Consider the following 144,179-nt stretch of genomic DNA (forward strand, 5'->3'; position numbering starts at 1 on the left):
TACATATGTACATACATACAGACATACATACACATACCCCATGTATTTTTATCCATTCCTCTGTTAATGGATTTTTAGGTTTCTTCCATTGTCGTGGCTATTGTAAATAATGCTTCAGTGAACATTGGGTTGCATGTATCTTTTGTAATTATGGTTTTCTCTGAATATATGCCCAGGAATGGGATTACTGGATAATATGGCATTTCTATTTTTCATTTTTAAGGAACATCCATACTGTTCTCCATAGTGGATGTAGCAATTTACATTGCCACAAACAGTGCAGGAGGGCTCTCTTTTATCCACATCCTCACAAGCATTATTGTTGACTTTTTCATGATATAGTCTAAAAGGATAAGTTAAATGATATGGGAACTATATCTTAATAATAATTAAATGTATGTGATACATTAGTCCTGAATATTTAGAAAGTGAAGTTTTAAAGAAAGATACCATTTACACTAACATCAGAATTGTCAGGTATCTGGTAGAGAGTCTAACAGAAGAGATACATAACCGTCACCAAGCAAAGAATAAAATTTTAGAGAGAGAATAAAGAAGACAAACCTCCCTTGTTCATGAATTGAATTGCTCAGTATTAAAAAGATAAAAATTCCCTGAAAACTGATTGTAAACAATCAAAATAAGAATCCCAACAGGTGTTTCATTCTACATTTTGCTTTGCAATTCAGCTAGCTAATTCTAAAATTTATAGTAAGCTGTAAATGTCCTAGGAAACTGAAGACATACTTGAATAAAAACAAACAAGAATTTCTATAATATAAAATGGCATATAAAACTGTGGTAAACAAGAAAGGATATTATTCATGCAAGGATAGATAAATAGACCAATGCTGGAGAATAGAGAACATGTAAATAGATCCGGACATAAGTGATACTGGAAGGGGAAAAATGAACTTTTATTGCAGTATGGTTTAGTGCTAATTCTATATATGTCAAAAGACAATGAGTATTGGTGAGAACGTGGAGAAATTGGAACCCTTGCACATTGTTGGTGGGATTACAATATGGCAGAACAGCTATGGAAAACAATATGAGGATTCTACGAAAACTTAGGACAAGAATTAGCATGTGATCTAGCAGTCCTGCTTCTGAGTATTTATCCAAAAGTATTAAAATCAGGATCTCAGACTGCATTTGGCACTCCTATGTTCATCATAGCACTATTCACAGCAGCCATGATGTGGAAACAACCTGAATGTCCATTGATGGATGGATGGATAAAGAAAATGTGGTATATAAACAATGGAATACTATTCAGCCTCAAAAATGAGGATTGTTCTGTCATATAGGACAACATGGATGAACCTTGAGAATATTATGCTAGTTAAGGAAGACAAATACTGAATGGTTCTACTTACATGAGGTACATATAATTGTCAAATTCATCAAATCAAGGAGTAGAATGGCGATTTCCAGGGCCTGAGGGAGGGAGAAATGGGGAGTTACTGATTAACAGACATAAAATTTCACTCAAGCAAGATGAATAACCTCTAAAGACTGGCTTAAAAATTTTTACTTTTAGTCAACAGTAATATATTATACACATAAAAATGTATAGAGTATGCTCATGTTAATTTTTCTTAAAACAATAAGATTAAATTTGTATACTATCATGTAAGAAACGAAGTGCCAGTCTATGTTCGATACAGGATACAGGATGCCTGGGGCTGGTGCATGGGGATGATCCAGAGAGATGATATGGGGTGGGAGGTGGGAGGGGGATTCAGGATTGGGAGCTCGTATACACCTGTGGTAGATTCATGTCAATGTATGGCAAAACCAATACAGTATTGTAAAGTAAAATAAAGTAAAAATAAAATTAAAAAAAATAATAATAAGATTAAATTTTTAAAAAAGAAACCTGTTCATTAAATATTTCCATTTGTTTTGTAGTATAAGGATTAACATATTACATGGATAAAGCTTTAGATGAATAAAAACATAAATATAATTCACTTTCTGTTAGTCACTTACTTTATAACTCTTTTTCTGAAACCCAGAGAATCAATGGATTTCTATGCATAAGCTTATACCATATACATATACTAGATAATTAAAATTTTTATGAAATTATAATTTTCTGTCAGATCAATATAGACCATTAAAAGTAATAAGTTTCATGGTACACTCAGTACAGGCATTGCATAATATATGTGTTTCTAAAAATTTTTACATGGTATATTATTATGTAGTAAAGACCACAGGGCTTATGAAAAATAGTTAAAGGAAAAATACTTTCACTTCACACTATCTGAAGTCAGAAGTGCAGTTTTAGCCCTAGATGTGGATGGAGGTGAACCAAAGTATCTGGTGTATGCTTGAGGTGTGTACTTATATTTTATGTATTCCTCCACCATTCCATTCAGTGACATGTGCTTTCCTGAGTTTACCTAGCAGTGCAACATCTGTGTTATTCTTACACTGTTCCTTAAGATATCAATCACACTGAAACAAATTTGAAGAACAAGTGTTATAACAGAAATGAAAATGTATTAATAAATCCCATTTTTGCCTCCCCAAGTATTGACAGATTTAAAATGGAATTCACTGAGTGGGTATGCTTTACTTATATTTGTATTTCTGGTGGAATACTATATGTAAACTTATATCAAATTCAAATCACATCAGGTTCAATACACTTATCATATTGGAAATACTTTTATAGAACCTCTATAGGTTACTGTGCTTTATTTTGTTTATAATAACATTCTATTAACTAAATATGAACAACCCCAAAATGGAGTAGTAGGAATAAACACATTTATTAAATTGTAAGTTCATTTTCTTTTAAGTAGTAAGATTCTTGAAGTATAGAATTTGTATACTATATCATACAAAGATAATAAAATTAAAAATTCCTCAAATGCATTTATAAAATCCATCTTTAGGTGTAATATTTCCTTGCTTATATGAACACAACTCTTTATAAAAAATCTAGTCACTGGGCACAGCATGTGCATCCAAGAGCAGAATATAGTCATAACACTGGTAAGAGGTTTAATGTTATGAGGATCAATAAGGTACCTAAGTGCATTCTTAAGATGCTGGTTGTGCAGTATTTATTGCTGTTGATTGATTACCGAAATATGAAATATTGCATTTCCTTAAGTGGTTCTTTTTCTCATAAACAAACTACAGAATTCAGAGGAGAAAGTCAAGTTCTCAGAGAAGGCTTGGGTCATTTTTTTCTCCACAAGAAAGTATTATAAAATAAATAAAACCCAGAAACTAAGTATTTATACAAACACTTAATTTGGAAATGTTAAAAAGCCAGCATGTTATCAATGTTCCAAATTCCACATACACTGTATAAATAAGATAATGCAAAAATAACTTGCAAATATTCAACATTTAGTATAATGTATTTTCTAATATTTAAAATCAAAAGTTGGTAACGGTATATGTAATGTTGGCCTGGCATTTAATCGGATTGTGATATGTTTTTAGTGCATTTCAGTTTTAAAATACTTTTCAATCCTCCAAATTTCTGGCACATTTTGAGACCTAGAGCCTTTAAATAGTTAAATGCCCTACTTACTAGCACATAATGAAAATGAATCTATTTTTTATTTACTGATACTGTATTAGAATTAATAGTTCTTTGTTTCTTTATAGTTTTCTATATTAAAATCTGTTTACATATATCTTTTTTGAACTGCCCAATAATCTGCCCAATAAAATTTGACTCAAAATTTTAAACGTAAAAATGATTTCAGAATTAAGCTCATTTGATCAGTAAGGTATCTGAGGCCTATGGGTGATAAAATTAAATTTGTTCACAGTAAGGTTTAAAACCAGTTCTGTGTTAATTTTTTCTTCTGTTTTGTTTCCTATTAAGTCGCTGTACTTTGCTACTGGAGGCATCAGAGAAATTAAAAAAAAAAAAAAACTATGTTCTTTTATTGATTGATGGTTTCCTTATTTTAAAAAATACTTTCCATTGTTCTTAGAATCATGATGAATATTAGAACATTTCTTTCATCAAAATCTGAGAGATTACTCACATCAAAAATTAATAACAAATTTAATAAACTGAGATGGAAGGCACACATTGAAGGTGAGACCTCATGGTATATATGGAAAGAGCATACCTTTAGGGTCAAAGAGTTCTTGGTTCATGTCACAGCTCCTCTGCACTAGTCATTTTTGTCCTTGAATAAGTTACTTAGCCTAAATTTTCATATTTATCACGTGAGAATAGTCATCCTTGTTTTAAGGCTTGAATAAAATAGTATATGAAACACGTCTGTCTCTAACTGGACTAGTGAGTCTTAATTAAAGGAAGTAGCATTTATTCTTGTCATATGAGATAGTAAAAGATAGTAAAATATTGTGAAGCAAGTATGAAACATTTGTTTTTTGTTATATTTAGTAGAATAGGAAAAGGTAGATGGGAAATTATGAATGGAGGACCATTCAGAATCAAAGAGATGGGATAAGCACATTTTGAAGATGCAAGAAATAAAATAGCATTTTTTGGTGTGATGAATAAGAGAGCTGAACTATTACATATACAGAAGTAGTGATATATAATGTTAAAAGTAAAATTAGGATCACATTGTGAAGGCAAAAAGCCAGAAGGCATAGTTTGGAAGGGAACCTATAGGTAGTGGAGAACATAAAAATGTTCTTGAATAACAGGGGTGGGTGGAGTAGAATGTACAGGATTCAAAGATTGGAAGTCAGGAAAAAACTATTATAATAGACCCTTTAAATTTAGGGCCTATGTATTTTATAATCTTGTAACTAATTGAATTCTGTACTTTATGAAGCCAAATTTTAAAAGGTTGAAATCATAAAACTAAAATTAAACTCTTACCTTAGTAAATGATTTAAAATTTTATGTACTTTGCCAGTTTAGGTTTAGATTGGAGAATATAAATGAATATAAACACGTTTCTTTAACTCTGGAGTTAGGGTAAACATCACTTAATAAATAAAAAGTTTACTATAAAACAAAGCCAGAGATACAATAGATAAAATGTAAATATGATTATAGGCCTTTTATCTTCATCATTGAAAACAATATTGGAGTATAGTTGATTTACAGTGTTGTGTTAATTTCTCCTGTACAGCAAAGTGAATCAGTTATATTTATATCCCAGCTCTTTTAGTTATTTTCCCATGTAGTTCATATAGAGTATTGAGAAGAGTTTCCTGGGCTGTATAGTAGGTCCTTATTAGTTATCAATTTTAATATATATCTTTGTCATTGTTTAGTTGCTGAGTTGTGACCGACTCTTTGTGACCCCATGGACTGCAGCCTGCCAGGCTCCTCTGTCCATGAGATTTCCCAGGCAAGAATACTGGAGTGAGTAGCCATTTCCTTCTTCAGGCATCTTCCCCACCCAGGTATCGAATAGGTGCATGCTGCATTGGCAGCGGATTCTTTACCACTGAGCCACCAGTGAGCTCATATATATCATATGGTGTCACTTATATGGGAAATCTAACAAAATGGTACAAATGAACTTACTTACAAAACAGAGTCAGACATAGAAAGCAAACTGCTTGTAGGGGGGTAGGGAAGGGAAGAGGGAGAGATAAATTGGAGCTTGGGATTGACATATACACACTTTGTTCAGTCACTCAGTTGTGTCCGACTCTTCGCAACCCCATGAACTGCAGCACACCAGGCCTCCCTGTCCATCACCAACTCCCAGAGTTTACTCAGACTCATGTCCATTAAGTCGGTGATGCCATCCAACCATCTCATCCTCTGTCATCCCCTTCTCCTCCCACCTTCAGTCTTTCCCAGCATCAGGGTCTTTTCAAATAAGTCAGCTCTTCGCATCAGGTGGTCAAAGTATTGGAGTTTCAGCTTCAACATCAGTCCTTCCAATGATTGATTTCCTTTAGGATTGACAATTTGGATCTCCTTGCAGTCCAAGGGACTCTCAAGAGTCTTCTCCAACACCACAGTTCAAAAGCATCGATTCTTTGGTGCTCAGCTTTCTTCACAGTCCAACTCTCACATTCATACATGACCACTGGAAAAACCATAGCCTTGACTAGACGGACCTTTGTTGGCAAAGTAATGTCTCTGCTTTTTAATATGCTGCCTAGGTTGGTCAAAACTTTTCTTTCAAGGAGCAAGTGTCTTAATTTCGTGAATGCAATCACCATCTGCAGTGATTTTGGAGCTCCCCAAAATAAAGTCTCCCACTATTTCCACTGTTTCTCCATCTATTTGCCATGAAGTGATGGGACCAGATGCCATGATCTTTGTTTTCTGAATGTTGAGCTTTAAGCCAACTTTTTCACTCTCCTCTTCCACTTTCATCAAGAGGCCTTTTAGTTCTTTTTCACTTTCTGCCATAAGGGTGCTGTCATCTGCATATCTGAGGTTGTTGATATTTCTCCCGGCAGTCTTGATTCCAGCTTGTGCTTCATCCAGCCCAGCGTTTCTCATGATGTACTCTGCCTAAAAGTTAAATAAGCAGGGTGACAATATACAGCCTTGACGTACTCCTTTTCCTATTTGGATATACACACTCTCCCCCTCATTTTTGAAAACATGCTAGAGGAAGCTGTGTAAGATATGTGAATCTGCTCTTCACTCAGAATGCTTAATTTCCATGTGCATCTCAGAATGGGAGTGTTTACTTTACCTTGATGATTGTGAGTCATACACAGCATGGACCCTAAGACCAAACCAGCCAATTATTCAGTGGTGCTCCACTAAATAAACAGCTGTCTGTATCCATCATGAAGGAAAGATTATCTGGTGACACCACATGAAATGTTGGTTTTCCCAATATAATGTCTTAATTGAGTGCTGTTCTTCCCAACATGATATATTCATGAGGAATTTTTAATGGTAATTTTATATTTTTCTTTGTAATTTCAGAATCAAGCTTTTAATATTTAAAAACTGTATTTTCCTAGTAAAAATAGCATCATTAATTTTTCATCACTCTGTCTGGTATAACTTGAGATTGTGACTAATCAATACTTCTGATAATCAACTTGGTTTCCTCTGACCCAATTACCTTATACTTTGGTTTTGAAATGATATTATGTACCTTTTCAGTTATATCAGTGATCACTTTTTTGATATATAGATAACATACTTTGAGAAAAAAAGTGTTCAAGGAAGAAATGTTAAAGCATTGAAGTCTGGTAGAATAGGAAGAGAAAAATAATTTCTAACTTTTGATTTCTTTCATTTTCTATTTGTTGAAGCCACAGCTATAAACTCAGATTATCACTGAGTCCCTTCATCTCAGGAAAGCATCCTTTTAAAGACTGGTGTCAGTATATACAGCAAAATATGTGGTTTCCATGCTGTATCCTAGAACCCTTCATGTAACCTTTATGAAAACTTTGTCTTATATTGTCTGAAGTGTAAATCTTATTCTGAATACCAAATGAGTCTGAGGACAGATACAATTTCTTAGGGCTTGGGGGAATAGTTTGAGTGGATGCATTCAAATAAATCGCAACTATTATATCCATGATTAATGTAATGATAACACACCCAGAAACACAACTCCAAATGCTGGATTTTGTGTGATAAATTTAAGAGAGACTGCTAAACTTGTTCCTAACATAACACAATCTTTTGGTTTAAGCCATTTGAATTTTTATTAATACTTTTATGGACATTAGATAAACTTCTGTTTTGAATTAAAAGACAGAAGATATATAAAGGCATAATTCCCTTGAGGTATAATATCAATCTTTTGTTCAATGGTTAAATGCTTAAAAACATTAAACATTGGCAAGACCAGCTACTAAATTTAGTAGCCCAAACCTAATCTCTGTATCCAGTCATGTAGAAAATAAGTTTTAGCTTATTACTTTGGAATCAGATTAAGCTAAGGAATATGCAGCAGTTAAGTATAATATTTTACCTTTATAAAGCTGAGCACTTTTATAGGTCTTTCAAGTAGTGCTAGAATAATTTGAAAGGGGGAAACATTGCTAAAACAGATTTTTTTTTACATTTCTCAATTTTAGAAATGTTTATCTTCTTGAAAAGTACTTAAAATGAGTTCATTTCACTTATTTATTTTTTTGTGTATTTAATAATGTATATTTTGCTTAATATTTGAAAGCTTTTAAAATAAACTTTTAGATGGATTCTTCATGCTCTTTTTTCAAGAAATATCTTTTTAGATTATGCTATAGAAATAACTTTATGGCCCAATATATACTATTTAAAATTATTAAGGACCCACTAAAACCCAGCACTATGCTTGGCATAGGGATAAAATGGTGATTAAAAACATATCAGTAGTTTCATGAACTTAATGGTTTAGTATCTATACCCCAATCCAATATACACTAGTGAATCTAGAGATGCTATGGTTTGGCAGAACTTGGAGGGGAGGCAGTGTGCTACCACAATCTAGTGGATAGATTCCAAATATTGGAATTGCTGGTAAAGTGACTGAATGACTGGAAGCAAAGGTACTCTAGGGATGCCGCTAAACATTACATTAAACAGAATGGTCACCCACAGCAAAGAATCATTCTGCCTCAAATGCAAATGATGTCACAGTTGAGAAACGTTGCTAGTATTTAAAACAAGCAATTGATGAAACAATTCTGCTGTTAAATGCATAACATCCAAGATAAACACTTTGAAAGAAAGGAAACCTGGTTTTCTGAGAGCCCATAGCAAAGAAATTTGACCTAACCTGGGGTCATTGTAGTCTTCTTGGAGGAAGTGACCTAAAGTTTATCTGAAGGTTAAGTTTTTTTGGTTTTTGGTTTTTTTTCTCATAGAATGGGGAAAGAGGGTTCCTGATACAAGGGAAGCTGAGAGGGAACTTTAAGAAAGATGGGTGGAGTAAGTAAAACCATATATGGTTGTGTGAATCCTTTGAGATGAAAGATGTTGAAATATTTGAAGCGAGGTGGGATTTGAGTTCATCCCATTCACAGATTTGAAAATGTCATTCTGGCTGCAATACAGAGAGAGAGCTTAGAAGACGACAGAATTGCTGAAAGGAAACTAAGAAATGTTCTGGCAGGTACTATTGCTATAAATTATAATCTGAATCAAGAATAAAAATAACTTTGACAATATCCAAATTTGTTTAACTCACAAATGACAAACGAAGGTCTTTGGAAATCATGACTCATAAAATAAGGTATTTAATTTTCAGTTTTAATACAAAGTGTGCTGGGGAAATCTTGTATCTTGCCAAAAGTATATGTAAGCAAAGACTTATGCCCTTCTTTCTAAAAATTTATTGCTGTTCTCACCAAAAGCTTGAAAAATGAGGTGCATTGAATTAACAAAGGAAAATAATATTTTTTAAAAAGCAACAAAATTCTCTGTCCAGTGCATGACACAGGGCATGCAATGCTTTAAGAACCTGATTCAGGATTAAATTCAAGGAAAACCATTAAATGGTTAATGTTTTGGTAAAGTAGGGCTGTAACTTGTATTTATCTAGAGTCTATAATGTTAGAGTAAGCCATTTCTGCCTTATAGCAGAGGGAACAAATTAAATAGCCTTCTTTGAGCATTCTGTATTGTTCATAGGTACTGATGAAATATTGGAATTGCTGGTGAAGTGAATGACTAGAGGCAAAGGCACTTCTTTTTGTTTTAGAAGCTATTATTTTTCTACCTTTCTCAATAAAGCATGGGGATTACCAAATCTTGATTTAGAGACTATTAGCTTTTCTAAAGTGTTGGTGAGGGAAGCTGGGGATGGTAGTGAAGAAACTTAAGTATCATGAATTGTAGCTAAAATTTCGTTCAAAGTAAATAATTTCCTAACCTTGAAAGAAAGCCTTTAAAAAAAAAATCTCTGGAAAATGTTCAGTTTGTTATGCCTGTTTTGTTTTAAATTGATAGGAAGTATAGTAGTTAATCACTATTGATTCATGTGTAGTGCTGAAGTATCTCAGTTTATGACATTAAAGTAATTTAGAGAAGCAAATTATTCCACAGTAAGCTTAGCAATTGCTGACTAGCCTCTGCTTGAACAACCTCAGAGAAACAGAATTTGGGAGGTAATAAGACACCCAACTTCAGCTTCTTCAGCGTTACTGTTTGGGGCATAGACTTGGATTACCGTGATGTTGAATGGTTTGCCTTGGAAACAAACAGAGATCATTCTGTCGTTTTTGAGATTGCATCCAAGTACTGCATTTCAGATTCTTTTGTTGACCATGATGGCTACTCCATTTCTTCTGAGGGATTCCTGCCCACAGTAGTAGATATAATGGTCATCTGAGTTACATTCACCCATTCCAGTCCATTTTAGTTCGCTGATCCCTAGAATGTCGAAGTTCACTCTTGCCATCTCTTGTTTGACCACTTCCAATTTGCCTTGATTCATGGACCTGACATTCCAGGTTCCTATGCAATATTGCTCTTTATAGCATCGGACCTTACTTCTATCACCAGTAACATCCACAGCTGGGTATTGTTTTTGCTTTGGCTCCATCCCTTCATTCTTTCTGGAGTTATTTCTCCACTGATCTCCAGTAGCATATTGGGCACCTACCAACCTGGGGAGTTCCTCTTTCAGTATCCTATCATTTTGCCTTTTCATACTGTTCGTGGGGTACTCAAGGCAAGAATATTGTGAAAGTGCTGCACTCAATATACCAGCAAATTTGGAAAACACAGCAGTGGCCACAGGACTGGAAAAGGTCAGTTGTCATTCCAATCCCAAAGAAAGGCAATGCCAAAGAATGCTCAAACTACCGCACAATTGCACTCATCTCACATGCTAGTAAAGTAATGCTCAAAATTCTCCAAGCCAGGCTTCAGCAATACGTGAACTGTGAACTCCCTGATGTTCAAGCTGGTTTTAGAAAAGGCAGAGGAACCAGAGATCAAATTGCCAACATCTGCTGGATCATGGAAAAAGCAAGAGAGTTCCAGAAAAACATCTATTTCTGCTTTATTGACTATGCCAAAGCCTTTGACTGTGTGGATCACAATCAACTGTGGAAAATTCTCCAAGAGATGGGAATACCAGACCACCTGACCTGCCTCTTGAGAAATCTGTATGCAGGTCAGGAAGCAACAGTGAGAACTGGACATGGAACAGACTGGTTCCAAATAGGAAAAGGAGTACATCAAGGCTATATATTGTCACCTTGCTTATTTAACTTATATGCAGTGTACATCATGAGAAACGCTGGACTGGAAGAAACACAAGCTGGAATCAAGATTGCCGGGAGAAATATCAATAACCTCAGATATGCAGATGACACCACCATTATGGCAGAAAGTGAAGAGGAACTAAAAAGCCTCTTGATGAAAGTGAAAGAGGAGAGTGAAAAAGTGGGCTTAAAGCTCAACATTCAGAAAACGAAGATCATGGCATGTGGTCCCATCACTTCATGGGAAATAGATGGGGAAACTGTGGAACCAGTGTCAGACTTTAATTTTTTGGATTCCAAAATCACTGCAGATGGTGACTGCAGCCGTGAAATTAAAAGATACTTACTCCTTGGAAGAAAAGTTATGACCAACCTAGATAGCATATTCAAAAGCAGAGACATTACTTTGCCGACTAAGGTCCATCTAGTCAAGGCTATGGTTTTTCTGGTGGTCATGTATGGATGTGAGAGTTGGACTGTGAAGAAAGCTGAGCACCAAAGAATTGATGCTTTTGAACTGTGGTGTTGGAGAAGACTCTTGAGAGTCCCTTGGACTGCAAGGAGATCAACCCTGAGATTTCTTTGGAAGGACTGATGCTAAAGCTGAAACTCCAGTACATTGGGCACCTCATGCGAAGGGTTGACTCTTTGGAAAAGACTCTGATGCTGGGAGGGATTGGGGGCAGGAGGAGAAGGGGACGACAGAGGCTGAGATAGCTGGATGGCATCACCGACGCGATGGACGTGAGTCTGAGTGAACTCCAGGAGTTGGTGATGGACAGGGAGGCCTGGCGTGCTGTGATTCATGGGGTTGCAAAGATTCGGACATGACTGAGTGACTGAACTGAACTGACTGAAGACACCCAACCCATAGCATTATGGAGGCCAATGCTCTGTGTGAAAGAATTCTTATATGAACTGTAATCCCCTCCTATCCTTAAAGTTGTCTTCTTGATTCCCTTTGTACATTTAGAAGCAACATATAACTACCTTTTCAAGGGTGTGGATTTTCGCATCTTTTCAACTGTTCGTAAGTTAGTCTATTCATCACTCTATCCATACTTGTAAAATGGTAGCCAAAAGAAATCTGAAGGTACTTTTCCAGATAAAGACTAATTGGTTCTAGGACTGGGAGGACTATAGTTTTTTTGTTATCTAGAGATTATATTTCTTATATTTAAGTGATTTACAGCGTTGTTAATTATTGGGATCTGTTGTGGTTTTACTAATGAGTGAAGATTTAACTGTTTTTCCTTTTGATAGCCTAATCAGTTAATTAAGAAATTATGTAACAAAAAGAAATGATGTAGATGTAACATTGGGTGAATCTAATTTTTACAAGGCTTTGCCAAAGCTTTCTATATTTCATGATTGGAAGATTTTGAGGTTCAGTGAGCTAGCAACTCCCAGGATAATTGTACCAAAAGCATATGAGGGATAAAGAATTCCGTTTTGGACATGTTGATTTCTACATCACCATGATCCCTTAAAATGGAGATACCCTCTTGTAAAGTTAGTTATGTGTCTGAGGCTCAAAACTTAGTGAAGACTATTACTATATTTTAGCAACAGTAAGGTGCTTCACTGTTGGCTCAGACAGTTTAAAAAAAATCTGCTTGCAATGCAAGAGACCTGGATTTGATTCGTGGGTCAGGAAGATCCCTTGGAGAAGAGACTGGCTCTCCACCCCAGTATTCTTGCATGGAGAATTCGCTGGACAGAGGAGACCAGCAAGCTACAGTGAGCATGACGGTGACTGTCACCGCCCTGGGTATGAATTCAAACAGAAAAGGAAGATAGGTTGAGTAAAGATGAGACCTGAAGATGGAATACTTGGGGATCCTGATACATAAGGAACAAAGTCAACAAATGAAAATGAGGAAATATGTTTAGAGGGAAAGAGGTAATATCAGAAGAGTGATGTCTCAGAATTTTACATGACAGAGTTTCAAGAAGCCAGAAGTAGCCTGCAGTATACACGGTGCAGGCAAGTTGAATAAGACAGTAACTAAAGCATGGACATTAGATTAAGCAGGCAGTCCGAATTTGATGATTGTAGCCATAATGCAGTGGAGTCACAGATTTTCATGGTTGAAGACTAAATGAGAGTTGAGAATGTGGGCACAGTAAATATATATTGAAATTTTCTATTTTAATGGAAAGATTTGGAGTTGCTGGGAAGGCTACAGGTTAGGATCCCAAATCCTAGATGAAGATGAGATTACAAGGATTTCAAAGATGAAAATAAGACAAATGAGCTATGAACAGTGTTGTGTGGTGTGCCCAAGTTTCCAAAGATGTTTTAGATAAGAGTGAAAGAGTAACAATCTCGAATAGACAGTGAGAAGTTTAATAATAGCAGAACCACATCCCTATGAGGGGTGAAATAGATAGGAAGAGGCAGCCTGCACTTTTATTTTTCCTTAAAATATGCATTCAGAAGAGGACTAGCAGAGGATATCTCTTATTAAGTGATGGAGAGAATTTGGGGTCAGAAGAGATTCTTAAATTTTTAAGATAAAATGTGAACTTGTACATCATTTTTTAGGAGAAAAAATTGAATATAATATTGGCATACTGGATATAATATCAAAATAATAAATTCATCAGACATATATCTAATAAAAAAATAAGTAAAAAAAATAAAAAAATGTATTTGTGTTTAATTGGAGGATAATTGGTTTACAATGTTGTTTTCATTTCTGTCATGTGACAATGCAAATCAGCCATAGGTGTACATATGTCTCATCCATCTTGAAGCTCCCTCCCTCTTCCCACCCCATCCCGCCCCTCAGGCTGTCCACAGAGCACTGGGTTGAGCTCCTTGCATCATACAGTAAATTCTCACTGGCTATCTAGTTTTACATACAGTAATGAATAGGTTTCAGTGCACCTCTCTCAGTTCATCCCACCCTCTTCTTCCCCCACTGTGTCTACAAGACTGTTATCTATGTCTTCTCTATTGTTGCCCTGCAAATAGGTTCATCAGTGCCATTTTTCTAGATTCCACGTGTATGTGTTAATATACGAAATTTATTTTTATCTTTCTGACTGACTTCACTCTGACAGGATCTAGGTCCACCCACCTCATTAGAACTGACTCAAATACATTCCTTTTTATGGCTGAGTAATATTCCATTGCATATATGTACCACAACTTCTTTATCCATTCATCTGTTGATGGACATCTAGGTTGCTTCCATGTCCCAGCTATTGTAAAAAGTGCTGCAATGAACATTGGGGTACATAGTTCCTTAAGAATTGTGGTTTGTTCAGGATATATGCACAGTAGTGGGATTGCTGGATCATATGGTAGTTTTATTCCTAGTTTAAGAAATCTCCATACTGTTCTCCAAAGTGGCTGTATCAATTCACATTCCCACCAACAGTGTAAGAGGGCTTCCTTTTCTCTGTACCCTATCCAGCATTTATTGTTTGTAGATTTTTTGATGATGGGAGAGGCAGTGTTTACTTTTGAGGAACATTGGGAAAAGTGGGATTCTTTTTGGAAAATTAGAGTCAGTTAAACAATAGGGAAGGAGCATTCTGAAGAATAGAGTAAGAATCACTTTTTGGAGCTATGCAATAGGTATTTGAGGACTCGGGAGATAGGATACAGAAGGCAAATCTGATGAAAATTTATGGAGGCAATAGCCATGACTAGTAAAGAACTGTAAGTATTTGTTATTTCAAGAGTTATAAGGGTGTAAAGTATATGAGAATATAGGATCTGAAGGGAACTTGATGACCTTGTGTTCATACATGCCTTCTGCCAGGGGCCAGACTATGTTAGCTGTCATTCTGCTTATACTCAAACTATTAAATAGAACATTGATGAAAATGTTTGATAAAGGTGAAAACAGTGACTTGCAACAGAAAGGCTATTAAAATTATAATTCATTCAAAACAATATCTTTTAATTACCCATCTTTGACTCATGGATTCCTACAGCTTATTTTATAATTTTAAAATCAGCCTTCCACCTACCATTTCCTCAACAAATTGCTTTCTTTTGAAATTCTCAGTCTTTGCTAACTTCAGTGTTTCTTCTGTGGGCTTGCAGAGTTTTTGATGAAATTCACCTAGGAAACTCTGCAGCGATCCCGCTGTCAAAAGGTGGTCTTATTGCTTTTCATGAAAGTGCCTAAAATAAAAAGTTGAGTAGAAAGAAAAAATAAACTTAATGATTTTTTTTTAAATCAGTTGATGAAGCTAAGAGGAAAATCATTTTAGTGGGTGGATGCCACTAAAATGATTTTTCTCTTACCTTTTATCCACAAAACATTTTATTGTCTTTCATCAGTGGAAATTCTCATGCTGGAGGGGTTAAATAGCTCAGAAGTACATCCTTTCTCCCGTTGGCCTGATGTCACTACTGCAGACAAACTAATTTATTATTGATGGCTTGTGATGCTTTTTTATTTGTCTCCATTTCAGCACTTCTGATATGTTGGGTAAAGCCTATTGATTCACCCAGGTTTGGCTTTTATGGTAATTTACTGAAAGGGAGCCTTGAAGAAAGCTTGCAGAAGAGATGGATATTTTTCAGATCTTACCCAAGTGGAATAAAAGAAACGTAAAAGGTCTGTTTTTCTCCAGTGGAGTACATGATTCTGCTAGTATTTAACTGGTGGGTGGGTCAGAGTTGATGGAGAAAGGATATTGTTAGATGTGGAGTGATACTTAGGGCTATTTAATATTGGATTTTAATGATGGAGCATGCCCTTTTAAAAATATAAGAGTTCAACATTAAAGGTATGATTCAATTTAGTTTTTCAAAACCTGCAAAATTTCCTCCTGGAGAGGCAGGCCTTCGTATGTTACAGTGAGGGCTTGTTAAATGGATTATATTTTGAAGTATATTATGAGTAATATTCCTCTTATCCCTGCAACAGAAGTATCTGAAAAGTAAAAGTAAATATCCCATTTTATCTACTATGGCTTTTCATGTAAATGTACAATTTGTCTTGATTGGCTCTAAATTGTTGAGCAGAGAGAACGCATGCATCTATTTTTCATAGCTGTCATAGGATAGCAAATTGAATTCTCCTGCGTATTGTTCTGGCTTAACTACATTTGCCTGTTTTTTATTTTTATTTTTATTTTTTTATCTCTGCTATGCAAAAAGATTAGAGTTTTATCTTCCCAATGGGAAACTGAAAAAACAATATTCTTCCTTTTATTGATGTGCTTCTTCCAGAAAAAAAATTGCAACTAAATAAGTTAGTTTTAAGCAACATATAAGAGACATCTTGAACACTGAATAAAATTGAAGCTCAGAGGAGAGCATTTGAAACCTGGATACACTACTGAGATACAGCCGATCAGGGATTAGAGAAAAAAATATCATTGTCTGATGAGAAAAAATTGAACAAAGAAGGAGCACAAAGCTTTCAGTTTTATCAGTTAGTATATACAAGTTCTATCAATCTTATTACTATTAAACTAGCCTTTAGCTTCTGTTCAAAGTAAGAGCAAAGTAGAGTTACAGAGCTGTTCTACTAAGATAATTTATTGAAACAAATTACAGCGTGCTTTAACCATGTCACTGTTTCAGTTCTGAACTTCTACATTTGCCTTTGGTTAAAAAGGGTGACAAGAACTGAAAAAAAAAAGTAGAGGTAAGGAAAGGAGAAAAGGAATAAATGTTACATTGTTAAACCTAAGTACTTTCTCTTTAGTGAATATTGAAGATAATGAACCAAATATTTAGAAAAGGCTTACTTTCTTATTTTATTTAGAAATAATTTTAAAAACACTGGATAGATTAAAGTTTTAAGCAGATATTTTATTCTTGTTTTGGCTTTATTTTAAAACTTCCATATCAAGAAGTAGGTATATGTGTGTGTTGAGAGCCATCAGGTGTGGTGTATTTGGTTATTCACAAGGATTATAACGGAGAAGGCAATGGCACCCCACTCCAGTACTCTTGCCTGGAAAATCCCATGGATGGAGGAGCCTGGTAGGCTGCAGCCCATGGGATCGCGAAGAGTCGGACACGACTGAGCGACTTCACTTTCACTGTTCACTTTCATGCATTGGAGAAGGAAATGGCAACCCACTCGAGTGTTCTTGCCTGGAGAATCCCAGGGACGGGGGAGCCTGGTGGGCCGTCTATGAGGTCACACAGAGTCAGACACGACTGAAGTGACTTAGCAGCAGCAGGGATTATAAGGGAATAATAATGATCTTTATTCTAGGCCTCTTGTATCTAATTGTTAAGAAATTTCATCTATTAATTTTCACTTATTTTATGTATATAATTAAGCTTCCCAGGTGGCTCAGAGAATCTGAGAATAACGAATAAAGAATATGCCTGCCAAGCAGGAGACATGGGTTTGATCCCTGGATGGGGAAGATCCCCTGGATAAGTGAATGGCAACCCTCTTCAGTATTCTTGCCTGGAGAATTCCATGGACAGAGGAGCTGGTGGGCTACAGTCCATGGGCCATAAAGAGCCAGACACGACTTGGCACCTAAACTACCACCACTACTGTACCTAATTATCAGCTTGGTGATTTGATCAGGAAAAAAAAAAAATATGGGCAATTCTTTGCAGCTTGGAGGAAAGAAAACGGTCAGAGAAAGGTATATGTTAGAAGGGAAGGCTTCTAGGAGGAGATGAGATTTGAGTTGACTCTTGAATTTTTTAGAAATCTAGACAACGATAATGTAAAAATAGTGTGGTCAGAGGTAGAGTATGGTAATAAGCTAGGTGTTATCACAGTAGCATACAAATATCAAATTTGAAATTTGAGAATATGATTTATTTTAGATTGTAGATACATACTTCCCATTGAAAGAAATTTGGACTTTATCTGCTATTCTCTCTCTGATATAACTAAAAGAATTATAGAATCACAGAAAATAGGAACAGAACAGTATTTTTCTTTACAGCTATAGGAACAATAGGATCTAAATTAGTGAAAAGGTTTATTAAATAGCTTTTAGGCTTACTGTCTGATTGCCAGAGTTCTACCTACAGACTTTGAATTACCAGATATGGTAATGTTCCTTAGCATAAACAGTTTAAAGAAAATTGAGGTTTAGAAAATAGAAGAGAAAGTTGCTTTATGCTAGTAGACTTGTAAAAGCTGAGTGAAAGTGAAAGTGAAGACTCTCAATCGTGTCTGACTCTTTGCGACCCCATGGACTGTAGCCTACCAGGCTCCTCGGTCCATGGGATTTTCCAGGCATGAACACTGGAGTGGGTTGCCATTTCCTTCTCCCCTCTTGGGATATCATATTGGAGAAAATATTGATAGAAAATAAGTTATAGGACTGGTAACAAATAGCTAATTGATAAAGAATAAAACATAAGTTATTAAAATATGATCTACTTGTATGGTCATGTGTATGTATAAAGATGTTAGAAGGCATAGGGGACAAGTGACTGAATAAGAGATTTATGATTACAGTTAAATTGAAACCTTTGTTGAATTTGTGTCAGAGTAGAAACAGGAGCATGAACTAGGGATTTCAACATCTTTTTAACTTTCATTAGAGGCTTAAAAGATTGCTATAGGGGTAAAATGCTGCAGTACCATCCTCAGGAAATCCAGATTCAACTTAGAGTATGATAATCACTTTTTTCAGATTTTCTTTTTTTGGGGTACCATGAGCAATGGGTTACCAATGATCGAGCAAGATAAATGCATTTAATGAAAGAATGCAGCTGTTTGCTGGATCATAGATTTTTGCTATCTGCTAAAAAGGATCAGGTGCACAGCAGACAAACACAGGAGTATGATGACATAAAATAACTCCACTTGTGTAAACACAGACATGAGTTGTCCTGTAAGTGATGTTTATAATCTCTCCCAGATCTTGATTGTGTGACACATTTTCCTACTTGTTTCCATGCCTTGAATTAAAAAAAAAATAATGTGTAATGGATATTATGAGTGAATTATTATGGAGAGTCATCCTCTTAAAGTGTGTTGAGCTTTGCTCAGGGAGTTGGATAAATAATTGATGGTTCACTTTGAGTGTATTAGATACAGTTTTATTCTTTATTAACTTAATACTGTCTTGGTCTTGAATTTATTCCTAGGCCATGACCCTTATTCTAGGTCACAAGTCATACTGCTAAAGCAAGGCTTTCCTGGGGGTATCAAAGAAACTGTTTATCCCAAGGTGTTCAGCGAGGTCTCTCCTCTTGACTTCGTCCAGAATGCCAACGTTCCTAGAATTTCATGACCTCTTATATAACTTGTCAGTTCTCAACAAAACAAGTGATTTCTACTAAGTCTCCCAGACTTTGAAACATGTGGGGCTCTGCTTTTGGCTATGGAAAGATGGTGAATCCCCATGCAGATTCTTAGGGCCCATTTCCAGTAGCTTAGAATGTAGATTTCTTCCTCCTGTGTTCAGCAAAGCAACTACTATTTGGGATTCTTTACCCTGCCCTATAGTAGGAAAGCTCTTCCAGACAGAAATGCAGGCAGATGCTGTTGTTCACTTTGTGTTTTCATTTTCTAAAGTATCATAGTCCTCCTGCACTTGCCACTGTCCAGTGCCTGAAAACAGTTAATTTTTTTGTTTTCAGAAACGCAGAAGTAGTAGTTAGGTTTTTCGTTTCTCTCCTCATTTTAAGATTCTATTCTATTCTTTGTCAAAAAAATATTCAAAGAACTTTGTATGGGTCATCCTAAAGTTTCTATCAGGTTGAAAATGCTTCATTTTATGTTCTTTCTTTATCTAATCTGAGACTGCATGTAGCACAAAGTCAGTTTCATAAATGATCAAATCAGTTTCATAAATGATCTTGAGTATCTTTTAAATAGTCATCAGGTAAAAATGTTCACTAAACTTACCATTTTTTATGACTATTAAATCATTTAAAGATCCCTCACCTCTCTCAGGATAGTTTGGAAAACAAACAAACAAAGCAAACAAACCAACAAAGAAAATTTTTGTCTCTGTGTTTAGAAAGCTTCTCAGTTAGACACTGAAACCAGAAAAAGATTCATTCTCTATTATTTTCACATTTCTCCCCAGCTTTGGATACCAGGCTTGGCAAATGTGGGAAAGGAATTTCTGGCTTCCCAGAAGGTGTTGTAGATTAATTGTGTGTAAGTTACTTTGGGTTGTAACCTGACTTCCAAAGACAAATATTTGTTGCAACAGGTCAGCCATTTACCAGCAGTAACTCAAAATTCCATTTTAAACTCAAGGAGATAGTTTAGCAATATTGAGTAATAGCTTTTCTGGGAGGCTAAATCTTCAAAACATTTTAATAACAGTTTTTATACAATCTTCCAAAAATGTAGAATAGAAAGGAATATATCCAAAATCATTTTATGAGGGCAATGTTACCCTGATAGCAAAAGCAGATAAAGATATCACAAGAAAACTATACTCCTAAGAGATCATATGGATACAGCTGAAAAATCCTCAATAAAATACTAATCAAAAAAATCCAACAAGGAATTTATATTCTGTGACCAAGTGGGGTTTAACAACAAATGCAAGGTTGGCTTCACATTCAGAAACCAGTTGATACAATATACTTGTAATAACTTGTATTAATAGATTGAATGATAAAACCATATGATTTTATTAATAAATATGGAAAGAAAATTTTAAAATATACCCATTCTTGATGGAAAAAATTCAACAAAGTAGGAATAAAGGGAATTTCCTGAATTGATAAGGAAGTATCTATTAAAAAACTCACAGATAACATTATACTTAATGGTGAAAGACTCCTGTTTTCCCCAAAGATTTGGAACAAAACAAGGATGTTCCCTGTATATGCATCTATGCCATCTTGTTGTGAGGGTTTTAGCCATGGCATTTAGGCAAGAACAAGTGGGAAGTGATAGTCGCTCACTCATGTCCTACCCTTTGCAACCCCTGTAGCCTGCCAGGCTCCTCTGTCCATGGAATTCTCCAGGCAAGAATACTGGAGTGGGTTGCTATTTTCTTCTCCAATAAGTGGGAAATCAGCTTCTAAATTAAAACGAAAAACTACTTCCATTTGCAGATGTCTTAATATTGTGCATAGAAAATTCTAAGGAATCTACACAAAAAGACATATTAGAACTAATGAGTTCAGTAAAATTGTAGGGCTTAATATTAACACAGAAAATTTAGTTATAACTCTTATACACTAGCAATGATTAAAGTAAAAATTAAACTAAGAAGAAAGTCCATTTATAACAGCACCAAGAAGAATAAAAACTTTTAAGAATAGATTTAACAAAGTGCAATACTGGTAAAATGGTAGGACATCGCTAAACAAAATTAAAGATCTAAATAAATAGAAAGACATCTATGTTTATGAATCAAAATTTAATATTGTTAATATGTCAACACTCCCCAAATTAAGGTCTAGATTCATTGCATTCCCTACCAAAATCCCAGTTTTTTTTTTTTTAAGAAATTGAAAAACTGATCCTGAAATTCATAACAAAAGGAGGGAACCAAGAATAGCCAAAATAAAACTCTTCTTGAAAGAGAAAAATAAAATGGAGGCCTGATATTTCCTGAATTCTAAGCTTGTCATAAAGCTACAGTAATCATGGAGTGTGGTGCTGGCATGAAAACAGACATATAAAATGATGAAATGGTATTGATAATACAGAGTAAACTATTATATATGATGCATTGGTTTATAGTTCAGTAAAGGAAAGAAATTTGAAAAAATGGTTCCAGGCAAGCAGCATATCCATGTGAAAAATAATGATATTAAATCTCTGTCTCATTTTATACAAACAATATAACTCAAAATGAAACACTTGAAGAGTAAATCTTGGGAACTTTGGTTAGCTGGTGGTTTATTAGATAGGGCAACAAAAGTATGAGTGACAAAGTAAAAATCAAATGAATTGGACTTCACAATGTAAAACTTTCATACTGCGAAAAGAAATAAATGAAAGACATCCCACAGAATGAAGACTATATTGCAAAATGCATACTCAATAAGAGATATGTATCCATAATATATCAAAACTCTTATTAATAACAGAAAAATAACCCAGTTAAAATGGGTATATGGGACTTCTCTGATGGTCCAGTGGTTAAGAATCTACCTGCCAATGCAAGGAACACAGGTTCAATCCGTGGTCTTGGAAGATTCCACATGACAAAAGGCAACTAAGCCCATGTGTCACAACTACTGAGCCTGTACTCCTGAGCCTGTGATCTGCAACAAGGGAAGCCACCATAATGAGAAGCCTGTACACTGCAACTAGAGAGTAGCCCCTACTCACCACAACCAGAGAAAGTCAGTGCAGTAACGAAGACCCAGCACAGCCAAAAGTAAATAAATAAAACTTAAAAGAATGGGTAAATGGTTTGAAGAGAGAAATTTGTTTAAGAAATTGCTCTAATAAGGCCATGAAAAGATGCTCAGCGTTGTTATTAATAGGAAATTGCGAAACCACTACACAATACCACTTCACATCCACTAGGATTGCTGCAGTAACAGGCAGACAACACTGGCATTGAGAAGCATGTGGAAAAAATGGAACTCTCATACATCGCAATTGGAAATGTAAAATGGTACAAATTGCTTTGGTAAACAGTTGAGTTGTTCCCTAAACCTTACACACTGAGTTAGCATATCACCCAGCACTCCCACTCCTAAGGACATATGAGAAATGAAAACACACATTCATACAAAACATAGGCAGGGGTTTTCAAAGTAGTGTTATTCCTATCATCCAAACAGTGAAAACCACCCACATGTCCATCAACTGACAAATTAATAAGTTAAATGTGCTCTATCCATAGAGTAGGATAATGTTTGCCAGTAAGAGGTATGAAATGCTGATGCATGTTACAACACGAGTGAATCTTGAAAACATACTAAGTGAAAGGACCCAGTCACAGAAGACCAACATTCCATATGAAATGTCCAGAATAAGGAAATATTTAGAAACAGAAAGTAAGTTAGTAATTGCTTGGTACTGGAAATTAGGAGAATAGCAGGGAGTGACTGTTAATGTGTACAAAGTTTCCTTTTAGGATGATGAAATGTTCTAAAATGAGATTGTGGTAATGATTATATGTGTCCTGAATGTATTAAAAAACATTGACTTGTACAACTTAAGTGGTTGGGTTTTATGGCATGAACAGTGTATTTCAGTAAATCTTTAAAAACTACAACCTGACATTTTATTTACTCTTCTGCCATAAAACTAACTTCCTTTGAATCTGGGGATAAAGTAAGTGTTAACTTGAATTCTTTGAGTATGCTACTCACATTTCGCAGTTTACATTTAAACTAATTTAAGTTACATAACATTTTTAATTCAGTCCTAGTCACATAACAGTTGCTTAGAGGTCAACGTTGCCTGTTGGCCATCTTATTGAATGGAGCAGCTATAGAATATTTCCCCCATCACAGCCAGTTCTGTTAGAGCCACTTTAGATGATTTTACTCAATTGGCAATAGAACTTTGCTGCAATTTTCCCACAATCCGATGATGGATACTGATGCCTGGTTTGGGAAACTGCTAAAACTTAAACTCCTACTTGAGTAAGAAAGCTCACTTGCTGATCTAAGTGACGACAGTTTACTAGCAGGAGATTGGAAGTTAATAAAGCTGATTTTTTTTTTGAGTAGCTGCTAAGTTAAGGTGGTCATAGAAAAAAGAGATAATGATAAATCAGCTGTGGGAAGAAAAATTATTTTTGTTTTTTAACATACTTATTTTTAAAATTATTATTTTTAGAATTCAGACATACTGTAATAGACCCTGCTGTATAATACAGATGAAAAATGGAAAAGATGTCTAATTCTGATTGTCCTCTCCTTTTCACTGGTAATTTTTGGTGGATTTATTACCAACTGCAGATATTCATGCAGTTAGACATATTCAGAGGGAGGGAATGATTGAGCCCACTTAGGCAGGCAAGACCTGGAACCAGGGAGAAAAAAGTCACAGTTTTAAATCCAAATTCACCAGGGCTGACCTGGTGGCTCAGATGGTAAAGAGTCTGCCTACAATGCAGGAGACCCAGGTTCAATCCCTGGGTTGGGAAAACCTTTGGAGAAGGGAATGGCTATCCACTCCATTGTTCTTGCTTGGAGAATCCTATGGACAGAGTAGGCTGGTGGGCAATAGTCCATGGTGTTTCAAAGAGTGTGGCACAACTGAGTAACTAACATACACAAACATTTATGTATTTTGCTTTTTTTCTTGTTATCAAATAATAGCAACTTACTCTATAAAAATTTTGAAAAGGCAAAGATTACCAGTAATTTCACCACCATAAGATATTTCTATTAATGTTTTATATTTTCTACTGTGCTATATATTCTCTTTATTATATTTTAAAATATATTTTGCATGTTTCTTTTTAATATTTTACATTTAAATGTTATGACTAAGACTATGCCTGTTTTGAATAAACACATTAATTACTTAGGTACTAAATTAGATATTGTAGTCATAAATTATTGTAGCTGTGTTTGCATAGCTTTTTTTTAGTTTTTAAACAAATGCCCAATAAAATTATTATTTTTGGATAATTAGATTCATCCATGGGTCTTCATAGTTTGTAGTGACAAATGATATTCGGTCATTAATGGATCCTTTAGAAATATTATTTTAGTTATGTCATGGAATACATTGTTTATTCATAGCTATTTTCTTTTTACAAAGCTTTATTAAATGCATCAACTCTCAAAAGTCAAAATGCATTCTAAACCTTTTGCTTCCCATGTTCAGTTCAAAAGGTTGAAAAGACCTTTCAGCTCTAGGTTGTAAATTCAAATGTGATTCTGGTTGATTTTTGACAGCTGTAACGCAACCTGCACTCAAAAAGCTCTTGCACTCAATCTACTATCCAGTGTTAACATGACACAAAATATAATCTCATTTGACATTGATGAAGGAAGCCACTCCAGAGAATGGATGAGAGACTGAGTTATCATGTGCTTTTTCTAGTCAAGATCCATATCTCTTAATCACTCTCTGTCTCTCAAGAATACACACACTCACAGACATATGTACACGTAATATATATATAAAACGTAGTTAAAGGTAATGTTTTCTGGGCAGTTTTGGTTTCCTGGGGTGTCAGAAAAATTTAGGAATGCATGCATACTTTAACGGGATGCTTATATCTTCTTCACTTCTATTTAGTGGAAGACACATTAGAATAAGGACTTTGATATATAGGATATATGAATGAATTTTATGTTTTGATATAGTTAGCACACATTTGAAAGCCAAATGGCTTATTAAAAATAGCTGTCTCAGAATTGAAGCAGGAATTTGGGAAAACCTCATCTACACCTACTACAGAATTTTTCTCCAGAGTGTTATTCTACTTTTTATATTGCTTTAAAATATGATGTCTCAGGTATTGGCATTTGTACAACTGGGCATAAAACCAAGGTTTGTTTTTCCTTTGATCCAAAAATACTAACTTGGAAGACAAAGTATATGCATTGCATTTGTGATTTAATCCTTTACTCATTCGTAACTAGGAAAGAATAGAAGTGGCTAAGTATACTGCTGACATTTTTTCAAAACTTTAAAATATCTTGAAAAACCTTTGGAATCATTTAATCTACTTTGATTTTTTAAAAAATATAATATGTAAGTTATAGTGATTTTCCTAGTGGCTCAGATGGTAAAGAGTCTGCCTGCAGTGTTGGAGACCTGGGTTCGATCCCTGGGTTTGGAAGATCCTCTAGAGGAGGAGATGGCAACACACTCCAGTATTCTTTCCTGGAGATTCCCATGGACAGTGGAGCCTGGCAAAGTACAGTCCATAGGGTGAGAAAGAGTCAGACACGACTGAGTGGCTAAGCACACATGTAAGTTACGGAGCACAGTTAGTACTATCTAGTCACGCCTAAACTAGGTCAAACCGTTTCTCCTTTTGTAATTAAGATTCCTCTTTCAGTTTATTAGGTGCTTGTGATTTTAGTTCCTAAGTTGAAAGTAGACAGTCTTAATATTATCTTTCACAGTTTGCCTCCATGATGTTTTTGGATAAGAGCATATTACTGAAAAATTGTATGTTCACTTAATTATATGATTTTTACTGTCCTTTTATTTTCAAAATATCAATTGCCATAGAATAATTTTGTATTATAAAACTAGCATTTTTTGTCATTTTATTTAGGAAAAATATTCTATTGGATAATTAAAAACTACATAACAATTCGTTTAAAACTATGGACTACATATGATGTATGATCCAAGTGTCTTACAGTACAAAACATTATTACAAAGTAGCCTACATGCTAGCAAAACATATATGAAGTAAACAAGGATTAAGAATGAAGAAAAGAAAGCTCATATGTTTCTTTCATTTCTCTCCCACCCTCATCTCAAGAGGCAGAATGTATCCTAAGAAAGAAAGCTGTGGATTAGGAGCTCCACCGCTATCCACATCACCATCAATTAGGGATTTGTTTGTTTAAGGAGTATAATACTTCCGGGAAATTACTACCTGGAAGATTTATCTTTTCCAGTTTATAAACCAAAGTCCCCTGCTCAAAACTAGCATTTTAAAGCATACTTTTGAGAGAGAGCATCATATAAAATCATCATCTTTCAAATAAATTATTTTCAGACATTGGTGTATTTCCCTTTAAGCCAGTATATCAAACTGTTACCCATGATCACTATGGATTTAGTTATAATTTAAGGAAAGGTAAGAACTGATGTTTTTGAACTGTGGTGTTGGAGAAGACTCTTGAGAGTCCCTTGGACTGCAAGGAGATCCAACCAGTCCATTCTGAAGGAGATCAACCCTGGGATTTCTTTGGAAGGAATGATGCTAAAGCTGAAACTCCAGTACTTTGGCCACCTCATGTGAAGAGTTGACTCATTGGAAAAGACTCTGATGCTGGGAGGGACTGGGGGCAGGAGGAAAAGGGGATGACCGAGGATGAGATGGCTGGATGGCATCACCGACTCGATGGACGTGAGTCTGAGTGAACTCCAGGAGTTGGTGATGGACAGGGAGGCCTGGCGTGCTGCGATTCATGGGGTCGCAAAGAGTCAGACACGATTGAGCAACTGAACTGAACTGAACTGATAGCTGGTATATAAGTCGAGCTCTTTGATACATAATGGCTCATATTTGTATGATCATATTATCTTGACATTGGAGTTATGGAGGATGGGAGCATTATTTCTATCTTTTATAGTGACACTCTCCAACAGAATTGTTGTAGGCAGGGGGGAATGAGTGGTAGAATTTTAGCAAGTAAATTAAAGTAGCTTGAAGGATCTACTGTGTTTCTTGAATCTTTTGTATTAATGCTCCATCTGGAGGTTCATCCCTGGTACTTGATGATCTTAGAAAAAATTTCTGCGTGTAGCTAATAGTATTACAGGAATAATGAAAAGATAAATTCTCAAACCTTCAATTTATTTTTTGTCAAATGAATACAAAGTGGGCTTTGTTACTGACTTGAATAAAAAAGCATATGAATGAAACCCTTCAAGTAAACCATTATTATTTAATAAAAATTAATGACATAGTTTTAAATATTTTTACTCATGTTCTGCTTTGTTACTTACTGAGAGTTGTACTTCTCTAAGTGGTATCTGGGAATAAGTTGGCAAGTCAAGTATGGTAGGCATCTTGTAATGTCCATTATCATTATTTTTCCTGCCCAGTAGGGAGGTGTCCCTTCATTACATACAATGTTACAATTGCCATACAGCCAGATATTCATGTAAGTGAGAAGTCTGTTAATATACGTGTGAACACAGACATATTTATATACCAACATAAAGCCCTTTTACAATCATTTAATACCCCCTGAATTTTCCAATAATCCAATGATTGTGTATAGTTAGAGAAGCTTGTACTTTGTTCAGACGTTTACCAGGAATTTAAGATTTTGAAAATGCCATGATGGTGACACCAAAATGATGTCTTCATTTGGGTATCTAGTATAGATGATTGCCCTTTAATTTTTCCATATTTATTCTCCTTCAAATGTCTTTCTATAATATTAATTGGGGCTTCCCATGTGGAACTGAAGGTGGTGCTAGTGGTAAAGAACCTGCCTGACAGTGCTAATGCAGGAGATGTATGAGACACAGGTTCAGTCCCTGGGTCGGGAAGATCCCCTGGAGGAAGAAATGGCAACCCACTCCAGTATTCTTGCCTGGGAAATCCCATGGGCAGAGGAGCCTGGTGGGCTGCAGTCCCTGGAATCACAAAGAGTCGGACAGGACTGAAACGATGTAGTATGCATGCATAATATTAATAGTATGGTTGAGACTTTATATGATGGGTTTTTTCAAATTTTAGGTATAAACAGATATACAGGAACTTCAGGATAATACCAAGAATTTAGAGTGAGTGAAGTCGCTCAGTCATGTCCGACTCTTTGCGACCCCATGGACTGTAGCCTACCAGGCTTCTCTGACCATGGGATTCTCCAGGCAAGAGCACTGGAGTGGGTTGCCATTTCCTTCTCTGGGGGATCTTCCCAACCCAGGGATCAAACCCAGGTCTCCCGCACTGCAGGCAGACACTTTACCCTCTGAGCCACCGGGAAAGCCCTGAATTTAGAATAAAAAAGTAAAAACATTTAGAAGTAAATGATCCTGATGTCTTTGACTCTCAAATATTTTATCTATATTATATGTGTCTATAGGTATGTGTGTGAATGTGTGTAATTAGTAAGGAAAGGGATATGATACAAATTTACCAAAATGTTAGCAATAGATGAAGCTAGTTTTATGGGATACATGAGCTCGTTGTACTATTTTGACACCTCCAAATATAATTCTCAATATATTCTGTATTATTTAAGCTGCTGAATTCAGAAATCCTTTTCTGAATTTGGAGGATTTGATGATTTGGTAGATTCAGTGCACTGTGTTTGAATCATTCGTGTTGATGAAATAGTTTCTAGAGACTGCGGGAAACTGTTCCCAGTGGTGAATCTTCATTCTGGCAAATGTCTGTGTGGGAGTTCAAGTCAGAGATGATAGGAAAGCATCTTTCTTTCAGAAAAGGAGATGCAACTACTTTGGGGCTCACTTTATAAAGTAATTGCTATTTATTATCATGTCAAATTACCTAAATGTCAGGTGCATTCAGGAAGCCACAGTGACATTGTCATAGGCTTTATTTCTTAGCAATATCTAAGAAATAAAAGAGCAAATTTCCCAACTGAAGCAGATTTTTGAATACATAATAATGAGCACGAGTTTACAAGTTTATACAAAATGCTTAAGAAAGGTGTTCCCTACCTATAAAGGTGGTCACAATTACTAAATACAAAATGCCAGCAGTGACAAAAGAGTATAGAGAGTTAGTTGAACTACAACAGATTTTATACTTCAGAAAGATGAAAATTAGAGAAAAAAACTCATTAAGATCTTACGATTAAATTGTGGTTGCTTCCTTACTTTCAGAATTCAAAGACAATTCTTACTTGATATTTTTGCATTTTATTTAGAATATTCAGATAGTAAATCTTTTTTTAGATTGGTGTCATTATGATTACTAGCTTAAAGATAGTTGTAGCTTAATTTTCTTTAGCATCTCAATACATGGTAGACATTGCTCTAAACATTTTTTTTATAGTTTGCACAATAGCTCTATGAGATACAGGAGTTTTATTTATTTTTTCTCTTTTATTTATTTTTTCTTCCAATATTATTGAGATATAATTGACATACAGAACTGTATAATTTTAGTGTATAGCATAATGATTTGACTTAAATACATCACTGCACAAAGGTTCCCTTTTCTCCACATCCTCCCCAGTGAGTTATTTGTTGTCTTTCTGCCAATAGCTATTCTGAAAGGTGTGAGGTGGTATCTCCTTGTGGTTTTGATTTTCATTTCCCCGATGATTTGTAATCTTGAACATCTTTTCATGTGTCTCTTGGCCAGCTGTGTGCATTTGTAAAAATGTCTGTTCAGGTCCTATGACTTTTTTTTTCTGTTTTCTTTTTTTTACCTTCCAATTTTATTCAAATGTAATTGACATACAGTCCTGTATCCTAGGGCTGATGACAAATGGCTGGTAGATGGGGCCTCATCCCTGTACTAATAGTTAAGAGGAAGGATTTCAGTATGGCTCTTGCCTGCACTCCCCCAAATGGCTGCTACTGGTGGCTTTGTCCCCAGGGGCATCCCAGTAACCTCCTACATCTCTGGAAGGCTTCTGCAAGATCAGCAAATGGGTCTGACCTCGGCTCCTTTCACACTGCTGCCTCTGCACTGAGTCTTGGAGCATGTGAGATTTTGTGTGCACCCTTTAAGGGTGAAATCTTTCTTACAGACCCCTGGCTCTTCTAATACAAGCCCCTGTGGACTTCAAAGCCAGTTGTTTTTGGAGGTTGTTTTCACTGAGAAGCCTGATGTGGGGCTTGGACCCCCTCACTTCTTGGGAAGAACCTCTGAAATTGTGATCATCCTCCTGTTTGTGAGTTGCCAACCTAGGGTTATAGGTCTTAATGATACGACATCTCCGCTTCTCCGAACCATATTGCTGTGATTCCCTCTTTATGCCTTTAGTTGTGGTCATTTTTTCTGCTAGTCTTCAGGTCATTCTCAGAGATAGTTGCTCTGTAAATAGTGCAAATGTTGGCATGCCCGTTAAAGGAGGTGAACTCAGGATCTTCCTACTCCACCCTCTATGCCACTCCCTGAGACATAGGCACTAATAACTATCTTTATTTTCCTAATGGGTTCCCACAGAGGCAGATGCTAATGGCAAGACTGAAGTATATATAGTATGTTCTGTGGGGGAGGGGTGGGGGAGTGGATCTAGAAATCACCAGTAGGGCAAGTAGAGAGTTAAGACAGAAGAAGGTATAAAGCAATGTTTCTTAAATATTGCCATCTCTCAGAATCTTCTGTAGAGTTTGTTAAACCATCATTCTAGTTCTTATCCTTACAGTCTGATTCAGCATATGTGGATTAGCTCTGAGGCTTGGCAGCTTTTCTATCAAGTTCCCAGGTGAAGGTACTACAGCTGGTCTGGGTATCCAATTTTGAGAATAACTGGCGAGGACATGCCTAAGAGTTGTTTCACCTCCCGGCAGGAAGTCGTAACATTTTCCATGTTCTCTTCAATTTGCCAAGAGCCATGACTTAGATATCGACTTACTAAAACCTTGGGTCAGAAATATGGGCACACCCAACATAGACCCTTAGGTAGAGAGTGGCAGAACTTTGCTCCCAAACTCTATCAGAATGGACTAGAGTGATGAGTTTGGAGAGGGTGGGGATGCAGCCTCAACACTGTGCTGTATCTTTAGCTTACACATGAGGAAATTGAGGCAGAGAGGAGTTGATTAACTTTCCCTGAGTTTAACAGCTGTGCTAGAGTCAAGATTCTAATTCAGAAAAAAAAAAGATTCTAATTCAGGATTAAAATCCATACAACATCAACATTTTCTGGTAACTTTAAAAAATACGTATTTTTAGGTTTTAACCCAGACCTACTAAAATAGACACTGAAGGTATGCCAGAAGTTTGTGTTTTATCAAGCCCTCCAGGTGGCTCCAGTGTATTCTCGTATTTGAAAACCACCAGTCTAAGTCAGGTGCTCTGATGCTTTACATTATACCATCTTAATTCTGTAAGTAGAACCTTGTCAGGTTTCATTCGTTTCCCTCTTTTAAACATGGTAGTGAATGAATGTTAACCAGTTACTATTTGTATATATGAATCTTTGTGTCTGTCACACATGTCAGTATGCATCTGTGTGTCTGTACATATTTCCTTTGTCTGGACAGTTTACTCCTAACAATGTGATTGGCAATATGTTTCCTCTTGATAACAGAGTAGGTCCTTTTAGGGCCTGAAGAGTGTGTTTCTTTTATCGCGCTGCTTTTTTCTTCAGCTGCCTAATGTGATTTCATTTCCACAGTCTAGATTGCTTGAAGTTGTGAACTTGCATGTACTCCTAGCCATTCTTGGTGTCACCACAACAGAATTTACTTACTTGCATGTCCAGGACCACAGAGAGGACTCAGATCAAAAAGGGCCTCTGAGCAGGAAAGCTGTCAGTGTTCCAGAATCTCATGGCAAAGAATTCCTTTTTACTATGTAATAAAAAATGGTGATGTTAATAAAACTGCTTCATGTAATTGTTTAGGTGGTTATCACACAAATTCCGTGCAGCATACAGACTGTGTCTTTGGTCTGTTCCTCTACTAAGTGTTCATTTCCTTTCTCTCCCTGACAAATCCTATTCATTCTTTGAAGGTCAGGTGAAATGTCTTTTTATTTTTAGAGCCTTTTCTAAATGTCCAGAGCTAACCACTTCTTCTCTTGGAACACTGTTCGTAGCCATGTTATAGTGCTTGTTGCATTCCCTTGCAATTACCTGGCTTGCTATACTTCCAAAACTATAAACCCTAGAAGAAGGGAACTAGGTCTTAGGCAACCTTGAATATGCAGAATCCATAACTCAGCTGGTAAAGAGTCTGCCTGCAATGCAGGAGACCCCGGTTCGATTCCTGGGTCATGAAGATCCCCTGGAGAAGGGATAGGCTACTCACTCCAGTATCCTTGGGCTTCCTTGGTGGTTCAGACAGTAAAGAATTCGCCTGCAATGTGAGAGACCTGAGTTTGATCCCTGGGTTGGGAAGATCACCTGGAGAAGGGAACGGCTACCCACTCCAGTATTCTGGCCTGGAGAATTCCATGGCAGGCTACAGTCCATGGGGTCACAAAGAGTTGGACACGACTGAGTGACTTTCACTATACTATCACTATAGCATGCCTATAAATTTAAAGCAGTGAGGATGTTAAAGATGAATCTCTAAGAAGAGCAAAGCTATTTCATCTATTCTTTGATTCTAGTTTAGATTATATTTGAAACAATTCAAAGAAAAAGCTTATGGATTTTCTTGAGGCTATCTAAAAGTAACCTGTTTTAATAGAATGTCAGGAGCTTACTCTGCCTTGTAACTGCCTTATTCTGTAAGTTCTAACTCAACAGGACATTGTTCTTAAATGATTATAGTTGTCCTCTTGAAAGCTGAGAGCCATCAACTAAAGCCTCTGCAAACAGCTAGCTAAGCTTCATATCAAACTGGAAGGTCTATATGCTATAGGTTTCATTGCCCTATCAGATACTGTCAACCTCATGCCCTGTAGGTGAAAGGTAATAAGAAATAGACCTGAAATTCTGAACAGTCAAGTTGAGACACATGCTTAGTCACAGTTTATCAGTTTGATAAGGCCTTTTGGTTTTAGAACAGATTTTTCAAGTAGATAATAATTTACCTTATCATCCTTAAATGTTTCTCAGTCTTTGATGTTTATAGCAAATTGTTTTTCATAATACTTTACCATGCTTCCGTTAAGAGGTATAGTTTATGCCCCCTTTCGTTGGAATTGCATCGGCCTTTGTGACCATCTTAACTAATACACTATGGAAGAAGTGGCACCATGTGACTTTCTAGGCTAAGTCATAACAGATAATACAGCCTCTGGCTAGCGCTCTCTCTCTCGGTACCCTTGATCTTAGAACTCATTTGTCATGCTGTACGGAATTAGAGAATATATGGAGAAGCCTGAGTGAACAGGAGGAGAAGGCAATGGCACCCCACTCCAGTACTCTTGCCTGGAAAATCCCATGGACGGAGGAGCCTGGTGGGTTGCAGTCCATGGGGTCACTAAGAGTCGGACACGACTGAGCGACTTCACTTTCACTTTTCACTTTCATGCATTGGAGAAGGAAATGGCAATCAACTCCAGTGTTCTTGCCTGGAGAATCACAGGGATGGGGGAGCCTTGTGGGCTGCCATCTCTGGGGTCGCACAGAGTTGGACACGACTGAAGCGACTTAGCAGCAGCAGCAGCAGAATGAAGAGGAACCAAAGGTTTCAACCTAGCTCAGCACCATCTAATAATCATTATAAACTTGCCAGTGATGTGAGCAAGCCATTCTGAAGCACTGAATCCATTCTCCCACTCCTTGATCGAGTTACCCTTAACTGATGCCACATTGAACAGATGTCAGCCTTCCCCATCCAGCTCTGCTTAAATTATAGAACCCCGAGCTAATTAATGATAGTTATTTTAAGCCACTGGATTTTGGTGTGGTTTGTTGAACATCAGTAGATAAATGTAACCAAGTTCGAATAGAGCGTGCTCAAAATAAGACTGTCACAGCCTCACTCTGCTTAAATGCTATTCCACTGAGTGTTTGTTTTTCTCTACCTGGAAAAATCTCTTAATTATTTTACCTCTTCCTTTTTAAAAATTTATTTATTTAAATTGGAGGCCAATTACTTGACAATATTGTAGTTGTTTTTGCCATACATTGACATGAATCTGCCATGGGTGTACATGTGTTCCCCATCCTGAACACCCCCCACCACCTCTCTCCCCATCCCATCCCTCTGGGTCATTCCAGTGCACCAGCCGTGAGCACCCTGTCTCATGCATCAAACTTGGACTGGAGATCTATTTCACATATGATAATATACATGTTTCAATGCTGTTCTCTCAAACCTTCTCACCCTCGCCTTCTCCCACAGAGTCCAAAAGACTGTTCTTTGCATCTGTGTCTCTTTTGCTATCTCGCATATAGGGTCATCGTTACCATCTTTCTAAATTCCATATATATGTGTTAGTATACTGTATTGGTGTCTTTCTTTCTGACTTACTTCATTCTATATAATAGGCTCCAGTTTCATCCACCTCATTAGAACTGATTCAAATGCATTCTTTTTAATGGCTGAGTAATATTCCATTACCCTTTGTTTTTAAAAGTGCTTTCTAAATCCTTTGTCAGCGTTTCCCATCTTATTCTGTTTTTACCTTATGTTCAACTCTGTTATAGGGCTTACCATCTTCTTTTGAAGTTTCCTGATTTTTAGCTCTTCTCAAATCACTGTACTTGGGACTCAAATAATATAGTCTTAACTGAAAGTCAGGGGGTAATTATATGCAGCCTGATTTTGTACAGTTTGTTTTAGAACTTTTACTCTTCCATCTCATAATGCTGCCTTCTATGACATGGACTGCCAGCTCGCTGTTGCTCAGGAGGGATACACATCATTGTACTCACATTTAACAAGGCAATATAAAGCACATGCTCCAGCAGATCATAGGAGAGGGAGAATTCTAACCCCTCGTTTGGCAGCCTTTGCCCAGCAATGGTCATACCTTGTGGAAGGGGAGGGTGAATATAGGTGGTTAGGTAGCTATTTCTGCTGAGTTGAAACCAAAAAAGGTAGAATGGAATGAGGATAAGCTAGAATAACTTACCTCAACTATTCCTGATACTCATGAACTATCAGATTGGGGACAAGTCTCAACATGTATGAAGCTGTTTCCTCATCTAGAAATTAGTCAATAACAATAATAAAACCTATTTGATGTTGGAAGAGAGGATCAGAAGCAGTCTACTTTGGCAAAGCAATTTACACATGTTTGCTATTGGTTCATTGTGAACAGGAACTTTTGTACTTCATGTATTATCTTCAGTACCTTGTGTATAGTAGGTAGTGAATAAATTCAGAATAGATTAATATTGTTCCTGTCATACATACAGATTATAGACCAAAATAGAGACTTGAAAATATAACCAGAAAATTAATAACAGTAATATAACAGCTACTGTTGATTGATTCCTACTAGTACTTCTTCATGTGAATTACCTTTTTTATATTTGTTTAATAATCCTGATAGATAATTAGGGCTTCCATCATAGCTCAGTCAGTAAAGAATCTGCCTGCAATGCGGGAGACCTGGCTTTAATTCCTTGGTTGGAAAGATCCACTGGAGAAGGAAATGACAACCCACTCCAGTATTCTTGCCTGGAGAATCCCATGGACAGAGGATCCTGGCAGGCTACAGTCCATGAGGTCACAAGAGTTGTATATGACTTAGTGATTAAACCACCACCATGGCCTACATTTTAGAGTTGAGAGATTATGAAATAGATAAATAAAATACTTTGCCTCACTTCACTTAGCCAGTAAGACATGAAAGTTGCAGTTGAACCTGTCCAGTCTGAATCTAGGGCCTGATAATTTACAAGAGGTATAGGTTTCCAATGTTGTTACCCACCTGGGAAGCATATTGAATTAATGATATCATATCCCTCCTTTCTGATGAGTTGTTGACACAATTCAATAAACTTAGAAAAGTTGTGAGGTATATTTGCAGTGGGGCTAAGAATCCTTGAAAATCTGATTCTGTATTTTGTCAGCTGTGTTACCTGTGTCTCAGTGTGTGCATATAGTATTTTTCAAAATCTGAATTTAAGTTACAGTGCCATTTCGTTGTAGCCAGATACCCTGACAAGAGAATTGAGGACACCTTGGGGGCAGATAAGGGTTAAGATTTACCTACATAATCCACATATAGGTAATTGCTATTCAGCAGTGTACATGTGCAACTATACAGCTATCTTCACAGCCGAAAGACTCTTTGAGGGAGAATTTATGTAACAAGGAATCTCATAATGAAAGAGTGTTTTTGTTGTTCTTGTTAACTTGCCTTAGGAGTGCATAAGAATTCATATGAAGTCATAAAATTACCCTATCAGTTATCAGGAACTTTTTATTCTATTGTTGAATTGTTCTTGTACATATTGGAGTTACATAGCATGCTTTTCTTTTTCAGTGTAGACTGTGATAAAAGCAAAGGATAGAAAGGAAGTTTAGTATTCCACAGGAGGGGTGCATAACCTAACGTTTATATATGTAATACTGAGGACTCCATGGCAGATTTCTATATTTAGGAGACCTAAGCTTTATGTAGTGACAAAGCTTACAGTGTTTTACAAACTTTGTATCATCTTCACATCTCATGAATAGAATATTTCAAACTCAAGAGTCTCTCTCTGCTTCTTGGTAATATTTTCAGGTGATTTGCTCTTGCATTCTACAGCTGTATTCAGAGAATGAAATATTCACATTGACTGTAAAACTGGCAGCATAAAGACACACCATATCAGTTTGGAAAAGTTGCATGTTTTCAAAGTCTGTCTCCTATTTTGGAATAGCTGGAACTCTAGTTCAGAATTACGGATTTGTTGTTTTGACTGTTGATACTAAAAGCTTGAACTTTATTGATTTAAAAGTGATTTTTAACAAATGGAGTAGTTTATATCATTCTAAGTTGAAAATTTAACATAGCTAATTTGGCAATAGCATTGACTTTGGTGATGGAGTGATTATTAGCTAGTTGTAGTCTTCAATGGAACAGTGAAGGATAAAACTAGAGGAATAACTGGGAGTACATGGTGCAATGGAGAGACCTTTAGTGGAGTGTGTGTGTTGGTGGGGAGGTGACTGGTTTAGGTGGGTGGTAGTCATGTGACCTGATGCCTAGAAAAGTAGGCAGTGGGCTAATGATGATTACTGTGTATGAAGATTGAATTTTATATTGGAAGCATTAGGATCTGTGGTGGATTAATGATGGATACAATTATTCAAAATTTCCCACATTGAGATGTGAGGTCTGGCTTCCCCTTAAAGTGTAGGGAACCCTATGACTGCTTGTAACAGAAGATGGTGAAAGTGGTGCTGTGGCATTTTCTGGACCTGGATTTAAGGTACCAGAAACCTTACACTTCCTGTATTTTGAACTTTTTATTCTTGAAGTCCAGCTGCTATTGTAAGCATTAGGTCTATCATGAGACCCATATGTAGAAAAAGCCTGTGACACGTAGAGAGGACTGAGGGATTCATATGCTGTAAAGACAGAGAGAGACAGATAAGCAGGACAAAGAAGCCTGAGCCATCAAATATTAAATATTTTTTAGAAATGGATCCTGGAACATTAACTGCCCCGTGTGATGCTCCCCAGGCAGGGGAAAAGGAGGACAAGGGGATGTCAAGAGCCATCACCACAGACACCCACATATTTTGCCCATAATGACCCCTGTAGTTTTCACTGACATTGACCCCAGCATACAGAACTGCCTGGAATCTATATCACTGAAATCCTTTGAGGACATGGCCACCACAAACATACCATGGCACCTCTGTATATGTACCAATACCCCATGCCCCAGTGTTTTTGGAAGCTTCCCTCTAGGGGAAAAGGGTGGCTGGAAGACCCCGGTAGTCCTTGCTCATGCTGCCATGGACACCTATAGCCTTCACCACTGAGGCCCACGAAGTCTTCACTGAGGCTGACCTCAGCTGATCTCAGCTATCATTGCCATCTGGAGTCACCATTGCTGTGCCCCTCCACCTCCCAGAGCTAAGTGAAAGAAAGTGAAGTCACTCAGTCATGTCCAACTCTTTGCGACCCCATGGACTGCAGCCCACCAGGCTCCTCCGTCCATGGGATTCTCCAGGCAAGAATGCTGGAGTGGGTTTATTTCCACCCAGACAGCACTCAAAGATCCAGCAATAGGGGAAGATCTTTCCTCACTGAAGCCAATCCATAAACTATAGAAGAGATAACTGTTTCTTCTTAAGTGCAGACATTAATGTAAGGCTATAGGGAATGCAAGAAGATTAAGGAAATACAACACCACCAAGTGACATTGCTAAGTTTCCAGTAACTAACCGTAGTTAGATATATTAATTGCTTGACAGTATAATTGTTGTAAATAAACTCAGCTATAGGAGAACAAATAACTAACTCAAATCAGCAAAACAGTGTATTAACAAAACAAGATCAGACCTGGGTTCAATTCCTGGGATGGGAAGATCTCCTGGAGGAAATGACAACCCACTCCAGTATTCCTGCTTGGAGAATCCCTGTGGAAAGAACAGCCTGCCAGGCTACAGTCCAGGGAGCTGCAAAGAGTCAGACATGACCGAGTAAACACAGCACAGCAGAAAGAGAGAGAATTCATGAGAAAGAACAGAACAAATTATGGAGCTGAAGTATACAGTGAATGAAATCAAAAATGAAATAGCTTCAACAGTAGACTAAGAGGAAACAATCTGCAAACTCAAACAGGTCATTTGAAATTATCAAGTCAGAGAAGAAAAAGAATGAATAAAGGGGAAAAGCTGTAGGGTTTATGGGGTACCATAAAAGAATTGATATACATGTTACGAGAATCCCAGAGGAGGAGAGAGAGAAGAGAGAGCAAAAAACGTGTTTTAAAAATAATGCCTAAAACTTCCCAAAATCTTGGGGAGGAATGGACATCCAGATATTCAGTGCTCAAAAGATCCCATGTAGAATCAATCCAAAGAAGGCTGCACTGGGATATACTATAATTATCAGAAGTCAAAAGTTGAAGAATTTTGAAAGCTGCAGGAGAAAATGATTCGTCATATTATAGGAAATCCCCATAAGACAATGAGCAGTTTTCAGAGACCTTGTGGGCTGGAAGAGAGTGATGTTATATTCAAAGTACAGAAAGAAGAAAATTGCCAACCTAGAAAAATAAATGTGGCAAAATTATCCATTTAAAATGGAGAGAGAAATTCTTTCCCAGAAAAATAAAAATGGAGGGAATTCAGAGCCATTATAGACATGCCTTAGGAGAAATGCTTAAGGGAGTTCCTCAAACTGAAACGAAAACATGTTACACAGCAATATAGAAGTTTAAGAAAGTATAAATTTCCCTGGTAAATGTAAATATGTAGATAAGCACAGAATAATTTGACATTGTAATGTGGGTTCATAAATTATCTATAATTCAAATGATAAAAATTTGTTAATACATATACAATATAAAAAGCAAACTATGATAACACAATGGGGAAGAAGAGTAAAAGTGTAGAGCTTTTCTATAAGATTGAAGTTATCAATGTAAAATAGATGTTTGTAACTAACATATTTTAGGCAAACCTTGAGCTAACATAAAGAAAAAATCTATAGTAGATTCATAAAAGATAAAGGGAAAAGAAAGCAAATCACTAAAAAATGAAAATGAAGACAGCAAGAGAAGAAAGGAACAAAATAACTGAAAAACATACAGAATAACAGTTTTAAAATGGCAATAGTAAATCATTTATCAATAATTACTTGAAATGTAAATGGATTAAACTCTTCAGTAAAAAGGGATGTGGTAGCTATACAGATTTGTAAAATCTGTTGATAAACTCTCTGCAGGAGACTCACTTTAAAGACATTCATGGACAGAGAGTGAAAAAATGGAAAAAGATATTCCATGTAAATGGTAAACAAAAGAAAGCAAGAGTGGCTATACTTGTATCAGGCAAAATACACTTTCAGTTAAAAATTATCACTGGGGACAAAGAAAGTCATCAAATAATGATAAAAGGGTAAATTAAGCAGAAATATAATGTTAATATGTACCCCAAAGCTAAATGCCCATAAATGATTAAATGGATAAAGTGGTATGTATACACAATGGAATATTATTCAGTCTTAAAAAAGAAAGGAAGCTGTGCCATTTTGACAACATGGATGGACTTTGAAGACATTATGCAAAGTGAAATAAGTCAGACACAGAATGATAAATACTGCATGGTGTCATTTATATGTAGAATCTAAAATAGAGTCATAGAAGTAGACAATAGAATGGTGGTTCCCAGGGGCTGGAGAAACAAAGCAGGAAATGTTGGTCAAGGGGTATAAAATTTCACTTACTCAAAATAGATTAAGTTCTTGGAATCTAAGATACAGCATTGTGACAATATATAATATTGTGTATTTGAAATTTGCTACAAAGGATAATCCTTATGTGGAGTGATGGATGTTAATTAACTAGACTGTGGAGATTCTTTCACAATGTATATGTGTATAAAAACACCAAACATACACCTTATACACCTTAAATATATATTTTTTGTTAATCATATCTCAATAAGGAAGGAGAAAAAATTGAATGAATATTAAAAAAAAACCCTCACATTTAATAGGCATTTGTTGAAATTGACAAGTTATGTCTAAAGTTTATCAAAATAAGTTTGCGAGAGTAACAAAAGTGAGTGAATGAATGAAAGAATACATGTTGGGACTAAAGAAGAAACAGACTGTAGTGATAATTGGGCTACCTAGCAGATTATAGAAAGAGGACATGAAGTTAGTATATTGATAATAATATGATATTTGTGTGGCATAGACAAATAAATGTGATAGTATTAGGAATCTAGAAAAGTAGAGGCATAAGTTTGCATATGGGTTATATGATAAATATGCCATGGTGTTAAAGGGTAGAATATTTCATAAATACTGTCAAGACAATTGCCTACATGCCTGATCATCATATATTTTTTAGGTGCTTAACACAAATGGCTTTTTTCCACAGTACTACTTATTTATTGTGATTAAGCATATGAAGCAGCTTTTGGATTTTAATTTCCTATGCACACTTGATTATGGAGAAACATCTGTTATGCTATTTGTTACATTAAGTATGGAGAAATCATCATTTTTCAAGTGTTGGTCCCTTCTTCAAACAGTCATCATATATTTGCTGCCATTTTAACTTTTTGAGAAAGCATAGGTCAGGTAAATTTGAGGCATAATTGCTCTCTGTGCTCCTTGTTTTATTTATATATAATATATAATGTGTAATATGTAAATATACACATATATACAGTCAACCCTTGAGCATGGTGGTTAGTCTGCATGTAAGTTATAGTTGGCCTTTCATATCCACATTTCTTCCATATTCCCGGATTCAACCAACCACAGACATTTAGTGCTGTAGTATTTATTACTGAAAAATATCCACATATAAGTGGATCTGTAAAGTTTAAACTCACATTGTTCAAGGGCAACTGGATATATGTGTACATATATATACACAGTTAAATGTGTATATACATGCACATATGTATGTGTATGTATATTTATGGAACCTGTGGTTTTGAGTGATATTTCCTTTCACATATAGTTAGTACCTATACTTTTTTTATGCAGGGGAGGATTCCCCAGTGGCTCAGATGGTAAAGAGTCTGCCTACAATGTGGGAGACCCAGGTTCAATCCCTGGATCAGGAAGATGCCCTGGAGAAGAAATGGCAATCCACTCCAGTTTTCTTGCCTAGAAAATTCCATGGATGGAGGAGCCTGGCAGGCTGCAGTCCATGGGGTCACAAAGAGTTGGACATGACTGAACAACTTCACTTTCACATTCATATTTTTTTAATTTATTTTTTATTGAAATATAGTTGTTTTACAATATTGTGTTAATATACCTATATTTTATAAGCATTTCTTAAATTGTTCCCAATCATTATTATGCCCAAGACATTTAAAAGGACACATGTTTATTTTTTTCACCAAGAAAATATCTCACATTTATTTCAGTACTCAATAATTCCCCATACTTTAAAGTACGTTTTGTTTTTAAAATAATCTCTGCTCGGCACCCCACTCCAGTACTCTTGCCTGGAAAATCCTATGGATGGAGGAGCCTGGTGGGCTGCAGTCCATGGGGTCACTGGGAGTCAGATATGACTGAGCGACTTCACTTTCACTTTTCACTTTCATGCACTGGAGAAGGAAATGGCAACCCACTCTAGTGTTCTTGCCTGGAGAATCCCAGGGACGGGGGAGCTTGGTGGGCTGCCATCCATGGGGCCGCACAGAGTCAGACATGACTGAAGTGACGTAGCAGCTTAGCAGCTACTTATTAAAGTGTATTTCTGCAGATTAATACCTTATTTCTTTTGAGGTACACAGTGTTAGAATTTTGACATAATGATTGCTCCTATGAAGGCAATTCTATTTTCACAAAAACAAGAATTGCCTAGATGTCTTCAAAATACAGAGGATCACAAATAGTACATTTATTTATTTTTTTTTCACTTAATACGTTCAGAGACGTATATAAATTATGTTTATTAAAAATGTTACTCTCAACTGTGTTAACTCATGTGTTTCAAGAGAATACTGTGTATACACAACCTGATTTGCTATAACAGAATTTTCAGAAGGTATACAAGTCTTTAATAACAAATCAACTTAAACTTTTTTGGAAATAATTTCTACTAAAGACTCATAATTATGCGTACCTAGCAGGTTAAATAGAACAATACATTATAAATTTTACTATTTTAAATAAAAATAAGTAATAATGTACAAGGCAAGAAATACATTATTCTGCCTCTTGCCAACTCCTGCACTTCTCTCTCCACATATGAGACTGTTTGATTTCAGTTTTCTGACTAGTACCTCTCTAACTCTAAAAAGGAGACTTCTAATACAATTTTTCCATTAATTTAGGCAATATTACGTCCATGTCACAAAGATAAAATTCATATTTCTTTTCACTTCTCGTTCTACCTTGTATGCTGCTGCTGCTGCTGCTAAGTCGCTTCAGTCGTGTCTGACTGTGACCCCATAAACAGCCGCCCACCAGGCTCCCCCGTCCCTGGGATTCTCCAGGCAAGAACGCTGGAGTGGGTTGCCATTTCCTTCTCCAATGCATGAAAGTGATAAGTGAAAGTGAAGTCGATCAGTTGTGTCCGACTCCATGGACTGCAGCCCACCAAGCTCCTCCATCCATGGGATTTGCCAGGCAAGAGTACTGGAGTGGGGTGCCATTGCCTTCTCCATCTAACTTGTATACTTTATATTATTCACTGATTTTTGGAATACCAGACCACCTAACCTGCCTCTTGAGAAATCTGTATGCAGGCCAGGAAGCAACAGTTAGAACTGGACATGGAACAGCAGACTGGTTCCAAATAGGAAAAGGAGTACGTCAGGGCTGTATATTCTCACCCTGCTTATTTCACTTCTATGCAGAGTACATCATGAGAAACGCTGGACCGGAAGAAGCACAAGCTGGAATCAAGATTGCCGGGAGAAATATCAATAACCTCAGATATGCAGATGACACCACCTTTATGGCAGAAAGTGAAGAGGAACTAAAGAGCCTCTTGATGAAAGTAGAAGAGGAGAGTGAAAATGTTGGCTTAAAGCTCAACATTGAGAAAACGAAGATCATGGCATCCAGTCCCATCACTCCATGGCAAATAGATGGAGAAACAGTGGAAACAGTGTCAGACTTCATTTTTTTGGGCTCCAAAATCACTGCAGATGGTGACTGCAGCCATGAAATTAAAAGACGCTTACTCCGTGGAAGAAAAGTTATGACCAACCTAGATAGCATATTCAAAAGCAGAGACATTACTTTGCCGACTAAGGTCCGTCTAGTCAAGGCTATGGTTTTTCCAGTGGTCATGTATGGATGTGAGAGTTGGACTGTGAAGAAGGCTGAGCGCCGAAGAATTGATGCTTTTGAACTGTGATGTTGGAGAAGACTCTTGAGAGTCCCTTGGACTGCAAGGAGATCCAACCAGTCCATTCTGAAGGAGATCAACCCTGGGATTTCTTTGGAAGGAATGATGCTAAAGCTGAAGCTCCAGTACTTTGGCCACCTCATGCGAAGAGTTGACTCATTGGAAAAGACTTTGATGCTGGGGAGGATAGGGGGCAGGAGAAGAAGGGGACAACCAAGGATGAGATGGCTGGGTGGCATCACTGACTCGATGGACATGAGTCTGAGTGACCTCCGGGAGTTGGTGATGGACAGGGAGGCCTGGCGTGCTGCGATTCATGGGGTCGCAAAGAGTCGGACATGACTGAGTGACTGAACTGAACTGAACTGAAATTTGGCAAGCATAATTTAAAAAAAAAAATGTTTCCCTGACTTTTGTCAGTATTTCCAATTGTACTCTGTGGGTGATAGATTAGTAAACATACCTTTTCATCCACCTCGTGTATCCTGTTTATCTTCTAATTTCTCTCGCACATATCATTACTTCTATTTGTCAGGGTTAATATAATTTACTTTTATTTCTATAATCATATACTATAAGTGGCCCATGTACTATTTCTGTACTGATTTTAAAATATTAAAACAAGTAACTAGTTAAATGAATAGTATTTTGTAACTGTGGCTTACTATGCAATGCAGTAATGCACTAAGATTGTTTTTTGTCTGCATATATCCAGTTTTACCACCTATATGTCACTTCACAGCAAACACTTCTTCCAGACCAGTGGATTCCTTTTCAGTTAAGTCAGTCATGACACATTTGAGCTTGCTTTACAATTAAACCGTGATTTTCTTGCTCATTGTGCTACTCACCACCTCTGAATTTGCTGGATTTCTTTTTCTTCATTATGATTAGGGGGGAAAGCATGTTTCATAGCATCATTTATAATGTACATCTTATTAATTACACTTTATTGTAGAATCCAGTCTAGTCATCATCTTGAATAAATTTTTCTTAGAGATGTTTGGCCATTTAATCTGCAGGGATTATGTTTTTATTTAAGAAGGTCGTGAAGTTTACTGTGAATATCATTCTCTGAAGGGAGCTATGGTTTTGAAGTAAAGTAGCACCCCCACACACACAAAAAAAAGAAAAACAGTTTAGTACCAAATTAATTTTGGATTGAGATGGATTGAACAGCTAATTAAAGGACTGGAGATATCTATAGTTCTTTCTGACGCAGCATTAAAATGGCATAAACTGGTAACATGGAAGAACAACCAGGTGCAGATTGCTGATTACTATTTAGCTAAGTTGTATGGATTAATCCAGAGTCAACTCAGGTGTGGTGGTATACATCAGAGAAAACAAGTCCTTATAAAAGTTTTCTCAACGTTTCTGTATCAGAGGATTGCTTGACTTTTTTTTTTTTTAATAAAGAAAATCTTCCTTGTACATTGCAAACTCTGCCAGACTAAGAGGGATAACTTGGCTTTTATCAATATATCAAAAGCCCATGGCTTTCTTGGCTTTGTGTATCTACATTGCAATCTTTTTTTGGGCAGAGGCAGTGATTAACATTCTAAACTTGTTTTAGAGATAATAGTACCTTGGATATTTTTTTTTGGTCACTTCACTACTGAGTGAATTCCCCCGTGTATTCACTACCAAGTTCTTTCTGTTTCTCGATTTTCATCATCTTACTATTCAGTGTAGCCATAGACAACTTCATCAAAGGGGATGCTTGAGATGTAACTTTGTTCTTGAATTTCTGAAAATGCCCTAACTTTGTTCTCAAAGTTGTTAGGTAGGTGATATGTATCCAGTTTCAAAGTTGTTGTCATAAGAGTTTTGGAAAGCAATGGTGTAATGATGATGTATAGAAGTCTGATTATAGGTCAGTTCTTATTTCTTTTTTTGATTTTTTTATACCTCTGTAGGTTTTGTGTCTTTAATAGTTTTCAGGATGCTTTATTTCTCTTTGGCATTCTCAAAATTCAAGATGCTGTCTTGAGATTTGGATTTCAATTACTTTGAAAAAATGCTAACATATAGGATTGCTGGGTAATGCTGTGGCACTGTTTTCAATTTTTTGAGGAACCTCCATATTGTTTTCAATGATACCGGTACCAATTTATATTCCCTTCAACAGTGTACCAAAGATACATTGGAAAAGGGTACCAAGGTTCTCTCACAAATTAGATCTAAAACGGTAGCATGATTCTGCAACCCAGCTTTTGGATGTGTATCAAAAAGAACTGAAAATAAGGTTTAAAAGAGATAGCTGAACCTTCATTTCATTACAGCCTTATTCACAGTAGCCAAGATATGGAAACAACACATATGCCCATTAAATAAATGCATAAATAAAGTATTATACATACATATTAATGGAATATTATTTAGCCTTTAAAATGGAGAAACCATGCCATCTGCAACCACATAGATGAACCTGGAACGCATTATGCTAGGTGCAGTAAGCTAGTCATAGGAAGACAGTGCATGAGGTCACTTACATGTGTGTGTTCAGCCACTCAGTTGTGTCTAACTCTTTGCCACCCTTTGGACTGCAGCTCTCCAGGCTGCTTTATTCATGGGATTTCCCAGGCAAGAATACTGGAGTGGATTGTCATTCCCTTCTCCAGGATATCTTCCCGACTTAGGCATAGAAACTGCGTCTCCTGCATTGGTGGGATAACTCTTTACCACTGTACCACCTGGGAAGCCCTTTACTTACATGAGGCATCTCAAATACTCAGTCATGAAAGAGGAGAATAGAATGGTGCTGTAGGTATCACTAGGGCCTTGGAGGAGGGGGAAATAGGGAACTGTAGTTCAATGGGTTTAAAAATTTACTTATACAAGATGCATATATTCCATATTTTTGCTGAATATTATAGTACTTCTAGTCAGCAAAATGGTATTGTACAATGAAAACACATTAAGAATATAGAGCGCATGTTAAGTGTTCTTACCAGAGAATACACAAACATGTACACATCAGAACACAAAAAAATCTCTGGAAGTCATGGGCATGTTCCATACCTTGATTGAAGTGATGGTATCACTAGTGTATACATATGTCCAAATTCATCAAAATGTATACAATAAGTGTATGCAATTTTTTTTGTATTTCAAGTATACCTCAATAAAGCTTAGAAAATAAAATTTCAAGAGAATGTCAATCAAACTGAAAATTCCCATATTAAAAAAAGCACTAGAAAGTATATGGATCTTCAATTCTGGGACATCATATTCCTCGGTTCAGCTAAAAGATGGGGCATAGCTATTGACTTCTAGCACCTTCCAGTATCAGCTCCAACCTGACATGATTAAACAGCCAAATAAAAGACAAATTAGGGACAAAGAAATAAGTGTTCTATGAGGTAAAACTGCAAGCTTTAACGACAGTGCCTCTCAGAAATAGTCAAATAGATGCCTTTTGTCTTCTGTCACTCCAAGCTGACATGTTCATAATGCATCCCACAGTATTTGCATATGCTTTTATTTGTTATTTGTCTTAAAGTATTATGGAGCTCTCCAATGAAATTGCAGATAACATCATCTCTCTTACTACTTTAGTATCAAAAATATTCTGCCAAACCAGTAGTGGCTGCTTTTACATCTAAGTTGAATATTTAATTTCTGTAAGTGGGTGGGCTTTACTGTTTTCTAAGAGGTGATGGTTGAGTTGCTAATCACTACAAGTCCGACTCTTGCAAACCCATGGGCTGTAGCGTGCTACACTCCTTAGTTCATGGGATTCTCCAGGTAAGAACACTGGAGTAGGTTGCCATTTCCTTCACTGGGGGATCTTCCCGACCCAGGAATCGAACCCAGGTCTCCTGCATTGCAGGCAGATTCTTTTTTTTTTTAAAATTTATTTATTTTTTATTTTACTTTACAATTCTGTATTGGTTTTGCCATACATTGACATGAATCCACCACAGGTGTACATGCATTCCCAAACCTGAACCCCTCTCCCACCCTCCCTCCCCACAACATCTCTCTGGGTCATCCCCGCGTACCAGCCCCAAGCGTGCCATATCCTGCATCGGACATAGACTGAGCTATAAAGGAAGCCCTGTGTTCTAAGAGGTGCATTCCAAATCCTGGTCATCAATATAAAAATAAAAATTATTGTTTCAAGACAAATTGAATTTTTTAAAAAAGTACACGAATACATTTCCACTGTTAAGGAGAAGCATATTAAATGACAGAGCATTAAACAGAGGCTTGAGGAACAGTTATCAAACAAGCTCATTAAGACCTGCTGGGGCCAGGACCACCCAGAGATGTGGGGGATATGGAAGAAATTGAGAAGACCTAAACTTGGTACTGAAGGAATTATAATGTAGTTTTTAAAAGAGATAAGCATAAATGAAATTGTATGGCAATGTGTGATCATGATAGATGATGTCATAGAGAACACTGTAGAAATTCAAAAGATACATCATGAAATTGATAGAATACATTTCTTTGTTTGGATCTATGATGATAGCCAATGACCTCAGATATGCAGATAATACCACCCTTACAGCAGAAAGCAAAGAACTTAAGAGCCTCTTGATGAAAGTGAAAGAGGAGAGTGAACCAGCTGGCTTAAAACTCAACATTCAAAAAACTAAGATCATGGCATCTGGTCTCATCACTTCATGGCAAATAGATGGGGAAACAGTGGAAACAGTGAGAGACTTTATTTTCTTGGGCTCCAAAATCACTGCACATGGTGACTGCAGCCATGAAATTAAAAGACACTTGCTCCCTGGAAGAAAAGCTATGACAAACCTAGACAGCATATTACAAAGCAGAGACATTACTTTGCCAACAAAGATCCGTCTAGTGAGAGTTATGGTTTTTCCAGTAGTCATGTATGGATGTGAGAGTTGGACTATAAAGAAGGCTGAGCACTGAAGAATTGATGCTTTTGAACTGTGGTGTTAGAGAAGACTCTTGAGAGTCCCTTGGACTGCAAGGAGGTCCAACCAGTCCATTCTTAAGGAAATCAGTCCTGAATATTCAATGGAAGGGCTGAAGCTGAAACTCCAATACTCTGGCCACGTGATGCAAAGAGCCAACTCATTGGAAAAGACCCTGATGCTGGGAAAGATTGAAGGTGGCAGGACAAGGGGGCGACAGAGGAAGAGATGGTTGGATGGCATCACCGACTCAATGGATATGAGTTTGAGTAAACTCTGGGAGTTGATGATGGATAGGGAAGCCTGGCGTGCTGCAGTCCATGGGGTCACAAAGAGTTGGACACGACTGAGCGACTGAACTGAACTGTCACCTTTTTTAGGGGGACTTACTTTCTGAGGGATTTCATCCTGAGAGTCCCTTGGACTGCAAGGAGATCAAACCAGTCAATCCTAAAGGAAATCAATCCTGAATAGTCATTGGAAGGACTGATGCTGAAGCTCCAATACTTTGGCCACCTGATGGGAAGAGCCAACTCATTGGAAAAAACCCAGATGCTGGGAAAGATTGAAGGCAGGAGGAGAAGGGGATAACAGAGGATAAGATGTTTGGATGGTATCACTGACTCAATGGACATGAGTATGAGTAAGCTCCGGGAGTTGGTGATGGACAGAGAAGCCTGGCATGCTGCAGTCTTTGGGGTTGCAAAGAGTCAGACATGACTGAGTGGCTGAATTGAACTGAACTGATGATACTAACATAATCAACGTCACTATCTGGTAGGTAAATGGTACATGCTTACTAAATTATTGTAAGGGCAGATCCCCAACCAGTGTGTCACAGCACAAAGAACCACAAATGTGTGATGAATGGGTGATTGGCATGGCACAAAATGTTTGTCTCCTCAATCTTGAAGACAGATGAGTGGCTGGAGTCACCTTCAGCTGTGCTTAACCTTGTACATGGTGTCTGAAGGGTGCATGAGTAGAGCAGGGTCAAAGGAAGTGTGCCAGGGCCCCTCAGTTGTGGAAAAAATTTAAGCAACATACAACTCCTAGTGTTTTAACTTTGAGGAGGTGACATAGCCAAGGATGTGCTTATCACCTGGGTGTCTTCTTCTTCAGCGGGAGTTCCTGAACATCCCTTTACCCATTGCTGACAAAGGATCATATCTTACAAGATATTGGTTAAACTTTTGAACTCATAAATTTACAATGTTGGTTCAAATATCACCTCTACTATTAATATCAGTTCAGTCACTCAGTTGTGTCCGACTCTTTGTGACCCCATGGACCACAGCACGCCAGGCCTCCCTGTCCATCACCAACTCCCAGAGTCTACCCAAACCCATGTCCATTGAGTCGGTGATGCCATCCAGCCATCTCATCCTCTGTTGTCCCCTTCTCCTCCTGCCCTCAATCTTTCCCAGCATCAGGGTCTTTTCTATTAATACACTCAGTGACTAAAGTCAAATTAACTAACACCTTTTAGCTTTAATTTCCTCATCTGTAAGATAGGATTAATGAAAGTACATACCTTATAAAGTTATGATATTGGGCAAGGACATGTGTATGAATTTTGTAGTGTCTTACACATAGCAGAATTTCAATATGTGTTTGCTTTTAATAACTGTCATTGTCATCATCATCATCATCTTTTGGCAGTATTGATCCTTTCTGGTCTACTATATTGAACCCTAAAATTAAAAAAAATTAGTACTTGCTGGAAACACAAAGTCACATTATTTGTGTCTTATTTTCATGTTCACATCATGTTGTCAAGGAGAAGTAGAAAATCACTTTCTATTGCAGCAGATTATTAACAGCAACAAATTTGAAAAATGTTTAAAAAGAGAAATAGTAAAATAGTCATGTGGAGTTGTGTGTTTAGCATTTTTATTGCATATTTTTGTAAGACAAACTTTCTGATAATAGAATTAATAACTTTATTGTTAAGAAGTTCACAAATTTATAAACACATGAAAGATATCACATCTTTACAAATATTTATTGTTCCTGTCAAATAAAAAGAACTACTTGATTTTCTAAAATTAGAAGAGTATTACATGATGTAGATTGTGTTAACTTCCATACTCCCTTTTGGAAAATAAATTCAAATGTGTGTTCAAGAAAAGACTATAATTTTTCTTCTCATATTTCTATTTAACCTTTGTTAGCATAATTTACCTCCAAACATTTGTGATTTGGAAGTAAAACTTGAATGTTATGCAAATAGATGAAGGGAAACCTGATTGCTTTGGTAGAAATAAGAGAATTGGTAATATTTTCTACTTTTTGAAAAATAATCTAGATATTTCTTAAACACTGGCAATATGTAGAAAATGAGAGTTATTGCAAAACAATGTATCTCTCCTGCCAGGAAATAAGCTTTTGAAATAAAAGAGTTCTATAAATATTAAATTTAAAAAATCTACAAAATTGTTTAAAATATTTTTCCAGGCTACTTCCCCAGTATGTTGACTAAAAATTTTGCACATATAAGGTAATTATACATTCTTAAAGCACTCATTCTGTGTATGCTTTCCATTTCTATGATATTCAATTTTTCACTTATGTTAGTAATAACAAAGTCTTGGTAAATTAATATAATACATACAATTATCTCACCCTATATTAAAGATTTCATCTATGTTGCCTTATTTGACCATCACAACTACCTCATCATGGAGGTTACTGCTATTTCTCACATTCATATATGAAGAAACTGAATGGTATAGAGATTAAGTAATTGATCAAACTAACACAGCTAGATAGAGTTAGAATTAATCTTAGCCCACATGATTTTGAGAATGTGGTATTGACTACTAGGACATACTACTTCTAGATACTGCCACCTCTAAAATACACTCTCTCCCTCCCTCTCTCCCTCCCTCCACAGTCTTCAAAACCAGAGAGAGAACTGGAAAGGCTAATTGAAGTGACAAGGTGAGGTGAGGAGGATTATATAGGGACTATCATGGGAGTATACATTCTTTTATAAAGAACTCGGTATTCTGAAAGGCAATGGCTGAAATCTAACATATTCTGAACTTACCTAAACTTAGTAAGAGTAGGAATGAAGATATTTGGTCCACATGATGATTGAAATAAGAGAAACTTTTTTAGTTTGAAAGAGTGACTATATACTGTCTAAACTCCAGCAGAGTTTTACATCCTTGATGAGTTGATGAGGAAAACATTTCAAGTGTTAGGTCAATCACATACAAGCATATCTTTTCTAAATGTTCTGCTGTGTGGTGTGTTCAATAAAAGCAGAAAATATCGTGTTGTAATAGATATGGTATTTGAGGTGTGGTGAAAATATTAATAGTTTAAAACTTAACATTGGTTAATTGACGTCATGTTATTGTAGTGGATGACATGTTAGGAAGATGAATATTGGTGTTTATTATGAATATTTAACATGATATAAGACAGTGTTTCTTTTTTAATATAAATTTATTTATTTTAATTGGAGGTTAATTACTTTACAATATTGTATTGGTTTTGCCTTACATCAACATGAATCTGCCACAGGTATACACGTGTTCCCCATCAAGACAGTGTTTCTTAATCAAAGGTAGTCATGCAAGTTTCATTCTTAGTGTTTTTTACATCCTTTCTTTTAAAAGAAAAGAAAGCTAGTCTTAAGGTGACTGTCACTTAATAGTTCATACACAGAGGATGAGTGTTATAGTTTTTTTTTAAGTCATGAAGAACTTGAATATCAATTGATGTATAAGAACTTTAGAGCATAAAAATGCAGCTTTCCTTCCCTTGGTAGTACTCTCTTTTCATCCTTTGTTTCAAACATTTCTTTACATAGACCTATTTAAAACATTTGGGATTCATTCATAGTTGATGTACATGTGTAACATTGCTATTAATGGTAATCAAGACAGGAATATTCCCTCTTGTCAAACCCACTGAGAAAAGCTAAATTGCTCTGACAGGATAAGAGAGACCAGCTGTAAATTTTATATTTGCTGAAATCTTAACAGGAAAGCAAATAAAAAGGAAAAAGCCCAATTTCCCTTCCTTGAAACAGATCTACTCAGTTTTTACTGTTCACAGTGAAACATAGAGCTGGATTTTTCTGTATTTCCAGGCTACTCTTTTCTTTTTTATAACTCATATTTTTAAATGTTTTGTTTGCTGTAGATATTATTCTGCACTTAGATTTCTTCAGAGGCACTAGAATCTAAGGAGTACAGTTATCTATGAACCATTGCCCTTTTTTTTTCATGAGATTTGCATCCAATTCCTGCTCTCATGACACATCCCATCTATTTGAAAAGAGAATATTTATACACATATGGCTACTACATCAGGAAGGGTATGGAAAGTGTCCAGAGATTGGGTATAAGTGCAGCATCAAGTCAGGTGTTAAACGGGAACTCTGTTTCAGTAGTAAGGAGGAGCCACTAATGAATTCCATCATATCCTCCTGCTAAAAATGACAGCACATGCCAGATTTAACACTCTGTCATGCTACCTGTATCACTAGGGAGGAGTATCCGGTGGTAGCAAATTCCAGCATTTCTTATCAACACAAATTCCTATAACTGCCAAAAACTGAGTGGTAAGAAAGAATGGTCAGTGAAGCAGGCATTTTTCTGTCTCATTTCTCATGCTTCCTAACCTTACTCGGCCCTTTCCCTCTACTCCCAGATATGAAACATATAGAATAGGCACCATTTTCAGAATCGTTACAAATTTTTCTGAGAAAATACCTTACAGTTATAAAATTATCTCATCAAACCTCTAAGTTATCTTCCTTGTACACTGGGGTTGTGCACCCATGATTGACTTCCTTTAAAAAATGGCAAAAAAATCTTAAGTCCCCTGCTGATGACCACATTATTTCAGTTGTACCTACTACTTATTATATAATTATTTCTTCATGGCACATATCATTTATCACCATTATACATTATCTGTCTTCATCATTAACCTGTATATTGCATGGAAATAGGATTATGCTTATATGTCACCACTCTACCGTTAGTATATAGCAGAATGCTCAGAACATAAAGTTTAATCAGTAAACATTTGTTGAATTAGTGTTTTCAGGATGTTATAATTGAGCTCTACTGCTTTTTATGGAAATAATTTGTTCTTTTTTTTTTTTCTCACAAGTGCTTCATGCAGTATGTTGGGCAGAGAGAGGACTAGGATGATGAACAGATCATATCTAAAAGAAACTTGTACATGAATTTCACTAAATCTCTGTAGAAAGTGGTATTGTCATAGGCATACTGGAATCCCTGTTTCAGTTTTTCTAGTAAAATATATAGGATATCTTGAATAACTTCTTCATTATTAAAATTACTAATAGTAGGCATTTCCCCCATAACCCCAAATTTTCTCATTCTCTTTGCCCTTATTCCTAACAATGTGAATTTGGACTCATTCTTTGCAGACTTTTTATATTTCTGATAATACCTAATCCTTTCTCACAACATGTGGCTGGATACCTAATTGACACTTAATAAATAGTTAAATGTCTCCCACAACTAACAGATGTTGCCAACAAGATTTTGGCAAGCCCTGAATTCTGTCAGTTTAAGGTTGAAATCCTTGACAGAAGCCCAAGCACTGATTATCTGTGACTAAAAAGAGAGCAATGCATGAGGCAGAAGTGGCATTCTGTTTAAAAATGTAAGGTATCTGACACACATTTTTGCTCAGATGTAGAACGGCTCTACTTCCCTGTGGAGGTGGATTGGAGGGGCTCCTGTGGAAAATAATTGCTTGATTGAAGGATAATCAGACACAGTCAGTCAGTTAGGCCCTAGGCGTTGTTGGATATGGTCTAGTACTTTCAGACCTAGGCACTCTAAAGGAGTAAGACATGTTTGCTGTTGTTGGGAGATTTGAATAAGCAACAGTATTGCTTTCTGCTCAATATTCAGTTCAGTTCAGTCGCTCAGTCATGTCTGACTCTTTGCAAGGCCATGAATCACAGCACGCCAGGCCTCCCCGTCCATCACCAACTCCCAGAGTTAACTCAGACTCATGTCCATCCAGTCGGTGATGCCATCTAGCCATCTCATCCTCTGTCGTCCCCTTCTCCTCCTGCCCCCAATCCCTCTCATCATCAGAGTCTTTTCCAATGAGTCAAATCTTCGCATGAGGTGGCCAAAGTACTGGAGTTTCAGCTTTAGCATCAGTCCTTCCAATGAACACCCAGGGCTGCTCTCCTTTAGAATGGACTGGTTGGATCTCCTTGCAGTCCAAGGGACCCTCAAGAGTATTCTCCAGCACCACAGTTCAAAAGAGCATCAATTGTTCAGCGCTCAGCTTTCTTCACAGTCCAACTCTCACATCCATACATGACCACTGGAATAAACCATCTGCATCACATAGTAAAAACCTTTTCCTCACAGTTCTCATGTAAGGCGGTACCATATGATCAGGCTACTATAACAAAATACCATAGACTGGGTGGCTTATAAACACCAGACATTTATTTCTTACACTTCAGGAATCTGGAAAGTCCAAGATCAAGGTGCCAGCAGATTCAGTATCTGGTGAGAACCTTCCTCATGGTTAATAGATGGCTGTCTTCTCATTGTGTGTTCATATGAAGGAAGGAGCAAAGGAGCTGTATGAGTTTTCTTTTGAAAGGGTGCTAATATCTTTCCTGATGATTCTACCCTCATAATCTAATGACCTTCCAACGGTCTAACCCTAAACAACATCATATGGAGAATTAGGCTTCAATATATAAATTTTGGGGCAACACAAACATTCAGTCTATAAGGTCATGTACTAGCCTTCTACCTCTATATAAATTTTCTCATCTCATTAAACCATGTGGGACCTTGATTATATATGTAATCTACTGATCATCTACCTCTAAGTGTTTATGTGCTAAAGTTTATCAGTCTCCTTCTTACTAACTTGAAGAACTAAAAAGCCTCTTGATGAAAGTGAAAGAGGAGAGTAAAAAGGTTGGCTTAAAGCTCAACATTCAGAAAATGAAAATCATGGCATCTGGTCCCATCACTTCATGGGAAATAGATGGGGAAACAGTGTCAGACTTTATTTTTGGGGGCTCCAAAATCACTGCAGATGGTGACTGCAGCCATGAAATTAAAAGACGCTTGCTCCTTGGAAGAAAAGTTATGACCAATCTAGACAGCATATTCAAAAGCAGAGACATTACTTTGCCAACAAAGGTCCATCTAGTCAAGGCTATGGTTTTTCCAGTGGTCATGTATGGATGTGAGAGTTGGACTGTGAAGAAAGCTGAGCACTGAAGAATTGATGCTTTTGAACTGTGGTGTTGGAGAAGACTCTTGAGAGTCCCTTGGACTGCAAGGAGATCCAACCAGTCCATTCTAAAGGAGATTAGTCCTGGGATTTCTTTGGAAGGAATAATGCTAAAGCTGAAACTCCAGTACTTTGGCCACCTCATGTGAAGAGTTGACCCATTGGAAAATACTGTGATGCTGGGAGGGATTGGGGGCAGGAGGAGAAGGGGACGACAGAGGATGAAATGGCTGGATGGCATTACTGACTCGATGGGCATAAGTTTGAGTCAACTCCAGGAGTTGGTGATGGACGGGGAGGCCTGGCGTGCTGTGATTCATGGGGTTGCAAAGAGTTGGACATGACTGTGCGAGTGAACTGAACTGTTTAAAGGCCAGATACTTCTAATTTTCCCATTTTGCAGCACACCCATGATTTTCTGAGTGGTTTAGGCCAGTGTTTATACTAACTCATTTTCTTTTAATCAGGTAAAATTCAATTAAAATTTGGTATCATTGACAACATTAAAATAAATCTCACAGTTTAATTTCCTCACATAGAACATTCCAGATATGCTGCAATTTGACTACTTATTAGATTTGGAGAACATTGATCTTAACAATGAAAATTTTCTTCTAATCCATTATGAGTTCTACATTAGAGTATTTTTTCTTAAAATAAAGCCCAATTCTTAGTTATGTTAGTTCAATGGTCCCTTTTTTCAAGTAATAGGGATTCTTAAAAATTAAATGATAGAAGATTAGGACTGAGGGAGCTAGAGAGAATGGAGCAATTTTATATAATGTATACTTCACAATGTATTGTTTGAAATATTACAATGAGGATAATATAATCTTCCAAAATAAAAAATCATAGGAACAATATTGAAAATTTGCAAGACTTAATCACCTAATTCATTTAACCAGTACCTATAGGGTACTATATAAGCTCCATTTCTGGAGAATAAAAGGAAAAGTAAAATGTAATCCCTGTTCTTTAAATATTTAAAATCCAGAAAGCAAACATATGAAACATCCATGATTCTAGTATGGTGTTATGAAATCTAAGAATCATTGCACTACAGTAATGTGGACTCTTTTGCTACATGGATTTGAATCCTGACTTTATTATTTACTAGCTGTATATTAGGAATGTGGCTAAAACTCTATGTACCCCATTTGCACCATCTATAAAGTAAGAAGAATTAAAGTACGTATCTTAAGTGTGTTTTGGGGGAGATTAAATGACTTAATATCTGCAGAGGGCTTAGGATATGTCTGATAGAGAGTAAATAGTTAATAATTACTAGGTAATTATCCTGGAAACAAACAAGTGGAATCCAAATCATCTTTTTTCTTTAATAGAGAGGAAATTAGAAAAGACTACTTTAGAATGGGTAACTGAGTTAAATATTAAAGAACACTGAAGGACTTTGAAATATGTGAAAAAAAAAAAAGCCTTGATATTCTGCTGGGCTCCTGGTCTGGAATCCAGACTGCTGAGAAGTTTCATTTGATTTATTCAATGTTTTAAGTTTGTAAATATTATCTTCAAATATTGATTATCAGGAAATTTCACATAAAAATCAGATATTGAAAAGTCAGAAGTAATCAGCCCATGTCCAGATGGCAGCATTTGGTCAGAGCTATGGGATAGCTGTGTAAGATACTTGGATGAAGCCCTCACTTTCTTTTTAACCAGCACACCTGTGAACTCCTGACACTGGAGACTCTAATAAAATGCACTTTTGCCTATGTTTTTCTTTCATGCTGCCTCTTTGCACACACCCTAAAGCATTTTATTGTTGACCCATGATGAAAGGGATGCTACAGGGACTAGCTGAAAGAAACAATAAAGAGCAAAGCCAAGGTCAAAATTGTAAAAAGCTTACTCTCTATGTTTGGAGGAGTAGAGATTGTACACTAAAAGCTTCAGGGAGCCACTGATGCTTATAACAAGGTGAATTAAGTGATGAGAGGAGCTCTTTCAAAAGACTGTACTGATATCACAAGGGGTGATAAACTAGAGGAGGAGTTGAGACTGCTTTCAATTTTTTTAAGTGCTGAATTTGAAATATCCAAGAGATAGATATACAAGCTAAAGTCATTATGTGAATTCTATTGCCTAGATACGACAGCCTCAATAGCTGAAACCTGAGCATTGATGACGTTACCAAGATGGTGAAAGGGCAAAGCTTGGAACTGAAAAAAATCCAAATTATCCGCAATACTAAGAAAAATCTAGGACCACAAAACAAACTGAAGTACTTTGAGACTTCAAAACATCTTATAATTTTACTGAGGTATAGTTTATATACAATAGAATTCACCCTTTTTGAGTGTTCAGTTTGAATGTTAATAATTGTGCGTAAGTATACAACTACCTGGAGAAGGAAATGACAACCCACTCCAATATTCTTGCCTGGAAAATCCCATAGCCAGAAGCACCTGGCAGGTTACAGTCCATGAGGTCACAAAGAGTCAGACAGACATGACTGAAGCGACTTGGCATGCATGCATACATACAACCACCAGCACAATTCCAATGTAGAATTTCTTTTTTCCTTCCTCTGTTTGATTCCTTCCACCATGCACTGGCCCAGGCAACCATTTATCTTTTTTATGTCACTATAGATTTTCTAGAAATTCATATAAATGGCATCATACATGTAGCATTATTTTTACTTCTCTCACTAAATCACCCATGTTCTTACATGTGTTAATATGTCATTTATTTATATCACTGTATAATATTCTGTAGTGTGAATGTATCACAATTCTATTTACCAGATGATGTAGATTTGGGTTGTTTCCAGTTTGGGGCTGTTTGAATAATGAATGAATAATATGTGTGTATATATTTTCATTTCCTTTAGTTAAATATCTAAGAATAGAATTTCTAGGTCTATGGTAAGTATTTCAATTACTTTCTAAGGTACTGCCTTACTGATTTTTAAAGTGGCTGACCGCTTTACAATTTCACAAGCCTAAGAGATCTTCACTTTCTTTACATCTTCAGTAGCACTTGGCATCATCAGTAGTTTTAAGTTCAGTCATACTATTGAAAATGTGTAGTGGTATTATAACATGGACAGTTTATTTCCAAGATGACTAGGGATTTTTGTCTTTCCATGTACTTATGGTCTGTTTGCCTACCTGTTCTTAAGTGTCTATTTAAAACTTTTGATCACTTAATTTTTTTATATAAATTTATTTAATTGGAGGTTAATTACTTTACAATATTGTATTGGTTTTGTCATACATCAACATGAATCCGCCACAGGCATACACATGTTCCCCATCCTGAACCCCCCTCCCTCCTCCCTCCCTGTACCATCACTCTGGGTCGTCTCAGTGCACCAGCCCCAAGCATCCAGTATCATGCATCAAACCTGGACTGGCGATTCATTTCATATATGATATTATACATGTTTCAATGCCATTCTCCCAAATCATCCCACCCCTGCCCTCTCCCAGAGTCCAAAAGACTGTTCTATATATTTGTGTCTCTTTTGCTGTCTCACATACAGGGGTTATCGTTAACATCTTTCTAAATTCCATATATGTGTGTTAGTATAAAAAAGTATTGGTGTTTTTCTTTCTGGCTTGCTTCACTCTGTATAATAGGCTCCAGTTTCATCCACCTCATTTAAAATTGAACTATCTGCCATCTTATTGAGTTGTGGCAACAAAGCATTACTTGGATAAACCAGGTTTAGACGTGATGTATTATCTTTACAGATTGTTGGATTTAATCTGCTAAAATTTTATTGAGATATTTTTTCATCTATGTTCATTAGGGCTATACATTTATATTTTTCATGGGCTATATCTTTGTCTATTCTTGGTATCAGAAAATTTTAGCTTGGTAAAATCAGTTGGGAAATCTTTATTCCTCCTTTAGTACTAGACAAAATTTGTTTAACATAGGTATTTTTCTTCCTTGAATGTGCTATGGAAATAAGTTGACAATTCATGTGAGTCCAGAGGTTTCTTGGTTGTTAATTGGTTTGTTTTTAGGGAAATTGCAATGCCAGTATTCTTCATAAGGTTAATTAAGTTTTTTGTTTATTTTTGAATCATTTGGTCATTTGTATATTTCAGGGGGAGGTGGGTGGTGCTTTTCAGATAGCTCAGTGGTAAAGAATCTCTGTCAAGCTGGAGATGTGGGTTTAATCCCTGAGTCGGGATGATCCCCTGGAAAAGGGCACGGCAGCCCACTCCAGTATTCTTGCCTGGGAAATCCCATGGACAGAGGAGCCTGGCAGGCTCCATGGGGGTCTCAAAAGAGTTGGACATGACTTAATGAAAAAACAACAATAAACTTCAGGGAATTGTTCATTTCATCCAAGTTGTCATATATATGTGTATAATGTCATTTATTACATTCTCTTATTGCCTGTTTAATTTCTGTAGGATCTACAATGATGTACTATTTTTAATCCCTGATATCATTATTTTCTGTTATGTCTTTCTTTGATTTGTTATTTCTAGGTATAAGTTTATACATTTCAAAGCATCAGTTTTTGGTTTTACTTTCTTTGTTTTTCTCTTTCAATTGTATTGATTTCTGCTCTTATTTTTACTAAGGCCTTCTATCGACTTTGATTTTTTTTCTTTTCCTGATTTCTTAAACTCAAATAATTGATTTTAAATTCTCTTCTTTTCTAACATTAATGTTTAAAGGTATAAATTTCCCTTTAAGTACTGCTTAAGCTGAATCTCCTACATTTTATGTGTTTTATTATCTTTTAGTTCAATATATTTTCTCATTTCCTTTTTGATTACTTCTCTGACCTCTCATTTAGAAATGTATTATTTCTAAATATTTCTAGTCTTATTTATCCTGATCTTTAATTTATTGTGTGCCAAGAGAATACACTCTGGATTATGTCATTCTTCAAAAAGTAAAAATATTTTGGGACTTGATTTTTAGCTTAACATACTGTCTGTCACAGTAACATGTCATGTATTCATGAAAATAATTTGTATTCTGATGTTATTGTGTTTGAGACCGATAAATACCAATTAAGTCAAATTGGTAAATAGTTTTTTGTTTTCTATGATTTGTATTTGCATGGTTCTTGTAAAATTATTTTAAAGAGTTTTAGACATATTTGCAACAAAAATTGTATATACTAAAGGTGTGCACTATGATGCTTTGATAAATGTATACACATTGTGAAATGATTGCCACAATCAAGCTAACTAATATACCCATCATCCTCCAAGGTTACCTTTTTCATGTGTCTGGTGAGGACTCTTGAGATCAACTCTCTAAGGAAATATCAAGCATATGATACGTTATTAATATTTATAATCAACATGTTGTACATTAGTTTTATTAATCTTATAACTGAAAAGTTTTACCCTGTGATCAATACCTTTCCCTTTATTCTATCCTCCAGCCTCTGGTATCTACCATTCTACTCTCTGTTGCTATGAGTACAACTCTATTTATTTTCCACATATAAAGAAGATTATGTGATATATGTCTGGTTTATTTTATTTTGCATAGTTTATCAACTGCTGAGAGAAGGATGTTAAAATCTCCATTTCTGATTTGGAATTAAGTATTTCTTCCTTTAATTATGTCAATCTATGGTTCTTATATTTTGAAATTCAGTTATTAGATTCATGCACATTTATGTTTTCCCATATAATTGATGCTTGTTCATTATGAGTATTCCTCATTATCTTTGGTAGTATTTAATATCTTAACATTTACTTTAATCTGCTATTAATATAGATACTGAAGCCTTTTCTTATGCACTATTTTTGTGGTATGTATTTTTTCCATCTATTTACTTTCTACCTATTTGTAACTTTAATGTGCATCTCTTGTAGACAGCAAGTTAGGTCTCATTTTTTAATCTATTCTTAAAATCTCTGCCTTTCTGTTATAACCTTATTAAGTAATTATTTATGTGGTTTGGTGTCTACAATTTCATTATTTGTTCTGTTTTTCCACTCCTACTTTCCTTCCCCCATTTAGGGGGCTTCTTTTAAATATTTTTAGTATTTTGATAGTCCTACTGGCTTTTCTGGCATGTCTTTGCAGTTTTTAGTGGTTTTTCTGAGAAGTAAAATAAATATCTCTTATTTTTACTGTCCAATTACATTAAATAATTGACCACCTTACATAAATTGTATAATCTTTGAAACTCTATAGGTCTGTATATCCCTCAACCTTTTTGGCAGAATTGACAATGACCCATAGTTCAACTGACTGTTTTGTAAATAAAATTTTATTGAAACACAGCCAGAACTGGCCACTTACGTATTATCTATGGCTGCTTTTTTGCTACAGTGACTGAGTTGAATAGTTGCAACAGAGCCCTTAGTGTTTGCAAAACCTAAATTTGATCCTTTATGGTTATTGTATATTATATTTTTATACATTACAAGCCCTACAAAATAATGCCATAATGTTTGCTTTAATCAGTTTTGCATGTAATATTTAAATTGAGAGAAAAAAGAAAATGATCATTTGCATGTCTTCAGATATTTATGATTTCTGATGCTTTTCATTCCTGTTTGAGAATCTGAGTTTCCATCTGTTATTGTCCAGTTCTACCTGTGAAACTTTCTTTAGCATTGCTTATCTTATAGATAAGCAGACAACAAATTATTTTATTGATTTACTAGTTTACTTCCTTATTTATTTGATTAATCTGAAAGTGTCTTTATTTTTCTGTGACTCTTGAAGGATATTTTATAGGATATTTTATTTATGTGTATAGAATTCTGGGTAGACAGTTTTACTTGTTTTAGCACTTTAATAGTGTCATTTGCCTTCTCTTCTGCCTTTGTAGTGACTAGTGAAAAAGTCAATTCTTAACTGAATTATTGTTGCCTGTAAGTAATATGTTTTCTATTCCTACATTCAAGATTTGTCATTTTATCTGCCTTTCAATACTTTGATGGTATCCTTTTCATGTTCTGTTTATAGTTTTCTCTGTTTAATCAAACTTGAGAAAATTTTGGACTTTATTTTTTGTGTTCTTTTTCATTCTACTTCTTGGATCCAAATGACATATAGGACAGATTTTAATATTACCTAAGAGATCTTTGAGGCTCTTTTTATTTTCAGTCTTTTTATGCCTGTTTTTTAATGCAATTAGATATTTGTTGACATTTCTTCATGTTCAGTTAGTCTTTTCTCTGTTATTTCCATTTGTTCAGTAAATCAATCAAGTTGTTTACATTTTTACTTCAGAAGTTTTAGTTCTGAATTTCCACTTTATTAATTTTCTGATGGCATTCTTTCTTCAATTCATTGTGAGCATACTGTGCTTTACCTCAGTGTTTGCTACTTTCAAAATCTGAGTCACCTCAGAGTTGATCTTTAATTGGATTATTGCTCTTTGTGCATTTCCCTAGCTGCCTATTACTTCTGCCTAATTTTGTATCTTGGATACATGAATATTAATTTTTAGAAATTTTGGATTCTATTTTTATCATGAGTGGTCTTCCCTGATAGCTCAGTTGGTAAAGAATTCACCAGCAATGCAGGAGACCCCAGTTCGATTCCTTGGTTGGGAAGATCCACTGGAGAAAGGATACGTTACCCACTCCAGTATTCTTGGGCTTCCCTTGTGACTCATCTGGTAAAGAATCCACCTACAATGAGGGAGACCTCAGTTTGATCTTTGGGTTGGGAAGATCCCCTAGAGAAGGGAAAGTCTACCCACTCCAGTATTCTGGCCTAGAGATTTCCATGGACTGTATAATCCATGGGGTCACAAAGAGTCAGACACAACTGAGTGACTTTCAGTTCTTTATCCTTAGTGGTGCTTTTAACTTTTTTAAAGTTTTTTGTTAATTGGACTTAAATCGAAAGCTTTTTTTTTTTTTTTTTGGAGTGGCAGCTCTGGCCTCGGTTCAGATCTTTTCCTTTAAGTATGTTGTTTTATTATTTTCTGTGCATGCCTATGTTATGGGTTAGGCAGAAATGTGGGTAGAAAGTCCCATTCTGGATTCCCTCACACTATTTTTCAACATTTTCACCATCTTCGGTTGTTTTGGCTCTCCAGGGTGGAAATCCTATACTTTTTCCAGTACCTTGGCACCTCATTTGCTAAATGACTGTGCCTGACTCCAGACTAACATTTATAAAAATGAAGTTCACTTCATATACCCACCCACCCCCTTTGAACCTGTACTCACTATTACATTCTGAAAACTTCTGTTAACTTGCCATTGCTTACATTTGGTAAAATGTCCAGTTTTTTATTTGTTTTCTGCAAGAAAGCCATTCTGCTTGTCTTACTCTGTCATTACTAATGAGAGCCTCAAGTTTCAACAAGGGCTTCCCAGGTGGCTCAGTGGTAAAGAATCCACCTGCCAAGCAGGAAACATAGATTTGATCCCTGGGATGGGAAGATACTCTGGAGAAGGAAATAGCAACTCCGATATTCTTGCCTGTGAAATCCCATGGGGAGAGAAGCCTGACAGACAACAGTACATGGGGTCGCAAGAGAGTCAGCCACAACTTAGTGACTAAGCAACAAACAGCAAGTTTCAATAAATTTGTTTTTTGAAGTTACAGTTGTTTCAGAGCTGACATTTCTACAATTATGTTTTTGTGACAGTTTCTATTCTCTTTGTAAGTTCATTTGACTTCGTAGGTAGGATTTGCCTGTCATTGATGTATTACAAAATTTTGAAAATTGCACAAACCCTACAGTTAATCAAATGTATAATGATTATATTTTCTTCTCTCGCAATTTTTTTTAAATTTTTCTATTTTCTACAATAAAAATATTTTTGTGGAACTGAAATTTAGGAAACTTAAAACTGACAGATCTCACAGTAAATATGTGTTTCAGTGATAATCATGTAGTTGTTTGTGAGACTATGAATTCAAATTAATATCAAGACTTAATTGTTATAATTAGAGCAATGAAAATGGAATTTATTTTTTATATCACTAGGCTTGATTTGTCACATCATTTTTATACCCAGTCAAATGAAAATAATGTTTGCTTTTAGGTAAATATTTTAAATAAATATTTCTAGCATTATGAAGTACTTATGTTTTGGGGTAAGTTCTCTCAATAGTGGGTATCATCTTGACTGATAGAGATCACATACAATATCTTTGTGGGGAGGCTCAGCATCATTTAGACACGCACATATTTTTCCTTGACATGTGTTAGGAACTGATAAACACTTCTCTGCACAAACATCACTTTTACTTCTTTTCAGTACTTATAAAAAGCTAGTGGATCATTAGAGTAATCCCCTGTGTGAGTTTAAAAAGTTATTTCAGAAACAGAGAAAAGAGACATCAGTGCAGCAGAGATTTATTTTTAACACTCTGACTTCAAGGTCAGAATCAATTTTTCTTTTGTACATAATGGTGATAGGAAGGTGAAGGCGAAGAATCAAAATCTATAAACTTTTTTCTAACTATAATTTATAAAATATGAGTATTTTTAAGAGAAACTTGTGTGAAAAGATAGAATTGATTTCTATCTGAGAAAATTTGAGTGTTGTATAAGGTGTCATAAAGCTACATATCATGTAACTTAGTAGTCATTCTTTCAGTTTCCTCATTATACATTTGATTAACTGTAGGGTTTGTGCAATTTTCAAAATTTTGAAAAGTCATAATTGTCACTCAACTTTTAAATATTTGTAACCATGGAATTTTTATTGTTATTTCAAAATTATTTATTTATTTTCTAGCTTTTTATTTTGTAGTAGGATATAGCCAATTAACAATGTCATGATAGTTTCAGGTGAACAGTGAAGGGCCTCAGCCATACATATACATGTATCCATTCTCCCTCAAACTTCCCTCCCATCCAGGCTGCAACGTAACATTGAACCGAGCTTTCTGTTGTATACAGTAGGTCTTTGTTGGTAATCCATTTTAAATATAGCAGTGTGTACATGTTCATTCCAAACTCCCTAACTACCCCTTCTCCCCCAGCAACCATGAGTTCATTTGCTAAGACTGTGAGTCTGTTCCTGTTTTGTAACTAAATTCATTTGTATAATTTCTTTTTCAATTCCACATATAAGGGATGTCATATAGTATTTCTTCTTCTGTGTTTTGATCATGAGATGCTCAGGTAGTAAAAGTTCATAGAAACAGTTTGTGACTCTAGTTCCAAATACTGCAAATTTTTTTTATCTTGTAACCTAATCTCATAACTAACATTTAAAATAAAAAGTATTTTGGTATATCAGAGAAGTAAATACCCTTATATAAACAAGTAAAGTTATTTGAGAGAAGGCAGAGAAATATGAAGATTATCAGAAAGTGTTGCTTTACTGGAAATAGACCATCATCTTAAGTCTTTTTGTTTATTAATCTCACTTTGAATATTTTGAGGCCTTGGAAAACATAGCACTTTTGAAGTGGATTATTATTTCTAGTTTGTGGGCATTTATTTACATGGTTACACATAAGCTGAGGGTTATGGCTCAACTAGAAATTCGATTCCTTGTCTAGATTTAGATATGGAATTGGAGAATAGGGAGAAACTTTAAAGGCTCTGTATGTTACAGATCTACAGAGAGGAGAGGTGAAATGCCCGGATTTACTTAATTAGTTATTTGAGAGCAAGTGACTACAATTCTGGTGTCTTGAATTCTATGATATTATACTTTTGATTATATTATACTCCCTAAACATGATGGGGAATACATACAATTTCAAAAAGATACATTTCTCCCTGATGCTACCACAATACCCATCCTGTGTTGTAATCCCTACTCCATTACATTTTGTGGCTTTTATAGATATAAATGTATAAAGACTCTTACGTTGTGTGATTGATTGGTGCTTTTCAAATTTTAACACATGTATTAGCATATAGTTGGTATACAGTCAGCTGTTCATATTTAAATAGCATATTTTGAGAAGTTTTAACAAATACATATTTCTGTGAAACTCTAATTACAATCACAATCATAAAAACAAACATCACTTTAAAAAATTTTCTTCTGCCCCTTTATTTTCTCCCTTCTAACTCCTGCTTCATTTGGCTTGCATTTCAGGTTGCTACTGATCTGTTTTCTGTCAATATACAATTGCATCTTCTAGAATTTTATTTTAATAGAACCATACAATATGTACTCTTACTAACTGGCTTCTTTCACTCAGCATAATTATTTTGAAATCCCTCAATGGTGTTGCCTATATAAATAATTCATTGCTTTTTATTGTTATTGTTGCTACTGTATCACTATATAGATATATCAAGATTACTTTATCCATTTACTTGTTGACGGACACATTTGGATTTTGGATTGAGATTGGCTTTTTTCTCTCTTCTAAATGAAGCTGCTATGAACATTTATGTTCATGTGTTTTTGTAGACATATGAGTTTACTACACTTGAATAAATAAGTAGGAAAGAACTGCTAGTAAGTGTACATACTTGGACCTTCTTTTAAAAATGATTGTACCAGTTTGGATTTTGAGTTCTAGTGATTCCACATTTTTGCCAACACTTGATAGAGGTTGTTTTATTTGTTTTTTAATTTTTAGTTTTCCCATCCTTTGGTATATCATACTATATCAATATGATTTTAATTTGCATTGTAGATTGTCTTTTTTTGTTTGCTTATTTGCCATTCACATGTGTTAGCAAAGACCAACATTTTTATTGTATGAATTTCCTCTTTTTCTGTTATATATTTCCTTCATTTCTACGGTGGTGGTGTTGTTATTTTCATTTTTCTGTGTAGCTTGCTCTTTTGTTTCTAGGATAAAAACTGAAGATGTTGTTGGACAAATTGCTTCATTGACGATGTGGGCATTTTATGCAAAAAAAAAAAAAAAAAGATCCCTCTAATAATTTTCTTAGCTGTATCCCATGGAACTGGATGTTTTGATTTTCATACAGTTAAAATGATCTTAATTTTCTTTCTGATCTCTTCTCTGTTGCTTAGATTATTTTAAAATAATACGTGGATACCTTTCTAGAGTTGACTTCTAATTGGATTCCATTGTGATCACAAAACATACTTAATATGACTTGAATTCTTCCAAATTTGGTAATACTATTTTGGGGCTTCCCTGGTGGCTCTGTCAGTAAAGAATCCGCCTGCAACACTGGAGACCTGGGTTTGATCCCTGGGTTGGGAAGATTCCCTGGAGGAGGGCATGGCAACCCACTCCAGTATTCTTGCCTGGAGAATCCCCGTGGACAGAGGAGCTAGCGGGCTGTAGTGCATGGGATTGTAATGAATCAGATACAACTGAGTGACTAAGCACAGCACATTTTTTGGCCCACAGTGAGTTTTATTTCAGTGTATCATCTTTGTTCAATTGAAAAGACTGCACATTACTCTGTCATGACAAGGAATGTTCCACAAATGTCACTTAGGTCAATTTGGTTATTGTGTTCATCAAAACTTTTATATTATTTCTGATTTCCTGTATACATGTTCTGTGAAGCAGAGTAAGATGAGTGTTGAAATCTCTATCTATAGTTATGGATTTGTCTGTTTCTTCTTGCAATTCAAATGCTTTTTTAGCACTTATTTTGAAAGTCTGTTGCTTCCCTGGTGGCTGAAAGGTTAAAGCGTCTGCCTCCAATGTGGGAAACCCGGGTTTGATCCCTGGGTCAGGAAGATCCCCTGGAGAAGGAAATAGCAACCCACTCCAGTATTCTTGCTTGGGGAATACCATGGATGGAGAAGCTCGGTGGGCTACAGTCCAAGAGTCAGACACGATTGAGTGACTTCACTTTCGCTTTCATGGTTATTAAGAGTTTTTGCTGAATTGGCTCATATAGCATTGAGAAATGACCCTTTTGCATCCCTAGTAATATTCTTTGCTATAAAATTCATTTTATCTGGTATTAATATAGGTATTCCAATTTTTCTATAATTAGTGTTGGCATGTTGTATCATTTCCATCCTTTTAACCTAGTTTTGTTCTTATATTTAAAATGCATTTCTTTTTGGCTGAATATAGTTAGGTCTTATTCTTTTATCCAATTTGATATTCTCTTATTTTCATATATTTCTGCTGCTGCTGCTCCTGCTGCTGCTAAGTCGCTTCAGTCATGTCCGACTCTGTGCGACCCCATAGAAGGCAGCCAACCAGGCTCCCCCGTCCCTGGGATTATCTAGGCAAGAACACTGGAGTGGTTGCCATTTCCTTCTCCAGTGCATGAAAGTGAAAAGTGAAAGTGAAGTCTCTCAGTCGTGTCCAACTCTTAGAGACCCCATGGACTGTAGCCCACCAGGCTCCTCCATCCATGGGATTTTCCAGGCAAGAGTACTGGAGTGGGTTGTCATTTATTGCTACCAGTTATTAAATTGTCTAAACACAAAGAAGACAATGTGAATAGTTATTCACATAATATAAGTGATTAAGAAAAAGTAGAGAATAGTGATTCTAAGCTAATATTTTAGAGGGACTGGTACCCTAAATGTTCAGAATAATGTTGTTTTAATGAAGATGATAAGTGTTGAGCTAGAATAGGCTTTTTCATAGGTAAGGATTGACTGACCCCATATCCTGTATCTAAATGTATTTTAAGGATAGACGTATATTTATAAAAGTGAGAGAAAGAGATCACTAAATGCTTTGAAAAAAGAAAGTTTTTGAGTATTCAAAGTAACATAGAGTGAGATTTAAAAAAAAAAAACAACTAGAAACAAAGTGGAAGTAGCTGTGACAATATCTTCACTAATCTCACATTATTTATATATTTACCTAGAGACGTGAAGAGTATGGAATTATCTGGGTGGAAATTACTGATACTTTTAGTATCTGTTATTTGTTTTCTGTGCAAATTACCCTTACTTTCATAATATGAGCATGAATGTGCATTACATTTGACACATTTGTTAGCATATTGGAATGAGGGAAGAGTCGTATCCACAATTGATTATAATGGTAACATTTAGAAACAGATGGGAATATAGCATTAGATTCAGTTGAACTGACATGGGTGAAACAAGCTTTCTCAGAAAACCCTAGATGGCTGAGAATTTTGTACAGTACACATGTAAGAATTGCATATTCAATGATAATAACATCAATGATAGTAAATTTCATTATTACCATTTTACAAATGAAATGAAAAAAACATAAGTGACCTTCATATACTTAGTTAATCCAGCTTGTCTTTAAAACATTCTTATGTTGACAGCCACTGAATTACGCTTTTCTTTCTCAATTTGAATAGATTCTTCACAGTGGTAGCTAAAGAGAATTTTGAAAACTGTCATATTCCTAGGTAATTCATAATAATTATATTTTGGCATCTCTTGAGTCACACAATTTGATTATATTTAACCCACACTTTAATTTCCACTATTTACCCATATGCATATATAGCTAACTTGGCACAGATATCTCAAAGCATTTTTTTTTTTCGTTAGTAAAGCTACATAGTGAAAGAAACAAGGAAACAAACTGGAACTGTGCTGCAAATAATAATCTAAAATCTACAGTTAAAAAAGGTAGATATATCACTCCCTGGATAGCTAGCAAACTCACTAGTAGCATAGCAGCCAGCTCTTGATGTACTTCAAAGGAGAAATGTGATGTCAGAAAAAAACCAAAATATACTCTACATATGAGAAGTTCCCTTGTAGAAAATATAGGCATAGTCTTTTAAATAATTTAAATGATTATTGTTTCAAATTAACAAAGAGCATTTTGATTCTCTACAGTCTAATTTAAGTTGACAGCTGCAGGACTTTGAGAATGTTGAAAAAGTAAAGTTGAATACATTAGTTATTTTTGAGAAGATGGAGGAGTTCATTCACATTTAATAGGCAGTTAAAATTTATGTTTTCCCCTTTAAAGTGGTGGGCAGATGCATATAGGAAATTCTGTTTGCAGGTTTCTTTGAAAGCTACAAAATAGAATAAGGAAGAAGGAAATGCATGAGATTCATATCAAGAAAGACACTTTTTTTTTTTTTTCCTGAGAGGACTGTCACTATGCCCTTTGTTGTAATGGATGAGATAAATGGATAGAGAATAAAGAATAACTATTCTGAAGATTCTGGCACTTCATATGATTGATCCCATAGGTAATCCAGAGAATGTTGTTTAAAATAAGATTGCACATATCTTTGGTTTGACTTTTTTGATCCTAGAAAAGATGCTTAAAGAAACCTAGTCATGATATGAAATTTCCAAAAGTTGTGAATATAGCTATTTAAAAAAATCTATTTATGCATGCAAAATCATTGTTTGATTTTCCTTTGTTCATACAGATTCACAGCCTTGACTCATACGACAGTGACAGTAGACAATAGAAAAATTAAAAGTAAATCTGATAATATGTTCTGATTATCTATCGCTAGATGAGAAACCACCCAAAAATCAGTTGCTTAAAACAGTGAGATGATACTATCTCTAATAGTTCTGTGTTTCAACTAGGCTCACCTAGGCAGTTCTCACTAGAGTAACTTGTGCAGTTGCACTCAGTAATGGCTGATTACAGTTGCTGGCATGGCAATAAAAGAACTCAGAGAACACTCTCCCCTGGACAGAAAGCTATTAAACTTGTAACAATCAACAAAGTCAATCATTCAAAGTCTCTGAAGATTCATTAAAGGGCTAACAACAAATTGAGAAAAATTTATTAAACAAAGTCCTTGGAGGCAGGATAAGAACAACAGGAAGTCCTGGTTTTAGTTATTAGTTAAATGCAGTTAGTGACTGCAGTTATATCCCCATAGTTCTGCCTCACAGAATTGCTGTTCCAGTAAGTTTGATTGCCTAGTGGCAATTCTGATCTCCCTCAGAATCCTGGGGAAGAGCTTTTTGGAATGACTTTGTTTGAATGCTGTCGTGTCTGTTTTGTGACCCCATGAACTGTAACCTACCAGGCCCCTCTGTCCACTGGATTTCCCAGGCAAGGATACTAGAGTGGGTTGCCACTTTCTTCTCCAGGGGATCTTCCTGACCCAGGGGCCCTATCTGTGACTCCTGCATTGGCAGGCAAATTCTATACCACCGAGCCACCTGGGAAGCCCTTGAAATGATTTTGTAGCCAGCAAACATTGGCATATATCATTTGCACTTCTCTGTGCTATGGAAAGTTTATATCATGTAGCTTGCAGTAGCTGTGTGGCTTCCAGTTCCCTACCTGCCACTGTTGCTAGGTAGAATGGACCTAAGGAGGAAGCAGACAAAGGGAGAAGATCCATTTCCCACACAGTTCTCTGTGTTTGAAAAAAAGCTGCTGCAGAGGGCTTGGTAGGCGTGTGGCAGCTTCCATCCCCGCCAGCTTCCTGTAATTAAAGAATGATTTCACGTAAATTTAGCAGCTGATCAACTTTGGCAGATTCCATCACCTGTGATTCTGGGGTGGAGAAGTTTCACACTGTGTCGTGGCAACAACTGGAGAGCAGCACCAATCCTCCAACTATCTGTTTGCATGCACATGTACCCATATGCCTCACACACAGGTTATGTGCACACATTCACAAAGCTCCTGGTACACAGACAAAAATTTCCCTGGAGAGTATTGCTGCTGCTGCTGCTAAGTTGTTTCAGTCGTGTCCGACTGTGTGACCCCATAGATGTCAGCCCATCAGGCTCCTCTGTCCCTGGGATTCTCCAGGCAAGAACACTCGAGTGGGTTGCCATTTCCTTCTCCAATGCATGAAAGTGAAAAGTGAAAGTGAAGTCGCTCAGTCATGTCCACCTCTTAGCAATGCCGTGGACTGCAGCCCACCAGGCTCCTCTGTGTATAGGACTTTCCAAACAAGAGTACTGGCGTCTGGTGCCATTGCCTTCTGCAGGAGAGTGTTGAGCAAGATTCAAAGATGGGCAACACCCTGCCCCTGTAAAGGAGTTGGGATACAGTGTGGAACAATGCATGCCTGAGGACATTTTTGCCAACAGTAGAGCAATCAGCTGGCAATTAGTGGGGCTAGTATCTCAGTAGATAACCAGCCAGGAGCTTAATTTGCTGATAAAGGAAAAAGAGACTCAAAGAGAGCAGAGGTAAAACCTGACTGGTCCTTGGTTGTCAGGAAGACAGTATACATGTTGCAGTGTGACCCTCTGAGAAAAATATCAATAGTACACAGTACAAGAGAAATAGACTTTGTTGGGCTAGCTCAAACACTCTGTGAGGTTGGAGTTATCCTGATACCAAAATCTACCAGAGGAATCACTAAACAAGAAACCTATAGGCCATGTAGACATAAAACTCATAAACAACAAAATACTAACTAACTCCGATGAGGCAATGATGCTTGAAAAAGAACCCAAAACATCTGTGTGTTTATATATTTATATATATATATATATATATATATATATATATGATTAAGTATGATTTATCCCAGGAATCCAAGTGTTTTAAAACCCGGAAATCAATCAGTACAATACATTGTGAAGTGAAGTCACTCAGTCGTGTCCGACTCTTTGTGACCCCGTGCCCAAGCTCCTCTGTCCATGGGATTCTCCAGGCAAGAGTACTGGAGTGGGTTGCCATTTCCTTCTCCAGGGGATCTTCTCATCAGTAGAATAGAGGATAAAGAACACAAGATTTTCTCAATAGACACAGAAAAGGCTTTGATAAAACTCAATGCCATTTCACAATTAAAAAACCTGGAATAGAGCAGAAATTCCTCCAAAAGATAAAGGACATTTAAGAAACAAGCATACCTAACAGCATACTTAATGATGAAAGACTGAATCCTCCAACATTATCATCAACAAATAGACATAGCATAAGCAGATGTCACTTATGCCACTTCTCCTTAACTTTGAGCCAGTCATTCTAGCCAAACAACAAACAAATGAAACAAACAAACAACAAACAAAAACAGGTATCAAGGTTGGGAAAAAAACTAAGACTATTTGCAGGTGACATATTGCATATAAAAAAATCCAAAGAATACACTGAAAACCTGTTAGAAATAATGACTTCATAGTTGCAGGTCAAAAAATAAATGTACAAAAATTTGTACTTCTATATACTAACAGTGAACAAATGGAAAATGAAATTATGGACAATTCTATTTACATTATTTTCAAAAAGAATATAATATTTAAGAATAAGTTAAACCATGAGTGGAAGATTTGTACACTAAATTCTATAAAACATTGCAGAGAAAAATTAAAGATCTAATTAAATGGAAAGGCATTTCACATTCTTGTATTGGAAGACTTACTATTATGATGATGGCAATATCCCCCAAGCAATCTGCACATTCAGTGCAATCATTATCAAAATCTCAACTTCACTTTTTTTTTTTTAAAGAAAGTGATAAGCTTATCCTAAAACTAATGTGAGATTGTGTGGGATAGACAGTAATGACAAAAAAATCTTCAAAAAAGAACAAATTTTGAGGACTCACTTGTCCCAGTTTCAAAACTTACCATAAAGCCATAATATGCCCTTGGAACTGAATCAAAGAGTCCAAAATGAGACCTTATGTTTTGGTCAATTAATCGTGACAAAGGTGCCAAGACAATCCAATAGGAAGATGATTTTTTTTTTTCAGTTAATACTGCTGGGACTCCCACATAATCAACTGGATAGCCACATACAAAATAATGAATTTTGAACTCTACTTCACAATGTTTGCAAATAATGAATTCTAAAAAGACCATAGAATGAGATATAAGAGCTAAAACTGAAAAATACATACAAGGAAACTTAACAGTGAATCTTCATGGGCTTGTGTTAGGAAACGCTTGCTTAGATATGACACAGAATGTAAAAACTATGAAAGAGAGAAGAGGTGAAAAGGTTTGTGCTTAAAGTCATCATCAAGTAAGCTAAAAGAACTGAAAAAAAGTTTTGTCATTCATATATATAACAGGGGATTTGTATTGATACTATATAAAATATGTAATACAACTCTGCAGTAAAAATACAAATCCAATTAAAAATTACAAATGATATGAATATATATTGTTTCAAAGAAGATATACAAAGCACCTATAGGTATATTAAATGATGCTTAACATGGTAATTAATCAGGGACATACATTGGAACCCATGAAATACCACTTCACACATCCTCAGTTCAGTTTAGTTGCTCAGTCATGTCTGACTCTTTGAGACCCCATGAACTGCAGCACATCCTAGATTTGTCTATAGTGTCACACGTCCTAAATTTGTCTCTAATGAAAAAGACAGACAATAACAAATTTTAGTGGAAATGAGATACTGTACTATTACACCTCATGGCAAACAGTCTGGTAGTTCCTCCAAAGTCTCAGGTACATTGAATTACCATTAAACATAAAATTACAATTCTACTCCTAGGGAATATAACAAAACTACTTGAAAATAGGTGTTAAAACAAAAACTTACACAAAAATGTTTACAACAGCATATTTAGTATAGCAAATGATGGAAATAACCCAGTGTCCATCAACTGATGAATGAATGAACAAAATATGATCAATCAGTGAAATGGAAGATTATTCAAACATAATAAAGAATGACATTGATAAATGGTACAACATGGAAGAATATTGAAAACATTCTGCTAAGTAAAAGAAGTTAATCATAAAAAACTCACATGGTATATGGTTTCTTTTATATAAAACGTCCAAAATAGGTAAATCTATGGGGACAAAAAGTAGCTTTGTGGTTTTCGAAAGCTGCAGGTAGGAGGAGAAAAGGAAAGATATAATTGTCTGAATGTACAGTTCCAAAGAACAGCATGGAGAGATTAAAAAAACATTCCTCGGTGATCAATGCAAGGAAATAGAGGAAAACAATTGAATGGGAGAGACTAGAGATCTCTTCAAGAATATTAGAGATACCAAGGGAATATTTCATGCAAAGATGGGCTCAATAAAGGACAGAAATGGTAGGGACATAACAGAAGCAGAAGATATTAAGAAGAGGTGGCAAGAATACACAGAAGAACTGTACAAAAAAGATCTTCATGACCCAGATAACCATGATGGTGTGATCACTCACCTAGAGCCAGACATCCTGGGATGTGAAGTCAAGTGGGTTTTAGGAAGCATCACTACAAACAAAGCTATTGGAGGTGATGGAATTCCAGTTGAGCCATTTCAAATCCTGAAAGATGATGCTGTGAAAGTGCTGCACTCAATATGCCAGCAAATTTGGAAAACTCAGCAGTGGCCACAGGACTGGAAAAGGTCAGTTTTCCTTCCAATCCAAAGAAAGGCAATGCCAAAGAATGCACAAACTACCACACAATTGCACTCATCTCACACACTAGCAAAGTAATGCTCAAAATTCTCAAAGCCAGACTTCAACAGTACATGAACAATGAACTTCCAGATATTCAAGCTGGCTTTAGAAAAGGCAGAGGAACCAGAGATCAAATTGCCAACATTTTTTGGATCATAGAAAAAGCAAGAGTTTAGAAAAAAACAAAAACAAAAAAACTGCTTTATTGACTATGCCAAAGCCTTTGACTGTGTGGATCACAACAAACTGTGGAAAATTCTTTAAGAGATAGGAGTACCTGACTTGCATCCTAAGAAATCTGTATGCAGATCAAGAAGCAACAGTTAGAGCTGGACATAGAAAAACAGACTGGTTCCAAACAGGAAAAGGAGTACGTCAAGGCTGTATATTGTCACACTGCTTATTTAACGTGTATACAGAGTACATCATGAGAAATGCTAGACTGGATGAAGCACAAGCTTGAATCAAGATTGCCAAGAAATATCAATAACCTCAGATATGCAGAGGATACCACACTTATGGCAGACAGCAAAGAGGAACTAAAAAGCCTCTTGATGAATGTGAAAGAGGAGAGTGAAAAAGTTGGCTTTAAACTCAACATTCAGAAAATGAAGATCATGGCATCTGATCCCATCACTTCAAGGGAAACAGATGGGGGAACAGTGGAAACAGTGTCAAACTTTATTTTGGGGGGTTCCAAAATCACTGCAGATGGTGATTGCAGCCATGAAATTAAAAGATGCTTGCTCCTTGGAAGAAAAGGTATGACCGACCTAGACAGCATATTAAAAAGCAGAGGCATTACCTGGTCAACATAGCTAGTCAAAGCTATGGTTTTTCCAGTAGTGGCGCATGGATGTGAGAGTTGGACTATAAAGAAAGCTGAGTGCCAAAGAATTGGTGCTTTTGAACTGTGGTGTTGGAGAAGACTCTTGAGAGTCCCTTGGACTGCAAGGAGATCCAACCAGTCCATCCTAAAGGAAATCAGTCCAGAATATTCATTGGAAGAACTGATGCTGAAGCTGAAACTCCAATACTTCAGCCACCTCATATGAAGAACTGACTCATTAGAAAAGATCCTGATGCTGGGAAAAAGACTGAAGGCGAGAGAAGAGAAGGACAGAGGATGAGATGGTTGGATGTCATCACTGACTCAGTCAACATGAGTTTGAGTAAGCTGTGGGAGTTGGTGATGGACAGGGAGGCCTGGTGTGCTGCAGTCCATGGGGTCGCAAAGAGTCAAACACGACTGAACGGCTGAACTGAACTGAAAGCTGAGAGTGGAGGAGGAATGGGTAGTAACAACTGAGTATGAGGTTTTTGTGGATTCATGAAAGTGTTATAAAACTGAACATTGGTGGTTGTTATACAACTGTTATTATATTAAAAACAGTTGAACTACACATTTTAAATGAATGTTTTATGACTTGTGAGTTATATCTCATTAAACCTGTCTCTTAAAAAATATGATACCAGAAGAAGAAACCCTCTGTAAGATCATATGACTTGTATCTTGTGTCTCTAATTCTGGATTCTTCATGGCTCTCATTCCCTGGCTGCTGGTGTCTGAGATGTGACAGCTGACTCCCTTTGGCTCATGTTCTTTTCCTTGGTGACTCAATGATTCTGGACACCTGGCTAAATAGATACTTGTGATGACCCCAGAAGGTAATGATATTCCTGCACTGCTGTCAAGAATGACCTGTGTTTTAGGGTAGCTAAAATAGATAGATGTATATCTGAAAGGATGGCTAATTGTCCTCAAATTGGGCCACTCAGCATTTGACAGAATCAGCCTTAGCACTATTAGATCAGCTTTTAGAGTTTTATAAGTTAATTCTAAAACTGGATTTGAATCTGAAACTTGTCTATTCCATCACCCTCCTCCAATTTCTAATCTGTTTCCCAATGTGAAGAGAGCTGTGGTAGTTTGGCAATCCACTTAGTGGTTTAAAAATTATAAAAGGAGAGGGGGGATAATGAGTGACTGGGACTGGAGACATACAAAGGCTACAGTGGGCTCGATGTCCATGATGGTTCCCTCACGTGGCTGATACCTGATGCTGTCTGTCAGCTGAAAACACATATTTGACTGTCAGTCAGAGCACATACTTGCAGTCTGTATATTTAGCCTGGGTTTCTCACAAGATGATGATACATACACCGAACTATCTGCATGCCTACCTCCTTTCAGTGAGATGTCCATATGCCCTCACCTTTGGTGTGATTCATTCTCAACCCCTCGCTCTTCTCTCCCAATCCCAACACAAATAATCGCCATCACAGTACAAAAACTCCAGGACAAATAAGACAGTTTCTTTTTCTTCACTCCAGCTATTGCCCAGTGTTTCTCCTGATCTCAGCTACTCTTCCAAAACATCGAAGATATTAATCTTATGTTTTTATCTGAGCATAGCATACCTCCTAGTGTTAATGTTTTTGGAGTCTGACATGTACAAAACTCAGATTCTTCTAGTCCTTAGTTACATTTTGTTATATATATATATATATATATCTCAGTGGTCAGTAACATCAGTATGTCAGTGTGTTATTCTCTCAGTTGTGTCCGATTCTTTGTGACCGCATGGACTGTAGCCCACCAGGCTCCTCCTTCCATGGGATTTCCCAGACAAGAATACTGGAATGAGTTGTCATTCCTCTCTCCAGGGGATCTTCCTGACCCAGGGGTCCAACCTGGGTCTCCTGCATTGCAGGTAGATTCCATACCCTCTGAGCCACCAGGAAAGCTCCCTGTGGTCAGCAACATAGAACTGTATTAAAGAATAATGGTTAAGTATCATCCTTGAATTGTTCCTGATATAAAAGTGAATATATCTCATTTGTCCATGAAACATGATTCTTACTGTAGATTTTGGTATGTGAGTATCAAGTTTAGTACATTCTCCTTGATTCAAATTATTTTTAAAATTATATTGATGTATTTTTTCTTTAAAATTTAATATAACTACATTTATATATTTCCTAACATTGAAACTCAGATAGCAAAGAATATGCCTGCAATGCAGGAGACCCAGGTTTGATCCCTGGGTCAGAAAGATCCTCTGGAGAAGAGGATGGCTACACATTTCTGTATTCTTGCCTAGAGAATTCCATGGCCAGAGGAGCCTAGTGGGCTACAGTCCATGGGGTAGAAAAGAGTCAGACATAACTATGTGACTAACACTTTCACTTTTCACCATGGAAACTATAGATTTTATTAATGCATTCCTGAGGAAAACTCGACTTGAAAATGTGTTTCTTACATACTGTCATTGGATATCCTTAACTAGGATGTTATTTCTATGTTTAGGGGCTGATGTTAGCCTGTAATTTCCCTTTAATTTAATATCCTTAAAATGTTCTGGGACTAAGGTTGTATACTAGCCATAAAAAATGAATTGTCAGCTCTTTTGGCTAAACCTGATGTAATTCTCATTCGTGTTTTTCACATACTGTATTCTTTCATTTTTGCTCCTTTCCTGCATTACATTGTATAGATAAAATACCTACTGCCAGCGGAAGCTTAAATGACTTATTTTTAAGGTTCCGATTTTTATGTCTGAAATATTGAGACTTGCTGTTGTTCAGTCACTAAGTCATGTCCAACTCTTTATGACCCCATGGACTGTAGCAAGCCAGGCCTCCCAAGTGTATCCAAACATATATTTATGTTTTCCTAACAGTTTTGCACCATTTCTATTAATGTCTCTAAGTAAAACAAGTACCTACCCACCTCATATGCTTTCCATTAATTGAGCCCATGTAAGGGGCAGAATATGAGAGCTCTAAAATTTTTGTTTTTAAGTTGGTAGGGAGAGGTTGAATAAATTTAGAAGAGAGTAATATAAACACATTGTGTTTTAGAAATATCAAGTTCATAGCAATGTTACAGACTGATTCAGATGATAGAAAAAACTCAAAGCAAGGTTATTTGGCATTACATTTTTGTAACACTCAGGGAAAAATAATGGAAGCCTCAGTTAAGAAAGTGGCAGATGGTGTGGAAAAGACAGATGTTTCAAGAGAGATTTGTGGAGTTGGAGATGGTGGCAGTGTTGAATGATGTGCTGATACCAGAAAGCCAGTTTGAAATCTGTCTTCCTCTGTCCTTTTTCCTTCATGCAGTACTATTTTTTTTACTGCCTCTTTTATCTCTTCCTCTTCTTCCTCTCTCCCTCACTCCTCTATTCCTTTCTCATATCCCCCACCACATACACATATGCATACATTTACATATATATAGTTTTGACATTTTTCATCCTGAATTCCAAGATGGCATAGCCCTCTTGCTCTTTGCTTTAGTATGTATCACATGGCCCTGATCCAAACATGAGAGAAATTAGGAAGTTAACTTAGCAGGCATAAAGGAGCAATAATAACATTATTAATATTTCCTGAGCGATATATTTGTCAATTAGATCTTCCATTCCCATCATCTCCTTCTGTCAAATACTAGGATAGCTACTTCTATAGCCAATCACAGCTTTCCACATTGCTTAAACTTCAGCCAGTCATAGTTTCACAGAGACATATTATCCCCATAGTAGGTTTTAAGGCCGTCAATCTCCATATGTGAACCCCTACTCTAGCATCTGCAACAGCCAGTATGAAATCGAGTAATCAAAAATCAAGCTAGAGATCTGACTTCTGTGGGCTATCAATAGGGCATAGAACTTTGATTCAGTTCCTGGCACCCCTCAGAGCTTTTATACATGGTTTAAGTTGATGGCAGCAAAGATGAATCAGGAAGCATGTGGGAGAAATCTATGACTAACAGCTCAGAGCTGGAGGTAGCTCATAGGGAACTTATTTAGCTTTTTGTTTTATCAACTACCCTTTTGCCTAAACATATTACTCTGATTTTGGTTGAAACTTTATGTTACCAAACAAACATATAGAAGCAAAAGATAATCCACATCAATAGAAAAAAGAAATGAGTACCAGTGTGAATTCTCAAATATTAAGTACTGGAAGAGGCCATTAGCAAAGTGTCTGTTGCTCATATGTATTTGTCAAAGGTGTAAAAATAAGATGTTTTTGTATATTATTAATGTAACTGTTTATGAATTATCTTCCTGAGCACAAGCATACTACCAATCGTACTGGAGAACTATGCATATGTTGAGGGTGTGGCTAAAGAGTGTAGAGTTGGGAAGATGTCATTTTACTTATAATTAGAAAAGATTTATTTTGGAAAGTCTTTACAAAACAAAAGAGAAGCAATAGGTTCTGGGTTTGGAATACATGAGTTATATGTTCTTTTTTGTCGTCTTAAAATTTTTATTAAAAGAATGAGAAAATTTAAGGAAATGTCAAGTGGAAGATGAAGCAGAAAGAATAAAATAGCAGCAACACAGTATAGCAAAATTAACAATATAACAAGATGTAACAAATTCACATTATAAATCAAAATAGAAATTTATAAACAGGCGGAGATAACGAACAGGCTCTCAGATTTGTCTCATGAGCCAATTAATGAAGAGGAGTAAATTGTATGAATTAATTGAATTAAAATTTAATTTCTTGCCAATTTGACTGAAAAGGCTGATATCAACAAATATACAACTTTTGCCACTGCAGTGAAGTATTTCCAGCAAAATGGTTAACAAGCCTCATCAACTGAAAGAGTATTTAGGATCATTTATAGAAAAAGAAAACTTGATATACACTTAAAAATCTTACAGTTCATTTAAAAACCAATACAGTATTGTAAAGCAAAATAAAGTAAAAATAAAAATTTAAAAAATATATAAAATAAGAGATATCTTAAATCGGACAAAAACCTTGAACTTTAAATAACGTTACTAGTATTAATTTTAAAGCTAGAAAAACACATTTTATATCATCCATAAAAAATTAATCACTGAGCTAGAGAAAAGACTGAATACTCATGTTGTCATCTCTGGAAAAGGATAGAAGCTTCTTGTCATATGAAAAGAATCAGAATATGCAGATAAAATTCTAAGAAAATGGTCTAGAGGTGTTTCAAGGAGTGAACTTAAAATATTTCTTGATTTTTATTTTTATGATATTGTCAGCTTTTTCGAACTTGTAATTTCCTTTCACATTACAGATACATATTTTATATAATTTAATATTCAAAAATTTGTGTGCCCTGTCTCCTGGATCTCCTGCATTAGGGGGATTCTTTTACCTCTGAGCCACCTGGGAAGCCCACACAATCTTCTTTGAAATACGCCCAGCAAAGTATATAAACTTTGCTCTTTTAGTCCCTGAATCTGACTCTTTGTGATCCTACGGACTGTAGCCCACCAGGTTCCTCTGTCCATGGGATTTCCCAGACAAGAATACTGGACTGTAGAAGCCATTTCTTTCTACACGGGATCTTCCCAACCCAGGGATTGGACCGCCATCTCCTGCATTGAAAGGCGGGCTCTTTACCACTGAGTCACCAGGGAAGCCCTTTAATAAACTTTAGGTCCCATAAAATTTTTATCTACTCCTGGTGTCAAAAGAAAAAAAAAGATTAATTGGAGACTATGTCAGGTAAGATTACTTGAATGTAGTATGTATAACTACAAAACAAGACTAAGAAGAGAACTCACCTTTTTTAAAATGTTGGCAGTTTTCAACTTCTCAAGAAGCAAGTGTCTTTTGTAGAGATTAGGGAGCATTGTGGATAGTGAAGACATGTGAAACCATTAATGGGCAGGGGTTTCTTCATAGAAACAATAAGTCACGATAATTAACGACTGTGATGTTAACTGTTACTGAGTGAACAAATCATATACTTTCAAGTCTGTATGTCTCAGACAAATACATATCACCAGGTCTGTTAATACACAAAATCTCTAATCCTTAGCAGATAAACTAGCTGATAATATCCCTATTTTGTGGCCACAGAAAACTGAAGATACCAAGATTAGTTGAATTGTGTAAGGTCTCACGGCTAGCAGATGGTAAGATTCTGCAATGTCCATCCTTTATACCATATCGTCTCCCCAAGTGAGGTTAAATACATTCTGAGAAATACATTGAAAATACATATACCTTCAAAGATTACTATCCAGTTCCTTTACCTTTATGGTCTTATTTTTATTGCTTTTTCTCTCTTTTTTTTTTAAATGGGGGTATATATATTTGATTTATGTGTTTCTAGTGTACAGCAGAGTGATTCAGTTATACATATCCATATGTATAACTTGTCATATATGTATTTGCACATATATATGTATTCTTTTCCATTATGACTTATTGCAGGATATTGAATATAGTTCCCTGTGTCAGGCAGTAGGACCTTGTTTATTTTATATATAGCAGTGTGTATCTGCTAATTCCAAACTCCTAATTTGTTCCCTCCCCCTTTCCCCTTTGGTAACCATAAGTTTATTTTCTATGTCTATGAGTCTTTTTCTGTTTTGTGATAAGTACATGCATATCAGTATTTTAGATCCCACACATAAGCGGTACCATATGATATTTTTCTTTTTCTCTCTGACTTACTCCATTTAGTACGATCATCTCTAGGTCCATCCATGTTGCTGCAAATGGTGTTATTTCATTCTTTTTATGGCTGAGTAGTATTCTATTATATAGATATAGTATTACTATATAAATATATATTTAAATATATTAAATCTTCTTTATCCATTCATCAGTTGATGGACATCTTTAGATTGATTCCATGTCTTCGGCAGTGTGTGTATTTTATTTTTCTATAATGTTTGCCTTCCATATCTGCAAGCTCTGCATCTGTGGATTTAATCAACTGTAGGTCAAAAATATTGGGAAAACGTTCCAAAAGGCAAAACATGGATTCTCCATGTACTGGCAACTATGCATAACATTTACATTATACTTGCAAGTGTTTGGGGCTTCCCTGTAGCTCAGCTGGTAAAGAATCTGCCTGCAATGCAAGAAAGCCCAGTTCAATTCCTGGGTTGGGAAGATCAGCTGGAGAAGGGATAGGCTATCCACTCCAGTATTCTTGGGCTTCCCCAGTGACTCAGCTGGTAAAGAATCCTCCTGCAATGTGGGAGACCTATGTTCTATCCCTGGGTTGGGGATATCTCCTAGAGAAGGGAATGGCTACCCACTCCAGTATTCAGAGTCAGACACTACTGAGCGACTTTCACTTTCACTTACAAGTATTTACATTTCATTTACATTACACTAGATGTTGTAAGTAATCTAGAGATGATTTAAAGTATAGGAGATGATATATATAAACTATATGCATTTTCTACATTATTTTGTATAAGGGACTTGAACATAGGCAGATTTTGGGTCCGAGGTGAGTCATGGAACCAATCTCCCTCAAAATTACTGAGCAATGACTATACTCTAAATGGATTTCAATATGTTTTGACAACTTTATTACCTCTTATCTACCAGTCATAATATAAAACATGCTTCTAAAACAGGAAATAAAGGAAAGGTTAAGGTGAAAATTAGTAATTTATGCTCCACTATATTTACTGATACTATGCTCATTGTACTAGCAAAATCATTCACATCACATAGCATTCCCTTTAAGTGAATTATAATATTTCAGCTTTAGTTTTTATTTGAAAATAAACACTCTTCTGAAGTTAGCATCTGATCCTGTCAGTCTTTTAGACAGGAAGGAAAGAAGGTAGCCAGTGATACTGTCATAGCTTGAAGAGTCCCTCAAGAGAAAGTGAAGGATCAACACTTATATTAAAACTCTTAGAATCTCCAAAAACACACACTTGGTTTTAGATGAAGCTGTGGTCCTTGATGTTGTTTGTTATTGTAGCCAATAAGTATCACTTTCAATTGTGCCCCCCAATCTGATCTTTTAAGTGCTAAATTTTATCTATTTTCCATCTTCACTGAAGTACCAGCAAAGTAGAGAGAATACTTGTTTGGGATTTGTGAGGAAATGGCTGAAATCTTTCTTCTGTAAAAGAGCTATTATTGTTCAGTTTAGTCGCTCAGTCGTGTCCGACTCTTTGCGACCCCATGAATTACAGCACACCAGGCCTCCCTGTCCATCACCAACTCCCAGAGTTCACTCAGACTCACGTCCAGCGAGTCAGTGATGCCACCCAGCCATCTCATCCTCTGTCGTCCCCTTCTCCTCCTACCCCCAATCCCTCCCAGCATCAGAGTCTTTTCCAATGAGTCAACTCTTCGCATGAGGTGGCCAAAGTACTAGAGTTTCAGCTTTAGCATCATTCCTTCCAAAGAAATCCCAGGGCTGATCTCCTTCAGAATGGACTGGTTGGATCTCTTTGCAGTCCAAGGGACTCTGAAGAGTCTTCTCCAACACCACAGTTCAAAAGCATTAATTCTTCGGCACTCAGCTTTCTTCACAGTCCAACTCTCACATCCATACATGACCACTGGAAAAACCATAGCCTTGACTAGACGGACCTTTGTTGGCAAAGTAATATCTCTGCTTTTGAATATGCTATCTAGGTTGGTCATAACTTTTCTTCCAAGGACTAAGTGTATTTTAATTTCATGGCTGCAGTCACCATCTCCAGTGATTTTGGAGCCCCCCAAAATAAAGTCTGACACTGTTTCCATTGTTTTCCCATCTATCTGCCATGAAATGATGGGACCAGATCCCACGATCTTACTTTTCTGAATATTGAGCTTTAAGCCAACTTTTTCGCTCTCCTCTTTTACTTTCATCAAGAGGCTTTTTAGCTCCTCTTCACTTTCTGCCATAAGGGTGGTGTCATCTGCATATCTGAGGTTGAGCTTTCTCCCAGCAATCTTGATTCCAGACTGTGTTTCTTCCAGCCCAGCGTTTCTCATGATGTACTCTGCATAGAAGTTAAATAAGCAGGGTGGCAATATACAGCCTTGACGTACTCCTTTTCCTATTTGGAACCTGTCTGTTGTTCCATGTCCAGTTCTAACTGTTGCTTCCTGACCTGCATACAGATTTCTCCAGAGGCAGGTCAGGTGGTCTGGTATTCCCATCTCTTGGAGAATTTTCCACAGTTTATTGTGATCCACATAGTCAAAGGCTTTGGCATAGTCAATAAAGCAGAAATAGATGTTTTTCTGGAACTCTCTTGCTTTTTCCATGATCCAGTGGATGTTGGCAATTTGATCTCTGGTTCCTCTGCCTTTTCTAAAACCAGCTTGAACATCAGGGAGTTCACGGTTCACATATTGCTGAAGCCTGGCTTGGAGAATTTTGAGCATTACTTTACTAGCATGTGAGATGAGTGCAATTGTGTGGTAGTTTGAGCATTCTTTGGCATTGCCTTTCTTTGGAATTGGAATGACAATTGACCTTTTCCAGTCCTGTGGCCACTGCTGAGTTTTCCAAATTTTCTGGCATATTGAGTGCAGCACTTTCACAGCATCATCTTTCAGGATTTGAAACAGCTCAACTGGAATTCCATCACCTCCACTAGCTTTGTTTGTAGTGATGCTTTCTAAGGCCCACTTGACTTCACATTCCAAGATGTCTGGTTCTAGATTAGTGATCACACCATCATGATTATCTGGGTCATGAAGATCTTTTTTGTACAGTTCTTCTGTGTATTCTTGACACCTCTTCTTAATATCTTCTGCTTCTGTTAGGTCCATACCATTTCTGTCCTTTATCGAGCCCATCTTTGCATGAAATGTTCCCTTGGTATCTCTAATTTTCTTTTTTTTTAATGTATTTATTTATTTTTTATTTTACTTTACAATTCTGTATTGGTTTTGCCATACATTGACATGAATAAGAGATCTCTAGTCTTTCCCATTCTGTTCTTTTCCTCCATTTATTTGCATTGATCGCTGAAGAAGGCTTTCTTATCTCTTCTTGCTATTCTTTGGAACTCTGCATTCAAATGCTTATGTCTTTCCTTTTCTCCTTTGCTTTTCGCCTCCCCAGACAGCCATTTTCCTTTTTGCATTTCTTTTCCATGGGGATGGTCTTGATCCCTGTCTCCTGTACAATGTCATGAACCTCATTCCATAGTTCATCAGGCACTCTATCAGATCTAGGCCCTTAAATCTATTTCTCACTTCCACTGCATAATCATAAGGGATTTGATTTAGGTCATACTTGAATGGTCTAGTGGTTTTCCCTACTTTCTTCAATTTGAGTCTGAATTTGGTAATAAGAAGTTCATGATCTGAGCCACAGTCAGCTCCTGGTCTTGATTTTTTTGACTGTATAGAGCTTCTCCATCTTTGGCTGCAAAGAATATAATCAATCTGATTTTGGTGTTGACCATCTGGTGATGTCCATGTGTAGAGTCTTCTCTTGTGTTGTTGGAAGAGGGTGTTTGCTATGACCGGTGCATTTTCTTGGCAAAACTCTATTAGTCTTTGCCCTGCTTCATTCCTCATTCCAAGGCCAAATTTGCCTGTTACTCCAGGTGTTTCCTGACTTCCTACTTTTGCATTCCAGTCCCCTATAATGAAAAGGACATCTTTTTTGGGTGTTAGTTCTAAAAGGTCTTGTATGTCTTCATGAAACCATTCAACTTCAGTTTTTTCAGTGCTACTGGTTGGGGCATAGACTTGGATAACTGTGATATTGAATTGTTTGCCTTGGAGACAAACAGAGATTATTCTGTCGTTTTTGAGATTGCACCCAAGTACTGCATTTCGGACTCTTTTGTTGACCATGATGGCTAGTCCATTTCTTCTGAGGGATTCCTGCCCGCAGTAGTAGATATAATGGTCATCTGAGTTAAATTCACCCATTCCAGTCCATTTTAGTTCGCTGATTCCTAGAAGGTCCACGTTCACCCTTGCCATCTCTTGTTTGACCACTTCCAATTTGCCTTGATTCATGGACCTGACATTCCAGGTTCCTATGCAATATTGCTCTTTACAGCATCGGATCTTGCTTCTATCACCAGTCACATCCACAACTGGGTATTGTTTTTGCTTTGGCTCCATCCCTTCATTCTTTCTGGAGTTACTTCTCCACTGATCTCCAGTAGCATGTTGGACACCTAATGAGCTGGGGAGTTCCTCTTTTGGTATCCTATCGTTTTGCCTTTTCCTACTGTTCATGGGGTTCTCAAGGCAAGAATACTGAAGTGGCTTGACATTCCCTTCTCCAGTGGACCACATTCTGTCAGATCTCTCCACCGTGACCTGCCCGTCTTGGGTTGCCCCGCAGGCATGGCTTGGTTTCCTTGAGTTAGACAAGGCTGTGGTCCTAGTGTGATTAGATTGACTAGTTTTCTGTGAGTATGGTTTCAGTGTGTCTGCCCTCTGATGCCCTCTTGCAGCACCTACCATCTTACTTGGGTTTCTCTTACCTTGGGCGTGGGGTATCTCTTCACGGCTGCTCCAGCAAAGCACAGCCGCTGCTCCTTACCTTGGACGAGGGGTATCTCCTTACCGCCACTGTTCCTGAGGATAAATACCCAGAAGTGGGACTGCTGGATCTTCTGGCATTTCTATTTTTAATTTTTTGAGGAACCTCCATAGTATCTCCCACAGTGACTGCACCATTTTCCATTCACACAATAGTCTACAAGTATTCCCTTTTCTCCATACTTTCATCAATACTTTTTATTTTCTGTTGACAGTGGATATCATAACAGGAGTAAGGTGATACCTCATTGTGATTTTCTTTTACATTTCCCTGATAACTAGCTATGTTTCAAATCTTTTCATATACTTGTAGGTCACTTGTATGTCTTTGTTCTGATGCATGAACTGTCTTTTATTGGAGTATATTTGCTTTAAAATGCCATGTTAGTTTCTGCTGTACAACAGTGTGGATCAGCTTTATGTATACATATACTCCCTTCCTTTTGAGCCTCCCTAACCCCCAATCCCACCCCTCTAGGTCATCACAGAGCACTGAGCTGAGCTTCCTGTGCTATACAATAACTTCCACTTGTATGTCTTTAGGGAAATATTTTTTCAAGTCCTTTTCCCATTTTCTGGGTTTCCCTAGTGGATCGGATGGTAAAGAATCTGCCTGCAGTTCAGGAAACCTGGGTTCAATTCCTGGGTTGGGAAGATCCCCTGGAGAAGTGAATGGCAACCCACTCCCGTATTCTAGCCTGGAGAATTCCATGCACAGAGGAGCCTGGTGGGTTGCCGTCCATGGGGTTGCAAAGAGTCAGACACGACTGAGCAAGTAACACTTTCACGTTTGCCCATTTCCTAGTCAGATCATTATTATTTTGCTATTGACCTGTAGGAGTTTCTTATATAAATAAATCATTTTTCAGATATATGGTCTGAAACTGTTTTCTCCCATTGCATAGGTTGGTCTTTTGTTCTTTTGATTTACTTGACTTTGCAGAATTTTTTAACTTGATGTAGTCCACTTGTATTTTTGCTTTTCTACATGTGTTTTTGGTGTCACAACCAAGGAATCATTGCCAAGACTAATGTCATAAAAAAGTTCCCCTATGTTTCTTCAAGGAAGTTAAAGGTTCAGGTCTTACATGTTGGCCTTTATTCCAGTTTGAGTTGATTTTTATATATGCTATATGATAAGGGTCCAGTTTCATTATTTTACATGTGAATATCCAGGTTTCCAGTACTACTTGCTGAAAAGAATATTTTTGCCCATTGTGTTTCTTGACACACTTGTTGATGATCATTTTCATGTATATCTTTGGGTTGGTTTCTGAGCCATTTTGTTTCTTCAGTCTATGTCTATATAATTCTGTTTTGATTGCTGCAGCTTTATAATATGCTTTGAAATCAGAAAGTATGAGGCTTCTAGCTTTGCTCCTTCTTAAGGCAGTTTTGCCTATTCAGTGTCTTTTGTGGTTCTATATAAATTTTAGAGTATTTTCCTTTGTCTGTTAAAAATATCATTGGGGAAAAAATACCATTGGGGTTTAGTTAGAAATTATATTGAATCTGTAAAGCACCTGGGTTAGTACAGACATTTTAACAGTATTACATCTTTCAAATCCTGGACATGGGATATCTTTGCATTCTGTGTCTTCTTTAATTTCTTCAAAGTATTTGCACTTTCCATTGTATAAGTCTTTTACGTCCTTATTTATATTTATTCCTAAGTATTTTATTCTTTTTGTGGCTATTATAAATGGGATTGTTTTAATTTTCTTTTAAGATTATTTTTTAGTGTATAAAATGTAATTTTTGTATGTTGATTTTATATCCTATAATCTTACTGCATTAGTTTTAGCATTTTAATGTGAAGTGAAGTGAAAATCACTCAGTCAAGTCTGACTCTTTGTGACCCCATGGACTGTACAGTCCATGGAATCCTCCAGGCCAGAATACTGGAGTGGGTAGCCTTTCCCTTCTCTAGGGAATCTTCCCAACCCAGGGATTGAAACTAGGTCTCCCACATTGCAGGCAGATTCTTTACCAGCTGAGCCACAAGGGAAGCCTGACATTTTAATGTAATTTTTAGGATTTTCTACATATAAGATAATGCCATATGCGAACACAAATAATTTTTCTTCTTTCATTCTAGTGTGGATATATTTTGTTGCATTTTTCTGTGTGATTGCTCTAAATAGAACTGTCTACTAGTACACTGAGTAAAAGAGGTGAATGTAGGCATCTTTGCTTTGTTGCTGATCTTAGAGGAAGAGATTTCAGTTTTTCACCATTGAGAGTATCTGTTGTGACTTTTGATATATGACCTTTATCATGTTGAGGTAATTTCCTTGTCTTCCTAGTTTGTTCAGTGTTTTTATCATGAAAAATTGTTTAATTTCATTGAGTGCTTTTTGTACATTTATTGAGATGATCATAGGATTTTTTTCTTTAATTCTGTATGCTATATACTGATTATATTATTTTCTATTAATTTGGTTTTACTGGATATAGGAAAATAAGTGGGTAATAGATGACTATCACTGGTCCCTGGTAGTTCAGTTGGTAAAGAATCCATCTGCAATGCAGGAGACCCTGTTTCGATTCCTGGGCCAGGAAGATCCTCTGGAGAAGGGATAGGCAACCCACTCCAGTATTCTTGGGCTTCCCTTGTGGCTCAGCTGGTAAAGAGTCTGCCTATAATGTGGGAGACCTGGGTTCTATCTCTGGGTTGGAAAGATCCCCTGGAAAAGGGAAACGCTAGCCACTCCAGTATTCTGGCCTGGAAAATTCCATGGACAGTATAGTCTATGGGGTCACAAAGAGTCGGACATGATTGAGTAACTTTCACTTTCAATATTACTAGTGGAAATGTAAAATGAATACATTAGATGTGAAATAGGAAATTATGATATAGAAAACAATATTTTTTAATTTAAAAAAATTAAGAGCTGTAGTATAGAAAATAATTTTTGAACAATCCTCTTTTGATTCAGCTGGTTGTTATTATTATATAAGTCTGGGTTTGGTTGGTCTGAAAAACAAAACTCTATAAATACTATGTTAATAAGGAGTTTATATGGGAGATGGAGCTCATATGATGGGAGATGGAGCTCATATTATAGTAGATGGTTAAAAATTGCCAGAAATTCTTCCGCTCTCTCTCTCTCTGCCTTCTCATGTTAAATCTGGGCTTGGTCATTTTAGTTAATGAATAACTAAATTTTGTTGAAGTTGAGCTTTTTGTTGTAATATATTCCTTAAATTTATTTACTTATTTAAGCATCAGGGTATCATTTGAATATTCACTGTTTGCAATACAGCAAATGTGAATTCTTTAATCAATTTATTTGTTAGAATATGGAACTAACCTTACCACCAATAACTATGTGTTTTGCTATGATGTCCCATGAGCCCTCTGTCCTCTAATACAGTAAAATAGTAATTAAAAAAGTAAACTAATTCATAGATGTTTCTGTAAGGCTTGAATTAAATATACTCTAGTTGGCCTTAAGCCTTGAATTTTCTTTGATAATACTTTAACATACTTTATGAATTTGTTTACTAATGCTTAAGTCACTAGTGCTTTTTGGATAGAACATTATTTCAGAAGATCTTTACAATGGTAACAAAGAATCATTGTAGATGAAGGCTGTCTAGTAACCACTACACATACATAAGAACCTTTCACTTTTGGACAGTGCAGCAATACTATGTCAGTTATTTCCATTGAGGTTGGAGAGGTTGCATTATTTCATTAATTTATATCTTCATTTAACAGATAATACTGTGTTTAAGGCATTCTCTTAGGCTCTGTGGTGAGTATAAATAGGAATCAGATGCATAAAATTATTTCAATAATAGTCTAATGGGGAACTCGTGTGTGTGTGTATGAATATATATATATACATACACACACACACATACACACACATCAAGTACTCTTCCATGAGATAGAAAAGACCATATCATTTGGTTGAGAATGAGAGGTCTGAGACTCTTGAACACTTTAATGGAGAAGGCAACATTTGAGCTGGATCTTAAATACTGGAGAGAATTTTTCTGAGTGGAGCAAAACAAGGAATTTCTAAGCAGTGAAAAGAATATCAGTGTTAGGCAGGTAAGCCTGAATTATGTGGTGGTGGTGGTTGTGTAGTTGCTAAGTCATGTCTGCCTCTTGTGATCCCATTGACTGTAGTGCTACAGGCTCCTTTGTTTATGGGATTCCCAGGCAAGAATACTGGAGTCGGATGCCATTTCCTTCTCCAGGGTATCTTCGACCTAGGGATTGAACCCCTGTCTTCTGCATTGTAGGCAGTTTCCTGCATTGCAGGCAGATTCTTTTACTACTGAGCCTCCAGGGAAGACTTGAAACATGTAGAGAGAATACTAAATAATTTTATAAATCCATACATAAGGTTCTCATAAAGTCCTTGAAAGGAAGTGAGGGAGAGTATGCTTTTGATTGAAATCAGTAATTTCACTTGTCTTGAATTTAAATATTAAGGTGATACTCGGTGAGAGTAAGAGATTGAGCACTGGATGCTTGTTCTTAACACAGGTTTGGTGAATTGCCTTCAGAAATTTTGTGAACTGTCTAGGTCTACATTTTGTAAACCATTAGGTCTCTCTTTTCTGTAAAATAAGGCAGACTGATATAAAATTTTTTAAACTTTTTCTTTCAGATCTAAAAGTGTGGTTGTTACCTTTGTTTAGTAAATAACTGGGAACTAATTAAAAATCCCCAAGTAATATGACCAAACCTGTGATAAAGGAAAGTGTTTAAAATGATTAAGAATTTAGGAGTAGGTTGACATAGGGATTAGGAATTTCACTTAGTAAGAACAACAGTCTACGTAAAATGCAAGAAGACTAACAAAGCATAAAAGACCGGGATAGGTGGATCAAAATACAAAATGCAAACATAAAAATCAAAGAATTTAACAATATTTTAGTTGTCAGAAGGAGAAATTGATAAATATCTATTGTTAAAATGTTCATTCCTGTTTAAAACATTATACTTCAATGTCTTGATATTCATTATTCCTCATGATTTAGACATTTAAGAAACTTTTTTTGTGAAAAATATTTTGAAAGTAAACTGTTTCTTTCTAGTAGAGGAGATGTATTCAAGTTATTATTGTTGTTATCATCATCATCAAGAAAATAGGCATGATATATAATTGTGTGGCTTTCAAACATTGAAGTACTTTTTGAAAATCTCTTTCTTAAATGCCTCTTTGCACCTCCACAGCTATTTTTCTCCACAGACTTTAAGCAATATGCAGAATAGGATATTAAGGGGAAGTGTGTGCTACTAATAAAAACTGATATAGAAATATCAGTATAAGTGCTTATAGGCTTACTGGATATTTTTCATTAGAGGTCAATGTCTCTTAATTAGTACTTCATATTAGTGTGATATGATAAAAGAATTTGGCATAAATAAAAAAATAAAAATATTTTAAAACCATGTATAAGAAGTCTATGTAATAGATATTATACATGTGTCATCTAAATCCATACCTTATATTTAAACTTTGGCAATAAGTTTTCAAAGTGGATATTGATTTTTTTCAGTCTGAAGCCATAAATAATTTTGACATGGTGATATTTCATCCTGATTCCTAGTATTAAATTAAGAGAGTAGTTCTCAAATCACAATCACTGGAAGTGCTTATTAAAACAAAGAATTCTGAGTCACACTCCCAGAATTTCAGATTCAGTAGGTTACCAATGGGGCCTGAGATTCTGTAATGCTTGCAAGAGTTTAATTTATTGACCCTTGCCACTAGAGACATTTAAATGGGAAAACACCATAAGCTATTGTAATTTGCCTTATTATATCGTAGGATGTATGTATCCCTGCCTCACTTTCTCATTGAGATATAGAATAGTTCTCTTACTGCATATTTTGTAGACATTAGACTTTTACAAAGTCATACGTATAATTTAGAGACCTTTCTAGTTATCCAAAGCCAAAGTTATGTCAGTTTAGTTCAGTCGCTTAGTCGTGTCTGACTCTTTGCGACCCCATGGACTGCAGCATGCCAGGCTTCCCTGTCCATCACCAACTCTCAGAGTTTGGTCAAACTCATTTCCATCAAGTCGGTGATGCCAGCCAACCATCTCATCCTCTGTTGTCCCCTTCTCCTCCTGCCTTCAGTCTTACCTAGCATCAGGGTCTTTTCAAATGAGTTATGTCACTTGTTACATAAAAATAAGTAGCATATGTAAAATTTTTAAATTGTGACTTTGCTGATTTTTTAGAGATACTAATAGGATAAATCTAATCTTCAACACATAGCATTTACTTTCTCTGAAGAGTAGTATAAGTACATACACTTTTAATTTGAAATCATGAAAATACAACTACATGCCAGAATTGTAACACAAGGATGAGAAAGCTTAGATGACAAGTAGGTGATGTGTATTTTCAGAAATTTAATCTCTTTCTTCTGCTTGGAAAAGTCATTTATTTCTCAAAAGTTCTGAAGGCTTTCTTCCCCATTTTAATGTGCTTAAAGCAATGGGTTAAAAATCATTCATACTTATTGTTCTACTGTTGTTATATATTGGACCAGTGATTAGCTTACTTCACAGAGGAAAACAATTAAATTTTTATTGATAAATTTGGAATATATTAGTGTCAGTTCCATGGCATAAAGTTTTGATTTGTTTTCTAAAAATAGAATTGTATTACATCTATGATTTTTTAAAATAATTTTTTAATAAATAACATAGCCATGTGTTTCAAAAAATAAAGTTACAAGTGGTTGATACAACTTCTTCCATTCCTGTCAACCAATTACCTAGTTTCTATCCCCCAAGGTAAACAACGTTATGAGTTTCTTCCCTACTCTTTTACCAATATAGAAGTATTCTGATTATATAATTAGTAGTTTTCCTAATTTTGCATGTGTGCTAGTCTACATTATATATACTGTTCTGTACTTTTTTTTCCACTTAAAATGTATCTTGGAAATCATTCCATATCAGTCCATAAGGAATTCCTTCAGTCTTTCTTATGACAATATTATATTTCATTATTGAAACATAATTATTTAACTAGTCTCTTACCAATGGATATTTAGGTCACTTCTGATCTTTTGATAATGGAAGCAATGAAAAAATAAATTACTTACTCCATTTTACATTTCTGCATGCATATCTATACAATGATTTATAGAAGTGAATTTATTAGTTCAAAGACTTATACTCCAATTAATAATACTTGAAAGTGTCTTTTTCTTTTTATGCTCATGAACATAGCATGTCACCAAGCTTTCAGATCGTTGCCAGTCTGATAGTTGAAAAATGCCTTTTTGATAGGAGCTCAATTTCATCCCTTACTTTTATGAGATTTAAGAGTTTTAACAACTTTTCATATGTTAAAGATCTATTTTTATTTCCTTTCCAGGGAATTTTTTTTTCTTTGCTAAGTTTTCTATTGCATAAACTTATGAGGTTTTGTTGTTGGAGGAGATATGTATATAATAGGGAAATGATCACTTTGTGAAATAATGTGTTATTAGGGGACAATTTATAGCACTGTATCAAAAATACTCAAGAATAAAGTTTAGTTTAAATGAAGTAGAAGTATTTTCTTTTTACTCTAATTATTTTACTGTCCACAGATCAACATATGGCTTCCACTTACGGGCCCAAGGTGACAGCTCTAGTTCTAGAACTATCCCCAAAGATAAAGGAGAATGCAGGGGGCCAGTGGCACCTACTCACAATTTTTTTTTTAAAGAGAAGAATCAAAACTAATATATGTCATGGTCAGTCAAACTCTCTTGGCCAGAACTTTGGTTAAGGCTGTATCTTGATGCTCAGGAATCTAGGAAATCAAGCCTTGAGGTTAGCAGTTCTGTGCACAATGAAAATAATACTACAGAATAGGGCTATGGGGAAAAATTATAAATTTACCATAAATGCATCAAAAATATAATTTTTATTGAAGTATAATTGTCATACAGAATTAGTTTCAGGTGTATAACAGTGATTTAGTTCTTATACATCAAGAAATGATCACTTCAGTAAGTCTAGTTATCATCTGTCACCATACACAGTTATTACAATGTTATTGAATATATTCCTTATGCTGTATGTCACCATGACTTATTTGTTTTATAATGAAATTGCTCCTAAGTCACTTCAGTCATGTCCGACTCTGTGCGACCCCATAGACGGCAGCCCACCAGGCTCCCCCATCCCTGGGATTCCCCAGGCAAGAACACTGGAGTGTGTTGCCATTTCCTTCTCCAATGCATGAAAGTGAAAAGTGAAGTTGCTCAGTCGTTTCCGACTCTTAGCAACCCCATGGACTGCAGCCTACCAGGTTCCTCTGTCCATGGGATTTTCCAGGCAAGAGTACTGGAGTAGGGTGCCATTACCTTTTAAACTCATGTACCTATTTGCCAGATCCCCTATTCCACTCTCCTCTGGCAACCACCACCTCTGTTTTTATTTGGTTATAGTTGTTCATTTGCTTTGTTTTATAGCTTCCATTCTGTCTGCCCTCTGATGGAGAAAGGTAAGAGGCTTATGGAAGCTTCCTGATGGGAGAGACTAAGAGGGAAACTGGGTCTTGTTCTGATGGGCAGGGCCATGCTCAGTAAATCTTTAATCCAATTTTCTGTTGACTATGTTGCTGCCCTGTTGTTTGACTGGAGGCCAAACTATGGTGGAGATAATGAAGATAATGGTGATCTCCTTCAAAAGGTCCCATGTGGGCACTAATGCAGTCAGTGCCCCCAACCCTGCAGCAGGCCTCTGCCACAGACTCGTGGACATTCATGGGCAGGTCTGGTTCAGTCTCTTGTGGAGTCACTGCTCCTTTCTCCTGCATCCTGGTGCACACAAGGTTTTGTTTGTGCCCTCCGAGAGTCTGTTTCCCTAGTCCTGTGTAAATTCTGGTGGCTCTATGGTGGGTTTAATGGCAACCTCCTCCAAGAGGGTTTATGCCATACCCAGGTCTATTGCACCCAGAGCCCCTGCCCCTGCAGCAGTCCACTGCTGACATGTACCTCTGCAGGAGACATTCAAACACAGTTCTGTCTCAGTCTCTGAGGGGTCTCTGAGTCCTGGTGCACACAGTGTTTGTTTGAGCCCTCTGAGATTCTCTGTTGGGTATGAGGTTTGATTCTAAATGTGATTTCACACCTTCTACCATCTTGCTGGGTTTTCTCCTTTGCCCTTGGAAATGGGGTATCTCCTCAAGGTCACTCTAGCACCATGCAGCCACTATTCCTATGCTGTGCAGCTGCTATATAGTCAAAGCTATGGTTTTTCCAGTAGTCATGTATGGATGTGAGAGTTGGACTATAAAAAAAGTTGAGCACCGAAGAATTGTTGCTTTTGAACTGGGGTGTTGGAGAATACTCTTGAGAGTCCCTTGGACTGCAAGGAGATCCAACCAGTCCATCCTAAAGGAAATCAGTGCTGAATATTCATTGAAAGGACTGATGCTGAAGCTGAAACTCCAATACTTTGGCCAACTGATGTGAAGAACTGACTCATTTCAAAAGACCCTGATGCTGGGAAAGATTGAAGGCAGGAGGAGAAGGGGACAACAGAAGGATGAGATGGTTGGATGGCATCACCGACTCAATGGAGATGAGTTTGAGTAAGCTCCAGGAGTTGGTGATGGACAGGGAAGCCTGGCGTACTGTAGTCCATGGGGTCACAAAGAGTCAGACACGACTGAGTGACTGAACTGACTGATAGCTTCCATATATAAATGAAATTATATGGTGTTTGTCTTTCCCTGTCTGGCTTATTGCACTTAGCATAATAGCCTCTAGGTCCATTCATGTTGTTGCAAATAGCAATATTTCTTTTCTTCTTCTTTTTTTTTTTTTTTTTAATGACTATGTAGCATTCTATTAGGAGAAGGCAATGGCAACCCACTCCAGTACTCTTGCTTGGAAAATCCCATGGACAGAGGAGCCTGGTCGGCTGCAGTCCATGGAGTCACTGAGAGTCGGACACGACTAAGCAACTTCACTTTCACTTTTCACTTTCATGCATTGGAGAAGGAAATGGCAACCCACTCCAGTGTTCTTGCCTGGAGAATCCCAGGGACGGGGGAGCCTGGTGGGCTGCCATCTATGGGGTCACACAGAGTCTGACATGACTGAAGCCACTTAGCAGCAGCAGAAACAGCATTCTATTGTATATATGTAGCACATCTTTTTTATCCTTTCATCTACTGATGAACATTAAGTTGTTTCCTTCTCTTGGCTATTGTGAATAATACAGCAATAAGCGTAAGGTGTGCATGAACTTTTTTGAATTAGTGTTTTCATTTTCTTTGGAAGAATACCCAGAAATGGAATTGGTGGATCATATGGTTGTTTTTGTTAATTTTTAAGGCACTTCCATATTGTTTTGATAATGGTTGTATCAATTTACATTCCTGAAAATTTAATTATTCTACTTAGTCATTTTGCCATTGCTTATGATGGATTTTATCCTACAAAATGGTTTAGTGTATTTGTACATTTGAGTATGTTAATATTTTTATGTTTTATGGCTTTGGTAAGTACCTTTTTAATTCTGTGATAATCTTTGGAAAATCTCTCCTCATTTTTTCTAGTAAATCTCCTGGACATGCTAGCAACAATCTTTGCTCTTTCTACCTATCCTTCTCCATCTTATTCTTCCTCTTTTGACATGGAAATTTAAATTCTACATTTTAGTTTCATTGTCAGTCAGAATGCATGAAACCAGAAAACATATTCTTTATCATTGGCATTATATATCCATGCACATTCTAGTCTTACATATAATATTTTTCTAAGACCTATTCCATTAATATGATTATTCTTTGTGGATACATTTCAAGATGTGTTGAACTCCACTTATTTGTTTACTGCATTTATGTCCTGAATTTGTTGCTCTTTGGAAATTAAGAAGTGGTGGAGTGTAAGAAAGCACAAATAATAGCTTAGGGAAAGATACAGGAAAGACAGCTTGAAATGTTCATTAAATTGAATTGATAATTGAAATAAAATATACTTTGTAAAATGTTATTTAATGACGAAAAATTTAATTATGATGATTTGATTAAATTAAAATGCCACAAAACATTGGTATCATCAGAATTGATTTGTGTGCATTATTGCAAATTTAGATTGATGAAGCTATAAGGGAAGATGAAATAATTTTGCCCTTCAGTAAAAAGTTAGAGGATTTTAATAGCATTGCAAAAGTAATATATATGTAACAAAACTTGACCCTGTGCCTTCTTAACTCCTCTCTTTCTCTCCCTATCTCCCTCTCCAGCCTTCCCTCTCTCTTCCTCTTTCTTTTTTGCTTTTTCCTCCTTATTTCCATCTATTCCCTTTTTTTCTCTATATTGTGTGCTGGCTCCCTACTTGAACACTGATTTTTATGATTTTGGAAATTACATTCATTAATTTTCTGCATGTGTGACTTAGCAGGAAGATGAGACTGGGCCCCATCACAAATCTCATTACTTCTCAAAAGAAAAATTTTGACTCACTCCTGAATGATTATATTTGATACACATCTAATTATATGTTGACACAAGTCTGAATGTTGCTGAATTGTAACTTACTTTTCAGTGTCAGTTGACTTGTGTGTGTGTTTATGCTTAGTCTCTCAGTCGTGTCCGACTCTTTGTGACCCCATGGACTGTATCCTGCCAGGTTCCTTGATCCATGGGATTTTCCAGGCAAGAGTACTGGAGTGGGTTGCCTTTTCCTTCTCCAGGGGATCCAGGGAATGATCAACCCAGGGAATGAACCCAGGTCTCCTGCATTGCAGGCAGATTCTTTATCATCTGAACCACCAGGCAAGTTTAAAGTCAATCAAATTAAAGTATATCCCACTGTTTTACTTCTTTATATAGGGGCCAAGTATTGATACTTTAAAAATATAATACTTTAGTATTTAAATATTGACCTTATGCTTATCTTTTTTATTGTGGTAAAATATAATCATGATGGTGTGATCACTCACCTAGAGCCAGACCCTGTAATGTGAAGTCAAGTGGGCATTAGGAAGCATCACTACAAACAAAGCTAGTGGAGGTGATGGAATTCCAGTTGAGCTATTTCAAATAGTAAAAGATGATGCTGTGAAAGTGCTGCACTCAATATGCCAGCAAATTTGGAAAACTCAGCAGTGGCCACAGGACTGGAAAAGGTCAGTTTTCATTCCAATCCCAAAGAAAGGCAATGCCAAAGAATGCTCAAACTACTGCACAATTGTATGCATCTCACATGCTAGGAAAGTAATGCTCAAAATTCTCCAAGCCAGGCTTCAGCAATATGTGAACCATAAACTTAGAGATGTTCAAGCTGGTTTTAGAAAAGGCAAAGGAATCAGAGATCAAGCTGCCAACATCCACTGGATCATTGAAAATGCAAAAGAGTTCCAGAAAAACATCTATTTATGCTTTATTGACTATGCCAAAGCCTTTGACTATGTGGATCACAATAAGCTGTGGAAAATTCTGAAAGAGATGGGAATACCAGACCACCTGACCTGCCTTTTGAGAAATCTGTATGCAGGTCAGGAAGAAATAGTTAGAACTGGACATGGAACAACAGACTGGTTCCAGATAGGAAAAGGAGTACGCCAAGGCTGTATATTGCCACCCTGCTTATTTAACTTTTATGCAGAGTACATCATGAGAAACGCTGGGCTGGAGGAAGCACAAGCTGGAATCAAGATTGCTGGGAGAAATATCAACCTCAGATATGCAGATAGCACCACCCTTATGGCAGAAAGTGAAGAAGAACTAAAGAGCCTCTTGATGAAAGTGAAAGAGGAGAGTGAAAATGTTGGCTTAAAGTTCAATATTCAGAAAACTAAGATCATGGCATCCGGTCCCATCACTTCATGGGAAATAGATGGGGAAACAGTGGAAACAGTTGCTGAATTTATATTTTGGGGCTCCAAAATCACTGCAGATAGTGATTGCAGCCATGAAATTAAAAGACACTTACTCCTTGGAAGGAAAGTTATGACCAACCTACACTGCATATTAAAAAGCAGAGACATTACTTTGCCAAGAAAGGACCGTCTAGTCAAGGCTATGGTTTTTCCAGTAGTCATATATGGATGTGAGAGTTGGACTGTAAAGAAAGCTGAGTGCCAAAGAATTGATCCTTTTAGACTGTGGTGTTGGAAAAGACTCTTGAGAGACCCTTGGACTGCAAGGAGATCCAACCAGTCCACCTAAAGGAGATCAGTCCTGGGGGTTCATTGGAAGGACTAATGTTGAAGCTGAAACTCCAATACTTTGGCCACCTGATGCAAACAGCTGACTCATTTGAAAAGACCCTGATGCTGGGAAAGATTGAAGGCAAGAGGAGAAGGGGATGACAGAGGATGAGATGGTTGGATGGCATCACTGACTCAATGGAGATGAGTTTGAGTCAACTCTGGGAGTTGGTGATGGACAGGGAGGCCTGGCGTGCTCTGGTCCATGGGGTCACAAAGAGTTGGACATGACTGAGCGAATGAACTGATATATAATTTGGTATTTTAATCATTTTTAAGTGAATACTTAGAGACAAATACATAAAATAGACCATCATCACCATCCAACTCTAGACTAAAACTGTCCCCATTAAACAATAATTTCCCTTTACCCTCTCCTAGACCCTGGCAACCACCATTCTACTTTCTGTTTCTATGAATTGGAGTACTCTGCTGCTAAGTCACTTCAGTCATGTCCAACTCTGTGCGACCCCATAGATGGCAGCCCACCAGGCTCCCCCGTCCCTGGGATTCTCCAGGCAAGAACACTGGTGTGGGTTGCCATTTCCTTCTCCAATGCATGAAAGTGAAAAGTGAAAGTGAAGTCGCTCAGTCGTGTCCAACTCTTAGCGACCCCATGGACTGCAGCCCACCAGGCTCCTCTGTCCATGGGATTTTCCAGGCAAGAGGACTGGAATGGGGTGCCATTGCCCTCTACTCTTGGTGCTTCATATAAGAGGAATCATACAATGTTTGTATTTTGCTACAAGCTTATTTCACTTAGCATAGTGCTTTGAGGTTCATCCATGTTACAATGTGTCAGAATTTTCTTCCTGTTAAGGCTGAATAATGTTTCATTTTTTATATGTATGACATTTTGTTTATTCATCTATTGATGGACACTTAGGTTGCTTCAACCTTCTGACTTTTGTGAATAGTCTGCTAGGAATAAGAGCACTGAAATATCTATTCAAATTTTTGCTTTCAATTTTTTAGGTGTATATTTAAAAGTGAAATTACTGAATCCTATGCTTATTTTTAGGTTTAATTGTTTTTGAGGATCTACTGTACTGTTGTCCATAATGGTTATAGCGTGTTACATTCCTACCAGCAGGGTGCAAATGTTCCAGTTTCTCCACATATATATAATATATGTGTGTGTGTGTCTGTGTCCATCCATCCTAACCATCTTAAAGGATGTCAAGTGGCATTTAACTGGTTTTGCCTTTTAGGTTTTTTTTTTTTTTAATAGTGGTTTTGAATATCTTTTCATGTGCTTATTTACTATCTGTATCTTTTCTTCGGAGAAATAGCTTCAAGCCCTTTGTTCATTTTCAAATTATATTGTTTACTTGTTTTTTGTTGTTGCTGAATCATTGGAGTAGTTTGGAAATTATTTAATAGGTGACTTGCATGTATTTTATCCCTTTGTGTGGGTTACTGTTTCACTTTGTTGATAGTGTCCTTTGATGAATAAGTATCTTACTTTTGACTCAATCTATTTTTCTGTTGTTACTTGTGTTTTTGATGTCATTGTCCAAAATACTTGGTAAATCCAACGTCATGAAACTTTCCCCCTGTGTTTTCTAAATTTTATGATTTTTAGCTCTTACATATATTTCTGGTCAATTTTGAGTTAATCTTTTATATATGATGTGTTCTATGGGTTCAACTTCATTCTTTTGCATGTGAATATCACTTTCCCAACACAATTTGTTGAAAAGACTTGTGCTTATCTTCATGTCTGTTTCCAAGTTGTGTTTTGCAAAGTACTGTATGTTGAAAAAAGTTATCCCTTCATCGGAGTGATTTCTTTCTCTTTTGCCTTGGTACTAAGAAACTTTTAAATCAACCTTAACTCAATTGTATATTAGTAAATTTTAGATGTAGAATAAACTATCCTTCAATGACAAAACTAATTATTGCCACAAATGCTACTCTGATCTCTCAACTCTGTTTTCCACCATTGCCCCTAACAATGAAGTTTTACAGGAGAAATGACAGGAAAAGATGATATATTAATTGATAGGTAGGCAGGCAGGCTGAGAATAGGCACTTGTATCATTAACTTACTTTGCCTCCACCATACATGGGTCCTAAATGGCATAGTTCTTCAGCTACATAATCTGAAGAATGGACCTGGATGAGTGATAAATTTAAAAATTGGCATCACTTTTATTTTGCAAATCTTCTTTTTTAACAAAAATAAGCACTTTTTTTTTTTTTTTGCATTATGTATGGGCTGTCACACAGAAAATCCTGGAGCTTTTTGGGACATACGTGTCATCAGGGCCTCTTTGCTTTGCTCTGATACCATTTTTGCTTCCATTAGAAACAAAATATTTGAGGAAGGATAGAGAAGTGAAATAGGCAGCAAGCCAGAGTTGAGCCAGCAGGACAGTAAGACAAACAACGCTCAGAATGCCTAGGAAAATGCTATTGAAGTAGAATGCAATCAATATTGGGCCCGAGACACCTCACAAAGAGGAAAGTTTCTATAGGTAAGTAGAAACAGTCCTGTGAATGGTGGAGCAGTAGGAGGTGTCTGTTGTAAACTTTGTCTTAGCAGGGGCTTAGCAAGGGCTTTTTACCCTGAGAAATTAGTCCTGTGGTGGGCCAAGAGAATGGAAACTCTGTCAACCTAGAAAGAGTAGGTATACATTTGAAAGAATACAAATATACTCACTTAAAATTATTTTCTGATGCTGAAAGAGGCAGTGTACAGAGTGGCAAAAGCCTACATATTGAACATGAAGGTCAGTAAGAGAGTAATTCAGTCTCTGTTCAAGGGTAAGTTATTCTTTATCTCTAAAATGGGAAGAAGCATATTTAGGGTACAAATAAGTAACCCAAGATAATAGATGGAAATTTCACTGTACAGTGCCTGGCCCATAGATCAGTGATATTTGACATCTGTTGTGGTGGTGGTTTCCAGACAAACAAGCAAGAGAATTTTGTGAGCATTGTTACAAAAATGAATTGCATATGAATTGATTTTTTAAATATACAGTCACAACCCAGATTTAAGTGGCTAAGTCAATACAATGAAAATCATATTGTATTCAAGTACAGAAATCAAATCACCCTGAACTTGAAACAGAAGACTGAAAATCACTTTACAAAATACATAGTAACTAACAATGGCACTCTTTTTTTTAGTATTTAAAAACAACTAGTTTTTAAGAGGCAGAACATAAAAATGCCAAAGGATAAGTCCAGTTAACTCTGCAATGCTTGAATTTTGTGCTTTTTGGAAGGTTCCCTGGAGGAGGACATTGTAACCCACTCCAGTATTCTTGTCTGGAGAGTCCCATGGATAGAGGACTGTGGCAGGCTACAGTCCATTGGGTCGCACAGAGGTGAACATGACTGAAGCGACTTAGTCCTCAGGACTCAATCCCTATATGGGCCATGCCTGTCCTAATTTTTAAAGCTTAAAGTAAGCATTTGAAATTTCATGTTTTAGAGTACTTCTGTTTTAAATTTTTATTTTCTGTTTTGAATCTGTAAATTGTCAGCATAGTGGTTAACTATGCTTCATCACTTAGAAGTTTTAAAACCCGACTTTCACTTTTTAAGGCTTAAATCAGAATAGAGGATGAAGAAAGCAAACACTGGGATTTTAAAAACATTAAGTGATAGAGGAGCCAGTGACAGTTTGGAAAAGCACTCTTACCCTTACCTTAGAGTTCTACTTTGGCAAATGTTAATATTTAACTAGTTAACAACATTAACACCACTCTTTCAATAGTTAACTTTTCGTGTATAGTAAATGTTGCAAGATGAACTTCATAATTGATAAAGAAGACTTGGTTTAAAAAATGTACAAGAAAGTACATCTCAGTTTCAGTACCAATGTAACTCTGGGAAAATGAATATAACTTGGAGAGTAATTTCAAATGCTCAACTGTCTGATGCCCATTATGGTTTCTGTGTCCCTGCCAATGTGATAAGCAATTTTCTGACAAAGAGAGCAGTTCCTGAAAGGGTACCCCTAAAGGCAACAGAACTCAGCATGGTATTAATATTTTCATTTCTGTAACATTTTTCAAATAGATCCAAACTTTGTTACCTTTTAACTTGAAAGCCTGGACCCATCCATACTTTGAAAATGTTGACCAAATGTGCACTTGTGTTTTAGCATTTTCCTCAGGATTGCGCTTAGGGAAATTTCCAGTTGTGGCTTGAAAGACTCTCAGCAAACCATTGGAAGCTTTTAAAATGGAATTTCTGATGTCATATAGAGTTGAATATAACTGGATTCCTTGTAGGAAAAAACAGGCTAGAACTTGACTCCATTCCAACACTGAAGACAAGAGGAGTCACAATTTCACTGTGGAGTTCCCGAGGCACTAAATGAGAATTATAGCTCAGTGACTTTATTTGGATTGATATTAAATACTCTTGTCACAACTGCCTTATAGCTTTTCTTATAAGTGGCAGTCATTGTCAGGCCCTGCTATAAGCAGACAACTTCCATTTGCACCATACGTAGTGTACTTCTAAGCAGGTAGATTTTCAGGGGAACTGGTAGGCTTGGGCCTTGGGGCTGTTAGTGAGAAAGTCTCTTTTTGCTTACAGATCATTGCTTCTTGTTGAAGTTATTTGAAAGATATTCCTGGATAGGTCCTTCACACAGTTTAATAGTTACATTATTTGTGTGTTTCTGGTTGCCTCTGACATGTCTCTCTTTTTCATCTGTGTCTTCTTTGATGTCAGATATAGATTCCACAATCTTGATTCCTTTTACCCTCACATTGGGAGAAATAGTTTTGTCTGACAAGTTATAACCAAAACTGAACAGTTGGACACTGAAATGTGTTGCATCCCTTATGGAATTGAAGGTCAATGTATATTGTTCAAAAGCAATCATTGTACTTGTGTCAGAAGCTTTCTCTTTAGTATAATGGCTGCTGTTCATTACTTCTGCATCAGATGGTAGATTAAAGGTCACATTTTTATCATCACTTTTGTGTGATGGTTCCTCAAGTAGGCAGCTTGAGAAGTCATTCATTGTGCAAGATGCTCAGGAACCGCTTTTCATCATGAACATTGAAGATGTATGGTGTTCTGTCCTGAAAGCAGCAGCATAAGGAGACAGGATGGGTGGAACAGGAGGCCCAGGTAGGCTTCATCTACACCTCCACCATCTGCCAATATCTCTGGCGTATCCACCTACATTTGGAAATTAGCAAACAGGCTGAAAGACCACTAATCTAGAGATTCGGATATGGCAAGGAGGGAAATATGCCAGCAAAACTGAGATGTACCCTGTTGCTTTGGCCCCAGTACCTTGGGCCCTGGGTACCTAGATGGAGACCATGGTAGCACAGACTGCTTTGCCCACCCTGTGAACACTGTCACATGAGCCCCCTCTTGTGGTGGTGTTTTCCTTATTTATTTATTTTTTACTATTTGTTTAAGCTTTCAACGGACTCAGTGGACATGAGTTTGGGTGAACTCCAGGAGTTGGTGATGGACAGGGAGGCCTGGCGTGCTGTGATTCATGGGGTCTCAAAGAGTCGGACACGACTGAGCAACCTAACTGAACTGGACCTTTCAAACTTAGCTAAGTGTTCTACTCCAGTGTGACTGAATGGATGAGGTATTTCCTTTAGGGTCATAGCCTAGTGGTTGGCAATACCAGCTGCTATAAAATTCAAATGCTCTGTTTTGTCTTTGTAAATAGTCATTGACAGTGAAGTCATTGTTACTGCAGGTGTTTTATTATGCTTCTCTTAATCCCCTTAGTTATTCCAGAAGCTAACTCTGATGTAGATTTTAGTTTGCATAATAGGGATATATCCACTGTGCAAATCATCAAATACCTGGTGATCAAACCCTGTGTGAGGGAAGAGAAGTCCGGTTGTTTGCGATGCTGGGCCTCAGCTGTCACCAGGTGGCGCTCTGTAGAGCCGGAATCAGTGCACACTGGGCCTAAAGACCAGTACTTCACACTTGCGCTTTCATCAGTCATTGGCTTTGGGCTGACCTAGGAAAGGTATAACCTTGAAAAATGTGTCTCTTTAGAATAGAAGCATTCCCTGAAGTGGATGACAGATGAAAGCTGGGGCAAAATGTCCTTCATCGAAGAAGGATCTTGGTGGTTCCTTACATTTATCACATAAGAAATACTCCTAAGATTTGACACACTAAAATATAGGCTGACTTGAAGTAGCTCTGATTTGTTTTCAAGGATATTTTACAAAATATTGTTTTTGGCTTGCAATTAAAAGTTAGGTTTCCCGTAGTTGCAAGTTAGAACTGTGTTTCATTATAAAGTACTGCTTTATTTTCTTTTAATATGTTCATTAATTTAGTGATATAAGCTGATATTGACATCTGCAGTTTTAAATCTATCACATATATGTCCTCCCAGAATGTACAGTCCTGTTCTTTTTATTTATGGGTACCTAAAAATAATGGCAGATGAAAATAACATGGCTATGATTTACTTAGAATTAATGTTCAATTTAATTCTTCATGTTGATTCACTCTTGAATTATATCCTGCCTTTGTGTGGCTTTTGTAGAATAGGTTTTGTAATACATATTTTCCTTTCTTAAATATGACTGCCTGAATATTGCTTTTGTTATTCATTTTGATGCTTATTAGCAAATACTAGTCTAAGCTAGGTGTTCTATAGACCTATTTATATAAAGCTTGTTGCCATGGCAACTAAGTGCTTCTCATTTAGAAAATAGACCAAATTTGGGGGGGGGGGTAGCCGCCAAAGGAATCTTTGGCCATATTAAGAGCCTGTTTGATAGAGCGGAAAGGGAAAAATAGGGAAATAGTTCTCCTATAACACTGTAATTCCTAGTAGCTATTCCTGAGTCAGGTTATTAAAGAATCAGTCATGGGGCAAAAAAATGAGATTGTCTTAGGGTTTCATGATACTTTATGATATATATGGTCCTATCTGTTTACCAAATAAACTCTTTTCAAAAAAGGAATGGACAAAAGTCATTATTCTTTGCACCAAATACATATATCAGCCCCCAAATATGTAACATTAAGAAAGATATAGAGAAAGATTTCAGCTTTGTTTAATGCTATTTTGAATGGTAATATTTCATTCATTTGTAATAAACTTCTAAATTGGTTGCATTACAAATGTTGGAAAAATTTCACTAACTAAATTTTGCATTTTAAAATGTATTTTGACATTTGAAATGGAATACTTTAATTTGGTAATGCAGTCATAAAGGATTTTTGAAGGCTGAGATAATTGTTTGATTGAAGTTTTCTCAAGCAGTGAAATCAACTGTGTGGCAAGAAATGGGTTGTTTCCTTTGGTGTACTTGATAGGAACCATCATAATATAGTTAATTCTTATGTGGTAGCAGTTGAAGCAAGTCAGTGATGTTTTTCTATAGCAAATGATTTTTTTGTAGAATGTTTTAGGAGAGGTCATCACATCATTAGTCTGAGAAAAATAATCATCAAGGGTCCATTTCAGCATTGCCTAGCAGGTACTAGCTTTATTTCATCATGAATATTTTTCTTCATATGTGAAATGAGTTAGGATTTGAAGTTATTTGTAGTTAAGTGTTGATACAAAAACATTTTATAGAGTTCAGTATCTTGATATGTGATCCTTATAAGTAAAAGTGTCAGTTACTCATATGCTACCGTAAAATGGCTTTTAATGTTTGATTTTGTGAGTATTCAGAATCCAAAATTCACTGTGTATTTTATTTTGCTGAGGTTTATTTTTATTTACTTTTTGTCAATTAAAGTGATGAAGTTTATGCAGAAATAGCTAGTGGTTAACAATTTATCTTGGCCAAATATTTGTCAGGTTTCTATTAATATTGGCTTTCATTGTAATAAGCTTAATGGGATACTCATAATCAGATTATTTTCCTTTGACAAGTCATTTACATACATTTTAAACACACATGCACATATATAAATGCACACACAAACACATATGTGTAAATTTATAATATTTCTTAGAGTCCTGTCTCTCTTGATTTTAAATAACAAACTTGAAACAACTTGTTATACCAAATTTAAAACTGCAAAAATACATTAAATATTTTAAGGATGGAGAGGAACTAGGAAAACACGATTCATGTAGTTACAATATTGTTAGAAATAATATTTAATATACCCCCAATATTTTTACCATAATTTAGAGTATATCTTGTGAACAAACTGTAATCAGTGAATATCTGTATGGAAGCATATAATTATGCACACCAGTTTTTGTCACTGCTCAATGTTTTCTAGAAAATGTTCACTTCCTACATAATAGTGAAACACATTTCTCAGTGCTGTTATCTCAAGTGGATAAGGTATATAAAAATTACAAACAAACAAATTTTAGTACCTCAAGACAACATTTGTTTTCCTCCTTCACATCAAGTCTGTGTGGCTCTTAGCAACAGTAGAAGCAGCTGCTCTCAAGGTGAAGGTTCAAAAACAGACTTCAGAATTGATGCATACTTCCATGAGTACCAGAGGAAGGGCAAGCTCGAGAATGATAAACACAAAACTTCAGTGAGTTAGGACAGTTGTATGTGCTGTGGTTCTGGAAGGAGGAAAGGTAGTGGTGATGTGGGGAATCACTATTGCCTCCCACATCAGGCACATTTCCTTTCAGTGGAACATACCATTTACAGTAACTTCCTGGAAAATGGAAATTTATGATTATTTTAATCTATGTACTATTTATTGAAGCCTCAATGTGACCTTAATAGTCATTTCTTTGACTCTGATTAATTTTTGCTGAAGTGCTAATGAAGAACCAAATGCATATACACTCTTTGAAGTGGATATAATAAATAGATACAAGAATCTGTTAACATAATTTTTTTTCCTTTCTTTTATTTATTTATTTATTTTACACGGCATGGCCTACTTTTTTTCTTAGTGAGGAAATATGTATTAAATCACAAATGAGTCAGTCTGGGAAATACAGAAAAAGGAAGCCGTGTTTCAACAGCAGTGCCATATTCCATTTTCAACAGCACAGAATGTATTTTATATTACACATAATAATATGGATAAAGGATACTAGGGAAGCACTGTCATGGATCCAAAGATGATGCATAATCACTCTCTGTGCTATTGTGCTTTAATTGACTTGTAGGCTAACTATTGATAAAACGAAAGCACTAGTTTTAAAATCAGAGACACCTCAGTTGCTACTTAATTTCAATCTTAGATATATTACTAAAACTTTGTATCTCAGAGGCTTCCTTTATAAAATCGCAGTACTAAGTTATTTGCACAGTTTTACTGTGAAAATTAAACAAATGACATATAAAGCTCCTATTATGAAGGGTAAAACATAGTAGACCTTCAATAAATGTGAATCATGACAGCTGGTAATATATAATGATTAATAATACTCTGACTTCTATACAGGTTTGTGGCAGATGACCATGAAATATATAACCTGCTTAGGGAGTTCCTTTTTATTAGGCAAACTTCTTCTACTTGTGTAGCAATATAGTGCTGTTTTAGACCGCTGGAAAATAAGTACAAAACTTGCAGATAACATTAGCTCCAAATTTTTGTTTTCTCATCATGAGTCAAGCACTGAACCAGGGCCTTAGCATGTATTGTTTCATTCCGTCCCCAGAAGAATCATTTGAGGCCATTTTATTTTTGGTCTGATTTACCAATTAGAAAATTGTGATACGACACTGTAGTACCAGTAGACAGTCAAATCTTCCATGTCTCTTTTATTGCTAAAATGCTTAATTGCATTCTTTGCGTGGCAAGTACACTGGAGTCCATACTTAAGCAGGAATTAGATTCTAAGTCAGAGTACAAGGGAAAACTAGGACAGCTAAAATTATGCTTAAAAATCCTTAGAGCACCCCATATTATGGCATGACGAGAGGTTCAGAATCATAGAAACACATTAGATAAGACAGACTGAGAGCTAATATCCCCAAAGAAGCTACAGTTCTTTTTTTCCTGGTTCCTTTGGGAGAAATCAGAGAAGGCAATGGCACCCCACTCCAGTACTCTTGCCTGGAAACTCCCATGGACGGAGGAGCCTGGTGGGCTGCAGTCCACGTGGTCGCTACAAGTCGGACATGACTGAGCGACCTCACTTTCACTTTTCACTTTCATGCATTGGAGAAGGAAATGGCAACCCACTCCAGTGTTCTTGCCTGGAGAATCCCAGGGACCAGGGACGGGGGAGCCTGGTGGGCTGCCGTCTGTGGGGTCACACAGAGTCGGACACGACTGACGACGATGTGTGTTGGGGGAAATGGATGTAGGCAATGGAGTGGCGGGTGTGCTTAAGGGCATGATGCAAGGTGCCCTCCTTCTCACTCCTTTTCTCTCTCCATCTTCATTCTCTTCCATTCCCTGTGACACCTTCCCTCTCACCCTCTCCTGTCCTCTTCATGTTTCCTGCATGAATTAACTAAGATATGTGGTGATGGTACAGGATGTTAATAATGCATCAAAGAGAAATTATCACTATGCAAATCATCAAACATCTGAAATCTGATACTTTGATACTGTTTTTAACTGTATAGATTTCTGAATCAACCTTAATAGCAAATTATTTTGAATAGCACAATAAAAAATTGTTACAATGTCATTTGATGTATCACAAAAAGTAATGGACCTTGGCATCGTTTCTTATTTCTGTGCCCCTAACACTAATACTTTGTTTATTCATGTCATTATTTTCTTAATGAATATAAACCTATGAGAATTACTAAAACTGAAGTGAGTGGATCTACTCCATGTCTGAGAACTAGGGGAGAGATGTAGGTGGGGTAAAAACTGCCCAAGTTTTTGACAAGAAGAAAATGTATTTAGAAGAAATAGTTTTAAATTTTAATAACCATGCTCAAAGTAAAGATAAAGAGTTCTTGTACTTCGTCAGTGCATATGATAAAGAAGAATAAAATTATCATTGAAGCACATGTTAAAAGGGTACAAGGACACTTTTTTTTTTCTTTATTCAACAAACTGACTTAGTGTGCTTTAGTTTTTAAAGCACACACAAACGATAAAGGTTTACATAATCTTACTTTCAGTATTTGTTTCTCCTGTCTATTTTTCTTAGGAGGACTAAAGTTTTTCTGTGAGTTTGGGTATTTTGTGTTTTTGATTTCAGCACTTATGACAAGAGAAGAAAAAGTATATAAATCAGAAATTAGGCACAACAGTTCTTTTACAGAAAGTCTAGGGCATATGAATGCTTTGGGCTGGCAGGGTACTCAATTTCTGGTGTTACATTGCCTTTGAAAACACGTAGGAGGTAAAACAAAATAAGACAGTAGTCTTATAAAAATCAAGACTATGTTACGCAAACATTGAAGCTTTATGTTGTATACTTGAAACTAATGTAATATGTCAATTATATCTCAATTTATAAAAATCAGTTTTATAAGGGCTTTGGGGTTTTCAATTTCCCTCCTCTTCATAGTAGAAGAATAGTTCAATAAGAGTTGTTATTTGGAATACTAAAAGGAAAACAATAGTAAAATCTCTATCTTTTTGACTTCTATTGTAAGTAACAGTGAGGTCATAAAACGATTATTGTAAGATGTAGTCAACCATGAGAAATACTGTTCACGTATTTAAGTCTCAGATCAGATCCTCAATTATTTTTATCTGTGGTCACCTTCTAGGGAAGTGATTGCTTGTTAGTTCAGATATGTTCCTCTCTGCCTATACATTTTACTAAAATCCATCAGTTTCTTGTCAGACATTTTTCATTTATTTCTGTTGTTTTGTATTCCCACCTCCTTTATCTGTGGTTAAGTAAAGTGAAGCACAGACTTATTATCTCCTGAAATAAACTATAAATACCAACGTGAAGTTTGAGACATTTTGGAAAATAAACTGTATGACTCAAATGCTTGGTTTATTTTTGTTTTATATGTAGAGTTCTCTGTCTTCAAATATGTTAAATATGTAAAAATGCAAAAATAAATGTATTTATATATCTGTACACTTGTTTTCTTTTTGAGCAAATTTAGAAGGTTTATTTCTGTTCTGGAAGTTCAGAACCTTTTAAAGCAGCATGCTGTTTAGCAATTCTATTTTATATTGTTGGAATTTTCTCCCTGTTATGAACTAATTTTTTGTTAAAACATAGAGTTATTAGTGTATAGTCTGGAAATAACTTTGAGGTGGAAAAATATTCCCAGAGAATGCTTTAGCATTAAGGATTGGATTTTTGGTGTCACTGCAGATAATGTTGAATTACTTTGATTTTCTTTTGGGGTTGAGTCACTCTTCAAGAAAAACCTTTTGATAGGCAGTGACATCTGCTAAAAAGTGGCAAAATGCTCCTTGATTTTGATGTACCAAATGAACAGAAATAACTGTAGTGTTTGTAAGTTGGACACTGAGCAATACTTGTCACAATATCAACTTTTTCTTTACCCATACCACTATCACCTTTATCCTGAAAAGAGAAGGGCAACTATTTATTCAGCAAATATTTACATTTCTTTGTTCAACACTATTGGAAACTGAAACCTCAAGCTTATTAAATGAAGCCTAGAAAACATGAGTTTTTATTTCTTTTTTTGTTTGCTCTATTGAAGGTACTGTTTTTATTTATTTATGGCTGTGTAAGCTCTTCGTTGCTATGTGGACTCTTCTCTAGTTGCAGCGAGCAGGGGCTACTCTCTAGCTGTGGTGTGCAGGCTTCCCATTGCAGCGGCTTCTCCTGTTATGGAGCATGGGCTCCAGGGCACTCAGATTTCAGTAGTTGTGACACATGTGCTCAGTAGTTGCAGCTTCTGGGCTCTAAGGCACAGGCGCAATAGTTGTGGCACATGGGCTTAGCTGCTCTGCGGCATATGGGATCTTCCTGGATCAGGGATCTAACCTGTGTCTCCTGCATTGGCAGGCGAATTCTAACACTGAGCCACCAGGGAAGCCCATGAGTTTTATTTTTTACTCACATATATTTTGTAACTACTCATAAATATAAATTTTAAATAGATATTTCATATATTTATACATATATATTTGTATCTGTATGTGTATGCATTCATATACTCATATATATGTATATATTTATATTTGTATGGGCATACATATGTCTGAATCTTGATAAGTTGTAAATGACAATGCTACAAATAGAAACTGGTGAGTGCTATTTAGTTGACACTTCAGTTGTCATGGTGTATAGATCAAAATTTCTTCACAGACAATCTTGAGAAAATTCATGGTAGAACTTACTCTGCAGTTAGGTGATGAGGTTTCCTTAAAGGAGGAATTCCTAACATTTTTCCCTAGCTTTACTGAGAAAAAAAATTACACATAACATTATGTATGTTTAAGGTATATAATGCAATGATTTGATATTTTTGTATTTTGTGATATTACCACAATAAGGTTGGCACATTCATCACCTCAAGTAGTTGCATTGTGTGTTGGGGGGCGGGGAGAGAGGGTGAGAACTCTTAGGATCTACCGTCAACACCTTCTGAATATATGATGTTGTTGACTATGCTCACTATGCTATACATTACTTTCCCATAACTTATTCATCTGATAACTGGAAATTTGTGTACTTGAAGGGCCTTCATCTGTTTTCTCCACTCACCTACCTACTCACACCCCTAACAACCAACATTCTGCTCTGTTTCTGTGAGTTCAATATTTATAGATTCCACATAAAAGTGAGATCATACAGTAATTTTTTTTCCTCTCTCTGGCTTAGTTAACTTAGTAATGTCCTAAGGTTTGTCTCAGAGAAGGCAATGGCATCCCACTCCAGTATTCTTGCCTGGAAAATCCCATGGGTGGAGAAGCCTGGTAGGCTGCAGTCCATGGGGTCGCGAAGAGTCAGACACGACTGAGCGACTTCACTTTGACTTTTCACTTTCATGCATTGGAGAAGGAAATGGCAACCCACTCCAGTGTTCTTGCCTGGAGAATCCCAGGGATGGGGGAGCCTGGTGGGCTGCCGTCTATGGGGTCGCGCAGAGTTGGACACGACTGAAGTGACTTAGCAGCAGCAGCAGCAGCAAGGTTCATCTCAAGTGGTGGAATTTCCTTCTTTTTTAATGCTGGATAATATCTTTATATAACCAAATTTTCTTTATCCATTCATCTGTTGAAGGAAACTTAGATTGTTTCTATGCCTTGACTGTTGTGAATAATGTTGCAGTGAACAATGGGGGTGCAGAGCCTCTTCAAGATAGTGATTTCATGTCCTTTGGATATATACCCAGAAGTGGAGTTACTGAGTCATGTAGGAGTTCTATTTTTAGTATTTTGGGGAACCTCCATACTGCTTTCTATAGTAGCAGCCAACTTACATTCACTGGTTATATTTTACTGATGATTATTAATGTTGAGCACCTTTTCATGTCCCTGTTGGCCATTTCACTATCTCCTTTGGAATAATGTCTACTAAAGTCATTTCCTTCTTTTTAAATTGAATTATTACTATTATTTTTGCTATTGAGTTGTAAAGCTTCTTTATACACACACACACACACACACACACACATACATGTATATTTGGATCAGTTCAGTTCAGTCGCTCAGTCGTGTCTGACTCTTTGTGACCCCATGAATCGCAGCACGCCAGGCCTCCCTGTCCATCACCATCTCCTGGAGTTCATTCAGACTCACGTCCATTGAGTCCGTGATGCCATACAACCATCTCATCTTCGGTCGTCCCCTTCTCCTCCTGCCCCCAATCCCTCCCAGCATCAGAGTCTTCCAATGAGTCAACTCTTCTCATGAGGTGGCCAAAGTACAGGAGCTTCAGCTTCAGCATCATTCCTCCCAAAGAAATCCCAGGGCTGATCTCCTTTAGGATGGGCTGGCTGGATCTCCTTGTAGTCCAAGGGACTCTCAAGAGTCTTCTCCAACACCACAGTTCAAACACATCAATTCTTCGGCGCTCAGCCTTCTTCACAGTCCAACTCTCACATCCATACATGACCACAGGAAAAACCATAGCCTTGACTAGACGGACCTTAGTCGGCATAGACGTGGTTTGCAAATGCTTTCTCTTATTTTGTAGGTTACCTTTTCATTTGGTTGACTTTTTTGTTTCATTTTGTTTTTACTGTACAGAAGCTTTTTAGTTTAAGGTAGATGATTGGATGGCATCACCGACTCAATGGACATGGGTTTGGGTGGACTCTGGGAGTTGGTGATGGACAGGGAGGCCTGGTGTGCTGTGGTTCATGGGGTCGCAAAGAGTTGGACACGACTGAGCGACTGAATTGAACTGAGTACTGCTTACTAATTTTTTTTTTTTTTTTGCTTTTGTTGCTTGTGTTTTTAGTGTCATGTTTAAAAAATATTGTCAGTGCCACTGGGAAAGAGGTTTTTCCTCTGTTTTTTTTTTTCTGAGTTTTATGGTTTCTGGTCTTTTAAGTTTTTTTTTTTATCCATTTTGCATTAACTTTTATAAGTGGTTAAGTTAGAGGTTTAATTTCATTTTTTGCATGTGAGTATATAGTTTTACAGAGCTCTTTATTGAAAAGAGTTTCCTCACCAAGTTTCCTTGGCTCCCTTGTCAGTTATTAGTTAACTGTTTATGCATAGATTTGTTTCTGGGATCTTGATTTTGTTCTATTATCTGTTTTATGGAAGTACCATGCTTTTTGATCAGTATACCTTTGTAGTGTAGTTTAAAATTGGCAGGTGTGATGCATCCAACTTCATTCTTTCTAAGGATTGCTTTGACTATTTAGGATTCTTCATTGCTTCATGGCTCAACTGTAATTCCATCACCTCCACTAGCTTTGTTCATAGTGATGCTTCATAAGGCCCACGTGACTTTGCATTCCAGGATGTCTGACTCTAGGTGAGTGATTGCACCATCATGGTTATCTGGATTGTGAAGATCTTTTCTGGATAGTTCTTCTGTGTATTCTTGCCACCTCTTCTTAATATCTCCCCTGTTAGGTCCATACCATTTTTGTCCTTTACTGTGCCCATCTTTGCAAGAAATGTTCCCTTGGTATCTCTAATTTTCTTGAAGAGAACTCTAGTCTTTCCCATTCTATTGTTTTCCTCTATTCTTTGCATTGATCACTGAGGAAGGCATTCTAATCTCTCCTTGCTATTCTTTGGAACTCTGCATTCAGATGAGTATATCTTTTCTTTTCTCCTTTGCCTTTCACTTCTCTTCTTTCCTCAGCTATTTGTAAGGTCTCCTCCACAACCATTTTGCCTTTTTGCATTTCCTTTTTCAGCAGTGGCCACAGGACTGGAAAAGGTCAGTTTTCATTCCAATCTCAAAGAAAGACAATGCCAAAGAATGTTCAAACTACAGTACAATTGCACTCATCTCACATGCTAGCAAAGTAGTGCTTAAATTCTCAAAGCCAGGCTTCAACAGTACCTGAACTGTGAACTTCCAGATGTTCAAACTGTATTTAGAAAAGGCAGAGGAACCAGAAATTTAATTACAAACATTCATTGGATCATCAAAAAAGCAAGAGAGTTTCAGAAAAACATCTCCTTCTTCTTTATTGATTATGCCAAAGCCTTTGACTGTGTGGATCACAAAAAACTGGAAAATTCTTAAGGAGATGGGAATACCAGACCACCTTACCTGCCTCCTGAGAAATCTGTATGCAGATCAAGAAGCAACAGTTAGAACTGGACATGGAACAACAGACTGGCTCCAAATTGGGAAAGGAGTACATAAAGGCTGTATATTGTCACCCTGCTTGTTTAACTTACATGCAGAGTACATCATGAGAAATGCCTGACTGGAGGACACACAAGCTGGAATCAAGATTGCCAGAAGAAATATCAATAACATCACATATGCAGATGATGCCAACCTTATGGCAGAAAGTGAGGAAGAATTAAAGAGCCTCTTGATGAAAGTGAAAGAGGAGAGTGAAAAAGTTGGCTTAAAGCTCAACATTCAGAAAACTAAGATCACAGCATCAAGGCCCATCGTTTCATGGCAAATTGATGGAAAAAAATGGAAATAATGACATTTTATTTGCGGGGAGGGGTCTAAAGTCACTGTAGATGGTGACTGCAACCATCAGATGAAAAGATGCTTGCTCCTTGGAAGAAAAGCTATGACCAAAATAGACAGCATATTAAAAATCAGAGACATTACTTTGCCAAAAAAGGTCCATCTAGTCAAGGCTCTGGTTTTTCCAGTAGTTATGTATGGATGTGAGAGTTGGACTATAAAGAAAGCTGAGTGCCAGAGAATTGATGCTTTTTAACTGTGGTGTTGGGGGAAACTCTTGAGAGTCCCTTGGACTGCAAAGATATCCAACCAGTCCATCCTTAAGGAAAGTAGTCTTGAATATTTATTCGAAGGTCTGATGCTGAAGCTGAAACTCCATTACTTTGGCCACCTGATGTGAAGAACTGACTCATTGGAAAAGACACTGATGCTGGGCTACCCTAAGGGCTCAGTTGGTAAAGAATCTGCTTGCAGTGCAGGAGACCTAGGTTCGATCCCCGAGTCGGGGAGATCTCCTGGAGAAGGGAATGGCAACCCACTCCAGTATTCTTGCCTGGAGAATGCCATGGACAAAGGAGCCAGGCTGGCTGCAGTCCATGGGATTGCAAAGAGTCAGACATGACTGTGGGACTTTCACTTTTTTTTCTGATGCTGGGAAAGATTGAAGGCGAGAGGAGAAGCTAACGACAGAGGATGAGATGGTTGGTTGGCATCACCGACTTGATAGACATGAGTTTGAGTCAACTCCGGGAGTTGGTGATGCACGGGGATGCCTGGCGTGCTGCAATTCATGGGGTCGCAAAGAGTCAGACACGACTGAGCAGCTGAACTGAACTGATTGTTTCATATGAAATTTAAGATATTTTTTTACTATTTCTGTGGAAAGTGCCACTGAAACTTTGATAGGGATTGGAATTTGTTACCTTTTACTAAATGTATACTAAGTGTGTGACTCAAAGTTTTATACATGTTTTCATTTTAACTTTATAACTGTAGTGTAAGAGGCATAATTGAGGTTTGAGAAATTAGGTAACATGTAACTTCTTCATGTGGCAGAGCTATGAAGTGTCTACTGTGTTTTGAATACAATTCAAGTCACTAAAGACACACCAGTACACTATATTGAAATGACAGTATACTCTGTGGAGCTTTTGATCCAATTGAGGGTTATGTAAAATGAAATGAATGTTTATCATATATGTTTATCATTTATCATATATGACATGGTGATAAGTACAGAGAAAATGAAGCAGAAAAGAGGGATAGTGTGATCTGAAAAATGAGGATGTATATTCTAAATAGTCAGGGAATAGGAGTTATTTAAGATACACAGTGCTAACTACCAAAAAATATAAAGCCTTGAAAACATAGTGAACTATTCTCTCCTATGTCCCTGCTTTTCCCCTCCTCCTGTCTTTAGAGGATTATAGCTTCTAGAGGGTATTCAGACAAGAACTGATTGAATGACCTTGCCACTCAGAAGAATGTTCAAATAGATGCCCACATAGTTTTGAAAAATATGAAGAGACTAACGATGCATGGGGCCCTTCAATAGCTTCACTTTATCCATATACTAAATAAGACCTCATTGCTTCATTAAGGTGCCCTAGGATCAGAATGCCATCTCTTTACCCTTCTCTCTGAACTTATTTACTACTACTTACTAGACAAACTATACATTAGATAACGTCTTTCTTACCAAACATAACCTGTATTTTTCTACACTCACTAGCATGTCTACTTTCAGTAAGAAAGCTGGGCAACACAGATAAAGAATAGGAACCAAAAAGGGGTATAAGTTCAGGTAAATTCCCAGATTCAGCCTGATGCCATGATAACATGGATGGGTACAATTTATGCTTGAGAATCTCTTCTTGAAGTAAAGAAAGTAGACTTCCATTCTTTCACATCATTCAATTACTGGCTTGGGGCCTCCCAGTAAGATAGGGCACCTAAAGCATTCTGGCACTTCTAGCTCTCATCCTCCAGTGCCCAGAACAATCCTAAGAAGATGTTGGAGGGAGCCTTTAGCAGTAGCATGTGTAGGAACCTGGACATGGGTGCATAGAGCTGGTAAAAGGCCATCTGTATGGGATATCAACACCACCCCCTATCTGAGTGACCTATTCCCTAGATCAGAATTAATTTCAAACTTCCTCACTGTTCCTTTAATGGGCTGTTTGCATTTCTCTGTTTGTATTTGACAACGTGGTTGTCTTTCACCTACTAGAAACACTTTGCAAGATCCTAAATTCCTTAAGCATATTTATCTTCAGTTAAATTACAAGAAATAATTGCATCTATATTATGTGCTAGAATTTGTGCTAGGTGGACAGGTTGACCAACAGCATTAGGGATATCTGTTGCCCTTGTGACTTTGGTGTATTTGTATATAACCATGGACTGTTTTAAATGGATAAGATACATGGCATGAAGAATAAGAATTCAGAGGTTTCACTCTCAGACCTAATATCAAAGCTTGATTCCAATACCTTCCAAATGTTTGACCATGGACCAAGAACTTAGTGACACATTGGCAGGTAACCTGTTTGAATCTGCATTTCCTTAGCTCTAAAATAAATATTTTAATCCTTTTTAAACAGTGTCTTTATAATATCACTCACTCCCATGTGATGCTTAATTGTTATTTAATGTTATTTCTTTCCCTTCAAATTCCTTTAAATGTTGAACACAAGGCCTTGTACAAAATATATTCATAATACCCTTATTAATTGCATGAGAAGCATGAATGGAGAGACACAGTAAGTTCAGAGCTCTGAGTATGTTCAGTAAATGATGATAAATAAAGTTTAAATAGAGAATGAAACATAATGTCAATATGAGTATATCCCCATATACAGAGTATTGAAATAAGCTCAAGTTAACATAACATGTAAAGTTCCAGAAGAGACTGTTTCTATTTAATTTGATATATTACGTAGAATTTTCAAAGTTCTTTCAGAAAAGCAATTGAAAATCATGATGAAATATGGTAGCTTCTTTGAGAAATTGCAGACGGTTGATCATTTAGGTCCTAGAGATTCTCCAGCATTTTTTCCTGCTGGAAAACAATATCATAAGTGGACATGTTATTGGGGGGTCCTCATTTTGATGATAATTTGCTATTGGGCATAGGTTAAGCATAACATCTTGTCAGCTCTTTTCTGTCTACTCTGGACTCTCCTGTGCATTGAGAACCTGTCTTGCAACCATGTTTGCAAATGAATTAAATGAATAATATATGAGACTCATAAAAGTATAAATAAAAATTGGTGAACAGTAACAGTGAAAGGAAGTAATAGACAATTAGACCAGAAAGGAAGGTCAGACTATGGAATTCATGTAGCTACTATGTTTGACTTTTTCGTTCTTTCTTGTAAAAATTAAATTATATGTGTATAAAGACTTGTGCACAGCAAAGGAAACCACTGCCAAAATTGAAAATTGACCTACTGAATGGAACAAAATATTTGAAAATTATAAGACCATTGAGAAATTAATATCCAACATATATAAACAGTTTATATAACTCAACATAAAAAGAAAAGCCAAAGAACCCAATTTAAAACCAAGAACTCAGTTCAGTTCAGATCAGTCGCTCAGTAGTGTCTGACTCTTTGTGACCCCATGAACTGCAGCATGCCAGGCCTCCCTGTCCATCACCAACTCCTGGAGTCCACCCAAACCCATGCCCATCAATTCGATGATGTCATCCAACCATCTCATCCTCTGTCGTCCCCTCCTCCTCCTACCTTCAATCTTTCCCAGCATCAGGGTCTTTTCCAATGACGCAGATCTTCGCATCAGGTGGCCAAAGTATTGGAGTTTCAGCTTCAGCATCAGTCCTTTCAATGAATATTCAGCACTGATTTCTTTTAGGATTGACAAGTTGTATCTCCTTGCAGTCCAAGGGACTGTCAAGAGTCTTCTCCAACACCACAGTTCGAGACAGCAAAAGAGACATAGATGTATATATAGAACAGTCTTTTGGACTCTATGGCAGAGGGAGAAGGTGGGATGATTTGGGAGAATGGCGTTGAAACATGTATAATATCATATAAGAAATGAATCACCAGTCTAGGTTCGATGCAGGATACAGGATGCTTGGGGCTGGTGCACTGGGATGACCCAGAGGGATGGTATGGGGAGGGAGGTGGGAGGGGGGTTCAGGATTGGGAACACGTATACACCTATGGTGGATTCATGTTGATATATGGCAAAACCAATACAATATTGTAATTAGCCTCCAATTAAAATAAATACATTTATATTGAAAAAAGCATCAATTATTCAGTGCTCAGCCTTCTTTATAGTCCAACTTTCACATCCATACATGAATACTGGAGAAATCATAGCTTTGACTAGACAGACCTTTGTTTTAAAGTAATGTCTCTGCTTTTTAATATGCTGTCTAGGTTGGTCATAGCTTTTCTCCAAGGATTAACTGTTTTTTAACTTCATGGCTGCAGTCACCATCTGCAGTGATTTTGGAGCCCCCAAAAATAAAGTCTGTCACTGTTTCTGTTGTTTCCACATCTATTTGCCATGAAGTGATGGGACTGGATCCCATGATCTTAGTTTTTTGAATGTTGAGTTTTAAGCCAGGTTTTTTACTCTCCTCTTTCACTTTCATCATAAGGGTGGTGTCCTCTGCATATCTGAGGTTATTAATATTTCTCCCGGCAATCTTGATTCCAGCGTGTGCTTCATCCAGCCCAGCGTTTCTCATGATGTACTCTGCATAAAAGTTAAATAAGCAGGGTGACAATATACAGCCTTGACATACTCCTTTCTCGATTTGGAACCAGTCTCTTCTTTCATGTCCAGTTCTAACTATTGCTTCTTGACCTGCATACAGGATTCTCAGGAGGCAGGTCACGTGGTCTCTTTCAGAATTTTCCACAGTTTATTGTGATCCACAGAGTCAAAGGCTGTGGCATAGTCAATAAAGCAGAAATAGATGTTTTACTGGAACTCTCTTGCTTTTTCAATGATCCAGTGGATCTTGGCAACTTGATCTCTGGTTCCTATGCCTTTTTTAAATCTGCTTGAACATCTGGAAGTTCACAATTCAAGTACTGTTGAAGCCCAGCTTGGAGAATTTTGAGCATTACTTTCCTAGCGTGTGAGATGAGTACAGTTGTGTGCTAGTCTGAACATTCTTTGACATTGCCTTTCTTTGGGATTGGAATGAAAACTGACTTTTTCCAGTCCTGTGGCCACTGCTGAGTTTTCCAAGTCTGCTGGCATATTGAGTGCATCACTTTCATAGTATCATCTTTTAGGATTTGAAATAGCTCAACTGAAATTCCGTCACCTCCACTAGCTTTGTTCATAGTGATGCCTCCTAAGGCCCACTTAACTTCACATTCCTGGATGTCTGTCTCTAGGTGAGTGATCACACCATCGTGATTATCTGGGTCATGAAGATCTTTTTTGGATAGTTCTGTGTATTCTTGCCACCTCTTCTTAATATCTTCTTTTTCTTTTAAGTCCATACCACCATACTATTTCTGTCCTTTACTGTGTTCATCTTTGCATGAAATGTTCCCTTGGTATCTCTAACTTTCTTGAAAATATCTCTAGTATTTCCCATTCTATTGTTTTCCTCTATTTTTTGCATTGATCACTGAGAAAGGCTTTCTCATCTCTCCTTGCTATTCTTTGGAACTCTGCATTCAAATGGGTATATCTTTCCTTTTCTCCTTTGCCTTTATCTTGTATGCCAAAGCCTTTGACTGTGTGGATCACAATAAACTGTGGAAAATTCTGAAAGAGATGGGAATACCAGACCAACTGACCTGCCTCTTGAGAAATCTGTATGCAGGTCAGGAAGCAACAGTTAGAACTGGACGTGGAACAACAGACTGGTTCCAAATAGGAAAAAGAGTACGTCAGGGCTATATATTGTCACCCTGCTTATTTAACTTGTATGCAGAGTACATCATGAGAAACACTGGACTGGAAGAAACAAAAGCTGGAATCAAGATTGCCAGGAGAAATATCAATAACCTCAGATATGCAGATGACACCATCCTTATGGCAGAAAGTGAAGAGGAGCTAAAAAGCCTCTTGATGAAAGTGAAAGAGGAGAGTGAAAAAGTTGGCTTAAAGCTCAACATTCAGAAAATGAAGGTCATGGCATCTGGTCCCATCACTTCATGGGAAATAGATGGGGAAACAGTGGAAACAGTGACTGACTCTATTTTGGGGGGCTCCAAAATCACTGCAGATGGTGACTGCAGCCATGAAATTAAAAGACGCTTACTCCTTGGAAGAAAAGTTATGACCAACCTAGATAGCATATTCAAAAGCAGAGACATTACTTTGCCGACTAAGGTCTGTCTAGTCAAGGCTATGGTTTTTCCTGTCATGTATGGATGTGAGAGTTGGACTGTGAAGAAGGCTGAGTGCCAAATAATTGATGCTTCTGAACTGTGGGGTTGGAGAAGACTCTTGAGAGTCCCTTGGACTGCAAGGAGATCCAACCAGTCCATTCTAAAGGAGATCAGTCCTGGGTGTTCTTTGGAAGGAATGATGCTAAAGCTGAAACTCCAATACTTTGGCCACCTCATGCAAAGAGTTGACTCATTGAAAAAGACTCTGATGCTGGGAGGGATTGGCGGCAGGAGGAGAAGGGGATGACAGAGGATGAGATGGCTGGATGGCATCACTGACTTGATGGACAAGAGTTTGGGTGAACTCCGGGAGTTGGTGATGGACAGGGAGGCCTGGCGTGCTGCGATTCATGGGGTTGCAAAGAGTCAGACACTACTGAGCGACTGAACTGAACTGTCTTCTTTTCTCAGCTATTTGTAAGGCCTCCTCCACAACCATTTTGCCTTTTTGCATTTCTTTTTCTTGGGGATGGTCTCAATCACTGCCTCCTGTATAATCATGGACCTCTGTCCATAGTTCTTCAGGCACTCTGTCTATCAGGTCTAATCCCTTGAATCTATTGTCAGTTCTACTGTATAATCGTAAGGGATTTGATCTAGGTCATAACTGAATGGTCTAGTGTTTTTCCCTACTTTCTTCAATTTAAGTCTGAATTGGGCAATAAGGAGTTCATGATCTCAGCCACAGTCAGCTCCCAGTCTTGTTTTTGTTGACTGTATAGAATGTCTCCATCTTTGGCTGCAAAGAATATATCAGTCTGATTTCAGTGTTGACCATCTGGTGATGTCCATGTGTGGAGTCTTCTTTTGTGTTGTTGAAAGAGGATGTTTGCTATGATCAGTGCGTTCTTTTCAAAACTCTGTTAACCTTGGACCTGCTTCATTCTATACTCCAAAGCCAAATTTCCCTGTTACTCCAGGTAGCTCTTGACTTCCTACTTTTGCATTCCAGTCCCCTATAATGAAGAGGGCATCTTTTTTGGGTGTTAGTTCTAGAAGGTTTTGTAGGTCTTCATAAAACCATTGAACTTCAGCTTCTTCAGCATTACTGGTCAGGACATAGACTTGGATTACTGTGATATTGAATGGTTTGCCTTGGAAACCAACAGAGATCATTGTGTTATTTTTGAGATTGCATCCACGTACTGCATTTTGGACTCTTTTGTTGACTGTAATGGCTACTCCATTTCTTTCAAGGGATTCTTGCTCACAGTAGTAGATATAATGGTCATCTGAGTTAAATTCACCCATTCCAGTCTGTTTTATTTCACTGATTCCTAAAATGTCAGTGTTCATTCTTGCCATCTCCCATTTGACCACTTCCAATTTGCCTCTGTTCACAGACCTAACATTCCAGGTTCCTATACAGTATTGCTTTTTACAGCATTGGAGTTTACTTCATCATCTGTCACATCCACAACTGGGTGTTGTTTTTGCTTTGGCTCCATCTCTTCATTCTTTCTGGAGTTATTTCTCCACTGATCTCCAGTAACATATTGGGCACCTATCAACCTGGGGAGTTCATCTTTCCATGTCATGCCTTTTTGCCTTTTCATACTGTTCATGGGATTCTCAAGGCAAGAATACTGAAGTGGTTAGCCATTCCCTTTCCAGTGGACCATGTTTTGTCAGAACTGTCCACCATGACCCTTCAGTCTTGAGTGGCCCTACACAGCATGTCTCATAGTTTCATTGAGTTAGACAAGGCTGTGGTCCATGTGATCAGTTTGGTTAGTTTTCTGTGATTGTGGTTTTCATTCTGTCTGCCTTCTGATGGATAAGGATAAGGCTCATGGAAGCTTTGTGATGGGAGAGACTGACTGGGGGGGAAACTGGGTCTTGTTCTGATGGGTGGGGCCATGCTCAGTAGATCTTTAATCTAATTTTCTGTTGATGGATGGGTCTGTGTTCCCTCCCTGTTGCTTGACCTGAGGCCAAACTATGGTGGAGGTAACTAAGATAATGGTGACCTCCTTCAAAAGGTCCCATGCACACACTTCTGTACTCAGTGCCTCTGACCCTGAAGCAGGTCACTGCCGATCCACGCCTCCGCTGGAGATTCCAGGACACACATGGGCATGTCTGGGTCAGTTTCTTGTGGGGTCACTGCTCCTTTCTCCTGAGTCCTGGTACACACAAGGTGTTGTTTGTGCCCTCCAAGAGTTTCCCCAGGCCTGTGTAAGTTCTGGTGGTTCTGTGCTGGGGTTAAGGGCAACCTCCTCCAAGAGGGCTTATGCCATACCCAGGTCTGCTGCCCCCAGAGCCCCTGTGGCAGGCCACTGCTCACCCATACCTCCACAGTTTATCATCAGGGGAATACAAATCAAAACTGAAATGAAATAACCCCTCACAGCTATCAGAATGGCTATCATCAAATAGCCTACGGGTAACAAAGGTTGTCATGGATGGGCAGAAAGGGAACCCTTGTACCCTGTGGGTGGAAATGTAAATTGGTGCAGCCACTGTGGAAAACAATATTGAGGTCTCTCAAAAAACTAAGAACTACTATATGACCCAGAAATTCTCCTCCTAGACATAAATAGCTGAAAAAAAAAAACACTAATTCAAAAAAATGCATGCACCCCAGTGTTCATAGCAGCATTATTTACAGTTACTAAGACATGGAAACAACCTAGTTGTCCATCAACAAATAAGTAGATAAAGACAATGTGGTGTATATGTGTGTGTGTATAAAAATGTGTGAAAGTAAAGGTCACTCAGTTGTGTTTGATTCTTGACTATTTGTGACCCCATGGACTGTATAGTCCATGGGATTCTCCAGGCCAGAATACTGGAGTGGGTAGCCTTTCCCTTCTCCAGGGGATCTTCCCAACCCAGGGATTGAACCCAGGTCTCCCGCATTGCAGGTGAATTCTTTACCATCTGAGCCACAAGGGAAACCCAAGAATACTGGAGTGGGTAGCCTATCCCTTCTCCAGCAGATCTTCCCAACCCATGAATGGAACTGGGTCTCCTGCAATGGAGGCAGATTCTTTACCAACTGAGCTATCAGAGAAGCCCATATGTATATGTATGTATATAAAATGTGTGTGTGTGTATACACACCCACATGCATACACACACATAGTGGAATACTAGGGTCTTCCCTGGTGGCTCAGATGGTAAAGAATCTGCCTGCAATGCAAAAGACCCGAGTTTGATTCCTGGGTCAGGAAGATCCCCTAGAGGAGGAAATGGCAACCCACTCCAGTATTCTTGCCTGGGAAATTCCACGGACAGAGGAGCCTGGTCAGATACAGTCCATGATGTTGCAAAAGAGTCGGACAGAACTGAGCAACTAACACTCACATACATGCATACACACACACACATATATACACACAATGGAATACTACTCATCCATAAAGAAGAATGAAATTTTGTCATTTGCAGCAACACAAATAGACTTGGAGGGCATTATGCTAAGTGAGAGAGAGAGAGACAAATATGATATCACTTATATGTTGACTCTAAAAAACACAACAAACTAATGAATATAACAGACTCACAGATCTGGTGAACAAACTAGTGGTTACCAGTAGAGCGGGAGGGGAACTATAGGAGAGGATTGAGAGGTACAAACTATTGGGTAGAAGGTAGACTCAAGGATATATTTTATGGGGAATGTAGCCAAAAGAAATGAGTAAATAAGTTACATGTATGAGGAGAAACTTTTATGCCATTGAATTTGTTGACCTGTCTTCTGGATGTACCATGAATATATATGCCTTACGAAAGTGATCAAGAAAATCCATCCTAGCATTTGAACGCTGTCTTGTGCCTCACAGATGTAATGTAACACTAGCCTTCCTGTCCCTGTGAGCTTCTTGTCCAATAGTGCTTCCAATATTCTGAGTGTAAAGTTTTTTTCACTTTCACTTTTCATGACGCTAGTGACCACTATCCATTGGAGTTGTAATTTAATACTAATGGTGAGCTCCAGTGAGGACTACTGTATTATTTTTAGGTGGTAGAGAGTTTAACTCTTTTTGAGTTTTATTGAAGTTTAATTGACAAGAATTGTGTATATCAAAGGTATTCAACTTGATGTTTTGATACATATGTGTACATTGTGAAATGATTACCATGAACATGCTAATTAACATATGCATCACCTCACACAGTCACAGGGTTTCTGTGTGGTGAGAATACTTAAGATCAACTGTTAGCAAATTTCAGTTATATAGTAACAGTATTACTAACTATACTTGTCATGATATACACTGAGCCTCCAGAACTTATAGCATTATTATATTTTGTGTCTATAACTATGGAGCAAAACCACCCTATGAGCTTTAGCCTCTTGGCATATGTCCTCAGCTCTAAACATGCTATGTGATCAGACATTCTTGCTTACAATATTTGCTGCAGTTTTTATTAAAGTCACCACTTGTTTATCTTGGATGCCTCACAGTTTAAATATAGACCTCTATACCAGTCCAATTTTTATTCTCTTTAATGGACATCTAAAACACTTGGCCTCAATTCTTAACATGATTTGATGACTTTTAGAATTGTCTGTAGTCAATGACATGTTTTTTCTTTTAGTTTAAAAAAATTCCCTAGTGAGCTAGACTTAAAAGTTGGAGAATTTCTTTCTCATATATATTTATAGTCATTTTTCATGGATATATATGTGTATAGAGAGATATACGGCCACACAAATGCATATGTATGTGCGTATGTTTTAAATGTTTTGTTTCAGGGTTAATCTTTTTAAATTCTATTCCTTCAAAGTTCTGCTTCCAGCAAAGTGATTCTCTGAAATATACTTTAAATATAATATCAAGTAGAAATGCAGACCATCAAATCAAGAGAGGCTTTCCCCAATGGATTTATTTTTAGTAGTTAGCTTTCTAGAATCTTCTTGCTTTCAAGTTTCTGTTGTGACTAATTATGCTTTCAGCCCAAAATAGCAACTCAAAATATTCAGGTTTTTAGGCACATCTCAATTTTACATTGTAGATTGTGTCACCCATTCATTATGTACAAGTCATGTTGATTTGGAGTTTTCAGGTTTTGTTAATCTAGATGCCCATCACTGGTAAAACAAGTGTCTTAAAATATTGCAGACATGGCTTGTCTAAAAATCTGCACAGTAATTGTTTATCACTGATAATGGGATCATTAAATTCAGCTATACTTTTGTTGCTTGAAAGTGTTGGCAATTTAAATTAAAGCTTGTACTAAGTAGCCTGATATTGTATTAGAAATGAATCAGAATGTGGCCTGAATTTAGAACAAGAAATTCCATCTTTAGGTACTAAGACAATGTATATTTGAATGTACACATGCCATATTGGAATTTTTTTTTTAAACCATTTCACATTGTTCCAAATGTTTTCACTGAATAAGTAAATCCCTGACTTAGTCTAAGGTAGAATTATTTTATTTTACACTTCACAAGTACTTATATTTTAGTTTAGCTAGAGACACACAAGTGACTCAGAATTTGTAACAGAACTAGGTGAGCCTTTGCTTCTAAGATAGTAATCTTCCAACTTGAATCCAGTCCAGTGTAGCTGTGGGGCATATTATCTTTTAGAGTCTCTGTGTCACAGTGCAGGACTAGAGATGGTGCATTTATAACTGGTTTCCAGGTGCTGATGATGCTGCTGGTTCATGGACCACACTGAGAACCATTCTTCTTAAGTTGTCTTGCTCATCATCTCATCCTCTTCCAATCCTCCATCAATTCTCAGTTGAGCAACTGCAGTGACCTCCTAAGTTGTTTTATTGCTTCTAGTTGTTTAATTAACTTTTATTGGCATACAGTTGCCTTACAGTGTTGACAGTGTTGTGTTAGTTTCTGCTGTACAGCAAAGTGGATCTGCTATATGTATGTAAAAAATATATATATATATCCTCTTTTTTGGGTTTCCTTCCCATTTAGGTCACCACAGAGCATTGAATAGAGTTCCCTGTGTTATACAGTAGGTTCTTATTAGCTATCTATTTCTACATAGTATCAATAGTGTATATACATCAATCTCAATGTCCTGATTCATCCCACTCCCCTCCCCCTTTCCCAACCTTGGTGTCCATACATTTGTTCTCTATGTCTGGGTCTCTATTTTTGCATTTCAACTAAGATCATCTATACTATTTTTCTAGATTACACATATACAGCTTTGAGTTTAACCCCTCTTCAGCCTGTTACCCAGGTAGTAACCAGAGACTCCTTTAAAACAGACATCAGAATATATATGTCTAATGGCTTCCAGTCAGTCTTAAAGCAAAATGCAAATTCTTAACTTTGACCTGTGAAGCTTACCTTATCTGGCCTTTGACTTCCTCTTCTACCTCATCTCCCAGCATCTCTTTATTCCCTTGACTCACTCTCCTCCATGTTCATTGGATTTCTTGATGTTTCTTGACTGACTATATGAAGCATATGCCTACCTCAGGGATTTTGCATTGATTGTTTTTTTTTTTTCCTTGTCTAGGATGATCACCTTTCTCTGTGCACAGATTTGTGTACGAATTCCTTTCTCATTTTGTTCAGATCACTTCCCACGCTGGCCTTCCCTGACCCTTCTAACATCTCCATGACTCTCACATTTTTATTTGTAATACGGCTCTCTGCCACCAAATACAAACTTCTCGAGAGTGTGAAATTTTTGTTCACTGCTACAACCACAGTGCTAAAACACTCTCTGGCACTTAAGATATAATCAATAAATAATATTGAATAAATAAATGAGTGACTAGATGGAAGAATGTCCTTTTAGCTACCTCTTCTTCCTCACAATCCAGACAGTTCTTTTGTTCATAAGTTGTCATAATTTCTTTTGCCACCACATTCTCCAGTATTCCTGTGTACGCGGGTCTGCTCTCTGTTTCCCATATGTACCTTATCTCCAATGTGATTCCTTTGAAAAATATGTTAAATCTTCCATGATTAAAAAAAAAAGTTTACACATACAACCGAGGATCCTTGGTTTTCATTTTAGGATCACTAATTCTTAAATTATGTATCTCTGTCTTATTCGTGACTTGCACATTTTAAGTACTGATGTTCTGTTCATTAGACTGTTAGCTGTGAACTACTGGTATACATAGAACTTTGACAGATTGAGGTTTGATTTTGTGTGTGTGACCATAGTTCAGTTCTCAATCTAGAAAGATGACAGTAGGTGTTACCTTGTAACTGTTCAGTCACGACGTGGCCTCTTTTGCATGATTTCCTTCTGATCACTGCTTTTATCAAAGAGTGTTTTCTAAACAGCCAGACTGGATTGTGGCATGTCCATCAGAAACTGCTTAGAATTCTGTATTTTTTGCCACCAAAACACATGAGGCAAATTCAGGCACTTTTGATAATCAGAATTACATAAGATAAAAAATATGGAATTGATATTCAAAGTAATTCCCAGGAACTTTTACTCTCAACCCAGTTTTGAGACATCTCTTTTCAGCCAAATGTTGTGTTCTGTGAATTCTTCTTTCTTCACTTTCCAGCCTTACACAGTGATATAACTCACTTTTCTCTATAAATTAGTTGAAATCTCTGACATCTTTCTCACCTCCATCCTCATATTTCCTAGTGGTTTTTTCTTGTATATTTCCCAAGCAGTTCATGAAACTCTAAAACTGGATTTATCATCTTTCACTGAAAAAAACACTTATACCCATCACTCTCTTTCTGATAAGGGTACAATTCTTCTTTGACTATTAGAGAAATAGAGAGGCATGTAAGGGCAGATGTAAAGACACATTAAACAATATTTGGGCAGCATATATAATTATGACATTATATAATGTATGTATTTCTTCTAATGTCATTATACTCATATAATTTTCATATTTCGGTATAACTCACATGATGACAGTTCAGTTCGACCATCTTCATCTAACATTTTTAATTCACGTTGACCATGCACACAACATCATGTTACTGGGAATATTAATGTCATAATCTCTTTTTATATTTCCAGTATCTATATTTCTAGACATTTTTGGTTGTGAACACTTCTGTAGCCACTTTAACTACTTAAAAATTGTGTTATATCAATATGCCTTTTATTTTTTGTTCCCTGGAAATTTGTCAGTGTCTATCTCTCTACAACAGCATAAAACACACTGTGTGTGTGTGAGGGAAGAGAAATGGGAGGTGTCTCTCTCCTCCCTCACTTCTTTCTCATGGGCCTTCATCTACTTAAGAATTTCTGGGAGATATGAGAGAGTTAGTCATTATCGTAATCAGAATAAGTAACACTTTGTACCCAGTGATGGATCAGGATTAAAGATGGTGGTCCGTCATATCCTAATTTCTTTACATCTCTGCTTGCAGCCTCCAATTCAATTGCCAAAGTCTATAGACTCCACCTTAATATTGCCCTATCTTCTTTCCTTACATAACCAATGTCATCAGCCTGTATTATGTCTTCAATATCTTTCAAACTCTCTTACATAGTCAAGTAGATACTTTTCTGAGTAATCCTCCATTCGTGTTGACTGTATTCACTGGCATTAAAGTTGCTTTTCCAAAGAGTATATCTGTTAGTATCAACCTTCTGCTCAGCAAACTTCAATAGCTCCCAATTTCCTGTAGTATTAAAGAAAATTGTCTTGCCTTGGGATTTAGTATCTTGACATCAAAATGAGCTTCCATCTTTATGCCTCTAGACTCTTTCTGAAACTTTCCCTCTGTTCTATTTGAAATGAATTATATCTACACCTCTGAAGTGTACTGTAGTAGGTTAATATTTCAGTTGTTTGTATGTATATTTGTGTTCTTCTCTCAGAGTATATTTTCAGAGTTTTCTCTTACTAGCTTTTTAAAATGTTCATTTCTTATTCAAGTCCATGATAAATGCAACCTCTTACATAAAATCTGTCTTTCTCTCACCTTTCCCAGACTGATGATATGGATTTTTTCTTTCCTTTAAACCACCATGACTCTTTGTTTGATGGTCTGTATTAGCTATTACCTTTTACTTTGCATATATTAGATATGTATAAATATATGTGCTGTTTTCACATTCTTGTCCTATACTAACCTGAACCCTTAAGTGAAGTAGTAATATCTGTTTATCTTTATTTTCTGAAATTTGATGTTGTTTAAGCTTTGGAATTAGGTAGGTCAAGGTTCAAATAGTCTAAAATACCATTTGGTGGACATAGAATATATCACCGTGACAGGTTCTGTAATACCATGATTGAAAATTAGTGTTGCATATACAAAGTCCTGAATTCTTTCCATTGTTAAAAAAAGAAAGCTTTGTAGCCACTTAATCATGTATTCTCTAGATATGTTGGTCTTGATTATTTAAGTCAGAAAGTTAGTCATGTGATGCCAGTGTCCATTTGGAAATATTGGATTTTCATAAACTGACTGAAGTACTGACTATTCAAAATCAGAATGACGCAGAGCAGATGGAAGGGCCCAAAGCACTGAGCATGTGACACCTGTGAATTACATCCAGATCAGTTATCAATCAGATTCTGGGCTCCATTCAAGGTGTTGACTTTGATCTTTCTCCAATTGTAAATGTTTCATCCAAAACAACTAAAATCTTGGCACAACTTTTTCAGGAGTTGCCCAGAACGAAAATAACAGTATTCCTCTGACTAAAAGTCACTATAGCCCTGTTTCTCTGTACATGGTCACAGAAACCCTTAAATTAGAGACCTAACCTAATATAAATATGAAAAAAGTAATTATAGCTTTTACTTGCAAAGTTATGGATATAATGTCAAGTTGGGTATTCTTTTTCTGAAATAGATTAATAGTGATCATTGACTCAAAATGTGCAATTCTTTGGACAGGAGCCATCTTGAGATCTCTCATAAATGATGCTACTACAGAATCTAAAATATAAGGGCTTATCTCTGTGAAGAATCCTTGTGTGGGACGCATTTATTCTTGATTGCTCTTGTTGTGTTGGCAGGAGAACTTTTTATACCTATCATGGAGCACTATGATAAGAAGTATTCCTCTTTGAGTACTAGCCAAAAGACTTGTGCTTAAAATAATGTTATACCATTTAGCTATGTTATTACATGACTTTGTGATGATGCTACATCTATTTGTGATGTCATTTGTGTGCATATGAATATATCAGGGGCTTCTCAGCTGGCTCAGTGGTAAAGAATCCATCTGCCAATGCAGGAGATGTAGCTTCGATCCCAGGGTCAGGAAGATCCCCTGGAGGAGGAAATAGAAGCCCACTCCAGTGTTCTTGCCTGGAGAAGTCCATGGATGCAGGAGCAGGCTATAGTCCTTGGGGTCACATGGGGTCCATGGGGTCACAAAGAGTCAAACATGACTGAGTGACTGAGCATGCACACTTGCAACTATATCTTAGGGTGGAGATAACTTGTGGGCTCTAATTTTCCTGCTTTTTCTCATGATCACAGTGCCTAAATTTTGAATGCTCATGTTTGAAAGAAAACAGCACAGTTGTGGAGATACTCTGAATACAACATGTACCACCCCAGTGATTGCTGAGGCCAGTTTGGCTGACATGGCAGGCCTGGCAGGCCTGTTCCCCTCCCTTTCATTTCCATGTGGGATTCCTTCTTGAGCCAGCATGAATGTAGCTTCCAACTCTGATTCAGTTGTTTGGAACTTATGGCAGTTCCTGGGTCATCTCACAAAAGGCTCTGTATCCATAATGTAGTTGTTCTCTATTGCAGATAGTACTCATTTGTTATCTGCTCCCCAGATGATCTGGGTGGTATGGGGACTAGGGATAGAGGAGGCAGTGGAGGGATACTTTAGGAGTTACCAAACCCATTGGTGGAGTGGGCTTAACTTCAAAATACACTCACAATACCAGTCGGATTTTCACTAATTTTTTTTTTTAATTTAAGTATAGTTGCTTTACAATGTTATGTTAGTTTCTTCTGTACAGCAAAGTGAATCGGGGTGTGTGTGTGTGTGTGTGTGTGTGCGTGCGTGCGTGCGTGCGTGTGTGCGTGTGTGTGTGTGTGTACTGGGTTTTGGAAGGAGCACTGAACTGAGAGCCAGGATATCTTGCTTCTAGCCTTGAATTTGCTTATTTAGTGTCATTGTCATGAAACTGAAAGTGAAGTCGCTCAGTTGTGTCCCACTCTTTGTGACCCCATGGACTGTATCCCACCAGGCTCCTCCATCCATGGGATTGTCCAGGCAAGAGTACTGGAGTGGGGTGCCAGTGCCTTCTCCAGGAGATCTTCCCATCTCAGGGACTTAACCTGGGTCTCCCGCATTGTAGGCAGATGCTTTACTGTTGAGCCATCATGAATAGGTCTTTTTTAATTATTATTTTATTTTATTTTTTATTTAAATAAAAATAAATAAATGAATAGGTCTTTAAACTTCTCTATTTCTTGTTTTTAAATGTGAAGTAAAGGATTTTAAGCAGTAAACACAATGAACAAACAAAAATAAATACCAAGTTTTTCAAACATAGACACAGAGAACAGAGTAGTGCTTACCAGAGGGGAAAATGAGGGACAGAGAAATGGGTAAAGGAGATCACAGGTATGGTGACACAGTGTTTGGAGGTACATATGCAATAGTATGAGACTTCCCTGGTGGCTCAGATGGTAAAGAATCTGCCTGCAATGCAGGAGACCTGGGTTCAATCCCTGGGTCAGGAAGATCCCCTGGAGAAGGAAATGGCAACCCACTCCAGTATTCTTGCCTGGGGAATCCTATGGACGGAGGAGCCTGGTGGGCTACAGTCTATGGGGTCACAAAGAGTCGGACACGACTAACTGACTAACACAACAATAACACAATGCAATATACATACAGAATTAGGAATATAATATTGTACACATGAAACATATAATAACATCAAGTTTTTGCTATTGCATGCCAGGTGCTATGTCAGGTTTATGAATCACAACCTTATGAAGTATGAATTATTAAATATTTTGGAGAATTAAAATTTCTATACATTGACTTGAGGAAGGTATTGCTCTTATTTTAATAGGCTTTAGGGGGGAAGCATGTCAATAATTTTTTATTGAAGTGTAGTTGATTTACAATATTAGTTTCAGATGTACAACATACCGATTCAAGATTTTTGTAGATTCCGTTTTAAGTTATTACAAAACAGTGGCTATGTTTTCTTGTGCTCTTTAATGTATCCTTGTTTCTTACTTGTATATAGTAGTTTGTATCTATTAATCCCCTTTCCCGTCTTGCCCCCGGCTCATTCCCTTTCCCTACTGGTAACATCTAGTTTGTTCTCTGTATCTATGAGCCTGTTTCTGTTTTGTTAAATCTGTTCTTTTATGTTTTAGATTTCACAAAGTGATTACAGAGTATTTGTCTTTCTCAGCATGGTAACCTCTGGGTCCATCTGTATAGTTGGAAACAGCTGAATAGCATTCTTTTTTTTTTGGCGGGAGGTGGGGCGCTGAGTAATGTTTCATTGTATTACTCTATGTATATACATGTACACACCATATCTTCTTTATCCATTTATATGTTGATGGACACTTAGGTTGCTTAAAGTGTTAGTAGCAAGAAATTTTCAAGTTGTTAAATATTGAGTTACTCCTGTGAAATTCAGAAAATAGGAGAACAAATGTGTTACTTCAAAGACAAATGAATGAATCAGTGAGCATAAGAAAAGATAGAGCAGATAATGGTTAATGGTTAACCACCAAAGTTACTTGCAGATATAAATGCTGTGAATGTAACAGTTAACATAATGGAACTTTCAACTTTCATCCGCCTGCTATTTAAAATAATGAAAACCTTAATTTATGAATAGTTTGTGATGCAGTATGTCAGCTTATTAACAAGATTCTTGGCATCTGTGTCTGTGCTTTAGTGACCATGCCATTTCAGTTCCCTAACATATGAGATTATTTTCTAAATTGGAAAACCAGCTCATTCTGCAACCAAGATATAAGTCTTGTAATAGGTTTTTCACACAACTCCAGCTTAGCTGTAAAGATAGTATTCAGTGGCTTCATACATTAATTTAGGACACTGGAAACTGTCTTCAGCTTAAGTATATATTCAAAGATGCATAGCAAAGCTAATTGTGACAATTATTGTCAATTAAATGCTTCCTAACTAGCACAGTGTATATGTACACCCCCACCCCACTCACAAACACAGATGTTCCTCTGTGACCCACCAACATTTAAGTCTTATACACTGATTTGATTTGGCCTTCCATCTGAAAGATGGAATTTCTGGTGCTGTGGGGTCCCTGAGTCCTCAGCTTTCTGTGGCATCTGTGAACTCTGTGTAAGTTCTGGCAGCTGCACAGCATTTGAGAACAGATCCCATGTGGAAGTGATCACTGTTTTAATACTGGAGCTATTTTAAAAGATATATGCAATTTAAGAAATGTTTAATTAAAGAAACATGGGTACTTTCTTGGCAACAGTGCAATGCTTATTATGATTAGTATATTCTCTTTAGCTACATATTTATTATAAAAGACTGTGATAAAATATCTCATTTTCTAAAGTCTTCCTATGAACATGTTTATCTCATAATAGCTGTGAAAAAGCTATTCTCCAGAGATACAGTCTTCCTTAATATTATGCATGTTTCACAATAGGACATTTCATGTACATAGTAAGGCACTAAGACTTGCCTTAAAATTGATATTAAGAGATGAGTGTCACCTATATGCATATCTCTTAAATTTGTAATAAAAATATTTATCATTTTTGTCTTATATATATGAGACAAGAGTTAATTATATAGAGTGCTTGTAAACCTTGAGTAAACTTGCAGACATAACAAAACATAAATCTTGAGTAAAATAATCATTTTTATTGGTAACTTTCCTTAATTTTAATAGTAGACAGTTCCATATTTAAGGAATACATATAAAATAGTAAATAATATTCAATGATGTATTTTAGAGCATCAAATAAAAGACATTATAAAACAGTCATGATCAAAAGAATCTAAGATGTTCTTATGAAAGTTTAGCAGCTTTAGAGTCAAATTTATGGTTACTAAGAAGTTCTGAAAGGCTATAATCTGACCATGATTTCTCTCCTGTATAAGCAATTGAGGCAACAACAACAGTTCACCATAGAGAGAACTCCATGACATATCACTGGAAACCTTGCTCTGTGTTTGTTTTTTACCCATGTGTTTATTTGTTTTTCCATTTATTTCATTAATATTTATGGAATCATCTTATGTGACAAACACCAAAAATTTTTAGTTAATACAGTTTATTCTTTCAACACATTCATTTCAGAGAAACCTGATCATCTGTTCTATACCTGGTACTAAATTAAAAGCTATATTTATTTTCACAACAACCATATGAAGTATTATTTTTCCCATTTTACGCTTTAAGAAATTGACAGAAATGTCAGAAGATAACTAACCAAGATAATATAGCTACAAAATGCTGGAGCCAGAGTTTTAACTTCTGTATCCATGTTTTTTTTTTTTCCAGTACCACAATTTTTCTAAACATTCAAGTATCCCCAACATCTGAGAAGATGGGAAAAGATGAAGGAAAATATGGAAAAGCAGGTCACGAATGCAGGGTTATGTTTCCTCCTGAAACACCTGTAGATTTATAGCTTTTACTATTAATTACTTGATTCAACCATTTCCTGATGAGTTATGTAAAAATTTTGGAATGAACTACCAAAACAATTGCCCATCACTCTCCAGAATCTGGGCCTCGGATGGGCAGAAAGGAACCAGGTTAATACCACAGTGCTTCACAAAATCAAAACAAGGACTGATTTCTAGCCTGTATTAAGTTCAGTACTGTGATGGTATTTTTTTTCTGTGATAGTAAAATCAATATAAATACACACCTTGGAAACACAAAGGCTTTCTTTGTTTCTTCATATTTTTAAAATCTTCTGAATATCCTTCACATTTTCTTAAATTGCATTTCTTGGATATATTTTAACAAACTGCCTCTTCTCCTAAAGTAATTTACATCATCAAAATCACATGTACCATAGGCTATAGATAGTTTCTCACAATCTATAGACTGTACAGCTCTTAATTCTCCTACTATATCCTATTTGTATATAAAGTTCCCTCCAAAATGTAAATATACTCGACATTTGTAAACCTTAGATAAGTATGTCAATGGGTAGAGAACTAAGGTTTTTGAGTTTGTTTTGGCGATCTGCTTTAGTCCTCGAAAACATCTATTTAAGCAGGTAGTTATTATCCTTATTAGCCTTTCTTTACAGATAAGATCACATCTGAGATACTCACATACTCAAATAACCCATCTGTACCTGGGGAATGATTTAGGACAGTAGTTGTAGTTTGTGTTTTATTTGTTTGGTCTAAGGAAATAATCATGTGTTTATAGGTTCTAGTATAATGTTATACATTTTAAGCATACATTATTCTAATTCAAATTTACAAAGCAATAACTGTTTCATATGAGATAAGGGCCATTTGCAAAGATGAAGGCAGAATGATCCTTCCATTATATCCTCTGAGTGGGGGATATGGGTATGGCAAATGAAACAGACTCTAAACTGCAACTTTGGTTTCATGTATTTCCATTTGGACATCCATAGTATGTCACTCCACTGCTCTAAAATCTACCATTCTTTATCTTTCACTTCATAAATTGTTGTGAATTACTTTGATCATATTATTTTAGTCACTTCACAGTAGATGCTCCTGAGTAGAGGTGAATAGGAGTTTTGATAGGGTCAAGCAAGAAGGAAGAAAATTATAAAGAGGTATAGCTTAGGCAATAGCTAGAGACAAAGGAGGACTGGAACAGTCGTGTTTCTTCAAGTTGCTATCTGTAAATAGGGAAACTTGCTAAAGCAACAAAACACTTAGGCTGAAGAAATGTTTCTATCATGTAACAATCACTATTTCAAGGTCCTTTCCTTTCACCTGACAGAAAATTTAGTTTAGTCACTTTTAGGTGAATTGCAGTAATTCATTTTTTGTCTGGTCTTCTGTTTTCCCCAGGTGTTAGCCATGGGTTATAGGGGAAGGATGGTCAATAGTGAGATGGGGATCTTACTGTAATGCCACTTTGTTGATGGGGAAAATGAATCCTCTCTTCGACATTTCTGGACCACCTCCTTGGATGGCACAGAAAATGTGGGCAAGTTCTCTATGGCCATAGATGCTCTTTGCACTCAGGCTCTCTTTTGTATATGTGCCCTACCATCATTATATGGTCCATGAATATCATTCTGAACAAGAATGAAAAAAAAATACTGTGAAACATGTTTCTTTCTTAGTGTTCACCCTGAGAGTGAATCACAATTCTCTGCCCTCAGGTACCCCCAAATCTTGAATGAAATGACACCAGGCCCCCTCTCAGGAACTCTTCCTTCAGGTGTCACAAACTTTATCTAACCTGTGAAGACAGAGTTGTTTGAATCTTCTTTATCTTTTTCACATCAACTCTTTCAGTTCAGTTCAGTTGCTCAGTCGTGTCCGACTCTATGCGACCCCATGAACTGCAGCATGCTAGGTCTCCCTGTCCATCACCAACTCCCAGAGTTCACTCAAACTCATGTCCATCAAGTCGGTGATGCCATCCAGCCATCTCATCCTCTGTCATCCTCTTCTCCTCCTGCCCCCAATCCCTCCCAGCATCAGAGTCTTTTCCAATGAGTCAACTCTTCGCATGAGGTGGCCAAAGTACTGGAGCTTCAGCTTTAGCATCATTCCTTCCAAAGAAATCCCAGGGTTGATCTCCTTCAGAATGGACTGGTTGGATCTCCTTGCAGTCCAAGGGACTCTCAAGAGTCTTCTCCAACACCACAGTTCAAAACCATCAATTCTTTGGTGCTCAGCTTTCTTCACAGTCCAACTCTCACATCTATACATGACCACTGGAAAAACTATAGCCTTGACTAGACGGACCTTTGTTGGCAAAGTAATGTCTCTGCTTTGAATATGCTATCTAGGTTGGGCATAACTTTCCTTCCAAGGAGTAAGCGTCTTTTAATTTCATGGCTGCAATCACCATCTGCAGTCCAGGCCTAGCTTATTGTGTTGCAAAATACCTGGCCCTTAAAAATAAAATGACTTTGTTCTAGAGATTTTCTGTACTGTGGGTTTCAAAAGACTTTTGGGAACTCAGAGGCCAACTTTGATTTGATAATTGACAGTAGTTCAATGAGCTGCTCTGGTGGCTCAGTGGTAAAGAATCCATTTGCTAATGCAGGAGACAAGAGCTCGATCCCTGGGTTGGAAAAATCCCCTGGAGAAGGAAATGCCAGCCCACTCCAGTATTCTTGCCTGGAAAATCCCATAGACAGATGAGCCTGGTAGACTGTAGTCCATGGAGTCGCAAAGAGTAAGACATGACTTAGTGACTAAACAACAACACAACTAATTCAATGAGTAAAGGAACTTCTGTGGAACAAAGAAAAGAAACTAGAGAAAAAAACAACTGTACTATTTGCAAAATGTATCTTATTTCATATACATGCATACACACTTTTAGAATTAATATAAACATTTGTCTTCCTACAAACAAAGATCCCACAACTATAAACATAAATGGATTTCATGAAAACAGTGTTCCCTTAAAGGCCTCTAAAATAATTTTATTCTTTCAAAGGTCAAAATGGTGATTATTTATTCAGCTATATTCATGTTATTTATTAGTTTTGATACTTTGGCAAATATAGATTTTGTCTGAAAAAGCCCATTTTCTTTTATTTCAATATCTGTGTATTTTAATTTTATAACAGAATAATGAAAGACAAATCAATAGCATGTGATTAAAATAAATTTGTATGTGAATATACACAAAAACCCTTTAAGGAGGTACTGTCTAATGTTATTTCCAGCTCAATGTCTTCTGAAGGCAAGCTGTATCTAGCCCTTGAATATTTATATGGCATTTCAAATTCTAGTACAGCAGGCTGAAAGAGGTACTCCTAGATTTCTTGGTGTTACCTAGACATCTGGAGAGGTTGTCTGTCACAGCTTGATCTTGTACCTTCTCCTTGTCTTCTCTTGGAGGCTAAAAGAAATCAGGTTATTCAGAAGGCACCTGCATGCATTAGATTTGCCACACTAAAACTTTCCTATTACTTTCAGTCAAGTGATACTTCAAGTTATAGCAAATTTAAGGAAATCAATCTTTCTGAAAAATTTTTATTTACTTTGTTTCCCTATCTATCACTGCCTTGAAATTAACGTAAAAGTCCATTTTTATGTAGCAGAGTATCTTCTCATTTGAAGCTAAGAATGAAGGTTTCTTCTCTAGGAATATAGCCATGAGCTGTTGACCTGGTTCATCATTCCCTGGCAGACAACTGAATGCCAAAAATTCTATCAGATACTCCTACTAAAACATAAATTTATCTCTTCTGTGTGGCACTTTCCTCAGAATTTTATATATACATGGAGTGAGACTAAAACTAATTTTTTTAGTTGTAACAATAAATATTAAAATTAAATTTTTATGAAGAAAATTTCATATGAGATTGACCTCTTTATGTTAATAAATTGCAGTCTCGCTAAGGTACCATGAGCATAACATTGCTTGGCTGAAATTTTCCATGATTCCCTGCCAATAAAAGAGCACATAGCTATTCTTAAAATCTCCTAATTATAGAGGTGAATAAATTTGGATGCTGAAGTCACTATCAGCAGTCAGAAATTTATCTACTTAATTTTTCTTTATAAGTCATATGAATATCATGTAATATTCTTTAGTGTGTCTCTTGCAGATTTTTATATACCTTCTATTAAGTTAATAGCCTAGGAAGATATATAATCTCTGTACTGTGATTTTAAGTTCTCCTTGGCATACCATAAACAGGACAAACATACTGAAGTCTAAAGTCACTAGCCTGGCATTTATACAATTAAAGATATTTTCTCAGTTACTTTTACAATCTCCTCTTTCCTTAAGACCTACTTCAATATTTTATATGTCCCTAGACACACATGGGATACGGGAATGGCAAACCAATTCAGTATTCTTGCCTTGAGAACCCCATGAACAGTATGAAAAGGCAAAAATATACGAAACTGAAAGATGAACACCCCAGGTTCACACCCACAACCTGGA

Source organism: Oryx dammah, unplaced genomic scaffold, assembly GCF_014754425.2.
Source record: "Oryx dammah isolate SB20612 unplaced genomic scaffold, SCBI_Odam_1.1 HiC_scaffold_23, whole genome shotgun sequence".
Classification (NCBI taxonomy): Eukaryota; Metazoa; Chordata; class Mammalia; order Artiodactyla; family Bovidae; genus Oryx; species Oryx dammah.